The following is a 144,179-nucleotide window of genomic DNA, read 5'->3' on the forward strand; positions in this document are numbered from 1 at the left end:
GGCGAAGAAGATTTCAAAATTTTAAAGGCCAGACACAGCGCTTTGAACTTAATTCGCTGTCTGACCGGGAGCCAATGTAAGGCCGTGATGGTACCAGACACTGAGCAATGTCTGGGGAGGCCCAGAATGGCCCGTGCCGCGGCGTTTTGCACCCTTTGGAGCCTAGAGGCCTCCGCTTGATTCACCCCTAACATCAGCGAGCTGCCGTAGTCCAGCCGAGATAGAATTGAGGCCTTGACCACAAGCTGTCTGGTAGGGGGATCAAAGTACTTTAAAACCGGCCTTATTCCCCGCAGAATGCCATAGCACGTGGCAGCCACCTTTTTAGTATGGTCCCTGAAGGTGAGCGCAGAGTCCAACCAGATGCCTAAATTTCTCACTCCGGATGCAGGAATGGGAGTGACACCCAACTCTGATGGCCACCACTGGTTACCCCATAGCTCAGCGTGCTTCCCTAGTACCAACACCTCCGTTTTGGTGGCATTCAACTGAAGGCAGTTGGTGCGAAGCCAGCTTGCGACTGCCACAAGACCCGCTCGGAATCTGGGGGCCTCCACCTCAGGGTCTCCACTAAGTGTCATCGCTAGCTGTGTGTCGTCCGCATATGAGGCCATCGTTAGACCCCACTGTTTGACGACACCAGCCAACGGTTTCACATAGAGGTTGAACATTGTAGGGCTCAACGAGGATCCCTGTGGAACCCCCAGCTCCAGGGAATAAGTGGCAGATTGGCCAGGTGGAATTGCCACTTTAAAGGATCGATCCGATAGAAAAGATCGAAACCACTGGAGAGCGACATCAGTCACTCCAGCCTCCTGTAAGCGTTGGATCAGTATATGGTGGGACACAGTATCGAAGGCAGCGCTTAGATCTAATAGTAAAAGCGCTGCAGTACGACCTGAGTCCAGTACCTGGCGGAGATGTTCCGTGATGTAAAGTAATGCCGTCTCGGTACTGTGTCCCGACCGGAAGCCGTTCTGACTGGGATCCAATATCTGGTTGCGAGCCAGATGCTCAGACAGAACAGAGTTGACGTGGGCTTCTGTTACTTTGGCAATCCAAGGCAACAGGGATATAGGTCGGTAGTTTTCTGGCAACCGGGGGTCAGAGTTGGCTTTTTTTAGTATAGGAGTAACCACAGCCTGTTTCCATGCCGTGGGTACCGTTCCGTTGGACAATGACATATTGATAAGATTCAATATGGGGTCTCGGCACAACGGGGAAAGTGTGTTGATAAAGGCTGGCCGGAGGAGTGCCCAATGTCGCACCTGGAAATAACGTAGGCGCTCCTCCTTAGGCAAGCCGTATTCACGACGGAAGGCGTCAAAGGGAATAACCCCTTCCGCTGCATACATGTGTGAGAGTACCCTACATCCCGCCGGACCCCATCTCCGTGTCCATACCAGGACCAAAGTCCGGATTGTTCAGCAAGGGCGTTAGCGGGGAAGGGAAGGATGTCAGCTCGTGTGTTACACTCACAAGGTCCCACACCTCCAGGGGTGTTCTCGTGATGAAAGAGGCGTAGAGGTTGGGGGGTCGATGTCGCCGCCGCAGGAAAGAAACCTCCTGCAGTGTGCGGCCCACTACAGCCTGGTCTTGAAAGAGCCAGTGCTTCTTGGACTCCCATTTGCTCCACTCCACTAACGTTCGCAGTTGCGCCGCTTGGTAGTATAATAACAAATCTGGTAGGCCCAGTCCCCCGTTCTCAGGAGGCAACATCGCCAAGCGAAGTTTCATCCGTGGATGGCGCCCGTTCCAGATAAATTGTGCTAATTCAGCTTTGGTCTGACGGATCCACCCCTCTGGAGTTTTCATAGGGATGGCTCGGAACACGTAGAGGACCAGTGGTAGGATCGTCATTTTTATCGCTGCTACCTTGCCTAGCCACGATAACGGAAGCTGTCTCCATCTGCTCAGTTCTGACCGGATTGTCTGCCGGAGTCTCATGTAGTTAAGGCGAACCGTGCCCTGTAGGGTAGCCGCCAGTTAAACACCTAGATAGGGGACAGCTTCAGACGCCCATGGGAAGGGGAAAAGCCCCTGTAGGTGTGCTCGCGTAGACGCATCCAAGGAAAGGTCGAGTGCCACTGATTTGCTTAGGTTGACTTTAAAGCCTGCCACTTCCGCGAAGGCATTCGGAATGGCCACACAGGCTGGGAGCGACTCTCCGGGAGAGGATAACGACAGCAGAATATCGTCCATGTACAAACTTATGGTATGTTCGAAGGCTCCCATTTTGATTCCATGGACCTCGGGAACGAGTCTCACTGCCTGTGCTAGGGGCTCCATGTAGAGGGCAAACAACAAGGGTGACAATGGACCCACCTGTCTAGTGCCCCGCTCTATGGAGAAGCGGGGCGAAGAGCACCTATTGACACGGACCGTCGCTGAAGGTCTCAAGTAGCAGTTCAGGATCCAGGTGTGGAATCGGTTTCCCAATCCAGCCCTTACCAAAACCTGCTTCAGATATGGCCAGTGGACTCGATCAAACGCCTTTTCCGCGTCAATTGCAAGCATCATGTATTCCCCTTCCGTACGCGTGGCCTTCTCGATGAGGTGGAGCGCCCTCTTTGTATTATCTACGGTTTGCCATTCCGAAATGAACCCGGCCTGATCCGGAACAGTTAGTCTCGGCATCAGCGGGGCAAGTCTCGCGGCAAGGATGCTTGTGTATAATTTTAAATCAATGTTAAGTAGTGAGATGGGTCGGTATGCTTCACACCTCGAGTGGTCCTTCCCTGGTTTGGGGATCACGGAGATGGTGGTGTCCAGTAGGTCCTCTGAGATCGCGCCCGGTTCCGAAAGAGAATTAAAGAGGGTGGTAAGTAGCGGTACTACCTGTGCGCAAAAAGTTTTATAAAAAATGGCTGTGAAGCCATCAGGCCCCGGGGCCTTTCCCAGCTTGAGCCTGGAAATGGCTGAGATGACTTCCTCGGGTTTGATGTTGCATTCCAGGGCCGCAGCTTGATCCGGTGTGAGTACCGGGAGCCGGGCAGAATCGAGGAATGCTTCGCCTGCTGCGTGATCCAGTGTCGACCCCGCGTATAGGGAAGTATAGAAATTGCCGAAGGCGGCCCCGATCTCAAAATCCTCTGTGGCTAGGCTCCCTCCCGGCGTTCTAATTTCTTTCACCATGTGACGCTGCCGTTTCTCTCTGAGCGCTCGTCCCAATAGGCGCCCGCACCTGTCCCCCCCGTGTAGTACATGTGGCGCACTCTCAATGCCGCGAATTCCGCCCTGTCTTGGTCTAGTGCGCTCAACTGTTTCCTAACTAATGTTAGTTGCCTCCATATCCTGGGGGCGCATGTCCTCTGGTGCATGCCTTCCAACTCCCTAACCTTCTGTGTCAGCTCGTCCCTTTTCTCTGCCCGCGCCCTATTTTCAGCCGAAGCTAAGGCTATGAACTCTCCTCTAAGTACTGCCTTTAATGCTGCCCAGTGCGTCGCTGGGGAAGTGTCAGAGGTGTTGTTCTGTAGCAGATAATCTTTTATCGCGCTTATTATTTTCTCGGGTACCTCCTTGCGTTGTAATAACGTGTCCCTGAGTCGCCAACAACGGGAGGGTCGTTGCACTGGGGGGAAAAGGAAAGTCGCCAAAATGGGAGCGTGATCAGAAAGAGATGCTACCCCTATATCTACAGTGGATGTCAGCGCCTGGAGGGAGGGAGGGGCCAAAAAATAATCCAATCTGGCGTATGTGCGATGTGCACTCGAGAAGTATGAGTAAGCTCTAGTGCCTGGGTGGAAGCTGCGCCAGAGGTCTACCATACCCAGTTCCCCAAGTCTTGTCAGACCCCCTTCGGACAAGGTCCCAGCCTGTGTAGTGCGCTGCGCCGACCTATCTAACGTGGTGTCTAACGCAAGGTTGAGGTCTCCCCCTATAAGGATGTGCCTATCTTCGGATGCCGCCACTACGCTAAGCGCTTCATGAAATAATTTTTCCTGACCCTCATTAGGGGCATATACTGAGCAAATCGTGAATTCAGACCCCCCCCCAGAGAGAAGTGGTATGATAACAACCTCCCCTTTATCTCCGCTCCCTTCCGTAGTACCCGCCCTCGAAACTTCTGCGCCACTAGGATCGCAACCCCAGCTTTCTTGTTCGGGGCGTATGAAAAGAACTGTTGTGGAAAGTTACGTGCCCTCATCCTTGAGCAGTCCTTCTGCAGTAGACAAATGTCAGCTTGTGCATGTTCAAGGCAGGATAACACTGCTCTCCGTTTGATTGGGTTGTTGAGTCCTCTCACATTCAGGGAGAGAACGCGCACTTCAGTGGGGACCATAAGTCACCCTCATCATCTTCTGCTCTGTGTTCTGGGGGCCCCAACATGGCTCCCCCACCTTTTGGAATCATATCCGGACACAGCCTGCTACATGATATAGAAAACTCGTGGTGGATCCCCCAGGACCTGGAACCCCTCCCTCTCCCTCCCGCAAAAATGTACACCCCAGTCTCTACCCTCCTTCCAACCCCAACATCCCCCCCACCCTCCACCCCCCCTCCACCCCCCCTCGCCAACATCCCAGAACTAGGAACTGAAAGGTATAGTGACAGAAAAGTACACCATTTTCCATCATCTCTCACAGATGGCTGGTCACACCGTTTCACGGGGGAAAGAAAGTCTAGTCTCTCACTCATTCGCCCCCCTCCCCCGTCGGCCCCCAAAAGAGCACTTGAGACCCTGGGTCTTGCGAGTTTTAAGTGCATCATCCTCCCGGCTGCTGTGACGATAAATCTGCAGATACTGCCTCCACCGCCGCCCTGCGACCACTTTCGATCTCCGTCTTCGGAAGCCGCTTGACGCGGCGCCGGTTCCGCTGTTGGCGCCATTGAGATGAGGATTCTCCCGATCCTCCTTGACCAGATGGCTGCTCATCCTCCTCCGTCAGCAGATCTACACCTAGCACCTGACAGGCTTCTTTGAGGGAGCGGAGCTGGTAGAGTTTGTTGTTCAGCTTAAACACAATCCTAAACGGGTGCCCCCAGCTATATGGTATAGCCTGTTGTTGGAGATGGCTCGTGACTGGTTTGAAGCAGCGGCGTTTCTGCAGTGTAAGTGCAGAGAGATCTTGGAAAAGTGTCGGGGATTGACCGAGAAAGGAGATGGGCTGCCTCTGCCTCTGCCTCGCTTTCTGAAGGATATCCTCCTTAGTGCGGAAATCCTGAACACAGACTAGAATGTCTGCGGGGAAAGTCGACCCAGTACGCTGGGATCCGACCCTATGTGCTCTGTCGATCGGGAGTGCCGTATCCCCCGGCTGGCCCAGGATATGATATGATTGAAGAGCTCCCTGGTGAACTTGAAAAGGTCTTTATCCTCATCTGAGTGAGCCACTCCCCGAATGCGCACGTTGTGTCGTCTGGAGCGATTTTCCAGATCCTCCATGTGCGATTGCAGATCTACCTGTTGATCATGGAGGCGTATAATTTCCTGTTGTAGTGCCTCTGTTTTGGTGTCTTGGTTATCCTGTTTCACCTCGAGATCCGCCACCCGTTCACCCACGCCGTCCAGATCTGATCGTACTGCACGGATCTCAGCTGCAAATTCTGTTTTGAGAGTGTGGATGTCTTCCCGCAGTGACGCGAAGAGGGACTCGAGGAAGGCCTTTGTGATGGGTGCCGCGCCGTCCGTGTCCGGCGCGCCCCATTTCGTACCAGCAACCAAAGCGTCCTTAGCCGTCGTGGGCGATTGGGCTTTTGCGAACATGTCTTTCATTGTCCTGTCTTTACGGATTTTGGAGCCCTGCGACATAATAATTACTCGGAGGCGGGCTCACCTGCTGGAAAGTCACTAAGTCCGGTATCAGAGTGTGTGTAGGCCGCACTGGCTGCTAGACCACGTGTCAATAGCCGTCTCACACCGCACAACAAAATGGCGCCTGATTAGGCCCTTGTCTCGGAGAACCGCGCTGGGGCGTACTACCCTCCATCGAGGGCCCCTCCTATGGGATTCCCTCCGGCTCCAATGAGCCCTGTCCGCTCCGGGCAGGGACCGCGTCCTTTCTCGCAGACACCACACCGGCTTCCTTAGCTGTGGCTGCCGCCCAATTTCGCGGGCAACGACGTAGCTCTCACCGTGTCCCCAGGTGCAGGGCCTTACACCCGCGATCTCTCCGGAGTATTCCCTTCGGCAGGCCCGCAGCAGCAACAGACGTGTCTCCCGTCTGCCGCCTCACGCAACTTTCATGCGCGGGCCGAGCCCGCCGTGGACTCTCGAAACTGCGTGGGGGTGCCTCCAATCACGGGCTCTCAGCCCCAAGTCTCTAGTGTGGTCCTCCCTTCGGCAATCCCGATCCTGGGCCCTGTCTTGCTTCACCTCCAGCTAGATCTCTGTGCTCAGCGCGGGTTTTCGCTCACCACCGCTGTTCCCACCTCCTCACACCCGGAGCCCAGCAGGCACCCCCACCAGTCTCCACACTCTTGCCATGGCGGCGGGTCTGCAGAAGCAATCAGGTTGTGGTACCCCCGATTCCTCGCGCCGAAGAAGGCGCGGGTCAGACCCGCCTAGGACTCACTGGGTTAGGTGGGGGGTCGTGCCCGATCTCAGGCCTCCGGCTCGGCTGCTGTTTCTCCGATTGGTCGCTCCTCCCCCAGCGCTGGCCGCAGGCCCAGGCTGCACCACAGGCCGACCGGCGGATCGTCACACAGGCAGTCCCTGCGGATCAAAAACAACCCAGCTGGATCCCCGCAGTATAGGGACACCGGGCGGGCTAATGGGGTCGCTAAGAGGGGATCTGAGAGGCCGGAGCCCGTGCTGTAGAAGATTACGACAATGGAATCGAGTTGTTCCCCCCAATTTCTAAAACCATTTCCTCTTACCCCTCAGCTACCCGCTTCCACCCGAATTTTCTTCCAGTTCAATAAACAGCCGCAGTAGGCGTAATACGATGTAAGTAGACACGAGTGAATGTTTTTGCTAAGATTGAATGATTGCCCCTCTGGCGCTTTCACTTTAGAGGCTTAAATCCACTTCATTTTTTGCCCACAGTGACAACCACAAAAGCAAAGCCAGCTACTGAGAGGTATGATTAGTTTTCTCTATCCCCATTGTAGCGTTGTGAGGAAGTTGGTTTTGTCCCCCCACCTGACCCAATCTCGTTCTCCATTCGCAGGCATACGGTCCTGATGAGATTTCCCCACAACCAGGGGTTATCGAAACGCGTAGACCTCTTCTATTCAGCATTAGGAACCCTTGATTATTTCAGAAAATAACAACATTGTGTACTTGCTTATTTCCAATGCTTTGTCTGTTTTTCAATTGTGACATTGTATAGATTGTAAATAACTGTAATATATCTAGTGATGATATTTTTTCGTGTGGTATGAATGGTGATTGCAAGTTGTGATTTTTTGTCAAAATATTGTTTTGCGTATTGTTATTTGTTTAAAATCTGTGTTCATTGTGATTTATGATGTGGAACTAAAGAAATGTTTCCTGATTGAAAAAAACAAAAAATTGCATATTGAATTGATACATGCATCTAAGTTAAAAAATAAAACAAAACTGATTCAGTCTGAAATATGGTTCATTGAGAATTACTGCTTAATTCAGTTATTCGAGTGATCACCCGGGATCCAGCACATAAGTAACGTGGCAATATTGGTACCGCTCTTGGTTTATCATTGTTCTGGTGAGGCTTGTCCTTATTGCCAGTAAGCCCAGACCCTGTATATGGTGTTAGTAGAAGGCCGACGGCAGGAGCTCCGAAGAGTGCGTCTTCCTATGCCGCCATCTTGGCCACGCCCCCTAAACGCTCTTTAAACCACATATCTCCAAACTCCACCTTCTCCTGGTGTCTCTGAGTCTCTCACTGCTGCCTAAGTGAATTTCTCAGACCCAAGAGGCTCTTTTCTCTCATGATCTGAAGACTTCAGTGTGGATTAATTTCTTGGACTAGTCATAGAACCCATCCTGCTATGGGGTTTGATACTCCATGATTGCAGGCAAGAAGGTTAAGAAGTTGGAAGCCATGTGCCCAGTACCCAAGTCTTTTTTTGCGTTTGTGTGGTCATTTTAGGAACCTCAATATTTTGTTTTAACCCCTTCCATGCTGATGACGGCCGGGAGCCGTCATGGCACACAGTGCTCGTGTGCTGATGTGACTAGGGGGTGAGCGAGGTGCTTCCGTGCTCATGATGGAACCACGCCGTGATGAGTCATGGGCGGCGTGTGCTCATGACGGCGTGGTTCCGCCATGACCACGCCCACTCACTAATTCACCCGCACAGGCGGGGAATTAGCCCCGCGTGGGCGGAGCGGCAGCACCATGACGGAACCACGCCGTCATGAGCACACAACACCCGTGGCTCATAAAAGCGTCGTTCCATCATGCGCATGCAAGCAGTTAAATGAGTTCATGCAGACGTTTGGTGGGGTTAATAGATGAGCTGGAAGAGGTTAAGTTTGATTAAGTTGCAGGATTCTGAGTTTAAAAGAAGGAGAGCTTGTGATCTTTAAAAAAAAGTTGTGGGCAATTTTCACAATTTTCAAGCTATCCTGACTGAACGAAGGTGAAATCCCGAAACCGGTCCTAGGATGCTTGTTTCCGATCCAGGGAGAAGCTGGCTTGGCAGTTCGGGCTGGACTGCTCTCTTGCGGCACAGGGTCAAGACTGATTTGCATATGGTCAGGTCTAAACTGGGGTGGCATGGTGAGCAAAAGAATGATGGATTTAATACAGATCTCTTGACTGGGGGCGAATGTATTGATTTGTTCTGCATTCCGTCCATCAATTGTGTGTCTTTTGCTTTCTAAGTGCGCCAAATATGTCCAGATGTGGGTCCTGGGCTCACTGTGCCACTGGAATCAAGCTATCCTGACTGAAGAGGGGTGAAATCCCGAAACCGGTCCTGGGATGCTTGTTTCTGGTCCAGGGAAGACCTGGTTTGGCAGTTCGGGCTGGACTGTTCCCATGAGGCACAGGGTCAAGACTGATTTGCATATGGCCAGGTCTAAACTGGGGTGGCATCGTGAACAAAAGAATGATGGATTTAACCTAAATCTCTTGATGGGGGGTGAATGTTTTGATTTGTTCTGCATTCTGTCCATCAATTGTGTGTCTTTTGCAAATCACCTAATCTCCCTGTGGATTACAAAAATGAATGAGACCATGAGTAATGCAAATGGTGCTCAGGTGAAGCGCTCCAATACCTATTGCTCTAGCTTGAGGTATATAAAAAAACTGGACAAAGATGTAAAACAAAGCAGCAACATAAAAAAAGAAGGACAACTAGGTACCCATTTAGTGGCTGGTTTTGTACAAAGTGACACCAGAAAACCTAAATAAATTGCAGCTTCTCCGCTAAAATTGTGTGATCTTAGGCAAGTATTTCATTTCACCAAAACTCCTTTTTCTTCATTATCTCATATGAAAGCACTCTCAAAACCTATTGTGTTTGATTTAATAGGCTGGAATGTTGTTGTATATTATTCTGGGCCACGAACAGGGTTTACATGGCAACTGTGAACATAAAACCTATCACTTTTAAAAAGTACTTCTCAGTGAGTGCTATAATGAGACGTATTGATGTCAAGCTTCCACATGTTAAATAAATATATATTTTTTTAATGTTGAAGAGACTATCATACATATTTTACGTGATGCTTGCTGTACGAGTAACATACCAAACATTTTCAGAACTCTGCTCCTGCACGGGCTCTAAGATGACAGCCAGACCCTTGGCTCAGCTCTCCCTTGTAATTCGTTAGCCCGCCCACCTCACTCATTTACTCTTTCGGAGCGAGAATCCAATAATAGAGCCTATCCACCAGTCGGAATGGGCCTGTAGCATATGGCTAAATAGTTATAGGAGTGTTCTAGGGTGACCAACCGTCCGTAAATTTCACAGACTGCCCGTAATTTGAACCTCACGTCCGTTGTCCGTGAGGAACCCTTTTACGGACGCCTTTTGTCCATAATTTTAGGCATTGGGGAACATCACTGTTCCCCTGCCAGAAGCCTCAGCTCCCTGATGGCGCCGCCTCACACTCAGCCTCTGAGCCAAGATAAGCCCCATCCGCCCATTGTCATTCTGTATGGGGCTGATTGCCACATAGAGAATGACAATGGGACAGTCTGTACTCTTAAAACATGTGGTGGGCCTCCTGCAGCCTTGGTCTAGGGCAGGGCATTCAGTCAGGTGGTGAAATGCACAAAAACGCCCACGCTGCTACACGAGAATTCAGTTCACGAAAAAGGCGATGAAACAAGTAAAAAAACAAACTGTTATGGGTCTTTCACTGTCGCTTCATTTTAAAACGGACGCATTTACAGTGTTATATTCAACATAGCCATGGTTGCTGCTTTTTTATTTTATGCAACTGACAACCCTTGACAAAGCCAATAGTTCTGGCTTGTAGGTGTAACCCTACTTGTTGTGTTATATATCTGGAAGCAATGAACGAAGCGAAAAATTACCAGTCGGGCGGCATAGTATGCGAAGCACAGATTTTTAACTTCGGTGTTTTAAGCCATGCCCTTAATTACATCGAACACCCCCTTTGGAGAGTCCACCCCCCCCCCCCTTTTCATCCCACTTAAAACCCTGGAGACAACACCATGTCACAGTCACCTCATGTCCTGGCACTGTGCTTCATGCATGACTCATGACTTCCACTTGTTTAGATTTCCTATGTACAGGGGCATAGTGAACCCTCCCTCGCCCCACCTCTTGCTTTAGGAACTACAGCAGGGGTGAAGTCCTTGATGGGCCTCTTCTGTCTGCAACTCCTCTGCAGACAAAGGCTCAGCTCATAATTAATGTAAATAATTGAGTAAGTGAAGGGTTGGCTGGATGGACTAGTGAAGGGTGAATGAATGAATGAAAGAATGAATGGATGAATATTGCGAGAAAGGATGGACGAATGAGTGAGTGGACGGATGGGAGAAGGTAAATACATGCATGTCTAGGTGGAAGGGTAAATGGACGGGTAAATGGATGGGTGAAAGGATGGATGGATGAGTGAAAGGGTGGATGATAGGTGAGTGAATGGGGGATGGATGAGTGAACTGGGAGGATAGATAAATTGATAAATGAAAGAATGAATGGATTGATGAGTGAGTGAAAGGGTGTATGTAAGGCTGGATGAGGGAGTGAAAGGGAGGGTAAATGGACAAAAGGGTGGATAGATGAGTGAAGGAGTAAAGGGTGAATGGATGAGAGAAATGAGGGATGGATGAGTGACAGAGTGAAAGGGTGGATGGATGAGAGAAAGGATGGGTGGATGGGTGATAGGGTCAATGGATGGATTCATGCGTGGATGAGTAGATGGATGGGTGGATGGAAGGATGGATGACTAAGTGTAAGGCGAATGGAGAGAGAAAGGGAAGATGGATGGATGGATGACTGAAAGGGTGAATGGGTGGAAGGATGAGTGACTGGGTGGAGGAATAAGTAAGTGAAAGGATGGCTGGAACGGTGAAAGGTTAAATGTCTGGATGGATGAGTGAATGGATGGATGAGTGGAAGAGTGGATGGATGAGTGTACGAATGGGCAGGGTGAAAGGATGAATGGAGGGATGGGTGAGTGAAAGGTTGGATGGAGGGATAGATGGGTGGAATGATGGATGGATGGAAGGAGGGCTAGATGATGGTTAGGTTTGCAAATGGTTGAATATTGATATGGATGGGTACACAGATAGAAGGACAGAATGAAGGGTGAAAGATTGAATGATGGATGAAAGAATGATTTCACCTTATAATCCCCATTATCTTAAGTAACATTTCCTATACATTGCCTTTCACATTTCTATGAGTCATTGTCTCTATATAATATGTGTGTGATGTAACACACCCCGACACCCTGTTCTACTTACTTGGAATGAGTAGCACTATAAAATAAATGTATTACACATGAGAGAGGGTCTTTGAGGAGATGAGGGGCACCATTGGAGGGTGGTTGCAAGGCCTAACTGGCCGGACCAGGCATCAGGCGTTTTCCTAGGAGGTGGAAAGGTGGGCTGGGGGTGGTTTTGTTACCACAAAAAGACCTGCACATTTGCTCAAAGCTGTGTGCATACTGAAAAGCCATTAAGTGCACAATTGGCTCAACCTAATATAAACTTATTTTCACTTGTACTTAAGTGGTTGTCTATTTACTTTCTTATATACTGTTGTGCAACCTCCTCTGGTGTGTCTGTAAAACATACATTTTGTCCTGAATTTCGACCTCCGGTCCTGAATTTGTTTCCTGAATTTTGACCCTGTGTCCTGAATGTTCACACTCACTGTGCTGAACTTGCACCCATGCCAGTTGGTCACCCTAGGCCTAGAGTGTTCACTGCCTTAGGTGACTTTTTTTTTCGGACGCCAGTGCATTCAATCCGCCCTCTCATGGTGCTCAAATGAAAACACTTTGACAGGTGATTCAGCTTATCACCATGAGCGCAAAAAGCATATACTTGGCTACTTGTATGTATCTGTAGAAACTTAGGCAGTACAGAGTGGTTATGTCACAACCTTGTGATAGCCATATTTTAAGAAAGTTACAGTGTTTTTTTTTATTAAAGTCAGAGGTGTGAGAAAGATACCAGCGTTATCAGTAGTAGCAGCGGCGCGGTCCATGCCCTGCTCAGCAGCAGAGCTCGCTGTAGTTCCTAGCGAAAGTTCCGCGCCTGGAACCGGAGCCTCTGGGAGCGCCGCACCCCGCCCGTCCCCTCGCTGAAGTGAAGCGTGTCAGCTCTCCTTCGCAGATGCTCCACGTTTTCCAGGTCAGTGTACTGAGATATATCATCCCATGACTGGCGCGAGGGAGGAGGCCTGAGTGATCTTATATGCTCACCATGGTAACCAGCCTGACATAGGCATCAACAATAGGCTGTACAGGGCTGAAGGCCCAGCTGCTGCTGCTGGCAGAAGCGGCGGAGTCTGGAAGCCAAAGCGCCCCCGTGAAGCAAAGGAGCCATCATCCGACCCAATCACCTCATGCCACTGCCACCTGCGCAGCGCGAGCGCAAATCCGGCCCGTCCAATCAGAGGAGGCAGCCTACTTGGCCAGCACAACGTTCCACGGTTCCTGCGACGTCTTCACTGACACTCTTAACTCCAATCTAACTCCAGCCAGAAGGTCGCCTCAGTATAGGACTGTCTGTTTTGGTCTTCCAGGTGGCCTTTAAGGAGACAGGGCGTCTGGAGGACAGTACGGAAACCCTAAGTTAGCCTCAATAAGCAAAAAAGTGAGAAGGAATCCAATTTCACAGACATGGCGCGGCAGTTTAACATGACTTCCCAGTCTCAAAACGCCATGCGAGAGCTGTACATGAAGGAGATGCGGGTCCGCCTCAAGTGGCATCAGGAGAACATCAAGAGAGCCAAAGAAATGGCCCAGCCCAGAGCCAAAGCCAAGGAAAGGTTAAAGCTGCCGAGCATACACATCACCCCTCCAGCGGAAGAGCCGGAAATCAAGGTGGAGAAGGAGGTCTGTGAGGGTCCCCCTACTCCGGTGGAAAAGGTGGTGGAGGCTCTGGGCGCAGATATGAAGCCACCCACCCCTCGCACCAAGGAACTTCTCTACCATGGCACCACCAAGCAGGATCAGGGCAGGTACCTCTACCTAAAGGCGAGGAGCAAGATCATCCCGGAGGAGAAGTACATCTTCCCCATCACAACCAACTTTGAGTACGGCTGGCAGATCGGTAAGGACAACTGGCTCATTGCTACAGAGGGGCATAGCTCAAATTACTGCATTTAGGACGTGTAGTAGCACCATGGCAAAATAGTGTATAATACAACACTCTAAATATGTCTGACTTTAACTACCCAGCCAGGGGGCTGTCTGGGCCATTTTCCTTGCTGGCATTAGTATTCCCTTGGTAGCTTTGCCATGCTGCTATTCCTACATGTACCAAATTGGTTCTACAAGGCTTTTATCCCCTATGGGTGCTCGCCTAAATATTTTTCATGTAAAGACTGACTTAGCAATGTATCTGCATGCTTTCTACCAGATAGGCAATAGTCTAATGGAAAATAATTCACAAAAGGCCAATGTTTCAGAAGGTAATAGGACAGGAATAACTTAAACAATGCAATTGACTTTGGCCCAGCCCTGCCCGGAGTTTCATAGGCACTGGCCTATTGGAAAATCACTTGATTTCTGCCAAAAGATCTTCCTGACTCCCTGTGACGATTATTTCGTTAATGGCACAGCATGAAAATAAGACGTACTTCCCTGAATTTCACAGATTAAAAGGAAAGACTAATTGTTTACATTTAAAAAAAACGCCTTGAAGCTTTAGTGAACAGACAGACCAGGTTTCTTAGGATTATAAGTGGCCGCCACATCATCAATGTAGCGTGCTGCTTGTACGATTGTACTGTACTGAAGCAGATGTCGAAAGGTAAGTATTGATGGTGTGTGGATCACGTACTGGAGGGTTTAATGGTTTTCCTCATTTATATCCCAAATCAAATTTCATAAAAGGAGCCCCAACTTCTTGCGGCCTAAGGCCCCTCTACATCTGTGAGGCAGCAAAAGTCAATTTTAGAGTACCCTTCTATAAACTGTTCAGGGGAGAACCGTGGGAGCGTATCGACGTTCAAATCGTTTTATTTATCTTTTGTAGTCAGTAGCACATATCCTCACCCGCTCATCATTAGGCCAGTGTGGAACATAGAAGGGGGGACGAATTGGTGTAGAGGGCGCTCAACGAAAGAAGCAGGTAACACCGACAATGGTTGGGGGCGCATGTGGGGGGGAGGGTAACTTGGGGAAGTTCCAACGGGAAGGGGTGATCCCCCAAATGCAATTGGTATGTTAGATCATTGTATAATATCACTAAGCACAGCCTAGCCAGATGTCCAGGTTACTCTAGTCTGTCTCCTTCGCCGGAGTCTTGTTTGGGCTCTTGATGCGTTATACAAACAACACAGAGGTATTTCGGGTAAGTCAACCCATTAAAGTCTCATGATAGGAATTGGAGACATGACCCCCCTATATTTGATCAAATTGCGGCAGTTTGTTATCAAGCGAGGCTGTGAGCTTTTCCAATTAGGCATGAGCGGATTTTGCGGATTGGCAATCCGCGAATTTGCGGATTTGCAAACTCGCAATCCGCAAAATCCGCGAATTCCCGCGAATTTGCGGATTTTTTTTTTTTTTGTGTTCGCCCGTGTTTCTGCCAGTTCGCGAGGGTTTTTACAATTTCGCAATTTGCGAACTTACCTGTCGGGTCGCAAGTTTTGCGAACTTGTTGTTTCTACGTGTCCAACCTGTTTGGGACACTCTTCTTCATCACTGCCACTCTCTGTCACCACTGCCACTCTCTGACTACTCATGCCACCCTCTGGCCCACCCATGCCACCCTCTGTTTCATCACCACACCCTCTGGTTGTCCAGTGTACATTATTTTCGGCAAAGCAAAGCACACCTTCCCTGCCTCAAGTGACCTGAATTAATTTGGGGCTGATTAATGTGTCACAGAATATTTTTTTAGCTGGCACCTGCTTCCTTAGTGCGCCCTGATTAGTGATCTTTTGCACTTGCTAAGTGCTTTCATTGTTGCAAAATTAGTTACAACACCTGCCCTGCCCCAACTGACAATAATGAATTAGGGGCTGATTAATGGATTTTAACTTCCAGCCTGGCTCCTGCTTGTCTCCCTTAGCTGTAATTCAGGACCTTTGTGGCATATGTGTAACTATTCTGAGGTTCAGAGCAGGGTCACATAATAGTTGCAACTGGCAACTGAACTCTGGAGGGGCCCCTCAGGAAGCACTACAGGAAATGGCTACTAATGATGTGCCTGAACTTTTGAACCTGGTAAGTAGTTACTTTCAGTTTTGCTTAGATCGTATTTCTGCAATTTCGCACTTATTCGCGGGGCGCGAACTCACGCGAACAGTGCGAGCAGTGCGAGCAAAATCCGCTGCTCGCGGATTTGCGGATTTTTCAGGAAATTCGCAAATCTCGCGGATTGCGGATTTCCCGAAAATCCGCAAAATCCGCGAGCGGAACGGATTTTCCGCCCATGCCTATTTCCAATCCAGTGGTGTCCCAGAGTCGGTATAGCCAGTTTTTATGGTCAGGAGCAGGGCACAAGTCCTATAAAAAGAAGTAAGGGGACTGACCAAGTAAAACAATATGCAAATGACCTCATGACATCACGACATAGCGCCATAAAAGAACTAAAATAGTGCTATTTAAATTATTTGTGTAAATACTGAGACAGACTAACCCATCGACAGTCTTGCAGTGTCTGCATTTATATACAGGGACAGAAAGGCAAAAGCATGCCTCTCTTAAGTACCTGTGAAGAGAAGGCAAGCTGTGTGCTCTTGTTTCCCTCTGTGGTATTTACATTTAAATGTAAGGTTCCAGGCGGCCCCCAGTCAGCATATACAAAAAAAAGGAGGATGGATGGCCCCTTAACTTCGGCCCAGCTGGAGTTGAAAAAAGGCTCCCTCGCTGGCTGCACGTTGCTGCTGGGAATGGAAAGCAGGCAGCGTGCAGGTGCTGCTGAATGTATCCAGGTGTCTGAAAATTACACCAGGACAAGTTCAGCATATTTCTGTGGGGCCCGTCTTCTTGGAAGGGGGGATGGCGTCCACTATGTGAAATGATTGGGGTGACGCCGTGTACCTGCGTGTACCCCGACTCGAGCCCTGGTCGGGAGTGCATTTGATAACCCACTTGGAGGTGATGGTCTGTTTGGCTGCATTTAACGCCATGGTGAACGCCTTCCCCTTGGGTATGTGCAGCAGGTTGGTCATAGCATTTGGTAACCCCAGTAGGATTTAACTGGGGAGGTTGGGAACATTTGTGTCAAAAAACCTCATGAATGTCTTCGAATATCTACTCTCAGTATCGTTTGAGTTTGGAGCAGTGCCAGAAGATGTGTGGCACTGGGCCTATATGCCAGCAGTTGCGCCAGTAGTCATCTTTGCTTCTATGCCTCTATTTCACTCTCCTCGCTGGGGTGAAGTACCTGTAGTAAGTTATTCGACCATCGCCTCGCTGCACGCAACACCAAAGAGGAGATGCATCTCTGTGTGGAATGTCAGTCCATTCTATGGGGGTAAAATAGGGTTCCAGCTCTGCCTGTATTCTCCGCTGTGTGGGGGACTTGGAGATGTCTGATGCTTTATTCAAGACGCCATACAGGTCTGAGAGCAACCCTTTGTTTCCAGTCTTCATGATGAGCAATTTTTCATAGTTTGTTAGGGGTCCACTGGCGGATTGTCAGATTGTCGGTTGTGTGAACTTGTGCTTAATGGTGGTGTAGTGCCAGGTTCCCTGGGCAGGAATCCTGTAGTTGGCTTGCACCTGTGGGAAATCCATGAAACCTTCCTGGTCAGAGAGTTCTCCAATTGTTTCATATTCACCTCCTGCCAAGCGATGTATGCATTACCAGTCTGTGCTGGGGTAAAGCAGGGTTGCAAATAATTGGAGTGAAGGGAGGGGCATGGAAATGCCTCTGGCGAGCATTACTCTGCCCTACACCTCCATCGTGGCCAATGTTTCTGGTGATGTGTACACCTAAAGGGTCTGAGCTTCTTGAGTGTGAAAAGTTGGCCTGGCACATGCTGTCATCTAGTTATAGTGGGCATCTTGCACCAGTCCAAACAACCCTTATTGATGATAGGTTTAAGACAACCTTTATTGAAAGCTATCCCAGTGGTAGCTATGGACAGCAGCCTTCAGGCTAAGTCTCGAAGGAGTCTAACGCAGCTTGGTTTACCAGATTACAACCTCTTGAATGTCTAAATGAAAGGAGAACCACACAAGGTATATATACAATATATGTATTTATTACTAAACACTCTCTAGTAATCTCTTTATGAGATTACAGAGCAAAGTACACACTTTAAGCAAAATAGAACTTCAGTAAATAGCACAATATGCACTGGGCCCTAGAGGGGACCAAACCATATATTAAGAAAGTGGAATTGCTGGGACCACAAGAAACCACCCAAGGTAGTGACACAGGGGACCCAAAGGGGACGTGGGCAGTGTGAGACGCCGTTAGCTTCTATGGGGAAAGTCGTGGTTGGAATTTGAAAGATTAAGGACCCTTAGGAGAGGACTTTGAGCAAACCACTTTAGACTTAAGGGGTTCTAGGGCCAACACCCACCGGAGCACTGGAGTACTCAAGTTACCTCACCCAGGGAAGCTAGGTGCATAGGTGTCAAATAGTGTCGGGAATCGTCGTTGATTTCAATGGCGATCTGCTGAAAAGTGCTGCTGCGGTGAAGAAGAAAAGTGTCTGGTGTGATCCAAGCCTGGATCAAAGATATGAGGAACCTGAAAGCAGAGGGGACAGAGTCTGGGTCACTTGCCAGGGACCTGGGGCACAATAGACGAATGCCCACTGATGTCAGGTGCTTCAGGTGCGAAGATGTGAAGCTTGACTCTGGAGCCACGAGGACCAGGAGGCGTCGGCGACAACCAGGAGCTGGATTTGAGCTGTCCCACAAAGGATGTTGAGTGCTGCGTCATCGGTGCCCAGATTGAACACAATAAGCCTTGGCAACAGCACCCCACGCAGGAAGAGAAAAGATGCTTCAGTGTGGACCAGCAAGATCCAGGGGACTCCCCAAGTGGTGGAGAGTCAGGGCACGTCTGGAACAACCAGGGAAGCCCAAGGAAAGTCAAAGTTGCCTTCTCAGGGACCCACTAGTCGACAGACCAGGGATCGCATAGGTTCATTGAGCGAAAACACAAAGGGCCGGCTCACGGAACACTTGTGGAGTGTAGGCCAGCAATCTGCAGTGGAAATGCTGCTCGGGGTCTGGGCTACAAGCAACCCAATGCACTGCCTCAAAGATTGTCAAGAAGCAGATGCACTTGTAAATGTGCACGGTGTCCAGGGATTCCGGTTTCACAGTACCAAAGAGGTCTACGGTTCTCAGCTTTGCTGGAGACTCAGGTCGGCCTCTGTGAAGTCTGGAAATCCACCTCCTGACTTGCCATTTTATTCAGAGTCCGGCGGGAGCTTCGGAGATGCAAACCGATCAGATGCATCTTTGGTGCCTGCCACACAGGGGAGTAACTCCTTTACTCCAAGGGAGATTCTTCAGTCATCCAGCATCGTGCAGATCGTCAAAGTTCCAGGATTCAGTATCAGAGTTTCGTCCAGATATAATCTAAAGTCCTTATGCCAGGGGTTCCTATCTTATACCCACGGAAGGGGTGGGACAAACTCAGGGGGACCCACCTATGGGAGGGTTTGGAAAGAGGGGTGGATACACCCATTTCCTTTATCCCATTTCGCGCCAAAGCAGGGGCTGGCAGCCCCTGCAACCAGTTTGAACTGGGCTATGCACAGGGACACCAAATGTGCCCCCAGTGCTGACTTCAAAGCACGCTTGGAGGGCACCCACCCAGCCCCAATACACTAAAGCCTGTCTGGGAGGTGGTGACACATCCCTGTGACAGGAAAACTATTGTCCAGACCTTTCCTGCTGGAGTTTTGTCTAGCAGCAGGAGGCTAGGCCAGGGTTCTTTTAAACTGGTACCGGGTATACCAGTGTGTACATGCCTCTCCCTCTAGAAGGGTGAAATCATACCCCGCCGCCAGGACTGGCAGGGGCCGGGTGTATGATTCCAAAGTGTTTGACGCCAAACACAGCATGTTTCTCTGCATCCATTCCAAAGTTAGCATTTACAACAAGGTTATAATGCACTTAAGAGTATATGGTCTGGCTGCCTCTGAGAACAGCCCCATAGAAAAGTTTCCAAAGGCTGCAGAGGGGCCCTGCTCATGCATGGGCACCCTCTCACACAAAACCCAGCTCCTTGCCTTCAGGATTAATAAGGCCTGCCATAGGGGTGAATGATTGCTTTATATGTGTAGTGATATAAGGTAGATATAGGGAACTTATGTCTAAGAAAGGGGTGCATACACCCCTTACACAGGCTGCAGTAGCAGACCTGTGGTGCCATTTTGGAAGGCTGCCCAGGGGTGGCATAATACATGCTTCAGCCCCTGGTTGGCCTCTGGGATACCTATCCCCTGGGTATATAGGATACCATAAACTAGGGGCTTATAAGGGTTCCCCAGTCACTAAACTGGTGTGTACCTAAAGTACTTGGAATCATTTTAGAGAGGAAGCAGCTAGGCTGGGGTCCTGGATAGCAGTGTTCCGTGAGCCGGCCCTTTGTGTTTTTGCTCTAGGTACCTTCGCGATCCCTGGTCTGTCAACTGGTGAGTCCCTGAGAAGGCAACTTTGACTTTCCTTGGGCTTCCCTGGTTGCTCCAGATGTGCCCTGTCTCTCTACCACTTGGAGAGTCCCCTGGATCTTGCTGGTCCACACCAACGCATATTTTCTTTTCCTGCGTGAGTTGCTATTGCCAAGGCTTGTTTGTTGTGTTCAATCCGGGCACTGACGCCGCAGCACTCAACATCTTTCGTGGGACAGCTCAAATCCAGCTCCTCATTGTCGTTGAAGCCTCCTGGTCCTCGTGGCTGCAGAGTCAAGCTTCACCTCTTAGCGCCTGAGGCACCCGACATCGGTGGGCAATCGTCTATCATGCCCCTGGTCACCGGAAAGTGACCCAGACTCTGTACCCTCTGCTTTCAGGTTCCTCACATCTTCGATCCAGGCTTGGATCACACCAGACACTTTTCTTCTCCACGGCAGCAGCACTTTGCAGCAGATCGCCATTGAAATCAATGACGATTCCCGACACCATTTGACACCTTTGCACCCGGCTGCCCTGGGTGAGGTAACTCGAGTACTCTGGTGCTCCCGTGGGTGTTGGCTCTAGAAACGCTTACGTTTAAAGGGGTTTCCCCATAGAAGCTAACAGCGTCTCGCGGATGTGTTCTCACCCCCCCCCCCCCCCCCACCCCCCGCCCGGGGCCCAGTGTATATTGTGCTATTTACTGAAGTTCTATTTTGCTGAAAGTGTGTACTTTGCTCAGTAATCACATAAAGAGATTACTAGAGAGTGTTTAGTAATAAATACATATATTTTATATATAAACTGTGGGGTTCTCCTTTCATTTAGACATTCAAGAGGTTAGAATTTGGTACCAAGCTGCTTTACACTCCTTCAAGACTTAGCTTGAAGGCTGCTCTCCATAGCTACTATTAGGAAGCTTTCAATAAAGGTTGTCTTAAACCTATCATCAATAAGGGTTGTTTGGACTGGTACAAGGTTCCAACTATAACTAGTGGACAACATATGCCAGACCAACTTCTCACATTGAGGAGCAAGAATTTCCCAAACATGGATCCCAGCAATGCCTTGATTCATGAAACATCAATGCTTTTCTGAGAGCTGTCTGTGCCACTCCGTTATATAGTGTATTTCAATTCAATTCAATTCAATTGTATCTTTATTTCGGCTAACATAGCCATAAAAGATTTACAGGTTAAAAAACATACATTTTAAAAGAACATTTCACAACAATGAATAGATGTTAAAAACAATTTTACACAATTAATTACTCCTATCAAATGTATCTTTTACAAAATATAAAGTATAAGTCCTTTATACACAAATTACGCTCCCTTCCTTGTTAAAGCTTTAGTCCCTTCTTCCTTCGAATACAATAAACAGAGTGTAAAAATCTGCTAGCACTCAATACTATTGTTTGCATTGTATCAGTTTCGATTATTCTAAGTGCATTAGTACAAGACCTTATTCCTAGGAGATTACACAATGGTTTGATCCACCTCATTCTTGCCAGCTTGTAGGCAGGACAGAAGGAGAGAATATGCATGTTGTCTTCCTTCAGGTTCCCATCACACATAACACAAATGTCATTGACAATAACATTTTCATGATTGTTTTTCCTAGACCAACGTGCCACATTTGAATTGGTCATGAGATTGCCATATCTTAGCTTCATAAACAAAGTTTTGGCAAGTGGTGGCTCTATCTCATCAAGAAAAACCTCGAATAAGGGCAGGTCCTTAAAGCTCAAGAAATTACAAACTAAGGACCCACCACTCTTTCTATTAGTCAATGAATCCCATATGAAACCCCAAAATGCCTTTTTTTTACCAGGGTTTTTGAGTTTGGAAGCAACCTTTCTGGATTCTCCCATAAGTGGACCAAACCTATATTACTAAGCCATACTTTGATGTGTCTAAGCCATGAATTGGATTTTGACACATCCAAGCGCTGGATTTCTTTCAGCCCATCCCTATAGTCACACAGTTCTGGCGTTTGCCAAAGTCTTACCCAGAACATTAAAGGCCGGACAATGGTGTAATGATCTATCCTTTTAAAATTCATGTCCAACTGAAGTGGCACCAAAGGGGCGCCTTTCGGGGCCCTTACCAAACTACGCATAAAGTTATTATCCATAGTTGAAAAAACATCTTTTGACATGGGACCCCAAATCTCAGCTCCATATAGCGCTGCTGGTTGGACTTTGAATTTAAATAATTCGACTGCAGGTGTTACTGCTTTACTGGTGCTTAGACTATGTTTTTTAAGGATTGGCTTGGAATTCTGCACAAATATTATCTTGCTTTTCTCAATTTGAGGCCTCCATGTAAAATTACAATTCAAGGAGACCCCCAAGTAAGAAAAGTGATCAACGAATTCCAGTTTTTGGCCATGTAGTGTAAGTATTCCTTTATCAGGTTTAATTGGATTTAGGGCCATGCACTTTGTTTTTGCAGCATTAATTTCCAATCCTTGTTGGTACAATATTCACTGAAGGAACATAAAAGTGCCTGTAAACCTTTTTTGGTCTGTGAGATCAAAATGGTGTCGTCCGCTGCTGGTTGGACTTTGAATTTAAATAATTCGACTGCAGGTGTTACTGCTTTACTGGTGCTTAGACTATGTTTATTAAGGATTGGCTTGGAATTCTGCGCAAATATTATCTTGCTTTTCTCAATTTGAGGCCTCCATGTAAAATTACAATCCAAGGAGACCCCCAAGTAAGAAAAGTGATCAACGAATTCCAGTTTTTGGCCATGTAGTGTAAGTATTCCTTTATCAGGTTTAATTGGATTTAGGGCCATGCACTTTGTTTTTGCAGCATTAATTTCCAATCCTTTGTTGGTACAATATTCACTGAAGGAACATAAAAGTGCCTGTAAACCTTTTTTGGTCTGTGAGATCAAAATGGTGTCGTCCGCAAAGAGTAATGCGGGAACCCTTTTGCCATTTAATTTAGGTGAATCATTCTGGCATCCCTCTAAGTCCCTTGGAATATCATTTACGAAGAGGGAAAACAAAGTGGGTGCCAAAACACAACCTTGGCGAACGCCATGCTCAATCGGTATATTTTCTGTTAGTTCCCTGTTTGGGCCCCACCTTACTTTAGCGTAGTTCCCAGCATGAAGCTCAATTATTTGAACCAACAAACAGCTAGGCAACCCTAACTGATGTAGGGATCTCCAGAGCAGCTCACGTGGCACTAGATCAAACGCCGCCCTTAAATCTACAAAGGCGACGTATAAGTGACCCTTTTTAATACGGACATATTTCCAATATAGGCAGCAGAATCTAAAAACTTGGTCGATGGTGCTCACTTTACTTCTGAACCCTGCTTGAAGGTTCGTGAGGACCATCTTCTCTTCTTGCCACTCATTTACTCGAGATAAAATATGTCTTGAGTACATTTTTTGGAGAACGTCCATCAGGCTAATAGGCCGGTAATTTGATGGCACCGACCGGTCGCCCTTTTTAAAAATTAAAACTAGTTCAGCCCCCCGCCAACTATCGGGGAAATCTAGACTGAGGGAGAGAGTATTGCATAAATGATTTATATACGGAACCCATACCAAAAGGTCATGCTTATACAAGTCCCCCGGTATTTTGTCTAAGCCTGGTGCTTTTCCCCGTTTCACAGCATTAATTGCCACCTCTGTTTCCTTGATTGAAAACTCTAGCTTTTTCCCGGGATGCTTTTGCCATGGTTTTTCATCACTTGTGTTATTTGGATTCCCTTCATACTTTTTATATAAGGTCGTGAAATGATTCACCCAAGTAAGTTCATCCAGATATACATCCTTAGAAACCCTCCCCACACGAGTTCCATTGGCAACCAAGCTCCAGAATCCTACAGTGTCTCTAGATTTTGCGGCAACCAACATATCTGCCCAACTAATCTCTTCCCACTCCCTCTTTGCAATTAACTGTGCCTGTTTATAGGATTCTCTTGCTGCTTTTACTTCAGATGGACCTTTGTTTTTTATTGCCAACAAGAGATTCAACTTTGATTCCCTACATGACTTCCCATACCAAGATTTGCTATGGGACTGATTAAATGAATTTTGTGCCCTTTTTTTGGCATTTTAGTCACTAAAGTTTTAATTTTTTGAAAAAGCTCGTTATGAAGGGACATAAAATCCGGACAGTTATTTGTCTCGGACTGAGACTCTATGAAACTTCCTATGGAACTCCCAAATTGGGAATACATTTCTGTAAGAGTTTCCCCATGGTCTAGAATGCGCGACCACTTGAGCGCACCAGACAGACCAGATCTGGAGGCCGCTCCTTCTCCTTCCTCGCGGCCAAAGCATGGAACGCCCTTCGCTCCACCTCAGAGAGACAACATCGCTCCCCATCTTCGCAAGGAACCTCAAAACCTGGCTCTTCGCAGACCCCCTCCTTGATGGAATGGAACCTGCACCCCCCCACCCCCCGAGCATTTGAGACCCTTACAGGTGAGTAGTTGCGCTTTAACAAACTCCGTCTGTTATTGCTTACCAGCACATCATCTCCCAGGGACACCCCTAGATTAGATGTATTTTTATTCACTTGCCCAACAAACAAATGCTCCTCTATTGCCAAGTTCAAAGGATAATGGTCACTCTCAGTCCTGGTCCCCACTTCCAAATCAACCATATACTGCCAGAGGGAAATTGAGACAATTACAAATTCTAGGTTGCTTTTGCTGTTATATCTGAAAAATGTAGGTTTTTTCTTAATATCCAAAGGAAGGCGCCCATTACAGGCCCTTAAGCCATGCTCAGCTGTTATCCTCAAAAGTTGAACTGCCAATACTGAACAATTGGCAGGTTTCACATGATCTAATGAGGGTATGTTATTAGCCTGATCTTCTTCCTTGAATACTTCACTCAATCCTGTGACAGGTTCGTAATTACAATTTAGGTCTCCTGCTATAATGGCCGCCTCTTTGCCAATTATTTTGTTTAGAAGGGAATCCAACTTAGCTATGGTAGGTGACTCCTTAATTGAGGGTCCTGGTCGATTATATATATTAGTAAGATATACCAGCTTCCCATGACTAGTAGTAATTTTCAGAGCTAGAATGTCAGGAGTACCAGTATCTATTGTGTCGACCCGGATCCTTAAGGTTACCTTGGCCCAAATGATTAATCCACCTGACGGTCTCCCTCGTGGGGAGGGGACAGCTCCAATACCAAATGACTTAAATCCTACCCTATGTGGTGTATCAACTAACCATGTTTCTTGAACGAGACAGAAATCATTAGAATCTATGTATTTTGCCCATTCTGTATCCCTCAAGTTCTTGGCCACACCAGCAATATTCCATGAAACTAAATTCAGGGTTTTGCCTTTACTACCAATTGCTAGTGGTGACTCAGGGCATGAAGACCTCTCCTTTAGGGCTACTGACCCTGTAAGTTGTTCATCCGGGGAGAACGCATTATCGTTGATGTTATTAATATTAGTGTTGTTATATGCAGTCCCCCTGTCTATAGGAGCATTGTCTAAGGTCAGTGGCCTAGTTGATAATGGAACATACTCCTTTGCCAATTCTGCTTGACCAGCTACTGATAATAATACTTCTCCATTGGTCCTCACATTTGATTCCCTTGAGTCGGTGCTGCCCATGGTGGTCGATAGTCAGTCTACTGACTCTAGGCAACTGAACCTATTGTATTTGGGTGCCCCCATCCATTGTCTTGGTGTGGCTGACCTTGGGTTAGCTTACCTAGGGTTAACTAGCCCCCAGCCACTGTACTCGCGCTGTGACATTTGATCAAACCTTGGCCAGTCTCCCCCCCCTTCTGGTCTAATTCTGGGTGGGTAAAAAAAGAAAGAGGTTGCGATTCAATGGGAGATATCTCCCCGTATGAGTTCCATGTACAAATATGGTGAACAGTACGTGAATCCTCAAACGTAACAACCACGCAGTCACCAGTTATAGATTTCATTGTCGAACCTATCCATGGTACTCTACGAACCATTAGAATGCGACTCTTGATCCAGTTTGGTAGTGGCCTTTTTTGTTTAACCATTGGGAAACCTTATTTTGAAGTGAAGAAAAGGTTTCCACATGAGGATTACTTAGCTCAGGGACCCCTGTCATTACAACTACATATGGGCTGGCATCTGGTGGAAGGTTAATATAGCCTCCTTTAGGTTTCCTCTCTATTTGGGGTCCAGCACGTTGCTGATTTGTCTTTATGCTACTACCAACATAATTGGTATTTCTTTTAGCTGATTGGACAGTGTTCTGGACCGGAGTTTCTTTTGCTGCAGCATTAGCAATTGCTGGAGTGATCTTATTTGCTTTAGACTTGTTGCTAGAGGTGTTTTTATTACAACTAGTGGTACTCTTCTGACCTGTGGGTGCCGGGGGTTGGTTACTAATAGCTACTGTGATTGGCATTAAAACTTTAGGAGCTGGTACAGTGTTGTTACGCAAGGAACCCACTACACCAAGACTTGTCAATGTTAGGATACTTTTCTCTAGCCCAATCAATTGATTTTCCATGGACATTATCCTAGTTTCGAGCAGACGTAGCAATTTATTTATAATTCCCCCAATGTTTTTTAACAGGGACTCACTATTTTTTGGAACACAATCTACCCCCAATTCACCCAGGTTACCAGAGGCAGATGCACAAGAGACAAATATATCTCGTTGATTATCTTGTGGCTCTACATCAACAATACTTGTGGTCTCTCCTAGTACGCACTCTGATCCTTGAGATACCACCTTGTCCCCATTGTCTACTAAACTAGAACTTTCCATTTCTCTCTCGTTCATTGCTAATTTACTATTTCCCCTGCTGCCCTTTGCTTTACTAGTTATAAACTTTTTCCTTGCTTGAGCAGTATATTAAGGCGTTTCCTTTTATGGACTGCACCCTCCCTCCTACCTTGGAGTTGTCTTTGGGTAGTCTCATCCCCACTGTTTTCATGATCGACAATTCCCACAGTACATGACCCAGCTTCAACTAATATACTGGTATTTGTGATATTGGTTGCATGTTCAGGTGTCACTTGGGTACTAAGCATAACATGTGCATTTCGGTCTATTTCCTCGTGGACTTCAACCTGTACTGTAATGGGAGTAGGACCATTTGTTCGTTCTGGAGTTTTGGCTGATGCAATATTACCTAGAGAAGATTTTTTACTCATTACAGGGTCTTGGGACATTCTCCTTGCAGCTGCTAGATCCAGAGATACTCTCTGTTTCATTAAACTTATTCCCATATCAATTACTTAATTGGACTTAACCGCATTGCTGCTGCGGTTATTTTTCCGCTACGCTGCTTTTTTCTAAAAGCCGCGTTAGATGACGAGCTCTGCTCGTCATCCGCACACGACCACCGTGGCTGATGACGAGCTGAGCTCGTCATCAGCATCGAAGGGGTTAATAATAAAATCATCCAAAGTACCTGTTAACTGCTTTGCCCCTTTTGTGGTTTTACTTCTACTCTCCCTTCTAGCCATAATCGCGATTGCTCACACCGTGAACCCTGCAAATCAATACAACATTATAATTTGCAAAAAATGTATTAAGACTAAATATTTATATACAATATCAAACTTAAAAGGGAATGGCCCCAGCCCAGCCTTGTTCGGCCGTAGACGGCCCGCCCTTTGCCCGGGCTTAACCCGGCTAGTCCCGCGATGCGTCCCGCGATGCGTTAAGGGGGCGTGAAAAAATATACAAAAGTAGGCGGGGACGGCACGGGAAGAGGCACCAGCTGCAGATCACTCAGGAATGCTGATCCTCGCAGTCCCAGCGTCCCGCTGCTGTAGTCCCAGAAAGCCAGGCACACGATTCCGCTGTCACCTCTGCCCCTCCGATGCTGTGGGCGAGTACAAAGAGCCAACACAAGGGGTCCGGTGGGGAAACAGGCAAAGAAATGTCAGGAAACTACTGCGAGCGGCGTCCGCGAAGCGGGAGCGGCGAGTAGTTAAGGGCTGGTGAAAGTAGGCGGGGACGGCACGGGAAGAGGCACCAGCTGCAGGTCACCCAGGAATGCTGGTCCTCGTAGTCCCGGCGTCCCGCTACTGTAGTCCCAGAAAGCCAGGCACACGATTCCGCTGTCACCTCTGCCCCTCCGATGCTGTGGGCGGAACAAAGAGCCAACACAAGGGGTCCGGTGGGGAAACAGGCAAAGAAATGTCAGGAAACTACTGCGAGCGGCGCTAGTGTAATTCTGCTAAGTAGTAGTGGGTGAGGGATGGTATGCCCCTTCCTCCTGCAGCTACTGGTAGATAAGCTCGTTTCTGAGATATGTGTGGCTACCTGCTTCCCCAGATTTAGGACGAACATTTGCTGTAGTTTAAGTAAGGGGGAGGACGTAGTGGAGTGGTCTGCATGACATATAATATATTGGGTGAAAGAGTAATCTTTACCGCAGCAATTCTGCCCAACCATGAAAGTCCACCTCCCCTCCAGGTCTGTATGTCCAGGTGGGCCGTATCAAGGAGCATATTATTGTACAGAACAGAGGACCCTAGTAATTAAGGATCGTGTGCGAAATAGACATACACTAGATAGTTTGTATGACCTCTGTCCAGCCGGACAGGATTTAGTTTATTAGCTTTTTTATATTAATTCATATATACAACATTTATACAAGAGTGGGCACAACCTGTGACCCACAGGAGACAAGACAAAACAAGTGACAAAAACTTTTGAAAGAGGCGCAAAAAAGCGGTCTGTACTATTATTCAGTGTTGCAGACTAGAATACTTTTGTAGCAATCCATTGTTCTAGACATTTCTTAAATTCAAATAAACATATGGAGCATTAAGGTCGACGACGTTTCGAGGCAGCTTAAGGATATATGCATCATCATCAGGACAAAAACAATATATCATGTTTGTCTTGGAAAGTATTTGAACATTGTAAAGCAACTGCATAATATAAAATCAACATTTCATGGGAAAAAAGAGAGGAGAAAAATAGAGAGAAATTTCCATTAGACATTACTAGGCATGAGTGCATTGTCTACTGATTGGTTCCTACATACAGCGAGCAAGGATTTAAAAAGTGCTGTTGTGGAAATATATTGTGAGAAGGTAACCTGTGTATAAACAGATACTCCGTGGAATCTGGCACATGCTTGTTACCAGAGTGAAGTAGTGATGTTTCTTAAGAAAGAGTAAAACCATAATTAAAAAGTCGGCGCAGTGAAGTTTAGACCGTGAAGATGTCGATTTATAGGCTGGAACGGCGCAGTGTTTTGTGAAAACATTAAACAAGCATTCTATATGTACACAGGGGCAAGAGAAAAAAATCGGCGCAGTGAAGTGGCAGTGTAGCGTTCTAAACTGTGTTCTAGGCAAGTGTCGAAAAATTGAAAGAAACTGCGCAGTGTGCACTGGATAAGGTGGTAAAGAAGGAGTGCCTGTTAGCAACCTCTGTAAAATCACAACCAACATGGTAATGTAATTACCTTGGAGTTTAGTTTAGAGTCCCAGACTGGTGTTCGTCGGTAAAAAGATAATATGAACCGCATGGATAGTAACTGTTGAGAATAAGTATAATAAATACACCCGTTAGCGTATTACGCTCGATTACACAAGTGTTGCCTGTGCTAGTGAAAGTCAGCGCTTTATACTCACACACAGCTTGGCCGGCAGGAAGAGATTACAGTGAGCTAAGAAAGTGAAAAATGAAAATTGTCAGCCGGGGAAGTCACGGAAGCAATAGGGGTAACTGCGGCTCTTACGGGACTTACTTGAATTCCTTTGCTCCTTGCGTGCTACTATGGCAGTCCGAAGATCCCGGGTGCGGGATATCTACGAAGGGATAACTCCGGCATTCGTGGGGCTTGTAAGGATATATGGCGCCATGCAAGATGCTACGGCAGTCCGAGGATCCCGACTACGGGATATCTGGGAAACAGAAATGGGCACAAGTGAGCGGGTTGGACAAGGATAAGCCTAATGCTTAAGGTGATAGCTTCGTGCCTACGGCAGAAGCCGAACACAGGAAGGGCAAAACAGCCTACATTACTTACATTAGCGTCTAGCTTGATGGCCGGACGGTGGGGTTCTGGCGGGGATCGCTGCTGGGAGAGGGTGGAGCAGGCTACTTATAATAGAAAAAGGACTAAAAACGGCGGCGGCCATGTTGGACTGGTGTCGACGAAACACCCAGGTGATATAAAGTGCACAGTGTGAGTGAAGTGACATATATACAATTTCAAAAACCTTGAGCAATGATTTTGGTGAACAAGCTTTGGAGAAAAATTACCATAAGTATTTTTCAGAGCAAAGAGGTCCAATCCTCGACCCTGTTGAGCCCCTTTCGAATACTGTCTGTTCTCAGGATCCAATGTAATTCTTCCTTATTCAAAATTTGCGAAATGTCTGCTCCTCGTGGAGGAGCTTTCACCTGTGTGATCACTGTCCATGTGAACTCATTTTCAGTATGCCCTTTTTCCTTGAAATGTTCCACAAGGGGCGCATTGGCAGTTTGGCATCGAATTCGGCTTCTGTGTTGTCCCATCCGCAGCTTGATCTTCTGACTTGTCTGTCCTATATATATCAACATACATGGACATAGAATTGCGTAAATTACATTGTGCGAATTACAGTTTGTGAAATGGTGCCTTTCATATTTAATTGTGCCATACGAGAAAGTTTTGCCGTCAATAGTTGAATCGCAGGAGATACATTGTCCGCATTTAGCATGTCCTTTCAGAGTAGGCAAATTCCACATATCATTTAGGGTAGTTCTGGTGTCTGGTTGTGGGAGTGAAGCACAGACCAAATGGTCTTTCATGTTTTTCGCTCTTTTAAAAGCAAGCAATGGTCTTTCAAGGTTTAGGGCACCAGCATTCAACACTGGCCAATGTTTTAGAACGCTTTTTCTAATTGCATTAGATGCAGGGGAAAATGTGGTCACACATGTAATTCTATCCTGGTTGTTCTTAATGCGGGGTTCTAATAATGTCTCTCTTGGGCAATACCATGCTCTCTTTAGTGAGCGACGTACCAATTTTCGTGGATAGCCACGTTGTCTCAGTTTAAGGCTCAATGTTTTTGCTTCCGCAAAGTAATCTTGTTTGTAGTAACAGTTCCTACGAATACGTAGGAACTGGGAGTAGGGCAGTGAATCTCTTAGGGCACGGGGGTGATGACTGCTGTAATTTATTAAAGTGTTTCTTTCAGTGGGTTTACGGTGGAGACTTGTTATGAGTCGCCCTTCTGAGTGTTTTATTTCAATGTCCAGAAAAGGAAGAGATTCCTTGCTGGTGGTCATGGAGTATTTCAGCCCACCACTGTTGTTGTTGAGCCAGTGTAAAAACTGGTCTACAGAAGTCTCTGAGTCTCTCCAAATCATAAAAATATCATCAATATACCTCTTCCACAGGGCTATGCCACTGTGGAAGGGGTTTGATGTATCCAGGATTGTAAGTTTCTCAAGGTGGTCCATATACAGAATGGCCAAGTTGGGGGCAAAAATAGCCCCCATGGATGTTCCACGCACTTGACCATAAAATTGACCCTCGAAGAGAAAGAAATTTTTAGTTAGACATATCTCCAACAGCTGTAGGATAAATGTGGAGGGAACATTATGCGGTCTTGGGCGTGTGTCTAAGATGGTAGCCATGACTCTAAGGGACTCGAATTGGGGTATGTTAGTATAGAGTGATTCCACATCCAGCGTGCACATGGTGCTGGATGTGGGATCAAAAGGATATTCCTCAATGAAATTAATCATTGCCATGGTGTCCCTGATATAGCATCTGGTCATGGGGACAAAGGGCTTAATGAAGTGATCAATATAGTGTCCTAATGGCTCCAGGATGGAGCCACATCCTGACACTATAGGTCGCCCCGGGGGTTGTTCAGAGTTCTTATGGATTTTTGGAAGGCAATATATGACCGGAATTCTGGGGGATTTTGTATTGAGAAACTCGAATTCTTTTTTGGACAAAAAACCAGCTTCTAAGCCTTCATTGGTGACTTCAGATATTAATTTCTGGATTTCGACAGTGGGATTGCGAGGCAGTTTGCAGTAATGCTCATGATTGCCAAGTTGGCGTAAGATCTCATTTTTATATTGTATAGTTTCCTGAATTATTGTAATTTTGTGAAAACATTAAACAAGCATTCTATATGTACACAGGGGCAAGAGAAAAAAATCGGCGCAGTGAAGTGGCAGTGTAGCGTTCTAAACTGTGTTCTAGGCAAGTGTCGAAAAATTGAAAGAAACTGCGCAGTGTGCACTGGATAAGGTGGTAAAGAAGGAGTGCCTGTTAGCAACCTCTGTAAAATCACAACCAACATGGTAATGTAATTACCTTGGAGTTTAGTTTAGAGTCCCAGACTGGTGTTCGTCGGTAAAAAGATAATATGAACCGCATGGATAGTAACTGTTGAGAATAAGTATAATAAATACACCCGTTAGCGTATTACGCTCGATTACACAAGTGTTGCCTGTGCTAGTGAAAGTCAGCGCTTTATACTCACACACAGCTTGGCCGGCAGGAAGAGATTACAGTGAGCTAAGAAAGTGAAAAATGAAAATTGTCAGCCGGGGAAGTCACGGAAGCAATAGGGGTAACTGCGGCTCTTACGGGACTTACTTGAATTCCTTTGCTCCTTGCGTGCTACTATGGCAGTCCGAAGATCCCGGGTGCGGGATATCTACGAAGGGATAACTCCGGCATTCGTGGGGCTTGTAAGGATATATGGCGCCATGCAAGATGCTACGGCAGTCCGAGGATCCCGACTACGGGATATCTGGGAAACAGAAATGGGCACAAGTGAGCGGGTTGGACAAGGATAAGCCTAATGCTTAAGGTGATAGCTTCGTGCCTACGGCAGAAGCCGAACACAGGAAGGGCAAAACAGCCTACATTACTTACATTAGCGTCTAGCTTGATGGCCGGACGGTGGGGTTCTGGCGGGGATCGCTGCTGGGAGAGGGTGGAGCAGGCTACTTATAATAGAAAAAGGACTAAAAACGGCGGCGGCCATGTTGGACTGGTGTCGACGAAACACCCAGGTGATATAAAGTGCACAGTGTGAGTGAAGTGACATATATACAATTTCAAAAACCTTGAGCAATGATTTTGGTGAACAAGCTTTGGAGAAAAATTACCATAAGTATTTTTCAGAGCAAAGAGGTCCAATCCTCGACCCTGTTGAGCCCCTTTCGAATACTGTCTGTTCTCAGGATCCAATGTAATTCTTCCTTATTCAAAATTTGCGAAATGTCTGCTCCTCGTGGAGGAGCTTTCACCTGTGTGATCACTGTCCATGTGAACTCATTTTCAGTATGCCCTTTTTCCTTGAAATGTTCCACAAGGGGCGCATTGGCAGTTTGGCATCGAATTCGGCTTCTGTGTTGTCCCATCCGCAGCTTGATCTTCTGACTTGTCTGTCCTATATATATCAACATACATGGACATAGAATTGCGTAAATTACATTGTGCGAATTACAGTTTGTGAAATGGTGCCTTTCATATTTAATTGTGCCATACGAGAAAGTTTTGCCGTCAATAGTTGAATCGCAGGAGATACATTGTCCGCATTTAGCATGTCCTTTCAGAGTAGGCAAATTCCACATATCATTTAGGGTAGTTCTGGTGTCTGGTTGTGGGAGTGAAGCACAGACCAAATGGTCTTTCATGTTTTTCGCTCTTTTAAAAGCAAGCAATGGTCTTTCAAGGTTTAGGGCACCAGCATTCAACACTGGCCAATGTTTTAGAACGCTTTTTCTAATTGCATTAGATGCAGGGGAAAATGTGGTCACACATGTAATTCTATCCTGGTTGTTCTTAATGCGGGGTTCTAATAATGTCTCTCTTGGGCAATACCATGCTCTCTTTAGTGAGCGACGTACCAATTTTCGTGGATAGCCACGTTGTCTCAGTTTAAGGCTCAATGTTTTTGCTTCCGCAAAGTAATCTTGTTTGTAGTAACAGTTCCTACGAATACGTAGGAACTGGGAGTAGGGCAGTGAATCTCTTAGGGCACGGGGGTGATGACTGCTGTAATTTATTAAAGTGTTTCTTTCAGTGGGTTTACGGTGGAGACTTGTTATGAGTCGCCCTTCTGAGTGTTTTATTTCAATGTCCAGAAAAGGAAGAGATTCCTTGCTGGTGGTCATGGAGTATTTCAGCCCACCACTGTTGTTGTTGAGCCAGTGTAAAAACTGGTCTACAGAAGTCTCTGAGTCTCTCCAAATCATAAAAATATCATCAATATACCTCTTCCACAGGGCTATGCCACTGTGGAAGGGGTTTGATGTATCCAGGATTGTAAGTTTCTCAAGGTGGTCCATATACAGAATGGCCAAGTTGGGGGCAAAAATAGCCCCCATGGATGTTCCACGCACTTGACCATAAAATTGACCCTCGAAGAGAAAGAAATTTTTAGTTAGACATATCTCCAACAGCTGTAGGATAAATGTGGAGGGAACATTATGCGGTCTTGGGCGTGTGTCTAAGATGGTAGCCATGACTCTAAGGGACTCGAATTGGGGTATGTTAGTATAGAGTGATTCCACATCCAGCGTGCACATGGTGCTGGATGTGGGATCAAAAGGATATTCCTCAATGAAATTAATCATTGCCATGGTGTCCCTGATATAGCATCTGGTCATGGGGACAAAGGGCTTAATGAAGTGATCAATATAGTGTCCTAATGGCTCCAGGATGGAGCCACATCCTGACACTATAGGTCGCCCCGGGGGTTGTTCAGAGTTCTTATGGATTTTTGGAAGGCAATATATGACCGGAATTCTGGGGGATTTTGTATTGAGAAACTCGAATTCTTTTTTGGACAAAAAACCAGCTTCTAAGCCTTCATTGGTGACTTCAGATATTAATTTCTGGATTTCGACAGTGGGATTGCGAGGCAGTTTGCAGTAATGCTCATGATTGCCAAGTTGGCGTAAGATCTCATTTTTATATTGTATAGTTTCCTGAATTATTGTAATTCAGGAAACTATACAATATAAAAATGAGATCTTACGCCAACTTGGCAATCATGAGCATTACTGCAAACTGCCTCGCAATCCCACTGTCGAAATCCAGAAATTAATATCTGAAGTCACCAATGAAGGCTTAGAAGCTGGTTTTTTGTCCAAAAAAGAATTCGAGTTTCTCAATACAAAATCCCCCAGAATTCCGGTCATATATTGCCTTCCAAAAATCCATAAGAACTCTGAACAACCCCCGGGGCGACCTATAGTGTCAGGATGTGGCTCCATCCTGGAGCCATTAGGACACTATATTGATCACTTCATTAAGCCCTTTGTCCCCATGACCAGATGCTATATCAGGGACACCATGGCAATGATTAATTTCATTGAGGAATATCCTTTTGATCCCACATCCAGCACCATGTGCACGCTGGATGTGGAATCACTCTATACTAACATACCCCAATTCGAGTCCCTTAGAGTCATGGCTACCATCTTAGACACACGCCCAAGACCGCATAATGTTCCCTCCACATTTATCCTACAGCTGTTGGAGATATGTCTAACTAAAAATTTCTTTCTCTTCGAGGGTCAATTTTATGGTCAAGTGCGTGGAACATCCATGGGGGCTATTTTTGCCCCCAACTTGGCCATTCTGTATATGGACCACCTTGAGAAACTTACAATCCTGGATACATCAAACCCCTTCCACAGTGGCATAGCCCTGTGGAAGAGGTATATTGATGATATTTTTATGATTTGGAGAGACTCAGAGACTTCTGTAGACCAGTTTTTACACTGGCTCAACAACAACAGTGGTGGGCTGAAATACTCCATGACCACCAGCAAGGAATCTCTTCCTTTTCTGGACATTGAAATAAAACACTCAGAAGGGCGACTCATAACAAGTCTCCACCGTAAACCCACTGAAAGAAACACTTTAATAAATTACAGCAGTCATCACCCCCGTGCCCTAAGAGATTCACTGCCCTACTCCCAGTTCCTACGTATTCGTAGGAACTGTTACTACAAACAAGATTACTTTGCGGAAGCAAAAACATTGAGCCTTAAACTGAGACAACGTGGCTATCCACGAAAATTGGTACGTCGCTCACTAAAGAGAGCATGGTATTGCCCAAGAGAGACATTATTAGAACCCCGCATTAAGAACAACCAGGATAGAATTACATGTGTGACCACATTTTCCCCTGCATCTAATGCAATTAGAAAAAGCGTTCTAAAACATTGGCCAGTGTTGAATGCTGGTGCCCTAAACCTTGAAAGACCATTGCTTGCTTTTAAAAGAGCGAAAAACATGAAAGACCATTTGGTCTGTGCTTCACTCCCACAACCAGACACCAGAACTACCCTAAATGATATGTGGAATTTGCCTACTCTGAAAGGACATGCTAAATGCGGACAATGTATCTCCTGCGATTCAACTATTGACGGCAAAACTTTCTCGTATGGCACAATTAAATATGAAAGGCACCATTTCACAAACTGTAATTCGCACAATGTAATTTACGCAATTCTATGTCCATGTATGTTGATATATATAGGACAGACAAGTCAGAAGATCAAGCTGCGGATGGGACAACACAGAAGCCGAATTCGATGCCAAACTGCCAATGCGCCCCTTGTGGAACATTTCAAGGAAAAAGGGCATACTGAAAATGAGTTCACATGGACAGTGATCACACAGGTGAAAGCTCCTCCACGAGGAGCAGACATTTCGCAAATTTTGAATAAGGAAGAATTACATTGGATCCTGAGAGCAGACAGTATTCGAAAGGGGCTCAACAGGGTCGAGGATTGGACCTCTTTGCTCTGAAAAATACTTATGGTAATTTTTCTCCAAAGCTTGTTCACCAAAATCATTGCTCAAGGTTTTTGAAATTGTATATATGTCACTTCACTCACACTGTGCACTTTATATCACCTGGGTGTTTCGTCGACACCAGTCCAACATGGCCGCCGCCGTTTTTAGTCCTTTTTCTATTATAAGTAGCCTGCTCCACCCTCTCCCAGCAGCGATCCCCGCCAGAACCCCACCGTCCGGCCATCAAGCTAGACGCTAATGTAAGTAATGTAGGCTGTTTTGCCCTTCCTGTGTTCGGCTTCTGCCGTAGGCACGAAGCTATCACCTTAAGCATTAGGCTTATCCTTGTCCAACCCGCTCACTTGTGCCCATTTCTGTTTCCCAGATATCCCGTAGTCGGGATCCTCGGACTGCCGTAGCATCTTGCATGGCGCCATATATCCTTACAAGCCCCACGAATGCCGGAGTTATCCCTTCGTAGATATCCCGCACCCGGGATCTTCGGACTGCCATATGCAGGGATGCACCAGTTATTGTAAATCTGCTCCTCCATATATAGGGCAAAGACGAGGGGGGGGAAGGGCAGCCCCGACGTGTGCCTTTTGCTATAGGGAACGCTTGGGAGGTTAAGTAGTTAACTGTTACTCTCGCAGTCGGGTTGGTGTAACTGCATTGTAGCCACTTCTGGATATGCATCCTGAAACATGCACTCTTGAGGGTGCTCCAGAGGTAAGGACAGTGCACCTGATCAAACACTTTTTCAGCATTTATAGATATGAGGAGTGCAGAGGTGTGGGATCAGACTGCCTTCTCTCTAAGGCACAGTAGTCGCTTAGTGTTATCGCTACAGCCCCTCTTTGATAGGAAGCCTGCTTGGTCCAGGTTACATCCGTCCATATATGTGCAGAGGCGGGTGGCTAGTATGCCTGTAACGAGCTTAGTATCAACGTTAAGCAGAGAGATGGGGCAGTAAGAGGAATACCTTGTAGACTACTTCCTGGGTTTGGGTATTACAGTGATTGCCGCCTCCTGCATAGGGTCAGTGAGCCTGCCAGTATTCCCAAAGGAGTTGAATAGGCGTTTGAGGATGGGAGCCAGTTGGGCTGCGAAGGTTTTGTAAAAGCTTGGTGTGAAGCATTCCTTTCTCAGGGCTCTCCCAGCTGTTGTCGAGCTATGCCAAGGAGGACTTCATCAGGGCGAATGTCTTCCTCCAGGGAGAATGCCTCGAGGAGCAGTAATGGGGTACCTGGACAGTCTCAGAGGTAGGTATTTGGGTTTAGGGGGCTAGATCCTCTGCTGTGTATAAGTCGGCGTAGAAGTGATCAAAGGCACCTGCCATCTCTTAGTCGGAGCGTAAGCTGTTCCTATAGTGTGTGTGGGTCTCTACAATCCTGCTTTTGTGGTCCTGGTCCTTTACTTTATGTGCTAGAAGTCTTCTCTCCTTGTTAGCCCCTGCATAATATCTCTTCTTAATGCTTATGAGGGTGTACTAAGCCCTGTCCATACTGAGCACCATAAGCTGCTTCCTAGCTAAAGTCAGCTGCCTTCTAATCCAAAGGGCTCCATACTGTTTGTGTGCCTCCTCTAACTCCCTCACCGATTCCTCTTGGGTGCCCCATTTCTCTCTGCTTAGTTTATTGAGGTGGGAGGAGATGATTTTGAAAGAGCCTTTAATTATCAATTTCAGTGAGTCCCACAGCAAGGCAATGAAGGTGTCTGGGGTGTCATTGTTTGGGGGAACTGACAAATCATTTCCTTGACTCCTGTGATTGTGGAGTCGTACGTTAGATTTGTGAAATTGAGGCACCATGCCCGGTGGGGCTTTGCACGACTTGGGATCTGGAAAGAAATCATTATGAGGGAGTGATCGGAGAGTGTTGCTACACTGATCTCGGTCTGAGCTTTGGCTGCTAGGACACTATGTGAGATCAGGAAATAATTGAGCCGGGCATATGTCTGGTGGGAAGCAGAAACATAGTGAAATCCATATAATTGAGGTGTTGGGATTGACAGATGTCAACAAGTCCCTCCTCCTCTAACCAGCGCAGCCCGTTACTGAAGGTCCCAGTCTGTCCCGTCCTATGAGCTTATCTATCCAAGTCCTTGTGTAGAACAAGGTCGGTATCGGTAGATGAAGCCTAGAGCGTGGAGTATAAAGTGTTCTTGATGGCCATTGGGTGCATACAAAGTGGCTATTCTGAAAGTGTATGTGTAGGTAAAAGTGCAGTGATAGGGTTCACCTGGAAAATTCTGCCTGTATCCATGGGACATGACCCTGGAACTTGGTAGCCAAGGGAATGGCTACTCCTGCCTTCTTGCTTGGCCTCGAGGCCTAAATGCCCTTTGTGAATACCAAGAGTCGTAAAGTTAGGATTTTCTCTCAGATTACTTTTGTGAATCGGGCCGGTTGTGTTTCAATGCAGTATCATCTTCACCTGTGCATTTCAGATCATCAATGTGGGTGGGGATGAAATGTCCTTGAAGAGTGAGCCGGGTGCTAATGAGGAGGCTCATGGGCCTTGGGGCGATGTTGGCACTTTTGACTATGCTTGTACTTTGCAGTGATTATGTAGTATCCTCAGGTTATGTATATATGTACCCTTTCTCTTTGTAACTACCTGTTCTCCCAGTGAATGTGTTCTGTGTAGAATGTTAGTGTGATTGACATAAGTGGAATGCTTGGATGCCTGGTGTGAGTGTGGTCTGTTGGGAGTTGGGCTGGCCAGCTAGCAGGCTGCTCCTGGTGGGGCTTGCTGTAACATCTACTTATGGACCCAATAAACAACATCAACTTTAACTGGGCCACATCTACTTTGTCTACTGTACACTTGGGGCCAGCTCACTACATTTTGGCGATGATCTTGATATGATTTTTCACGTGACAACCAAGTGGAGTTAAGCTAACGCTGTTGGGCCCAAGCAGAAAGCATAGTGGAACTAGAAACAAGAAACTGAAGACAAAGAAAACTGGACAAGCACGCCTCGCAGCCCCACCAGTGTCCACTACACCGGAAAGCCCCAGCCCAGGCATGCTGTGCTGTGATCTCTGCACCTACAACATGAATAAACACGTTATCAAGGCTGCATGCATTTTGCTGACTATCCTACGCCACCACAAGTGTCAACAGTGCCACAACAAACGTCTAGGACGCCACCCCAAACGTCTACAGTGCCACAACAAACGTCTTCAGTCTCAAAAAGCAAAGTAATAAGTGTCTGCCTGTGTCTCTGCCTCCAGTGTCAAGTGTAGTGCTTCTGTTTGGCACAAGGACTCTTTTTCTGCATGTTTATAATCTGTAACTGTATTCAGGTTCAAGTCTTTCTTTTGTGTGGGATTTTGATGTGTGAACAGTACTCAGTGCTCCTTCATGCCAGCGCTGCATTGGTGTGAACTCTACTTGTACCAATGAAAAACAAGATTCCCCTGACCCAACAATCAAATAGTAATTTGAATACAATGATTAACAGTGCATTAAATTATAAAATCCACATGTTGCAATGACACTTTATTGTTAACATTTTTTTTGTTTTAAACAAATTTCATTATATATAGTCTTTTATAAGTTACTGTTACATCTATCCACTGCTGTCTTTTTTACAATTAGCCCTTTCCGTTTTTATCCTCTTTTTGATGATCGTTTGTATTCAGCATTTATTACTTGGATGAATTTTAAGGATTTTCGCCGGGCAGCAGTGGATAGATGTAACAGTAACTTATAAAAGACTGTATATCTCTTCTAGAGTGATACCGAGCAGGAGCCACGAATGAGAAACATGTGCAAAATAGCCAGATTTTAGTAGCATGAACAACAATCAGAACCCACGGCACGCCTTGGAATAATTTTAAGAAACAAGGTGAGAGAATGGAATTAGAATTGATAGGGCATAATACAACCAATAGTGAAAACTGAAACCCATAGAGGGTTATAAAGCCACTAATAAAGGCACAAATAGTCTTTTTTAAAGGATGCATCATGTGCTTTTGTGTTTCTTTTTGCATTAGAAAAAGCGACATATAACCCGATACCTAAATACGAGTATAACGAGTGAGACGCCTAAAGAGTGAAGGAGAAATAGAATATTCCTGAGACATAAGGTACCTATTAACAAATTGTGCTCTACTTTGGTATCTAGTGAATTCTAAATAGGGGGTGGGATAGAATCACCACAAGCGGATGCTCTCTGTTTGAATACCTAGAATTAGGGGATGTTAAGACCCAAGGTAAAGAAGGGGTGGATCGACATCACTGGGAAGAGCAAAATGATGTCTTGAAAACATTCATTGATTCCTATATATGTAATGATAAGCAATTAAGGTATAGGAGAGGGAACTGTTCTGATAAATTGATATATATACAATGCATTTATTGATTTTACGTATATCTGTTATATGTAGGGAGGAAAGTATTAAATAGTATAGAGACAGAAAAATGTGTTGTCTTAAAAATGATGGTATTGAAAAACACTCATTGGTTCCTATATATACAATGCTAAAAAACTAAGGTATAGGGAAGGGAATTGTTCTGATAAGTTGACATGTACAGAATGCATTTATTGATTTTATGTATATCTGTTTTATGTAGGGAGTAAAGTATTAAATTGTACGGAGACAGAAAAATTGGTTGTCTTGAAAAAGATGGTGCGGTAAACGGAAAAGCATCGAAATGTGTCAACGCTATTGAGAGTGAAATCTAAAGGATCAACACAAATGTGTTAAATACAGATTGAATCATTGTATTAACCATAGTGTTTTTGATTACGATTCATGATGCACAATAGGATTTGACAAGTTTTGTGTCTTACATTTGTGTCTGTCTCGATTATGCTGGTCATAATTTCTATGTGGTAGCAATTATTTTTATGCAAATTATATGTTTTTTATGGATGAGGTAGAGATCGGTTCAATAAGGTTACTTGTGTAGCCTTAAAAAGTTTTTATTTGGTGTATAATGAAATTTGTTTAAAACAAATACATTTTTAAACAATAAAGTGTCATTGCAACATATTATGTGGTTTTTATAATTTAGTGCACTGTTAATCGTTGTATTCGAATTACTATTTGATTATTGGGTCAGGGGAATCTTGTTTTTCATTGGTACATGTACCTCAATTCCCTTGATAACTTTAAAGGGTCCCTCTTACATTTTCTTATTACTATGTAAACCCTACTAGTGCCAGCTTACTTTCAACTACTGGTGTTTTCAAAGTTAAACAGTTTGACTATACTTTTATTGCCACATTTTCCTGCCTGCTACATGTGAGGATCGACATGGTGAGCAAGGTGCAATAAACCTTTTGTTTTAATGTGTTTTTGCCTTCCCTTCTACGAGGCCTGTAAAGGATGACAGTTGGGCTTTGTTTCAAATTCAAATTCGGCTCGCGCACCTCACCTGGCTCACGGTGTGCGCGGAGCAGCTCCAGAACCCCTTACATGACGTCTTCGATCTTTGTTCGTCTTCAAGCTGCATTTGGACATTTTCAGCAGGAGCGCGCCGTGAGCCACTCGGCTTGCGTCTCCTGAACGTGCCGCCATCTTGGAATTGGCGAGTGCAGATATTGTAGTTGCCTTTTGCAGTCTGCTATTTATGTTTCATCCGGTAACATGCCAACCGCGTTTTGTTCGCTTAATAAAGTTAATCGCATGATGAAGTCTGCTCCCGCCTTGCAGATTAAAGTTTGTTACGCTCCTCATTGTCTTCGCAATAACGCTTAGTCAGTTTACGCATGATGTAATGGACAGTATTGTGCTTGCCAACCACGCTACTCTAGATAAAAAAGATGCCTTTCGCTGCAACTTTTTACAAGTAAGCGCAACGGTTGGCATTTTCATTGCGTGGTGGTGGGTTTGAGTTCTTTCTGTTTCAGACCCTGGACACTGAACATTTGCTGGCAGATCCTGTGGTGAGTTTGTTTTTCTTAACAAGACCTGCCCTTTAGTCTTCGCTGGGCATCCTCTCTGAAGCATTGTACCATTGTTCGTGTGCCACTACTTTAATTTGAAGTGCTCAATTGTTCCTAGGAACGCCTGTCCCTCATCATCGCGGTGACAGGCACACCATTGACATTGTCGAATTACGAGTTTGTTATGTATCTCTACAGTATAACACTTTTATTTCTTCTTTTCACAGGGAAACAACATTTACGAATTTACTGTAACTTGTTTTTGCTTTTATGTCAAAATTGTTGTTTTTCAATTCACTTGGGAGTGTTTTGTAGGCAATTGATCCCCTCCTAGACCTATCCGCGGCTTTCGACACTGTCTGCCACCGCACCCTAGTGCAGCGCCTCAACAACGTCGGGATCCAGGAGAAGGCACTAGAATGGATCATCTCCTTCCTCGACGGAAGGACACAGAGAGTCTGCCTACCACCGTACAAGGCAGAGGCCACCGAAGTCATCTGCGGCGTACCCCAAGGATCCTCGCTGAGCCCAACCCTCTTCAACGTCTACATGAGCCCCCTCGCGGCCATCGCACGCCAACACAACCTGAACATCATCTCCTACGCCGACGAGACCCAGCTGATCCTCTCCCTGACCAACGACCCCGCCGCCGCCAGAGCCAACCTTCACGAAGGGATGAAAGAGGTAGCCGAGTGGATGTCGACCAGCCGCCTGAAACTGAACTCGGACAAGACGGAAGTCCTCATCCTGGGATCCTCGCCCTCCGCCTGGGACGACTCCTGGTGGCCCCCGCCCTGGGCACCGCACCCAAACCGACAGACCACGCACGCAACCTGGGCTTCATCCTGGACTCCTCCCTCTCCATGACCAGGCAATTCAACGCCGTCTCCTCGTCGTGCTTCAACATCCTGCGCATGTTACGGAAGATCTTCCGGTGGATCCCCACCGAGACCAGGAAGACGGTCACCCAGGCCCTCGTCACCAGCCGACTGGACTACGGAAAAAACCTCTACGCCGGAACCACCGCCAAGCTCCAGAAGAGACTCCAACGGATCCAGAACGCCTCAGCCAGACTCATCCTCGACGACACAGCCACATCTCCAGACATCTGAGAGACCTACACTGGATCCCCGTCAACAAAAGAATCACCTTCCGTCTCCTCACCCTCGCACACAAAGCCCTTCACGATCAAGGCCCGAGCTACCTCAACAACCGCATCAACTTCTACGCTCCCAAACGCCACCTCCGATCAGCCAGGCACGCCCTTGCCGCTGTCCCCCGCATCCGAAGAGCGACGACAGGGGGAAGGTCCTTCTCCTACCTGGCCGCCAAGACCTGGAACTCCCTCCCGACCGACCTGCGCCTGACCCAAGACCACCTCGCCTTCAGGAAGAAGCTCAAGACCTGGCTGTTCGAGCAGTAGCAGCACCCCCGCCCCTAGCGCCTTGAGACCGTCCGGGTAAGTAGAGCGCTCTATAAATGTCTATGATTGATTGATTGATTAAATCTGATGTTGTATCTCTGCCTAGGGATGAGAGTGGGTCTTTGTCCCATGTCCCTTGTTGACATGAATTGTCCCTACCATGTTTGGTATGGGTGTCAGCCCAATATCCACGCCTTTAGTCTCTCCATCTGTGTAGTTAACCCTCTCGCTGTTTGGGTTATGGGTGTTTTCCCCAATTTCATATGTAGGACACTCCTGTACCTTTTTAGGTGTGTTTTGGGTGTTGTTCCTACCACCTTGCTGTTTGTCCTGTGTGTAAGCCGCCCTGCTCCTCACGTTTGTCCTGTGTGTAAGCCTCCCTGCTCCTCACGTTATCTTGTATGTATAAGTTGCCCTGTGCCTCATCTTGCTGTATCCTGTGTGTAAGTCGTCCTGCGCCTCACCTTGCTGTGTCCAGTGTGTAAGCCACCCTGTGCCTCATGTTGTCTGGATGTGTGTGTAAGCCGCCCACACCTCACCTCTTTTTACATCGTCATCTGTGTGTGTAAGTCACCCTGTGCTTCACCTTGATGTTATGTGTGCGTGTGCCACACTGTGCTGCTTCTGCTGCACATGTTCTTGGGTGTCAGTCCTGATCCAGCGGCCCTACAGAAAATCTGTCTCAACAACACTACCCAACACCATGTTACTCACCATTAATAATAAACTCTTCACAAGGCCCATAAATGACTGAGACAAATATTGGCCAACTGAATCATGTGACCTAATTAATCGGAGCTATTCACAAACTATTTACACTCCATATACAACTGCAGTTTATCATCATCATATTTATAAAATTAATAACGGAAACATTTAATTAAGTCACCTAGGTAATGGATAAACTATTGGTAACTAGACTCAGAATAAAAAAGACCAGCTTGTCATTTCAAAATCTATTTTATTAATTTTATTTTCAAATAAAGAGCATCTTTAGAGTTAGAAATCTTTTTATTAGCAATTTGTAAGCATCTTTTAATCAAAGTAAAGGCACATTAGACTGTCATTTCAAAACGGATCAGCATGAGAAGTATTAAAGCAGAAACAGTCTCATTCCCTAAATTCTATTTCCCTCTTTAAACTTATTTAAACCTAAAAGGAAAAGCCATTAGTTCAGCTTTCCTTACGTGAGTCAAAAGTCCGACAGCATCTCACACCCTTCAGGATTCAGGAACGAGCCAGCAGCCCTCCTCCCAAGGGGCCAAGTTTTATACCTTTTCTCTATCTAAAACTTACTAAAAGAATACTTTTTCTTCGACATTCAGCATTTTCATTGGCTGACAGCTGCCAGTCCATATGAGCTCATAACCTTTTCAATCCAAAGTTGTGCCTTTCTAAAACGTCTTTGTCCTTTGTCCACAAGCTACATTAGCTTCCGAGGAATTTTGCAACATCTTATTAAATAACAGTTCGCTGCTTCCTCAGCTTGGCTGTTCTGCTACTTCCTGTCCTTGAAGTTATTCAACACAGAGCACATCTTGCAGAGTTCCATTTATTTATTTTCTGATGAACGCAAATGTGACAAACTTTTCCATTCATTTAGCTGTGCTCGTCTCAACGCGACCGGATTCCAAACACCCATTTAAAAAGCTAGGCCTCAGGCCTTTTTCTTGATGGCTAATATTCAAAGAAACACAAAACATGAATTAATTTGAGTAATGAAAATCATTCTGTTACCCACCCCTTTACTAATGTTAACCCATTAGTTTATGTTATCTAGCTTTAAGCACATGAATGCAGCGTTTTATTTACCAACTTCTTTTTAGGCCTAGAGGATTCTCCACGAGCCTTTGCCACATATAAGACACGACATAGACAAAAGCACATTTAAAATAAGCCATTAATTAAACAGCCGCAATTAATGTTGACAAAACAAATAGACAAGATTAGTTTATTATTTTTCAACATACTCGCAAATGCAACAAAGAGCACATAATGTTAAACCCTTATGTCGTGAATGCATTTTAATCTAGGTTGATTAGTACATATTCGTGCAAAAACTCATTAATATAATTAATTTATTATGGAAGTTTAACTCCGCGAGTCAAAACGTATTTAATTTCTAAAACTCTCTTCATCAACTCCCTCATCTGGTGATTTTAAAATCACCAAACAATACCCCAAATTTTACCAACATTTTAATTTTTGAAGACAACATGTTTTGAACACTCTTTGTGTTAGCATTTCTAAACTCCTGTCTCAGCAGTTTGTCTACAGCTCTCATATTGTGCTCTACGAAACTCCTCCATTTCTATCTCCTTCTCCTGTTTCTTTCTGAGTTTATACATCCTTCTCTTTTCCCTCACATGCTTCTTTCTTTTGCTGTATCATGCAACACATTTTTAACAAAAGAGTCACTATAACTATGATTATAACAGGATAAAGTATTTTGTCAATGATTGAACTGCCAATCTCTCGAAACCAGTTTCCAATTGCTGCAAACCTTTTGCTCAGACGTTCTGAAAAATTGTCATTCTCCAGGGGCTCTGAGTGAAATTCAGTGATGTTTTTGATAAGCATCTCTATATTCTGGCTCTTATCTGGGATATAAGTACAGCAATGCTGGACATGTAAAATCCCCCTCACTCCTCCTTCTTTTGCTAGCAGAATGTCTAATGCAAGACGATTCTGCATTACCATGCTTCTCGTGGCAACAAGTTCTGTGTTAACTAATTGGAAACCACTTGCGGTGTCTGTGGACAATCTATCTACAATTGTGGAAACTTTTCTGATTTTGATTGCATTCAGGGTTATTCCCACAATAGGAATTATTGCACCAAATATGTCACCCATGATTTCTGAAAAACTTTCCCTCCTGTACCTGTTCAGGTGTTTGCCAATTTTGAATGAACCTTTTGCATTTCTGTCCACATGAAATTTTTTGGGAAAAACCAAACCAAGATAGCACGTCCCATACCAATGGTCTGGGAGGCTAAAGTAAGCTTTGTTCCCACAGATAAAATAAATTCTAGGGGAAAATGGGTCTTTACCACCTTTAAATCCCCATCCCCCTATGATACGATAAATATCCTCACATTGACTTGCACTCACAAAGTAATTGTCATATAATGTATTGTCTCTCCTAATACAGAATTTTCCACTAACAGGATCATCTATGTGAATAGCAGCGTATCTATTTCCACCATTGAGCTTCTCATCCTCGAGTTGCCAAAACTTAGATTTAGTTTGTTTCAGCATCTCATTTCTCTTATAAATCGCCCTTCTCTCCTCAACCAATTTCAGAAATGATTTTTCTTCATCTCTCATTTTGCATGTTAAATTGTTTTTATAAGCGTATTCATAGGTAAGTTCATTAGTCACCAAAAAGAATTCCCTCATCTGTTTAGCAGGTCTAACTTTGTTCAAGCTATTTACAACTTTCAAATTTGCAAAAAGTTTCTCATAATCTGAGTAATAGTACTCCAGACGACCTGTTTGATAGAACAAACTAGCTATAACACTGCATGTAATGCCATAAGTAAGGTGAAGCATGTTATACTTAACCCCTCTGAAACAGAAGCAGGAAGCTTCACACAGACATAACAATCCTTCACATCCATAACTTTTACATATTCTGACAAGAGTCTTAAGAAACAATTAGTAGAAAAATCACCAACAGATCTATCTTGGTAGATCTCTGGTTTGTGCTCAATAACTCTGTTAGTTTTGCCTGCTACATCATAAACAGCTTGTTTAGTTTCAGATTTACTTGTCAAGTTAGTTTTGTAATTTTCTTTGTCTATCCCAAAAGGAAAGATGACTGCTAATATTAACCAAACCAAAATTATTAGGATCACACAAATAGAAGACATTTTACAGCATCTTCTAAAAATAGCACACCTTGAATTGTCAGTATTAGGCATCTTTTTTTTTTTTACAAGAGTTTTCTACTTAAATCAAAAACAAAAATTTCTAAGTACTTATATACACCTCCCCTTTTAATTTTTTTTTTTTTTAGTAACCCTCTAACAGCTTTTCTTCGACCTTGTGTCTTACATCAATGTGTTTTTCCAGCTAACACAATTTCTTCGAACTTGTGTCACCTAACACAATTTCTTCAGCCTTATGCCAAAAATAAACCTCAACCTAAAAAGAAAACTACTCTAATCATTGTCACTGGTTTCTTCCAAATCCTCCTGACTACTACTACTGATTTCCACTACTGGTGGAATAATTATGTAAGTCCATTCAGGGGACTTGTACTTTTGGTTTCGCTTTTATGGTCTTTTTCCCCCTACTACTAATCACTTCTATTTTCTTTCCTGTTTGACTTTTCCTATCAGAGTCACCCTTTTGACTTGATATTTCATTAAATTGCTCCTTTGACTTGTTCACCAATTTGAATTTTACATTTTCTTTTGGCCAATTATCTCCTTTTCTTATGAATTTCTTCTTTGGCTCAGTTTTGTTACATTCAGCTTTCCAAGCTCTTTTACTGAATTTTCGTATATCAGATTCTTCATCACTTTCATCCGAATCAGTCTCAGCGATTTCAAATTTATATCTAGGATCTTCTTTACTCTGCAGCTTCACTCCGTTAGGAACATCATCTTTATAGCTGGTACTCGGTAATTCGTCTTCTTCTTCTTAAGGAATTACTTCCAACTTCCCAGTTTCAGAATTCTTGTGCCTGCTTTCAGAGCTTTCAGTCTGCTTTTCAATACTCTCCGATCTTGATTCTCTTTTGACTCAGATTCTTTTCTGCTTCTTTTTCTGGCAGATTTTCATCATTTTCTGAATCTAGAATCACAATCTCTAGATCTTTTTCATTTAATGCCTGATCCGCATCTGAATCTTCCAGATGTCGACCTTCTTGTCGATCTTCAGAATCTGGATTCTCTTCAGGTTCTTCTTCAGAGTCTGAATCAGTTGTTGTGTCACTATCCTCATCAGGATTATCAGGAGGTGGTACACTAATGGTGTGACTCGCATGCACCCACCTTTTCAAACCTTTACATTTAACTGCATTTGTTGTGACTAATATCACCTGTCTTGCTTTTTGCCACCTGGGTACTACACAGTTTCTTCTCCGATGTACTTTTGTTCTCACCCAGTCTCCTGGTAACAGATCATGAGCTTGCTCCTATTCTTTTGAAATCACATCAGTTCCCACCTGATGGAATACAGAAGTCACCACATCAGACAAGTTCTTGCAATATTCCATAATTGCACTTTCATTAATGCTAAGAACTTTTCCAACTGGTACAAATGCTTGTCTCATTACTCTCCCCATAAGAATGTCATGAGGACTTAAACCTGTCTTTTTATCAGGTGTACTTCTCAAAGACATTAGAACAAGTGGAAGTGCATCTGTCCACTTCATTCCTGTAGCTAGGCACATTTTTGCGATTCTATTTTTAATTGTCCCATTAATTAGTTCAACAACACCTGATGCTTCTGGTGTGTATGCACAGTGTAGCTTTTGTTTTATATTCAGGGCTTCACAAATCAATTGTAGCAATCTGTTTTCAAAATGTGTGCCACAATCACTTTCAACTGTAACTGGAAATCCATACCTCAGTATGATTTCTCTCAAAAGCAATTTTGCCACAGTAACTGAGTCATTGTGACGAGTTGGGAACGCTTCCACCCATCTTGAAAACAGACAGACAATCACTAGGACATATCTCAATTTATTGTGGGGTGGCATGTCAATGAAATCCATTTGCAACCTGGTAAAAAGGACCACCCTCCCGTCCTATGGTTCCCATGCTCACAACTGTTTTTCTGTTTGGATTGATTTGTTGGCAGTTCAAACATCTCTGGCAAAGTGATTCTGCAATAATCCTAAATTTTGGATTATACCATTTTTGCCAAAATAACCTGATCATAGAGTCTCTTCCCAAATGTCCTGGACCATGGTACATCCGTGCCATGTCAGCAATCATGCAATTTGGCATTACAGATCTGTCATCTTTGTAAACCCAAACCTCATCTTCTTCCCTCTGTCTGCAACCTGCTTTTAGCCATGTGTCTTTTTCCTCATCATCTTCCTCATCTTGTAGATCTTTTACTCCTCGCCATGTCTCAACTATAGATATTAGCATGAGAGAGTTCAAAACATGATCATTGTCTTTTTCTCGATTAATTGAAAAATTGTTTTTTTCACACAGTATCGTGCAATCTCATCAGCAAAGGAATTACCTTTAGTAATATAGTCCTCGCCCTTTTCATGTGCTGCGCATTTTACAACAGCAATTTTCTCTGGTAACTGAATGCCATCAATCAATCTTTTGATCAATTTTGCATTCCTGATCGGTGTTCCCGCAGAAGTCAAATAACCTCTTTGAGACCAAAGCTGGCCATAGTCATGGACTACACCATATCCATACTGACTATCAGTCACTATGGTAACCTTTTTTCCTTTTGCTCTTTCACATGCACAAATTAAAGCAATTAATTCTGACACTTGAGCTGAACGAATTCCCTCAAGAGAGGAACCCTCAACTACTCCTGCAACTGTGCAGACTGAATATGCTGCTCTCAGAATGCCTTCATCTGTTCTTAAGCAGGAGCCATCAACAAAATAAACAAAGTCTGATTCTGGCAGGGGTACATCTTTTATGTCTTTCCTAGGTTTAGTGCAGTAACCTAAAACATCCAACATCAGTCTCATTTTTGATTTCAGTAATAGCACCATCAGGCAACAATGTGGAAGGGTTTAGATTCACACATCTTGCAATCGAAAAGTTATCCCATACCAGAATAACTTTTTCATATTTGGTCAATCTGTTACTTGAAAGTGTTGTGTCTTGCTTCTGGTAAGAAGAGTTTCAACTGAATGAGGTACATACACTTTTACAGGAAACCCCATTATGATTCCTACACTCTGCTCAAGACTTACACTTGTTGCTGCCACTACTTTTAAGCAACCTGGTAATGCTTTTGCAACAGAATCAAGAACAGCTAAGAAATAAGCTATTGGCTTTCTCAGTTTTCCATGTCTCTGAATCAGAAATGATAATGCACAACCTTCCATTTCACTGCAACAGCTCAAATTCTTTATCATAGTCCGGCATTCCCAAGGCTGGAGCTTCAAACAAACTCTTTTTTAGCTGCTCAAAAGCTTCTAACTCAGTTTTTGTTAGGGTAATCGGGTCTTTTATATCTGCTTTTGTCAGTCTCTGCAGTGGTTTCGCAATTACTGAAAATCCACTAATCCATTGACAACAATAACCTACGATTCCTAGAAACACTCTGACCTGTCTCTGTGTTGTTGGAGGTTGTTTTGCTCGAATCATTTTTATTCTCTCAACTATCACTTGTCTGATTCCCTTTGCAACATGGTCAGTGACGGCTACGGCCCCTCTCCCTGTATGCCCACCTCAACCCAGAACACAACGAAACGGAACAGGATTTGTCTTTGGAAGGCTGGGGGTTGCGAAACCCCCCGGCCGTATTTATTAACATACAAAATAGTAAAATTGTTAAACAAAATATACAATTTTATGCAAAATTATTCAGAAACATTTAGATACATTTATATCGACAATTGTGATCGGCTAGCCCTAACAAGATTCTAATACAGCTTGTTTCCTAACCGAATCTAACATCCTCATCAGAAAATTTTGCATACTAACATTGATGGCGATATGGCAAGGTCGCTAACCGGTGTCAGGTCTTACAAGCTGCGCCCTTACGCAGGTGCGCATGCGCAGCCGGGCCCGTTAATTACCCGGTCAACCCCTGCAGCCGAGCCCGTTAATTACTCGGTCCACCCTTGCAGCCGAGCCCGTTAATTACTCGGTCCACCCATGCAGCCGAGCCCGTTAATTACTCGGTACAACCCGTGAACTTCATTTAACCAGTGAAGGAGGGCCCTAACTTGCGTTACCAGCTGCTCTGAAGTTCTAGGAGGGGCCAGTGACCCCTCCTCCCCCTGGGCGGACACCTCCAAAGGATGATGCCGCCTCCTAAGACCTTAAAATAGCTGCTCACCGGTCATGACCGTACCGCATGTCCAATACCCTAATAAATACGACGACCTGTGGAAAAAAGGAACTAAAGGACAGGTACACTATCTACAACACATGTATGACATACAATCATCAAGCTACTATGGGAAAAAAGGCCTAAACAAACAGAAAACATTAACAATTACATTTTACATTTCTCCACGAAACGAGAAGTCAATACTTAATACATGAAAGGTATACACAACTCCAGTCTACATCAAACAGTCTACTGACATTTCTGCTTCAAGTAAACATCCTAAGAGAAAAACAACTTAATTAATAACAAAACAGGTATGCATAATGGACAATACAGCTTTGTTCCAGGGATGGTGGGTGGGGAAAATTAGGAGGCCCGAGCGCGGGGCACGACCAGTGTGGGGGAGCGTCTGGCGAGAAGAAGGGCCAACTGAGCGCTCCCCCCTCTTTTATTCCCAGGGACGCGGAGAGAGGGCGGGCCGCCCCTCACTCCTCGACGCCCGCCCCTCTGACCCGGAGGACTGCACCACGCCTCCGGATCAGGGATTGGGCGTCGGCCGACCGGTGGTGTGGCGCACACCTCCCGTTTACCATTGGGCACCGGGAGATCATGCCCCCACACCACCAGGAGGCAAGGGGAGAGGAGATCACCGCGCCGCCATGCGGGCGGGGGGCCAAGGGCCCCCCCTTTTCACATGGTCAGTGACGGCTACCGCCCCTCTCCATGTATGCCCACATCAACCCAGAACACAACGAAACGGAACAGGATTTGTCTTTGGAAGGCAGGGGGTCGCGAAACCCCCGGCCGTATTTATTAAGATACAAAATAATAAAATTGTTAAACAAAATATACAATTTTATGCAAAATTATTCAGAAACATTTAGATACATTTATATCGACAATTGTGATCGGCTAGCCTTAACAAGATTCTAATACAGCTTGTTTCCTAACCGAATCTAACATCCTCATCTGAAAATGTTGCATACTAACATTGATGGCGATATGGCAAGGTCGCTAACCGGTGTCAGGTCTTACAAGCTGCGCCCTTACGCAGGTGCGCATGCGCAGCCGGGCCCGTTAATTACCTGGTCCACCCCTGCAGCCGAGCCCGTTAATTACTCGGTCCACCCTTGCAGCCGAGCCCGTTAATTACTTGGTCCACCCATGCAGCCGAGCCCGTTAATTACTCTGTCCACCCATGCAGCCGAGCCCATTAATTACTCGGTCCACCCCGTGAACTTCATTTAACCAGTGAAGGAGGGCCCTAACTGGCGTTACCAGCTGACCCTGAAGTTCTAGGAGGGGCCAGTGACCCTTCCTCCCCCTGGGCGGACACCTCCAAAGGATGATGCCACCCCCTAAGACCTTAAAATAGCTGCTCACCGGTAAGGACCTTACCGCCACAGGCCAGCATTGTTACCCGACGATCTGGCCTCCCCCCTTCCTACTCCTCAGAAAGGTCATGTCCCCCTCGCATATCCCTCTAGCCATGCTAAAATGTTATTCGACCACAGGACGTTCCCAGCCTCAGTCAAGTGTACCCCGTCCCTCAGGTAGAAATGCTCCACCCAAATACACCCATGAGGAATCGTCTGCAACCGGGGGGCTCGAAACAATTTGTCCAACTGTGTGTTGATCCTCTTTACCGAGTGATTCAACGCCTTGACCGAATCCCCCCCTCGCCACTGCCAACGAGGAATAAGTTGCGACCAGACTACCGCGCAACCCGCACAAGTTCTAGATACCCACCCCGCAGTGGATATGATTTCATCTATCAGGATGCGTCTCCCCAGATTGGTCAAATCATACTCCCCCAGGTGAAGTATCACCACTGACGGGGGGGGGCGGGTTGCTGTGACAATAATTCCAGACAGTAATCCCTGAACTGCCTAATACCCAAGCCTCCCCTCCCGAAGAAAGAGATGGAGAACCCCTCCTCCTCAGCCCTTCTCATCCTGTCACCTGCAAGAAATACATTTTTCGCGCGCCTAACATAAGAGTGGCCCACAATCCAAGTCCCCATTGTCCGACGATCTTCCTGTTGCTTGTGTTGCAATGCTGCTGCCTTCTGCCGACATTCAGCAAGTTCCTCTCCCATGTGACAGGGTCGAGAAACTGCAAAACCAAGAGATACAAGCGTGAGTCATCCGGCCATGTCACAACATGTCAACACGTACGTAGCATTTGTAACACTCAGAAGACCACCTCCCAATCCTTATAACCTTGTCGGCTGGGAGTCCCCTTACCACTGCCCCGATTCTAAAAGAATGGGAGCCAAATTCCGCGGGATCCAGGCCTGCTTTTGCGACCGTTAGGTCCAGGACCTTCCTAAACTGGTACCTGGTCAAAGGAGTACCATTCATGTGACACAACAGTGCCCCCCCCCCCGGCGTACCGTCCCGCTGCCTCCTAAAAGCCTCCACATGCGAGACTGGGCAACAAGGGTTGGTCCGAGCATGGTGAAGCACTATTGTTTCCCCCCCTTCCCTCCTGGTCGGTCTTCGATCTTTCAATCGTTACCCACATGGTATCAGCATGGATCACCACGCAGCCCACTTGCAGGCCGCCCATTTTGTCAACTTTGGACGCGGCTACTAGCTCGCCTAGTCTCAGGACCCCATAAAACGCTAGCGTGAACGCCGCTTTGAAAAGCAGCACCTCCCAAGACGAACTACAGATATCCTGGAGTACTAACAAAAGGGCTGTAAGCCTTACCAGCCCAATAGGCTTCCTCAAATCTGTCAAGTGTCCCTGAGTGCGACGCCAGCCCCTCAACGCCTTGCGCACTACAAACGTGTTCGTAGGGTCCCTCACGCCCTTGGCCTGTGCAAAGAATGAAACTGCCACCCTGTGCCTGTTTGCGGCTGCCACCGAGCGCCCTTCCTTGTGCATCAGCTCTAGGTATGCCACAAAACTGTCCTCATGTGCCCAGCTAGCCTCCCAACCATGCCCGAGGAAAGTACAGTAAGACAAGAACGCCCCTTCGTATGCTGTTTTGGTCCTGGGGGCTAAGCTAGATGCCACGAGGTACGGTAGTCTGGGGCACCAATCCGCCATAGAGCAACTGGGAAAGGTGCTGGCGATGGGTCCACTGCTGGAAGCTGTTCCCTGAACACCTGCATTTTGAAGCGAGAAAGGGCATCATCTGCATTATTGAGAACACCTGGCACATGTTTGGCCCTGAAAGTCACGTTCCATTTTAAAAATTGTAGCACAATCTCCTTTACCAAGCGCAGTATGAATGGACACCGCGCCGCTTGCTGGTTAATGCATTCTACCACGCTCATGTTGTCCGACCAGAAAACCACTGACTGATTGCTAAGGTGCGCCGGCCAGACCATCAATGCTACCCATATCGGGAACAGTTCCAGGAATCGGATGTTGGTGGTTAATCCCCACGACCCCCATTCCTCAGGCCACTTCTGGGCAACCCACTTGGTGCCCAGGATGGCGCCGAAGCCCACGCTACCAGCAGCGTCGGTCCATAAACCCAACTCTGCCGATGTCGTGGGGGGGCCGGCCACACTACCCTGCCATTGAAATCCTCCAGGAATGCCACCATATCCGCATATCCTGGCGAACCTCCGCTGACAGCCTAGTGCGATGATGTTTTCTCTCTCAAACCCTTCATAGCTTGGGCAATCGATTGAGAAAAAGGGCGTGCCATTGGGATGACTCGCAATGCAAAGTTCAATTGGCCCACCGTCTCCTGTAGCTGCTGCAAGGTAACCTTCTCCTTCAGAAGGCACTGGAGCAATGACGCCCTGAATTTCGATACTTTGTCTTTGGGTAACCTGAAGCACCCCTCCAATGAATCAATCTCGATACCCAAGAACTCCAAACAGGTGGTCGGGCCAACCGTCTTCCCGGGCGCTAACGGAACCCCGAAAGTCCGCATGAGCACGCAAAATTCCTGCAATGCCCAGGCACACTCCGAAGTCCCCACCGCTCCCAGGAAAAGGAAGTCGTCCAAATAATGCATGACCTATTTGTGGCCCATGGCCTGTCTCATGACCCACTCCAGAAAGGAACTGAAAGTCTCAAAGTAAGCACAAGAGATCGAGCAACCCATAGGCATACATTTGTCCATGTAAAACTTTCCCTAAAAAGCGAAACCAAGAAAGTGGTGGTCCAAAGGATGCACCGGCACAAACGAAAGGCGGATTCAATATCTGATTTGGTTATGAGAGTGCCCCGCCCCAATCCCCACAATAGCTCCACTGCTTGGTCAAAGGAAGCACATTTTACACTACAAATTCCTTCATCTATTGCATCGTTCAAGGACGCCCCTCTCGGTGCCGACAAGTTGTGGATCAGTCTAAACTCGCCCTTCTCTTTCTTGGGGTCTACACCTGATGGTGAACACACAAAATCAGGCACTGGGACTTCCTGGAATGGCCCCGCTATCCTGCCTAGGGACAGTTCTTTTAGGATCTTAGCCATAACTACCGCAGGATTATGTTGTACAGATAACTGGTTCCTACAGTGCGCACTGCCGGTGTATCCCCCAGCCGGGATCTGGAAACCTTGGAAGAAACCTTCCTTCAGTAACGCAGCTGCACCGTGGTCTGGGTATCTATTCAACCATGCAATCATTGCCAGGACATTAACCGGGGAGGGGCTAACCGTGCTTCCAGCGCTATTCTGGTTTCTTTCCCCCTCTCTGACTCTGGTTACCACTTTTCCTGCATGTTGTCTCGGGATGGGAAGTGTGACCACAGATTGCGCATGCATGTCTGAATCTACATGTGCCGGCCGGTCTTGTACAGGAACGCTTGTTAAAGTCCTAACACACACCCTTTCTTTCCCTGCCCCATCCCCTACTCTTCCCTGGGAACTCATTCCCCAGCGCCGCACGAAAGGGCTGCTGGGTTTTTGCGGGGAACACGCTGGCTACGGTCCCGGGCTGGACAGGGGCTGTGCTCCCTGCGGACCGTTTATGCCAGGACAGTGAGTCCACCTTGTCCCATGACAACGACAAGTCGAACTCCTTCGCCTTCCTGAAATTAACATCATATTCTTTCTATGCGCCCCCGGTATACTGCTCACTCCAACCTACGATCCTGCTCTGATAGCAAGCCATTGTCGCATGCACGTTGGAGGGCGATTGGAGGGCGTTCAACAGTGATAGCTGTAAGGATGGAGAAGGCCCTGATCCAATTGCGCAGAGTTTCCTCCACCCTAAACTGTACTCTCCATTCACTAGGATGCATCCATTCCTTTAGAATTTTGGCATTTTCCATTTCCCTATTGTCTAATAGTAAAGAGAAAATATATTTGTACTTTCCTGCCCAAATCATCTCTTTCACCGCCCGAGAAACATGTTGCCCTAAAAGAGGCAGGGCTACCTCCTTACCGTTACCGGACACCGGGACTGGTCCCGCGTCGCTTCCATTCGGCCGAGCGGCATCCAAACCTGCAGAAGGAGAAACAGAGGCCGCAGCCGCACTCGTAACTGTTCCCGCCCTAATCTTCTCCACCATCTTGGCCGCCTCAGCGGCATGGCCTAGTGTTGAGGGCATCATACCCCCCTTCTGCAGCCAAGGAAGTATAGCTGCTATCTGCGCCATTAACTCAGGAGGGATCTGAGTGTCACAATCCGGTACTGCTGCCGGCACCACCGGCAGGGAAGGCGCCATGGGTGCCGGCATGGGAGGCAATGGAAGTGGGCCAAGTGGGGCAGGCGGCGCCGGCCCGACAGGAGTGTCCCCTGCTGGCAAGGCAGGAGCCGGTGCCAAGGGAGCCGGGAGTACCGGCTCCGGGGTAGTGGGCACCGCCACCGGTGCACGAGCGGAAGCATTGCGCCTTGGCCGTTTGGCCTTGCCCATTTTAGGCGAGCAATCGGAATCCTCCTCCAGTAAAGGCGCGTCAATCTGCTGCTTGGGCCTACCACGCGGGCCTGTGACATCATCCATCCTTTTCATCATACGGGCCTCTAGGCCGTCAACCTTATTCAATCTTTTATCCATGGCATTCATCTTACGCATCATGGCCTGAACATCAACTCCATCTTTGACCCCTTAGCGCCCTTGGCTCCCGGCATTTTTACTATTGATCAATTCGCTTACTGCTCGGATTCGCAACCAGTGCGCCCTGTACCTTCACGAGACGGAGGATGCGCAGGGGGCTATTAGCACCACGCCACAGCGACCGCAACACCGGCTATTCCAAATGTTAGGGGTGGCCAAACTCTTAACGTAGACCCACCCGGCGGCCACACGAAGCGATGAAATGCAAGCCCCCCGCTTCCTCTTACTGTCGATGACTTGCGTGTCCTGCACTCTACAGATCCACCGTCCTCGATCTTTACGGTCAACTCTCCGTCTGTCTGCTTCCAACGGCGCGCTACCACACACTCCAGTCAGCAATCCTTGATCTGAAAGAGAAAACAGAAAATTAGGAGGCCCCGAGCGCGGGGCACGACCAGTGTGGGGGAGCGTCAGGCGACAAGAAGGGCCAACTGAGCACTCCCCTTCCTTTATTCCCAGGGACGCGGGGAGAGAGCGGGCCGCCCCTCCCCTCACCCCTCGACGCCCGCCCCTCTGACCCGAAAGACTGCACCACGCCTCCGGATCAGGGATTGGGCGTCGGCCGACCGGTGGTGTGGCGCATACCTCCCGCGTACTATTGGGTGCCGGGAGATCACGCCCCCAGACCACTGGGAGGCAAGGGGAGAGGGGATCGCTGCGCCGCCATGCGGACGGGGGGGCCAAGGGCCCCCCTTTTCATTCTGTGACCAAGATATTTTACTTCTTGTTTGCAAAACTGTTATTTTTCTGGTGACACTTTATGTCCCTCATCTGCCAAGCGATTTAAAAGCGTAATGGTGTCTGTCACACAATTTTCTCGTGTTTTTGCAGTCACTAGAAGATCATCAATGTACTGGACCAATGTTGATTTTCCAGGCAAATCTAGATCTTCCAAAGATTTCTTTAACAACTGATTAAAAATAGATGGACTCTCAGTATACCCTTGAGGGATACGACACCATGCTACAAGATACGATCTTGGAATCTGAACGCAAAAATTTGTTGGCTCTCTGGATGCAGTGGAACTGTAAAGAAAGCATTACACAGGTCTATGACCGTGTACCATTCTGCATCATGCGGAATCTGATATTAAATTACCGCTGGGTTTGGTACAACTGGGCAACATGGAACAACTATTTGATGAACCTTTCTCAGGTCCTGAACTATTCTGTAAGTTCCGTTTGGCTTTTTGATTCCCATAATCGGTGAATTACATGGGCTGCCCTCAATTTCTTTTAAAACACCTTGTTTTATAAATTTCTCAATCACAGGAATAACACCCTCAATAGTTTTAGCTTTCATTTTACACTGAGGAATGTTTGGGAAATCTATTCCTTGTTTTACAGTAATTTTTACTGGGTCCACATGTTTCATTAAACCCATTTCATCTCCAGTTAAATCCCAGATTTTTGCATTAACTGCCTCTTTCAATTCTTCAGGTAAATTATTTTTATCAAAAGCAGGAAACAGTTTATTTTCTTCTTCAACCATTAGCATTGTTAGCTTGTACAGACCATCTTCTTCTAAAGTTTGTAGCTCAATACCATCCGATGAGCAATATATTTTGCAATTCATCTTGCACAAAATGTCCCTCCCTAACAGGTTTACAGGACTGCTTTTACAGACTACAAATCTGTGTTTATCTTTGTAATTTCCAATCTCAATTATAACTGGTTCTGTTAAATCTGTTTTAATCTGTTGATTTGCTACACCAACTACTTGGATGGATTCACCAGAGAGAGGAAGGTTTTCTATTTCCACGGATCTAACAGTAGAACGGGTAGCACCAGTGTCCACTAGAAAAGTGATTTCTACATCATTCACTTTACCATTTACAAATGGACCAGCCTGATCTACCTCAAGAGTGGCTCCAAGCACACACTCTTCTTCCTCTCTCAGGCACCGTCATGAGTAATCCTCTGAATCACTCCTTTCATTTTCTTTTAACCAAAATTGATGAGAAACTTTTGACACATTCACTCTTTGAGATCTATTTATCTGTTCACCACCGCAGAATCCTGTTTCAAAACTGAATCTTTGCACATTCACACAGTTTGGAAGTGGCGGTTGTGGAATTTGGCTCTGCTAATTCACTAACTGTCGCTGTAGCTGTTGTTGCTGACTTATTTCATTTAACTGTCGCTGTAGCTGTTGCTGCTGATTTATCTCACTCTGCATTTGTGGATTTAATTATGTATTTTTTTAAATTTCTGGGCGGATTCTTACATTCACGCTTCCAGTGTCCAATTTCGCCACAATTAAAACATGGGAGCTTCTGCTTGAGCTCTTCAATATTTACATTAAATTTGGTTTGTTAAAATTTCCTTTAAATTTGCCTTGATTCTGCTGAACATTTTTATTTTCTAAGGTCGCTATTTGCTGTTCAGCTACCTTCACCTGTGCCCACATTTCTTTTTCCTTAAGCTTCTTTTGCTTGGCATCTATCTCGTCGGATGTATGACATTACAACGCATGCTTTTACCATGCATGCCTTTACAACGCGGTTTTTACAACGAAAACCTTTACAACGCATAGTGCTTTGGGGTGCTGGATGGTGAATAGTTTAATTTACTATTCCAACTCCAGTCCCTGTGGACACTAGGGAAGGTGTTGGATAGTAAATTAAACTTATTCCCTATCCTAGAGCGCCCCCCCAGAGCAATGCGTTGTAATGGTTTGCGTTGTAAAAGTTGCGTGGTAAAGGCACTGCGTGGGAAAAAGTTGCGTTGTAAAGGATGTTTCCCATCTCGTCACTGCAGTATTTTGCTTTTCTCAGAATGTCGTCAACTGTAAGTGATTGCCAGCCGACAATACAGTTTCTAATCATCTCACCAATTTCAGGTCTCAAGCCATAAACAAACCTGTATATAAAATGGCTCATGTCTTTTTCACTTAATTTTTCGTAACCACTGTATTGTTTAAATACCAGCAGTAATCTTTCATAAAATGAATGTACTGATTCTTTTGGTTCTTGATTTGTTCTGTCAATTTTAACCCAATCTACTTCTTCTGGGGCAATTTTGTTTTTCAGCCACACAATTACCTTGTCATAAAAATCCATGACATCTGCTGAAGGAGCACCTGTTATTTTATCTCGAGCTGGTTCTTCTTTGGATCAACCTACAGAAATTTTACATTCTGTCCAAAGATCTGATGGGACAACAATGTCAAAGAATCCATCAAGATCAATCCACAGAACCTTTGAAACTTTAATGAATCTGTCTACCTGACGATACCATTATACTGGTTTTTCTCTCAGCCAAGGAAAATCATTTGTAAACAGTAAAATATCCTGTCTTGTCCATGAGACATGAACATAACCTCCACCAGCTATTTCTCTCATAGGAAACTCATTTGCAACTTCCCCTCTTTCTCTTTTTTCTTCTTCTCTTTTATTTGTCCATTTCACTCTCCATTTACTTAATTCACCTAATCTTTTCAGAAACATAATTAATTCTTTTAAATGAGTTATCCTACCTGTGGTGTTCAAATTTTCAATGTCTTTTTCAGAAAAATCCACTCTGTAATGCTTTTGCAATTGTTTCTGTCTACTCAAATCTATGTCTAATTCAGCAGCCACTTCTTCAAATTGATCATATTTGTTTTTCGTTTTCCTTTTTTTTTAATAATTTTTTTTTCATTAAAGAACCAGTATCAGCATAAGACAATACACTTAACATAGAAACATTGAATAAAGTATATACATTAGGGACCATTAAAATAATAATGATAAAACGCATAGCAGAGAAAATACACGAGAATTAGGAAACAGAAGAACAGAAAAACAAGTGTGCTGGAGGATATTAACAAAAGACTAATAACATGACTCGACAAAATCTCATTTATCTCAGCCAATTCCACTAGGAAATAAACCTTCTTTCCAAATAGAAATTGGACGCCAAAGTTCTTCACCACGAGGTTTTGTTTTGAATCCCCTAGTGGCGAATATTGCAGATTCATAATTAAAGACGGCAAGAAAACGAGTTAAGCACATTTGAAAGCTAGGGGGAAGATCATCCTTCCAGCAAGCAGATAAAATTAATCTCAGTCCAGCTGTGCCTATAAATATTAATCTTTGTTCAGATTTAGTTAAATTTAACAAGCCATCATATCCCAGAACATATAGGGTGTCAGATTCAGGAAGTTTATGGTGGAAAATTTTCTACCAAAATGAGGCAATCATTCTTTTTATGAGAAGAAGTTCGGGGCAGCTACTAAACATGTGAGCTAATGTCGCTGGGCCCTGTGAGCAGCGTGGGCATAAATCGGTCTCCCTTTTACCCCACGCGAATAATTTGGCCGGGGTAAAATAAAGATCATATATTGTTTTATACAGTTGTGCCCTTAAATTACTGGCCATAAACAAATTATTGCTCATATCGAGTACTTTATCTATATCGATATCGGGGTTGTTTAATTTCACAGCCCATTTAGTTTCTGTTTTCTCGATATCATCATTAATATTTGTTAAAAGAATATCATAGAATGTTCCTATCCTAGTTTTTGAGGTAGTACATGCTTCAATTAGGTCATTCTTCTGGAGACTGATTAAGTCCCTTTTTGCTTTTAATTTTGCATGAAGCTGGGCAAATTTAAGAAAGTCCCCTTCAGAAAGACCACATTTTATTTTTAGATCTTGAAATGTAGTGTGTGAGCCATTTACCCATACATCTTTAACTGTTCTTATGCCCAATCTTTGCCATTTCTTATCCGTATGATCAAAATCAAGACCAGAGCTAATAGTGGATTGGAATAGAGGCGTGTACCGGTTAATTTTGCCTATCTGCATATGTTGAAGTACCTTATTCCAAATTATCCTGGCGCTTTTAATAATTTCACCCTTAAATTGCTTATAATATGTATTCTCAGTCTTTCTTAATAAGAGGCCACTGGCTTCTTGGCCAAGTACAAGTTCATAAATTGTAGGGATTGTGGTATTAATTGTGATTCTAGAATCATTGGTTTTAGATGTTTTAAAAAGGCTGCCCAATGATACAGGATAATATTCGGTGCAGTAAGCCCACCTCTATTGACAGGAATGGATAAATAGGAAAGTGAACGTCTGATTTTCCCATATTGCCAGACAAATTTAGATATAAGCTTGTTAATTGACATAAGTATCTTAGGATCTACAAACAGAGGAATTGATCGAAAAAGATATAGGCATCTCGGTAATATATTCATTTTCAAATAGTTCACCCTACCAATAATGGAAAGATATAATCCATTTACCATGTCCAGATCTGTCTTGATCTTATTTATGAGTGGATCAAAGTTGTTTTTAACTGGGATCTTGGTATTAGTAGACATGATCACTCCAAGATACGTAGCCGTTTTGGCTCTTCTTGTATCTAAGCATAAAGTGTTATTGATGCACAATACAATGGTTTTCCCCCTATTCAGAGAGTAACCAGAGTAGTTGCCATATTGCAGGGACAGCTGTTCAATTTCGTGCAGCGCTTCTGTCGGGTGAGATGTTAATACCGCGATATCATCAGCGTATGCCAAAACTTTAGTTTCGTATTGGTTACATAGAATTGGCTTGATATTATTATTTTCTAACAATTGTAGGATAAGGGGATTAATATAGAGGGCAAAGAGTAGAGGTGAACAGGGACACCCTTGTCTTGTACCTCTTGCAATGTTAATATATCCGGATTCCAAACCTGACAGTGATATTCTTGCTTTAGGTTGACGATACATGGATTTTATAGATTTAAGAAATTTAGGGCCGAAATTAAGACGTGCCATGGCAACCCACAAAAAGTTCCTTGAAACACGATCAAAGGCTTTCTCAGCGTCAAGCAAGATCATAGACATCTGGCCCCCCGTGACAGACATGGCATCAAAAAGGGCAATAGCCCGGCGAGTATGATCGGTGGTCCCTTTTCCCGGAACAAAGCCATGCTGCCACGGTGAGACCAGATGCCCAATGATCCCGCTGAGTCTGAGAGCTATCACCTTGGCATATAATTTGGAGTCCGAATTTATCAAAGAAATTGGGCGATACGAGGTCAACTGCTCGGGCGATTTTCCCTTCTTAGGAAATACTATAATACTAGCCTTATCCCAAGAACATGGGGGAATGCCATTGTACTGAACAACCAAAAACAAATCCAATAGTAGGTGGCTTAGTTGGAAACTAAGGGTTTTATAGATTTCGATTGGCAATTTGTCTGGACCTGCTGATTTACCAGAGGATAAGAGTGATAAAGCTACCTCAACTTCATCCAATGTGATCTCGGCTTCAAGTTCTTCTCTAGCCGCGTCATCTAATAAACTGGTGGCTGCCGAATTATTAAGAAAGCCAGCCAGAAATGTATCAATTATCTTCTTCCGAATTGGTCACTTCTTCAGAATATAAGTTTTGATAATATCGTTGGAATTGTAGAATAATATCTGTCGGTTGAACATAAGTCTGTCCGCCATCTACAATAGTGGTAATATTATTAGAAACATGTTATACTCTTGCAAATAAACAACAATTCATCATCCTGATATTGTTTTAAACTGTCAGTTCCAATTGTGCCAATAATTAATTCTTCCAAATCTGCTTTCAATTTTGCGACACCAAGTTGTTTAAATTCAGGGACTTGTGGGGTTAAAGGAGTCTGTGTTAAATCTGTTTTATTCATGCTCTTTTCTGGAGAGCCAGAATCAGATCCTTCAACGGATGGTGTCTGATCATTTGACAAACTTCGATTAAAAGTTATATCTGGCATTGTTTTTTCTCGATGTATTTCTGACAATTCTGAATAGAATTTTTCAGCCACTTTCTGAATTTCCGCATTTAATGGAACAGTCAGAACTGAGTGTCTATTTTCTCCTTGATCAAAAACCGGTACAACAGGACCAATTGTTACTGGTACTGTTACTGCTTCCATCCCTTTAGTTAATTGCTGTATTAATTCCTCTTTTACTCTTAAATATTCTGAAACTTCTGGTATATTCCCAAGTCTCTCTGTTCTCATTACATTCCTCGGGAATTCATTTCTCTGTTCTGGGATCTCAGGATAATTTCTATTTCCTCCTGGTGTAGTAGAATTACTTCTTGTCCCTACTCTTTCAGGTAAATTTAAACATCTAGGTGAATTTTCATCAGATTCTCTAGGAGGTGCACTAGGAGAGGTTCCTGAAGAAACTCTCAGGGCAGACTGTGAACATTCTGGTTGATAAGGTGGCGGGTTACGTTTTGTAGTATAAATGTCTTCTAAAACCGCATCATCTAATTCTTCATCAAGATTATTTTTCTTTCGGGTATTCTTTTGACCTGGTGTTTCAGTAATCATCACTCTTACTGGGTACAAACCATCACACATATCTGCTTTTCTCCAACAAGGTACTCTATCTTGATGAGTTTCCCTATTAATGTCTAATTTTGGGCCTCTTGTTATACCTCTGGTTTCTCGTTCAAGTTCAAACATTTCAACCTCCCATTCAACTAAAGCCTCAAATTGAGTAGGTCTAGGCTTTGGCACAAGAGCCGTCATTTTTTCTCTCAGGTTTTTCAAAACTTTAATATTAAATGACCATCTTCCGGCCATGCTAATACACCATCATCTTTGGTATATTGCATCCAATTTTCAAACCAAAGGACAGTATGATAACCATATTCACCTTCCATATATGCTGCGGGTGTTTTGTACTTATGAAGTAATTTTTCACCACGTGTTTAAATTTTCTTAGCGGGGCTGAATATATTTTTCAATTTCTGAAACCATGAAGGCTTCTTTTCTTCCTTTCCATACCAATAACTCATGTTTTAAAACTATTTCGCTTAATTTGGAAAAGATCGTAAGTATTTCTTGTCGTTCCGCTACTCTAGCCAATCCGTGCGCGAAACTCACCAACAAGCCAATCAGGTTAAGCTACATCACTACCTAGGGCGTGGCTACGAGCCGAGCATGGCGGATGTGTAGCGACTGCGCTCCGCCGACAGCCCGCAATACTAGCTAAATATCCTGTTACCCTGAGGTCCCATCCACCCGACTCAGGCCCCTGACAACGCAGTAAGTGCCAGAGAACCGCGGACGGCAACAATCAACCCTGTGGCACCGGCTGGGACCGTGTGAAGCTGCCCGGACTCTGAGGCCTGCGCCCCTGGGCGAAGCCACGGCCTAAATTTTGAGCGCGGCCCGGACAGGCTGTGGGCGACTGGTGAAACACCGAGGAGGCAACAGAGGTGAACGGCACCACTGAAACCTACCGCGGCACCCGGAGACCAACACCCGCTCCCCCTGTGCACAACCAGCACACCTGGGACGCCCCGGGAGCACACCGAGGCCGCCTTGTTTGAGCCGCTGGGATTTGCGCCGAGCCAACGGCCCGCGGCGCCATTTTGATATCACCGCACCTCCCGGAGCACAGGGTAGCGATTACGACACGGCGTACAACACAGCCACTGCACAAGTGCCGCACCAACACTGGCAAAGACTTTATGCAACAAGATTCGACCCGCGGGAGGAGGCACTTGGTTGCGGGCTTCATGCGAAGTTGCCACATCGGAAGCTACCGGCTGCGAGGCGTGGAGGAACGGCGATCCTGGTCTGAAACAACGCTTCCTTCCCCCTCCAGAGAATGCAGTAGGCGACAACTGTTGTAACACGGAGAACCCTGCCGCAACCAAGTGAGAGCAATAAGAACTGCGCCACTACACTCGAGGGTAGGCCCTGCAGCGTCGGTGAGATCCTCCGGCCTAACTTAAAGCCGCACTACTAGCAACCCCCGCTGCACAGGCCGGGCTGCTAAAGGACATACCCACGCGAAGTAAGAAGGGGGCAGAAGATACGTGGTGCCAGCCGAGATACCGAGGGGGCTATCGGAGCCAGTCCACCGCCACCCTGCTAACGAGATCCATGGGAAAGCACAGGGTCAAGGCCCAGGACCAGGGCATGAACGCGGACATGCAGTCCACTGGATCGGACAATCCACTTGCCTCCTCCAACATGGACATCATACCGCCGACCGGTAAAGGCACACAAGATGCCAAGCTGGACCTTATACTGAACGAAATAAGGGCCACGAGAGAAGCGCTAGAACTGCGGATAGACAATATGGCCACTGGCCTGTCGCTCCTACGGGCGGATCACAACAAACTGCCTGAGAAGGTATCGGACCACAAGCTAGCACTAGATGACCTGATACCACAGCAAACGGACCACTCCAAGGAGATTGAGGGTATGGAAAAACAAATTAAACTGCTGTGGGACAAGATGGATGATGCGGAAGGACGGGCCCGCCGCAACAACGTCCGAATCCTGGGAATTCCGGAGCGCAGCGAAGGGAGAAACCCCACGCAGTTCGTGGAAGACTGGCTCAAGACGGTTGTTGGCCCACAAGACCTCACCCCGCTGTACAGTGTGGAACGTGCACACAGAATGCCAGCGAGACTGCCGAAGCCGGGGGCACCACCGCGTCCGTTGATAGCGCGGCTCCTTCATTATAAGGACCGTGACTCAGTCCTCCGCGTGGCAAGAGAGAAGGCGCCGCTACGGTACGAAGACAAAACTATATCTGTGTATCCGGACTTCACCCCCGCGGTGCAACGAGCCAGGTCCACCTTCCTAGGAGTGAAACGTAAACTGCGGGACAGGGAATTAAAATACGCTCTACTGTTCCCCGCTCGCCTTAAAGTACTGTACCAAAACAAATCACACTTCTTTGAAACCCCTGAGGAAGCGGAGGAATGGATGGAGGTAACACTAACCCCACCGACCACACAAGATCCATTTGCGGATAACAGAAGTGATGGACCCTCGAATCCAACGGGCCATCACCACCCCGAACCCACCACTGGAAAGGAACGCGCGGCACGTTCGACAGCAAGCGAAAAGTTATCTGGAGGCCGCTCTGGGAAACACACGACGGTGATCCAACTAACGGAAGAGGCTCTGGCTGCACATGATGCAGGAGGCGCGGCTGGATCGGTCAGCACTTCGGGTACGCATACGGAGGTATCCGGCTCTGCGGACAGCTTGCAGCTGTTCCCCAAAATCACAGCACAAATGGCAGATGAACTCTGACTGGGCCCTTGACAGACTCCGGGTGGTAATGTATGAACCTTACGCATGGGCACATGGAGGGATGGATGTTGGCGGGGACATATCAGCCAAGGGCTCGCTGTAACTCCACCAACAGGTACAAGACAGGTGTACGTGGACTACACCCCCCACGGTATAGACATGTTCTGGTTTGACATTAGCCCACGTTGGGCAACCTGGTTTGGACCTCAGGTTTTTTCACTTGGGGACCTTCATGTTAGGGAGTTATACGTTCATATGGCACTCGACTCATCATACATGGTACGCATGGCCTGCCTGCCCAGAAATCACATGGAACCACGCATCATGAACAGACATGGGGTCCTTTAATGACTACAAACTATGTACCTGGAATGTGCGGGGCATGGGGTCTGTATACAAAAGACACCGGATACTGGCACAACTCAACCGGAGAGGTATCATGTTGGGCTGCCTCCAAGAGACTCACTTAAACAATGCGGAGAGCACGAAACTGCTAAAGAAATGGAGGGGACAACTGTTCGCTACCTCTTACTATGTTTTCTCAAGGGGGGCTGCCATTTGGCTCCAAAACTAAGTTCCCTTTAAGGCAGTAGAGCAGAGGATAGATAAGGAGGGCAGATATGTATTTGTGCGTGGTCTACTAGATGGTTCCCCTGTTGTGATCGGAAGTGTGTATGCACCGAATTCAAATCAATCAGACTTTCTAACCAGCGTGAGTGTGTTGTTGGCTGACTGGGCAGAATACAAATGGATTATAGGCGGGGACTTTAATGCAGTGTTGGATACCCTCCTTGATAGATCGCACCCCCCATTACACGCCACTGAGAGCAGAAGACAGGCAGATGCGCAAGCACAGTGGGCAAGGGGTTGGGACCTGGCGGACACTTGGCTCTGCAAACACCTACACAGCAGGGAATACACCTTTTACTCCCCGCCTCACAAATTACACACTAGGATAGACCGAGTTTTCTGCTCCACACCCCTATTAGAGGCAATACTCACGGCAGAACATATGGGTAAGACCCTTTCTGACCACAACCCAGTGAAAATAACAAGTCAATGGGGCCGGATCCCAACACCGATACCAACATGGCACCTAAACGCGGAATTACTAGAAGATACTGTCTTTAAGACATCGCTAGCTGATACCATCGTCAAGTACTTCACTATGAATACAAACACTGCTAGTTCCAGGCAAATTGAATGGGTTGCATTTAAGGATCAATTAGAGGGGAAGCAATGGCCACTAGAGTGGGTAGGAGACGTGAGGTGATTGATAACCTTAAAGTAGTTGAGGGCAGACTCGCAATGCTGGAAAGTGAGGCTGCAGGTACAAACTTGCCCTTCACACCACTGCAGGAGGCGCACATACGTCAGGCTGAGCTGTAAGAAGAATTGAGATTACTAGACTACAGGGAGTACACATGCAGGCAACATACACAAGCTGACAGACCAGGCCCCCTACTAGCCCGCATCATACGTGATACCCCGACTCACCTACCCATCTTGGAAGTTATGGACCAAGAGGGCTTACTGGCCACGACTCAAATAGACGTTAACAATGCTTTTAGGGACTACTATGCCACGTTATACTGCCCGCACCAACAACTCTCAGATACGGCATTCGAGGACTTTATGAGGGACCTAGACCTGCCCCAATTAGCTGATAGACGACGGGACGATCTAACAACGGTTGCAGAAATCCGACAGGCCATTTACGCACTGCCAAAGAATAAAACCCCTGGGACAGGCGGCCTCCCAGCAGAGTTTTACGGGGCATACATTGACCTACTTGCTCCGCGCTTGCAGGTTGTCTACCAGGAGGCACTGCGCACTCACTCATTACCACAGTCATCTCTTCAAGCCCTGATAGTCTCCCTCCTGAAACCGGGCAGGAATGGAATGCATCTGGCTAATTACCTGCCTTTATCTTTACTAAACACTGATTATAAAATACTGAGCAAGGTACTGGCGACAACATTGACCCAATACATCCCACAACTAATACACCCTGACCAGTGTGGGTTCGTGCCTGGCAGGAGCACGGCTATGAACCTACGGAGATTAGCCCAACTCATGCTGTGCGACCACACAATAGGAAAAACAGAGGGATGTGTGTCATTGGACCTAAAACAAGCTTTTGATTCCCTCAGATGGGACTTTATGTTTGCGACATTTGCAAAATTCGGGATACCGCCCGAATATATTGCCTGGGTCAGATTACTATACACTCACCCAACGGCGAGAATACGCACAAACAGATGCATATCAGAGACCCTGAATGTTGCGAGAGTTACGAGGCAGGGATGCCCGCTATCCCCGCTCTTATTCATCCTAGCACTTGAGCCACTGCTCTGTAAACTTCGGATGTTGGCACCCCATAAGGGCATATCGAGGGACGGACGGTACATGTGGTGCCTGCATACGCCGATTACATTATTCTATACCTACGTGACTTGAGAGGTGATTTAGACCCCATACCCCAAATATTTGAAGACTTCCGCGCGCTATCGGGCCTCACCATCAGTGAACCTAAATCGCACGGGTACTGTTTTAGCGCCATGGATGCGTCCCCCCCCATTGCCATTTGCACCACATAACTTTCAAATGGCGGAAACGACTTTCCGTTATCTGGGGGTACAAGTCTACAGGGGAGCCGATGTGAAATGATAGACGGCAATCTGGGTAGATCACTGTCGACACTAAAATCCCAGGTGCAATTCTGGACTACGCTACCATTATCTGTGGCCGGCAGAGTGGCTATCTCCAAGATGGTAGGACTCCCCCGCCTAATTTACTATTTCACCAGCCTACCATTCCTGATCCCAGCTGCACTGTTTAGAGCACTAGGCACGACCCTAACTGAACTCGTATGGGGATCAGGACGGAGGCGTATTAGTCTTGCCAAATTACAACTCAGCTCAGCAGCTGGGGATATGGGAGTCCCGGACTTCCGGGCATACAACTATGCCTGCCAGCTACAATGGCTCGCCTACTGGCTAGCGGACCGGAATTTGCATGAAATTGGTGTGTCGGAAGAGGATTGGTCAAGAGGGAAGATACATACACTGCTCTTGCCTCGCTCGGAGATTCCAATGGCGTCACCCCCATTGCTCCGACTAGCTATAGCATACTGGAGGAAAGCGGTGAAATACACGACACCGATGACCTCATACGCCCCCACTATCCCACTACTAGGTATCCCACTGGAGATCGGACTCCTATCTACCAAAACACTCACGGTATGGCATGACGCGGGTGTTACACAAATCAGAGATCTGTTTGCGGACGGTCACATGATGCCATTCGAGGACTTCCGCACCACACATCGCATTCCAGGAGGGTCGTTTCTCCTACATGCCGGTATACAACAATACATATTGCAGACATGGACACAAACCGGGGATGAACCTCCCACAAACCCGCTACTAACAATGCAGTACCTTATGGGAACAGGCAGCCACCTAACTAAATGGCTTACCTCTGGTATTAGAACAGGAAAAACGACAGTACTACAACCTCTAAGAGCTAAATGGGAGGGTGACATTGGTAGACCGCTTAGGGATAAGGAGTGGGATCGTACTCTCAAATTCCCAAAGAAAGTGGCTAGGAACCCAAAGTTCAAGTTCATACAACTGATGGTACTGCACAGGGCATATCTTACACCCCACCGCATACGTGCTATGTTTCCCAACTCGACTGACACTTGCCCACGTTGTAGAACGAACGACGCGCGGCTGTTACCTATGCTATGGGACTGCCCGAAACTAGGCTATTACTGCAACACGATACACGAGGCGCTCTCCGGCACAGCTACATCCAGACCAACAGACACCATAGAATACGCTATACTGGGACTAGGGCCGGTGGAACGTAAAAGAAGTGTGGCGGCCCGCTTTATTGATATGGCCTTATAGCTTGCAAAATGTACAATCACAATGCGGTCGAAATCATCCAAACCACCTGACCCAGAACTATGGCGAGCGGAGGTGTTATGCTGGGGTAAGGCAGAAGGCGAAGCATTACAACGCGAAGAACGCAGGGGCCTCAGGGAAACACCCATTTCCCTAGATTGGTATGCTATATTGGGGACATTCGAAACAGAAGGGACCAGTGGGTCTGACCACTCAACAAATGCTGGTTAAGGAAAGGATTATATAATTGTTAATGCTCCACACCCACATGGCGATGCACGATTCTAGGTGCAACAAGTGCACACCCTATACATTTATTGTGTATATGACCCTATGTAGTAATGATGGAACCTGATAATGTTGAAGACTAAACTGGGCAACGCCAAGTTCTAAGAATTTGAAATGCATTAGCTCAAGAGTGCCGGGGGGGGGGGGTGTTGGGAGGTGGGATGTTTTCTAAGGTGTTGGGTTACATGACAATGTTAAAAACAAAATTGAAAATGTCTAATACTTCGTCAAGGCATCGAATATGTATGAACTTGTTACTGCGCAAATCTATTGTATGTTAAATGCCAAATATCAACGTACCATTTATACTGACAATAAACAGAATTTAAAAAAAAGCTACGTCACTACCTTGCTCAACCAATGAAAGTACTGTTTTCAGAAAGGACCAATCAGCTATCAGCTCGTTTTAGTCACGTGAACCAATCAGTGCGCTCGCTGTGACGTATGTTAACCAATCGCACCGCCAACCCTGTGACATATGCTGCCGCTGCAGCTTCACTGTCTCCGCTCCATAAACTCACCCCTCCTTTACAAAATATTTTCACAGCGCCAGTTTAACAATTCTTTCAATGAAATTCAATTAGTAACTACAGAAAAACAAACCATTTGTCTGTTTCGCTAATAAAGCAATAGTTTTTCTCAATCATTCGAGTATTCTTTCTCGTGAAATAGACAACGCTATTCTCACAAAATCATTTATACACATTCAAACGGAAAACCCTAACCATGTATGCTTAATTATCTTTGGTAGGACTTTAACCTGCCAATAGAAAATTCTCATTCGCCAGTAAGAATAGTCGACGCTTCCTTACCCTTCACTCAAGCTTGGAAAAATCCTATTACTCTTTTCACAGTGAGTTTTAAAACAGGCTCCTAGTCCCTATACCCAAAGCTACGATTTCATCGGCAATCCTCACTATACATTCAACCTATCACACCTAAAATCCCTAAACTTGTGCTGTACGTCCACAACACTAGCGATATATCAATATCACTATTTTGAAACAGAACAAATGAACTGTGTAACTTCACCTGTTACACTACTCTGCCGGCAACCAGGAAATTTCACACTGCTGGAAAAAACTTTCGACTACATGTAACAGGAAAACAAACGTAACATGTTTTAGACATGGATCCTATGTAACTACCATGTAGCATGTCCGTTACCATAGTAACCATAACTCTGCTACCAGAGAATTGATCCAGCGGCCCTACAGAAAATCTGTCTCAACAACACTACCCAACACCATGTTACTCACCATTAATCATAAACTCTTCACAAGGCCCATAAATGACTGAGACAAATATTGGCCAACTGAATCATGTGACCTAATTAATCGGAGCTATTCACAAACTATTTACACTCTATATACAACTGCAGTTTATCATAAAATGAATAAAGGAAACATTTAATTAAGTCACCTAGGTAATGGATCAACTATTGGTAACTAGACTCAGAATAAACAAGACCAGCTTGTCATTTCAAAATCTATTTTATTAATTTTATTTTCAAATAAAGAGCATCTTTAGAGTTAGAAATCTTTTTATTAGCAATTTGTAAGCATCTTTTAATCAAAGTAAAGGCACATTAGACTGTCATTTCAAAACGGATCAGCATGAGAAGTATTAAAGCAGAAAAGGTCTAAATTCTATTTCCCTGACTAAACTTATTTAAACCTAAAAGGAAAAGTCATTAGTTCAGCTTTCCTTATGTGAGTCAAAAGTCCGACAGCATCTCACGCCCTTCAGGATTCAGGAACGAGCCAGCAGCCCTCCTCCCAAATGGGCCAAGTTTTATACCTTTTCTCTATCTAAAACTTACTAAAAGAATACTTTTTCTTCGGCATTCAGCATTTTCATTGGCTGACAGCCGTCAGTCCATATGAGCTCATAACCTTTTCAATACAAAGTTGTGCCTTTCTAAAACGTCTTTGTCCTTTGTCCACAAGCGACATTAGCTTCTGAGGAATTTTGCAACATCTTATTAAATAACAGTTCGCTGCTTCCTCAGCTTGGCTGTTCTGCCGCTTCCTGTCCTTGAAAATATTCAACACAGAGCACATCTTGCACAGTTCCATTTATTTATTTTCTGATGAACGCAAATGTGACAACCTTTTCCATTCTTTTAGCTGTGCTTGGCTCAACGCGACAGGATTCCAAACACCCATTTAAAAAGCTAGGCCTCAGTCCTTTTTCTTGATGGCTAATATTCAAAGAAACACAAAACATTAATTAATTTGAGTAATGAAAATCATTCTGTTACCCACCCCCTTTACTAATGTTAACCCATTAGTTTAAGTTATCTAGCTTTAAGCACATGAATGCAGCATTTTATTTACTAACTTCTTTTTAGGCCTACAGGATTCTCCACGAGCCTTTGCCACATATAAGACACGACATAGACAAAAGCACATTTAAAATAAGCACATGCCATTAATTAAACAGCCGCAATTAATGTTGACAAAACAAATAGACAAGATTAGTTTATTATTTTTCAACGTACTTGCAAATGCAACAAAGAGCACATAATGTTAAACCCTTATGTCGTGAATGCATTTTAATCTATGTTGATTAGTACATATTCGTGCAAAAACTCATTAATATAATTAATTTATTATGGAAGTTTAACTTCGCGAGTCAAAACGTATTTAATTTCTAAAACTCGCTTCATCAGTCCCATGCAATGTTATCTGCTTCACTTGGGTGTCAGTCCCATTCAACACTACGTGTTACACTGTTTGTGTTTTTGGTCAGTGTCCCTCGCATGAGGGGTGGCGTCTTTCCCTTAACCATGTTCTCCTTACATGGGGAGTACTTCTTTGGGTGCCGTTCACCCACTGTGTGAGTCTTGAGGTACGTTTTCCTCTTGACTCCTTCCACTTGTGTCTTGCTCACTTGGTACTTGTGAGCTGTTTTTACTTTACTTACCCATAGTACAGAGTCTTTAGGGGAACGTTCCCCCTTTACTCTTTTTACGTTTGTCTTGCTCACCTGTTGTTTGTGAGCTCATCCTACACTATTTACCCTTTCTTTGTTTACTATGAAAGGAGTAGGATGGTGTTAGTGTGTGTTTTTATCATTTCATTCTTCTTCCTCCTTTTTGCTTGTCTGTTTTCCATCTCGCAATGTGTTCCATTATGCATCCCTGGGTCTATTGACTGCTTTCATCTTTTATACATTTCTGTGTATAGTTGTTTATATTTTAGTTTGGGTCTTATTATTTTTCAGTGTAAAAGGGAGAGGATATGTAGTATCCTCAGGTTATGTATATGTGTTCCCTTTCTCTTTGTAACTAGCTGCTCAGTCAGTGTGAGTGTTCTGTGTAGAATGTTAGTGTGATTGACATGAGTGGAATGCTTGGGTGCCTGGTGTGAGTGTGGTCAGTTGGGAGTTGGGCTGAGCAGCTAGAAGGCTGCTCCTGATGGGGCTTGCTGTAACATCTACTTATGGACTCAATAAACGACATCAACTCAGCTACGCCTATTTTGTCTCCTGTACATGTGGGGACAGCTCACTACAGATTGTGGTCTTTGTTAGCTGATGTAAGCAGCAGCCTGAGAAGCACACATGACCTCTGAGCATCTTGATCCCTCTGATACATTTGGGGTGAGGTTATACACTCTGGATAGATCATGGGGCAGAGGGTGAATCCCAGGCAGGTCACATTCTGTCTGCTATTCTTTGCTGATACCAGTGCATGTGCAGTCTTGGTTGGGCTAGGCAGTGGTCAGAGCCCTTTGATATTCTCATCCTCTGTCACACAGAGCACCTAATGGGAGCACACTTGATAGATGAACTCAGGGTCTGGGCTAGAGCAAGACAGATTGTTTGAATGCCAGACACTATAGTTCAATTCACAAAGGTAGATTTACTCACATGCATATTTTTCACTACACCCAGTTGTAAATCTACACTATCCATTTCCGAGAATAGATTTATCCCTAAGTACAAGTCTCCACCTGTGTAAAGTTACCACTAGTAACTTTTCACATGTAGGTGAGATCTCTGCCACAGTGGGGGAGATCTTCATTTGTGAAGTTTCTTATTGAAGTTTCTCATTCTTTCAAATAAATATTTTAAACATTTAAATATAAAATGAAAATGTAAAATTAAAATATTTATTATAACCCTAGAACTAATAACATCAATGTTAGAGCACATTTACTCATTACATTAAAAGTATAATACATTGAAATGTATGCATTTACTTTATAAATAATGTCTTAAAGCATAATTACAAATACATTCTCACCAGCATTACATATTTACCCTTATTTAATATGAATTACATTTTGTTAAACATTGTATAGAATTTTAAATATTTTCTAACAAAAGTTCAAATATTTAAATTAATTTCATATATAATTTCATTTTACTATTTCTTAAAATAATAAAATAATTACATTTGAATTATTTATATTTATTAACATTAAGCCTGTATGTAGAAAATTCACACCACACATGCTTTTTTCCACTAACAGGAGTATCCCTATCATGGGATTTATCAACAAATTGATGAGAGCAAATTGCAAATGTGAAATAGTGCAACTTAGAACCTTCCAAAACTTCTAAAAGTGAACATTTTCTAGACTTAAAAATAACGCTCTCCTGAAATAAATATGGACGGTAAATGATCTTATTAATTTTAAAAGGCTCAGGCCCCGACGAAGCGGTTGGTCCATGAAACACCTGCTGCTGTTTTTTTTCTTATGCAAAATTCTCTTCAAGATTGACAGTGACATTTGAAATCTCTCAGTTGATGAAAGAGTGTGAAAGATATTAATACTCTAGAATTTTGAAATGAATAAATGTACTTTTCTAATCAGATACAAGGACCGATTCATTTAAGTGGACTTAAAAAAAAAATCAGTCTGTTATTAACCTCCTCAAATGGAATTATGTTTGTGGAAAATATATTTTTCAAAGCTGGCATACTTTTATTTATTTAATCTTAGTTCATTTGGAGTGTTTCCCTTCATTAGTTTCCATGGGAGTGTTGTAGTACCTGTAAGAGGGGTTTGACTTACCCCAAGGTTGGGGTGGGGTACATTTATTAATGTTTTGTGAACTTTAGGGCTATGCTATATTTAGAAGTCTAGTTTGTGAATAGCAATTGGCTTATTATTTTGTGGGTGGGGTTTGTAGTAGGCTGACCCTCCTTAAACTCCTTCTTACGTACCCTATTTCCCTTCCACTTTGAGGTAAGCATTCTCCATTTTCCACCCACTCCCCCTTGTTCCTCCTACATTTACTACTAAAACATAGACTTACATTTGTGGAAATCTCTAAAGATAAGAGTGTCAGACATTTCCGCCTGTAGGTTAGTGAACAGCATTTTCAAATATGTGAGCAGCATGATTGTAGTGCTACTTACGTACTTTAAAATGCAATTTGTGAAATGGGCCCAATAGCTCCTTCTATTCAAATTGTAACAGTGACAAAGTCCAATTCTCGAGCATGATCCCTACTTTTTCAGGAGAGATATCCAAGGTCTACTGCCTCCAGTCTCTGCCCTTTTCTGAACAGGCGTGCAGATCTTTTGCAGTAAAATAATGAACTCTGATTAAGCTTATGAGTCAGCTTATGTTCAGAAACAGCAGCTGTTGGGCTCCCACCAACTGATGACTCAGATGTAAAGCTGCTCCCAAACGTCTGAGGGAACCTGGCATTGACAAGTGCATGTCCTTCAGCTATAATTCCACCCCAGAACAAACTGATATCAAGTTGAGCTGTCACTGTTGGTTTGTAGATTGAAACCAGGAGCTCTTGCTGGGTCTGGTTTCTTGAGCAGAGCAAGACAAAGGTGATGGGATGGGCAGGCAGTTCTTCTATTCGTGTAGGTGGGCAGCTTAGGCCATACCTTTGACCACAGACTTTTGTGTAGGTATTACATTTTTCAGGCCACAGGCTGACCTGCTGGAATGGGATTGTTCCAAGGAATGTGATCCCAAATTCAAGTTAATGTGATGACTACATAGACACGCACTTGACCTTACTATTGTTTCTACTGGTTGGAGGTAAAGGACAGACCAACACAGGACGTGCAGGGAGACAGGCAGGAAAGTGGAGGTGGCTAGGACTACCATCAGCCACTAAGCCTTATGGGACACCTTATAAAAGTAAAGGCTACATACATAGATGACGACTCTCAACTGGATGTACCACAACACTACTAAACCCAAGCTCTATTAACACATACACCATACTGTCAGAGGAAAGTAGAAGGCCCAGTCATTATGATGGTTGCATTGATTTACACAGGGAGAGCCAGTGGGCAGCCTCCTCACTGGGGAGTAAAAGAGCCTGGAATAACCTTTAATCATCTGCTACCAACCAATAATCATGTTGCAGTCTGGTCGTAGGGATGGTGGCCACCCATGATAAAAGGTGTAATATTGGCTTCAGTGGTTCATGCTGTTGTATGGAGGAACTGACAGTATTGCCCTAGAATTTTGGGACAAAACTAAAGTCTGTTTCTTCAAAGGCTTTCCACTAGTCACTTCAGAGGCCAAAATCAACAGTCTTGTACTTGTACATTTGGTATGCAGTGACTTTGTTTTGACAATACTGAGGAATATGCTCTGAGTAGCTGCCACAAAAACCAAAAGGTTGTCCAGAGATAGACCAACCATCAAAGAATTTTACAGCATACTATGGAAAATAAATATTTGAGGGGGTATACTAGTTGTGTCCACGAAGGGACCCGCTCTGCAGTCATGTGTGCTGGGTCTTGGTAAGTACAGGCATTAGAAGCTACGTTTAGTAGCCAATGTGCTGCTTAGTGAGGACAGGGGCTGCCTACGGTGACATTTGACCGTAGATACTCCATAAGTAGATACAAGGGGAAGTTGAACCTGAATACTTAAACATTTTTCATTATAGTAGAGAGGTTCTGGTGGTGGGGACCCCCATAGGCCCAGGAGCACTCACGCTGGCACTGGGGAATCTGTAGCCACTGGTCATCTGACCATTGTAAGGGCTCTTTTTTGCTGCAATAACTGGGATAGGAACATCATGGGATCCGAAGGTCATTTCAACAGTTTTGGAATTGGGCAAAATTCTTTCCGGCTGACGACCTTTAACTCCAGGCAAGTAGCCAAAGTCAAGATTCCTCACTACTCCATAGAACACATGAAGATAAATGCGCTCACCCTTGGATATGGTAATGGTTGAAGATGGAGCAGGCTCGCCCTTTATGAGGCTACCGTGATGGGGCCTCCTCTGTGCTGCTTCCTCTGCCAGTTTGCTTGGATCACCTCTTTCTCTGCAGCGCAGGGTCAGTCCATTGAGGCTGTCTCGTGCTGCTCTTTCCAGCACCTTTGCTTTAGTAGGCTGTGAAGCAGTTCACTCATCCTGGCAAGTGCGCTGGAGTTCTTCAGCAGGCTGGTATGGCTTCCTTCTTCTACAGCTCCAGCAAGGTGGCTCCTCCGATATTGCCACATTTAAACCCAGTCTGGTAGGCGAGTAATAACTCAGCATCGGTCCTTCTTCTGGCTCTTGTGTTCTGAGTCTACTGAGCAAAACACTAAAGTACCTGTTGAATTACCAGTACCTAACTTTACATGAAAGCCAGACCTGACCAATAACATGGCTACCTTCAAATCCTCAGGGGCCATAGAAATCATGGAGGCATGATTATTGTATGAACAGTCAATGTGTGGCCCATGTAGCCCGGCCACCTCTCCTAATATCACTTTGTACTGGCTGAAGTACCATGCGGAAAGGATTCAAACAAGGGGCCAGTCCCAAAAGAAATCTAGATCTGTTACAGGAAAAGGGGTGAGGCAGGTTACTCTCTGGCAGATGAACAGCGACTACATTAAAGTGGCTGTGTTGAGCTTTGTTTGACAATGAGCAGAGAAAACTGGTTTGGGGAGGGAGATAGGAGATGACTACATGCAGACTTTAGTGTTTTTTTTATAAGCATGTTTTTTATTGTTTTGTCTTACTGATACAACAATTGCCTTAAACCAACACAAGTCCCCTGGTAGAGGCTGAAACCATCACAGTCATAGTAACGACAGAATGCAATATCACATACAGTAGTAATCACATTAGCCTCACAATAACGCCCTCATGAGTCCACACCCTCCACCTCAAACCGCTTATTTCATATTGTAGCGTGCCTAGCTGGACATCCTTGTGCTTCGTATACTGGCTTTACTTGCTGAGCACACCAGTCCACCCCGCGTCTCCTTTGTGACAGTGTCGGAGGTTTGAGAGCTTTCCAATGGGCCGCATTGTCCCACTTGGCCACCAGCAGTTCCGTCACCAGCCACGCCCGGTTTGCTTGGCTGCCCCCTGTGCCTCAAGGACACCCAGTAAGATCAGTAGCGGAGAGTCTTATCTCCAGATTGAGGACTACAGAGTTCGGTGACCACCCATTTCCAGTACTGTTTTATGCTAGGATAGGACCATGTCAAATGAAAGAAATCAGAATGTGGGAGCAACAAGAGCATGCGGGCTGGTAAGTAATCCTGCTCTGTGCAACTAGGCTTCAGTGTCTGATGGACATTGAAAGCCTCACGCAAAGGTGACCATCTTATAGCAGACACTTAAGGAGTCCAACAAACTCCACCATTCACCTATCCATGCATAAATGTCTCAGGCATCATGAAGATAATGGACCTCACTTATGGAGAATGTAGAGACTTTACTTAGAGGTATCCATCTTTGGGGGCATAGATAAAACAGGCCTGTAACCCAGACTGTAAATTAAAGTGACACCAGTAGTCACTCTCACAGAGGGGGTTGCATTTTGGAAGCTCTCTCAACAACATAGTCTAGGGCCTTATGTTTCACAATGTAAAATAAAGGTACCTCCAATAGACTTGCATTAATATTGAGGCCAGTGGTGGAAAAATATGTAGGACTGTCCGGTAAGACGTATAAGGGGCAGGGCAGCATGCGTTTTCCAAGGCCTACTACTGACCTTCATCCAAACAGCTCTTTTGTGTATATCTTCTAATTTTAAATTAGAAAATGCAGTTTATATATAAACCATAAACACAGAGGAAGCCTCTCTCCTCTGGTTGGAGGTTTCCTGTCTAGGGAGCCTACAAGTTACAGCACTAGTGGAAGCAAGGAACTGCCCTTTTTACCAATTGGAATGTGAGGGTGGAAGACTGCAGGTGACTGGCTGGATTACTAGCCCTGCTCCCTGAAATGTCATCTAAAACTAGGAGTAAAAGACTCCGAAATATGAGTAATCGCTATGACAAAATGGCCAGAGCGCAAGAATTGCTTCAACTCAAATACTATGGAGCAAAGCACTGGCAAAGGTTTTGATTTTGCTACAGTACGCCTGCAAAGAGGCATTTGAAAATGTATTTATTTTTATATATTTGTTAATTGACTTTCAATTAAGCAGTAAGCGTGTACTTTCCATTGGTACCTAAATAAGCCTACCTAACAAAATCTGTATTTAAAGGCTCATGTAACACACGTTTAACGTTTAAACACATTTACAACAATCATGGAAGCAAGTCTCACGGGCTTGCAATAAGAGTTCACATTCCATTAGCAGATATAAGAATGCCCGAAAGTCCTCCTTTCCAAGAAGTCTCGGAAATAAGCACCCAAAAAAGAAAGTACCAATCCCTGGCGGTTTCTTTATTTAATTTTTCCAATGAGTACCTGTACAGTACTGGACTATGTGGTTTCCATAATACAATGAGTTAGTGAGACAATGAGAAGTTGCTTAATACTGCAGTACTGTGTTCATAGTACTTCGGGCAGACCTCATTATGGATAGATTGGAAAATAAACCTTCTCCATATTTAGTGAATGTGTTTTATGTATTGAAAAGGATAAAGCGGTATCAACTGTGAAGTGCACATTATACCTACAACATATTTTATTGTTCATCTCTTGGCGTGATCTGTGGAATCATCATCTAAGCCTAGCATTGTGAGACTGTAATTGTGTACTATATATATTATGTGGATAAGACTTTTTATTGAATGTTAGTATTTTCAAAATTTTTACTTTATAGGAAACAAGTCTTCTCATTGAGTTAGTTTCAGTAATTCACAGGGTTGACTTAATTTGCAGATAATGTATATTTCCTAAATAAATAAAGAAAGTGGCTGGGTAACACATTTCTTCTTTCTTTCAGTGCTGGTACAAAAAAATATTCCCTCAAGGACAGTACTGCTCTCAGAACACTAATCTGCAAACCCTTGCAGGTCGATTCTTTGTGCAAGCATGTACCAACGAAACCTCCCCAGTGTGAGAAAACAAACATTGTACACGCAGAACCCTGTCAGCAAAAAGTAAATACAATACCCCTCATCGAACTTTATTTTCCCATTTCCAATCTTCTCAAAACGACTCTATAGTGTCAATGTACTTTAAAAGGAAAGCACATTTTAGAGTATATGATTTTAATAAATTTACAATGCTGCTTCACATTTAAAGTTTGACTCATATTTTTACACATTGTTGCACGTACACACATTTGAAATATTAGCTCAATAATCAATTTCTCAACAAACACAATCATTTATATACAGATCTGCAGGCTCGGAAGAAGTTCAAATGCTTCAAATCTTACTATGTGTACTAACATAGTATAAAGATTATTACTTATTTCAGTACGAATCAATAAATAAATCATGTAATATATAAAATACATAAGGAGCAATGTGTAATATGGTCCTATATTGCCTTTTAGGGGCTCAAGTGATATTTATAAACCACTCACCCTTCGGCTTCGTGGTTTTTGATAGCAGTAGAGTCCCTCGATAGCAATATCAGCTCACATTGCTCGTGCACCACGAACACACATATACGCACACACCATATGGAAGGCTACCTATGTCTGTCTATGAATCACATAACCACTTAGTTTTATTTGCACACTGTGGTGGAGTGCCTGTCTTTTTCATGTTGGCAGAGGATTTTGTTGTGATGTATTGACTAAACCATGTCCACCGACAAAGCACCAAAGTAGCATGGGCTGTGCATCCCTGCACAGTTGCTTTTCCTTAGATATATATATTCCTACAACAACGTTTTTTATGGTACACAAACCAATGCACATAGTTCACCACCATTAAATAAAAACAACATGATGTTGTTATGAACGTTCCACTGACAGACAAGACACAATGACGTCAGCCCGTGATTACTCCAGACATTAAGAACACTCACAACCATGGTGGTCAAATCCTAAGAGTACTGGAGACCATACAAACACTAGATTTAATGATTATACCAAGACACCTAGGGCCTCATTTATGAAAAGTGACGCATCGCTGCGAGAAAACAGCGATGCGTCACTTTTCATTGCGACCTCCTTGCGACCCCAATGATGCGTCATATTTACAATATGATGCATCATTGCGCAAGGAATTACAGATATGTCAATATTTCTGACGTATCTGTAAGCGCAAAAGTGACGCATTGCTGGAGTGTGTCACAAAAGTGACACAACTCCAGCAATGCGTTCTTTCACATGGGGAAAGCCCCATGTGAAAGGGCTTGCGTCAGTCGTATGCCTGCTGTGAGGCAGGCGCAAGATTTTGACGCAACAGCGTTCTAAAAGTGACGCAGTGAAATCTCATAGATTTCACTGCGTCACTATTACGAGGATTTTTGCGGGGGAACGCCCCCTCTGCATACATTATACCTGACGCAGGTATAATGTGGCGCAGGGGTTTAAAAAGTGACGCATCTGCTTAGATGCGTCACTTTGTAAATAGTGCGCAACAGGAGGCATGTTTTACGCTGCAGATGCGTCACAAAAAGTAACGCACCGGCGGCGCAAAAGTGGCGCACGGCCTCATAAATGAGGCCCCTGTACTTTAGAATCATTTCTATTATTATTGTATAATGTATTTTATAAGGAAGATTGTTGTGCATATTTTTGTGAATGATCATTATTTGGTCAAAAAAAGACTACTACTAATACTAGTGAAGAGCTGCAAATGTGTTGGCTGGATGCCGAGTTACACAGGCGACGGGAACACAGAGGTATGAGATGATTATTGGATTGTTCTGGGGCTACAAGCGCCCATAGGTAGGATTTTAATGTATGTGCCGATGCATTTGAACACAGACATGCACAATGCTGTTTAGATGTGGTGAACAGACAAATGCTGTTTATCACATTACAGCCGACCATATTGACTTTACCAATGATGAGAAAAAGTAGCAAAAAGGGATTGCTTTCTGTGTAAACTGCATCTAGGCAAAACAATATTCAATGTGATAAACAGCGTGATGACTGCGTGTACTTTTGAGATGTAATATAGTTGCTCGTGCATTTGAGAATGAAAATATCTAAATTGCATGAAAGACTTGCTGCCGCAGTAAATTGATTTGGTTCAAAGTGCTCACTCCGTTTGATTGTTCCATAACGTTTTAATGATCTATTCCCTTTCCAGGTATTCTTAGGATGTGTGGTTTTCTGGTCTAACCTTGCTTCTGCATAAATCAGGATCAGAGAGGATAACTGGCGCCTCCTATGTTACAAGAGTTCTGAGACTAACTTTGTTATATGCAGCTCCCTAATCAGGAATCAGTGTGGATGGAGATCCTGTTTGCTGCCTCTTCTGTCATTGTTTTTCTCTTTGCAATCACTGCTTCTTTCTCTCTCTCCAGGGAAGCTCAGCTCACGCATGGGAAAGACACACATCTTCCGTCGCTGTCGCATTGTGAATGACACCTTTTTCAGGAAGAATGGAGCGATGACCGTGCTGGATCCCCGGGATATGGCCTTCTGAACACCAGCTTCCGACTCCCTTCCACCAAGATCCCTTGGCTTTGCCTGCAGGAAGAGCACCTCCTTAGGAATGTGGATAGTTTTTGATTGCTTCGAGTATCCAACTCCTTATATTAACAGATTTGGTTTTAATGGTCATCTCTTTTGTCAGGAAATATTTGGGAATGGGTCAAAGTCTGCATGGGTCTGTGCCAAAACCACTGACAGCTGTAGAAGCTTCAGCCACAATACCCCAAACAGTCTTTGATTGCGACAGGGACTCGATAAATAAGACTCAAAGCGCTCTCTTCGGACCTGTTGGTCCTCTGCCATAAAAGTAGCTTTGCTGTCTGTTTTACTATTAGATATATTTGAGTTCAAGACTCAATCATAGCCAAGACAGGATAGTTTATGGTGTTGTATAGATATTTATTCACTACAGGGACGTAAAACAGGCCTCCGCAGCCCCGCGGTTCGGGGTGGTCCAGGAGCTGCAGGGGGCCCCTTCATCACAGTACTCAGGCCTGAGATCTCTGGATTAAATCTGGAGCGGGGGCCCCTCTGTGTACCTGGCACAAGACTAGATTAGATGTTGGAGTGTGACACATTTCAGGTTCTAGGTGGGGGCTAATGGGAACTGGTAGACGGGATGATGGTGCCCCCAGGGGAACGTTAAGGTGCCCCACCTTGAGATCTTTACCTGCACATATATGCTCTTGCCAATGACTATAGTCGTCAGTGAGACACAGGAGGGACAGGACAGGACAGCTGTGCACAGTGCAGAACAGGGGATCTGGTAGAGGGGTGGCATTTGGTTCCAATCCCAGAGACAGCAAATACAACCACAAACAATACCACAGATGAAAGCAATGAGGACAATTCATACAAGTTAGTACTAGTAGCAAACATTTCCAACAAGCAAAGTTGGAAAATGTTGTAGGTAAAAAAGTTTTAAAGATGTGGAAAGCTCAAAAAGAAGACAAACAAGCAGTGGCAAAGCCAATAGGTCTGGTCTTTGCATGCTAGTGATGATGATGATTTTTTTTTGCAATCCAACACCGCAAAACTAAAAGTAAGAACAAAAAAAGAACACATGATGAGGCTTTAATGTGGCACTTATTTGCTTGTAACCGAAATATTCACTTAAAAAGCAAAAAAGAATCGTTGCATATTTTTTAATACAGCAGTGTGGATGCTTCCCCACAGGCAAGTGTACTTAAACAGGTATAAAAACCCTATTAGTTTTAATGGACATCACAGGAAAATGGCACACAAGAAGGACCTATTTTTTTGGCTTTCAAATACTGTAACCTGAAGAAGAACCCCAAAAGAATGACTAAAATATGCACAGGCATTGGCAAAGCCAATAGGTCTGGCATTGGCTGTTCCTCTTTTGGCTTTGCTAATGCTTTGTCTTCCATTAGTTTTTGCAAAACTTCATTGTTTTGGAAGCTGCCACACCCTGGCCAATATAAAGGAAAATGGCTTAAAACTAAAATATTTTTTACCTCATAAAGCATGCATTTGTATGACTTTCCCTGGCAATGAAGGGAACTACTTTGTGTGTGGATGTGATCCTTGTGAAAGCAGAATGCTGTTACACATAGTGAAGTCAGCTAATGGCTGAAGTGGGCTGCCCCATCGCCCAGGCTGTATGCTGTAGTCAGAGGGAGAACAATTTAAATATCACAAAATCAGACCAATGGATGAAGAGGGCTGACTGAACATTTCTGCAGCTAAGTAGACATACACATGTAAAAAAGTATAAAGAACACAGAGGAAAAATCAGTGGCAAAGTACTAGCTCACCAACCAATAATTCAAAGTATACTTCTTTTTAGGCAGATGTGCACATGTGAACAGGCAAAATGATGTCACTGACAGTGAAAGAGAGCCAATGGCTGAAGTGAGCTGTTTCAATGCTGTATACTGTTGTGGGCAAAATCAAACGTTTAATGACAGATGAACAGGCCGATAAGGGGTTTCATAATAATACCTAGACTCTGGCATGCACATATAAACAATACAGAGGAGGCAAACACGTTAAGACTGATACCATGTATGAAAGCAGGCTTTTTGCAGGTGTCCGTCCACTTTTTTTCACTTTTTGGACCACTAGATGCTGGTTTTTGACTCTGACAGTGCACTGAAGCCTGCTAACCAGGCCCCAGTGCCAGTGATCTCTCCCTAAAACTGATACATGTAAATTGGTAACCCCAATTGGCAAGGAATTTTACCCCCTTATAAGACCCTGGTAAATGATACAAGTGGTACCCAGGGCATGAGAGTTAAATGGGTCACCAGGGCCTAAAGCACTGTTTGTGTCACCCTGAGTGACACAGGTAAACAGATGACAGCAGTCCTTCTATTGCAGACTGCACAAAAGCTGTGCTAACTGATTGTACTGTACTTTGCCTTCACCATGTGTGGCAAGGTCATTGCACTATTTTGAATATATGCCAATCACCCCTAAGCAAGGCCTCCTGAGACCAGAAGGCAGGGAGAATTATATTAAAGGTGAGGGCATATAAGTACAGCTTTCCATATAGTAGCTTTTTCCATTAAGGGCTAATATAAGTGATCAGCAGTCCATAGGATAACATGGGCTAGCAACCGGGCACCCTGAGGTTGCCAACTCCATTATGGTGCTACTGAAATATGTCATGTTTGGTATCAAACAACTTGCCTCATCACCCCTGATATGATTCTCATGTCATAGTCAATGTGGCATGCACATATGTGGCTACCTTTGGAGTTGCCCACCTGGTTGCCCCAGCCTTTCCTGTGCTGTGGCTGACAGCCCACTGCTTCTGCCGCCACACAAGAATCTGGCCCTCTGCCAGGAGGTGTAAACTCTCCCAGAAGTCAGAAACAATGACCTAGATAGGAAGGAGGTGATACCTCCATCCCTGACAGGATGGCTAGTAAAGTGACACATCAAGGCAGTGAGGTCAAAACTTACACCGATTGTGATATACAACCAGACCGCTTCCTAAAGGAGGAAGCAGCCCACTCCCTGCATCCAGGCACATCTGCACCAAGGCAGGCATGAAAATTATGTAGTCAGGAGGGGTACAACCCCAGAAAGCTACTCACGCTCCTAGAGTGGTCTACCTGGTCGGTATGGCTAAGAAAGGTTTCTGCCATTTTTAAAAGTGAGGGATCTACATCCCCAGTGGGACCTGCCAGGTTAAGCAGAAAGAAGCAGGATCCCATCCACACAATACAGGTATTTAGCCTTCTCCCTCCACTGGTTTACACTTATCCAGGAAGAATCAATAAGGATTTTTTAATGAACCTTGGGTGATACCACTATTCAGCTTCCTCTTCTGTCATGTGGCTTACACTCGCCCACAGAGAAGCAACAAGAGATCTCTAAGCTCTGATGAAGTCCCTTGTCGGGACGAAACACATTGGCTGGGCTGAAGTTTGATGTTGTGAAAAATAAAGAACATCTTTTTTGGAATATCATATTATGGCTCTTGCGTTATATTGGATCTGAACGAAGAATGCACATGTTTCGATAATCTGAATTATTATGTGATTAAGTGAATTTGCAGGAAAAACATCCTAAGCACTCCCTTTTGCACTTTGTTTTCCACTTTATTTTATGGTTTTGGAGTAGTAGGACCATTAGAAGGTTGAGCGTTATTGTGTACATATTAACAATATAAAATACCTGTGTGGTCAGTTAGAGCCAATACTGTTCTTTTTTGGAATTACTTGAATTGCCACTGTAGTCCCTGGCACTGAAGGAAGTTGCTTTGTTTTTGGATCTGCTCTTTGTGAAAGGGCCCAATGCCGTTACTCAGCCAATGGCTGAAGTGGTCGAACCACTGCCCCATGCTGCATGCTGTAGTAGTTTATGGAAGAAAAGTGTAAATGATCCAACAGAAGACCAATGGATGAAAAGTTATGGTGGAAAGCCCCCATTAATGCCAAGAATCAAGAGAACAACCAAATTGCCCAAGCACCCTCTTCAAAGTCCATTTTCAACGAACATAACTGTAGGATAGTGGTATTATTTCCAAGGTTATTACACCAACATCAATCAATGGTTCAATGGCAATTCAAAGTATGGATCCAAAACCAAATCTTGTGCTTCAAGTTCTTTATTTGTCAAATATATTAAAAGTTTCCCAGCTTTACACTGCCGACACGTGTTTCGCCCTCTCCAGGGCTTTTTCAAGGCTATCTTAGTTTACTCTATGCTGGTCTGGCGTCGAAGAGGTCTAGAATTCGAAAGGATAAGGGTATGAAGCGTTGATGTGTACGAAACCTATTGGATGTCTTGATCACAGCGAGCTATTCCAGATGTGGGTTCCATCTAAGTACCTTCATTTTATTGGGTCCCTCGTGGAGTGTTATAAGAACAAAAGGACATTACTGGAAGTTTGTCTTGTTGTGGGGGTGCGACTCGCTGCGTGGAGGTAAATCTTATCTTACTGGGGTAGAGATTCTTGAAGACCTTGATAAGTCTTATGTTCGTTGTCCTCGGCGCCGAGTCTCCACTGCAAGGCACTGACGGACTTTGAAGAGGGTGCTTGTGCAATTTGGTTGTTCTCTTGATTCTTGGTATTTGCATTTAGTTGCATTGCTCAAACACCCCTGGTGGTGGGTGTCTTATCAAGTTCTCAGTGCACCTCTTTTTGATACCTCACGTATTACGTACCCAGTGAGAATAACTTTAACAGTAGGTGCGGACGTTTTCTCTGAAGAGAAACACTACCACCAAGTTCTTTGTATAAAGCCCCCATTAATGCGTCAGCATTTGCTATTAAGTTGGCAGAAGTGGATAAAATATCAAAGAAAACTTAATGGATTCTGGAAATAATTTGGACTGAATTATAAGAACGTTCAATTAAATCCAACAGTCTCAATTTGGAGTATATATGACACATTGGTTTTGTGATGTATTTTTTGTTGATGTGAAATAATGTCAAATTGGTGTTTGTTAAAAAATGTTGGTATTGTATATTGTGATAAATGTCATGTAAATTGTCATGTATGTAAATATGTATATGTTATTGTTTATGTGTTCCAAGAAAAGGATATAAGGTCCTTTCAAAAAAAAGAGTTGACAAAAATCGAGTGAATAAATAACCCAATCACTAAAAGAATATTGGGGCATATTACCAAGCAATAGCGATAATTATCGCTATTGCTTGGTTAGAGACAAAAATTTACCGCTGAGCTGCAGCGATTTTTATCGCAGATAAACCTTGGTATTACCAAGGTTTATCGCAAATGTGATAAAAATCGGCCGCAATGCATGAATATCGCTGAAAAGTCAGCGATATTCATGCATTACCGAGCTAATGCTCTCAGCCATGTTATCCACCTCCCATTGGATAACATGGCCAAGAACTGCTCAGGGCAGGTGTTAGCTTTTGGAGATATTTGCACTTAGCACAAATATCTCCAAAAGTTGGTAATAGGAGATAGTGATGTTAGCGACTGTTTCCAGTCGCTAACATCTTGGCACGCCCACTTTGCATGTCATTAGTGATAAATATCACTGACATGCAAAGTGGGGCCCAAGATGGTCGCTATCTCCTACTACCTGTCGGTAACTGGTGTTAGCGACAGCTAGGTAATAGGGAGATAGTTTTATCTCCGCTTTCTCGGCTTTTAAAGCCAAAAAGCAGAGATAAACCCCCTTGATAATATGCCCCATAGTGTGGTTGCTATAAAAAAACAAGTCATAAATAATTAGCATACCAGGTTTTCCCCTAGTTGTACTCTTCATCTGAATAGCACGATGTATTTTATAGTCTTCAAACTGACGAAGAGAATGAGAATTGAGAACCACATTATATAAATAACACAATGATAATGTGATATATCTTTCCTTGTGTTGTATTTTGTAGATTGTGCAGCACAGTAATTGCCAGAGTATATTTCTTCACACATTGGTGACATAGGGCAAAATAAATCACATGGAAAGTAAGATGTGCACTAATAAAACTCAGAACTGACAACACAGGGTTCACTTCTGCATGTTTTTCCCCTTTATGGTGGAAGATTTGGATCCAAATCTGCTTTTACCATCTACATATATAGAGATCAGGTGGTAAATGTTATGGGGGCTTTTTTTTCCTTAGCCCTGGGGGTGGAGGATTAGAATGGCAGCAAGGGTTGTGGGAGGGCACGTTTTCTTTAACTTCAGCTAGGTGGAGTTTTTCTGTTCTCCCCATGTTGAAGAATGATGGTGGGTGTGGGCCGGGCACAGCAGCTGCCCACAGCCCTACAGCTTTTCTGAAGTCTCTGAGACTAGTGTTTCCAGGCCTGGAATTATCAGGGCCAGAATTTGAGGGCTCGATAATTCTGAGCTTGGGGAGACCTCCAAGTATCTCCCTGGAAATTGTGCTCCGGTATTTGATACCATTTGTGGTATTCTCATACAGAAAAACATGGATGGAGGAAATACCATAACATGTGGTTTTGAAGAATGATGAACCATGCTATGATTTTTCAGAATGGGCATACTTTTTTAGCCAAAGGAATCTATATGTTTATCATAGAATCATGTGTTATGCTTCAGTGACTCATACTAAGTACATGAGAGACATCATTTATATTGTACCAAGAACTCTCATGAATCTCTTTGCATTGGTCTAAACAACTGCATATTCAAGAAGCTAGAACTTCACCTTAAATCTAATCTGAGTGAGAGTAACTCGGGTATCTACTAGAAACAAGTTCCATAAGAGAGGCCCTTGCATTTAAAAAGAGCAACTACATATGTTCCATAAGAGTTACCCTTGAATGGAAAAAGAGCAACTACATCGGGAATTGAGTTTGTATTTAATGACTGTGGGTTGAATTGGTTAGTGCTATGGAGCAGCCAGCTGGAAACCTGTTGATGTGATAAAGGCATTTAAGCACTGAGCACAATACCTTGAAAGAGATAGCTATGTTACTGTGAAGAATGATAACCATTGGTGACATGGTTTCTCCTCCTCAGCCCAAAGATAGCATGAAATGCTGCAACCTAACCAAAAGGTATTTAGTAGACCTACACAGAGGTTGTTGCGGCAGTTTAATTTAGAATAAACTACAGTGCACACTGTATGGAGAAGTGTGGCTCAGGGGTTAGAGGCGGCAGACCCAGAAGCTGAGATCGGCTCTGGACCAGGGTTCAATTCCCCGCCTCGGCGGGTCTTGGGATAAAAAATTCCACGGACTCGATAATTCTCGCTCCGGTGCCTTCTCGGGTTCACACTCTGCGACTCTGGGCAATAGCTTGCTTAATCTCCTCAACGGCCCCTCGTGGCGGGATGCCTGGCTTTCACCTTGTGGATACCCTGCCGGGGTTATCTCACAGGGGAATACCAGGACGGGTTCCCTAAGCAAGCGCTGTCAGTGATTTGCGCTATATAAATACATGTACATTAACATATAGTGACATTTTAAAACAATAACTTGAAAAGTATGTATTTGCGTTCATGTGAGTCTAAGCACTTTGGTGACGACTCCAGTCAACCAATGTTACAAAAGAATATGTGACTTCACAGCAACTCTGTGTTTATTACAGCACAAGTGAAACTGTCTACATGTATCCTCTATTATCCTGAAGAAGACCAAGGAGTAATAGCAAGAAGACTGAAACATATATAATTCATGAAAGAATAATGGCTGGACCCTGAGTACCTTTTACATCTTTAGTTTATTTAGTTAGTTATGTTACCTTTTCAGATATAGCGCCGGGACTCCCCTTCGCTGGGGCAGCTGTGCGCTCAAAAAAATCAATTAACATAACATAACATAGTTTAAGCCTATCCTTTTCTTAAGCCTATCTATTGAGTATGGTGGTATGTGTGCTGTGAATGTATGTTTTGTAAATTGTTCGATTGTTAGGTGATACTCTTTAGTTATAAGTGAACCTACGATTCTGCACCACAATATATACCATTATAATGTATAACTACAGTTTCTATGTTTGTCATTTTTGTTTCTGATGATTATTGTCACATAAAGGGAGAGAATAAATGTGACCTCTAAAAGGTATACTGATTTCTATGAGTAATTCCTTCCTCACTCTTGGTAGCTTGACTTAGGGAGCAAGGCTTTCCTCAAAGAATTAATTGTGGTGCACGTGCCACAAAGAACCAAAAACAACAATACAGTTATGAAATAAGTAGACTATATATATGCCTGGAATTATCAGGGCCAGAATTTGAGGGCTCGATAATTCTGAGCTTGGAGAGACCTCCAAGTATCTCCCTGGAAATTGTGCTCCGGTATTTGATACCATTTGTGGTATTCTCATACAGAAAAACATGGATGGAGGAAATACCATAACATGTGGTTTTGAAGAATGATGAACCATGCTATGATTTTTCAGAATGGGCATACTTTTTTAGCCAAAGGAATCTATATGTTTATCATAGAATCATGTGTTATGCTTCAGTGACTCATACTAAGTACATGAGAGACATCATTTATATTGTACCAAGAACTCTCATGAATCTCTTTGCATTGGTCTAAACAACTGCATATTCAAGAAGCTAGAACTTCACCTTCTTCGTAAATCTAATCTGAGTGAGAGTAACTCGGGTATCTACTAGAAACAAGTTCCATAAGAGAGGCCCTTGCATTTAAAAAGAGCAACTACATATGTTCCATAAGAGTTACCCTTGAATGGAAAAAGAGCAACTACATTGGGAATTGAGTTTGTATTTAATGACTGTGGGTTGAATTGGTTAGTGCTATGGAGCAGCCAGCTGGAAACCTGTTGATGTGATAAAGGCATTTAAGCACTGAGCACAATACCTTGAAAGAGATAGCTATGTCACTGTGAAGAATGATAACCATTGGTGACATGGTTTCTCCTCCTCAGCCCAAAGATAGCATGAAACGCTGTAACCTAATCAAAAGGCATTTAGTAGACCTACACAGAGGTTGTTGGGGCAGTTTAATTTAGAATAAACTACAGTGCTCACTGTATTAACATATAGTGACATTTTAAAACAATAACTTGAAAAGTATGTATTTGCGTTCATGTGAGTCTAAGCATTTTGGTGACGACTCCAGTCAACCAATGTTACAAAAGAATATGTGACTTCACTGCAACTCTGTGTTTATTACAGCACAAGTGAAACTGTCTACATGTATTCTCTATTATCCTGAAGAAGACCAAGGAGTAATAGCAAGAAGACTGAAACATATATAATTCATGAAAGAATAATGGCTGGAACCTGAGTACCTTTTACATCTTTAGTTTAAGCCTATCCTTTTCTTAAGCCTATCTATTGAGTATGGCGGTATGTGTGCTGTGAATGTATGTTTTGTAAATTGTTCGTTTGTTAGGTGATACTCTTTAGTTATAAGTGAACCTACGATTCTGCACCACAATATATACCATTCAAATGTATAACTACAGTTTCTATGTTTGTCATTTTTGTTTCTGATGATTATTGTCACATAAGGGGAGAGAATAAATGTGACCTCTAAAAGGTATACTGATTTCTATGAGTAATTCCTTCCTCACGCTTGGTAGCTTGACTTAGGGAGCAAGGCTTTCCTCAAAGAATTAGGGTCTCAAGACATTAGCACCTCTAACCCTGTAGCAGCCTTTTGGTCAGAGAGACTCAAGAAAAAGCTGGAAAAGAACAGGAGAAAAACTCTCAGGTAAAATCTATTTCAAAATGTCTGATCTGTTGTTTCCTTGTGCTGGTTTCTCCAGATCTCCAAACCCAACCCTAGACTGGTCCAGTTACTTCCACTATGAACCAATGAAATCCTCACCTCCAAGTCCCCATCCACTCCAGCCCTCCTGTGGCTTTTGGCAGCTTTAGTATAGGGCTCGTGTCCCAGCGCAGAATAGTTTGGTCGAAAAGCTATTCACAGCAGGTAGATGTGACCTGAAAGCCAAAGGTGTTCATTTTCAGTCCGTTGCTTTGTATATGTTGCGGACGTCCTTTTAAGTGAAGCTGCGGCTGTCCAGCTTCAGACATGAAGAGTAGGCCGGACCTACAGTAGACCTTTCAGGATTGTTATTTTCTCTTTGTTCAGCGCTGTAGCTGTACTTGGGCAGACTATCTTTAATATTTTTAAAATGGATTAAGCACTTTACCGACTAGTCCATTTGCAAAGTTATAAAGGAATCTGGGGGCATATTATCAAGGGGGTTTATCTCCGCTTTTTTGGCTTTAAAAGCCAAGAAAGCGGAGATAAAATTATCTCCCTATTACCTAGCTGTCGCTAACACCAGTTAGCGACAGGTAGTAGGAGATAGCGACCATCTTGGGCCCCACTTTGCATGTCAGTGATATTTATCACTAATGACATGCAAAGTGGGCGTGCCAAGATGTAAGCGACTGGAAATAGTCGCTAACATCGCTATCTCCTATTACCAACTTTTGGAGATATTCGCGCTAAGCGCGAATATCTCCAAAAGCTAACACCTGCCCAGAGCAGTTCTTAGCCATGTTATCCAATGGGAGGTGGATAACGTGGCTAAGAGCATTAGCTCGGTAATGCATGAATATCGCTGACTTTTCAGCGATATTCATGCATTGCGGCCGATTTTTATCGCATTTGCGATAAACCTTGGTAATACCAAGGGTTATTTGCGATAAAAATCGCCGCAGCTTAGCGGTACATTTTTGTCTCTAAACAAGCAATAGCGATAATTATCGCTATTGCTTGGTAATATGCCCCATTGTGTGCTGAAATCTCGGTTAATGGGATTTTCCTACCAAAGTTAACTAAAAACATCTTTAATGCGGCTTACTTTAGAAATAGTTTCTGCAGTGATGATGCAGATAACATGCATTTCTAAAGCACTTGTAACACTTTTGAAACCAGTGAGAAACGTTTTTCTTCATCTCCACACCCAGGGGCTTATTTACGAGAGCCCTGCGTCTCTTATTCACCGCGTAAAGTGGTACAGGAGTGACACAAAGCTCTCATTTCGATTTATGATGTCACGCAAAGCCACCCTGCTTGGCTTTAAGTGGCCTCATGAATCATGAGTAAGTCTATGTAGGTCAAATCACTTGCTGTGCTGCCCTATGCCGAAACCCCATAAATACCGTATTTTCTGGCGTATAAGACGACTGGGCGTATAAGACGACCACCTACTTATCCTTTTAAAATATAGGGTTTGGGCTATATTCGCTTGCTTATAAAATGACCCCGGCGTATAAGACGACCCCCAACTTTGGAAAAGATTTTCAAGGGTTGAAAAGTCGTCTTATACGCCAGAAAATACGGTAGGCTACCAGTATCTACAATTCACTTTGTAGAACAGTACAAAACCCTTGAGCTGATACTGTTCAACTTACCAAAATGGCAGGTGCATTAAGCTTATACTTTAGGCTCATTTATGGCATTTGGTGCAGGAAAGTACTGCACGCCACCTTGCTTCCCTCCCCTAGGCCAAAGTACAAGGGGTGGAATGCACCGTATTTAAGCACTATGGTGCATTTCTCTCCTGCGCTGGTGCCATTTTGGTAGCTTAGCGACAACATGGGCCCCTCTGCTCTATGGTGCAAGGGTGCCTCCGTTGCAGGCAAGATTACTTTTGTGCAGGAAGTTGCACCTTCATACACAAAAACAATCCTAAAAGGCATTTTCTTTTATGCAGCACACATTGAAAGAGGAAGAAACAAGGAGAAATAACTACACCTCACATCAGGAGGCATGCAGGTTTTGACACTTAGCCAGGTTTACATCACTTTGTAAATCTGGGGTACCATCAAATTTCATGGGTGTTGCATATGAAAACCCACCGCAACGCCCATGGAAAGCATCCCGGGCGCAGGGTAAGGCGGCGCAGCGAATTGCGCTGGGTCGCCTTACTCATGATTTATGCGGCCACTCAAACCCATGCAGGGTGGCTTTGCGTGGCTTCGTAAATCTTTATGAGAGATCTGCGTCACGCATGTACCACTTTACGTGGTGCAAAGTTGACGCAAGACTCATAAATAAGCCCCTACAATTGATTATCCTTTGAAGCAGTGCAAAGGAAACTAAGGCATAGTCAGCAGCCTTAAGCAGCTTCCGAGGTCAAAAACACAGAATTGAGGCAGTGGTATAGCGTAAAATGATGTCCCCCTCTCCCCCCTGCAGAATGCGATGAGGGGGCCAGAGTGTCCCTTATCTCACAGATATTACTTGGCCTTAGGAAGAAATGGAGGAACTCTGAAGGTTTGAGGGGTCCTGAATGGGTAAAGGTCCCCCCTGCGCCGCAAGGGCTTACATTACGCCCCTGAACTGAAGAGTGGAAAACTAGGGGAATAATACAGCAAAAACATGGATTTCCATAAAGATTGTGAACTACTGTTAAAACACCATTGGATTCGTGTCTCTCGAATTTGCAAGTGATCAAATATTTGCTAGGTTTCTTCCAATGCCTGACAGTTTAAGTGGGGAAGTACATTACAATTTATACAAAAGTAATGTTACAATGTTTGTGGAGAAAAACACAGGTGCAGAGTGTAAACTCTATCAGACTCACCTAATGAAATTTCCCTTAAATTAAATATATTTAATTCTGTTGATAGTTGGGTCTGTCCTTGATTTCCCAGGATTGGCATCATCCACTGTCCAATCACAACATCTGACATCCGAGGACTAAGACTGAGCCGCCACGACGCTCATTTAGCAATGAAGCCTTTCTAGGCGATAGCCACGTTCAGTTGGGCAGTTTTGTTGTTGGACAGGCCATGTGAAGGGCTCGCTCCCTCCCCGCATGACAAGGCCCGAGCCCGGCCCTCCAGGTGTTACCCACAGAAACCACCCGCTTCCCGACTCATACGGGACTCCTGCCCCCGGACATCTCTGCATCATGGGCCCGAATCACTACCGGCCCCCTCGCCCGGCCTGGGCGCCATCTTGGGCACTGCACCACGAGGCCGCGTGGCCTCCGATCGACCCTAACCCTGGGCCTGGCCAGGCCCCGACATCCCGGCACCACCATCCCCCCAGGAGGTGAACGGACCACTTGGCAGGTCAATGGGAGAAAGAAGTGTTGATGGCTCTCCCCCGCCAGGTGCCGATCGCCCCCAGCTCCCCCAGGCGCTGGCTCCATCCCCCTGCTGGGTGTCTGGACTCCCTCATCCTGGACCTCCCGACCTCCAAGTGCGAGGGTCCGGACATCAAAGGGCGCCAGACCTATAACTGGGGCAGCTCCAGGGCAGGAAGGCAGTTGTATCCTGGAGTCGAGAGACGCAGTGAAGAACTCATCCTTGACGGACTACTGGCGCTGCCGTAGCCCTGCCTTGCGAACTACTGTCTTGCCTGCTGGCGCTGCCGCAACCTTCTGAAACCCTCATCCTCGTCGGGACCTGCTGGCGTGGCCGCGGACCGTTTGTAACTACCACCTTCTCGGGACCTGCTGGCTCCGCCGCGGCCCGATCATCTAGAACGCCGAGCTCGAGGATTGTGAGCTATCCATCTTATCATCGCATCTACCAGATTGGTAACAAGACTGTCCCGCTACCCCTTCTCCCCAAACCAAGAGACTCGAATCGAGGGGACCCCGGAGTCCAGACCTCCTTGTACCATTCCACCGTACTTAAAGATTGCTTATAAAGAACGTTAAACCTTATTTCTGTGTGGTGTACATCTGTGGGGGGGGAAGTTACTCGTCTGTACGATCGCTGGAGACGGCTCTCCCCGGAGACCTCTCCCCTTGTCCTCGGCCGACCCTCCCGGTCCGTCTAACATTGGTGGCCAGCGGCGCGATCCAAATCAACGCGTAATCGTACAGAGAGTAGCTCACCCCACGACAAAACCACAATGACAACCAAAGAGAGCGGATCCACCGAGAAATTCCAGATGGAGAAATTGGAAGAGTACAGCCATCGTGAGTTGAAACAATTCTGCATTGAACTAGGTATCGCTACCACCGGTCTGAGTACTAAAGACGATTTCAAGCACGCCATTGAGTCATGGGCAGAAACCGGGGCCGTCAGACCCCCGGACCAAAATGTTGCAGCATCAGAGAGGAACACCACGGCTCCCGAGGAGCGAAGAACGGGTCTCTCGCAGGATGAGATCCAAGAATGAGAAAGAAGCAGACTACATGAATTAGAAATGGCCCGGCTCAAAATGGATGGCGAACTCAAATTAGCCGAACAAAAACTGAACCTAGAACATCTGCGGCTCCGAGAAGAACGGGAAGAAAAACAGAGACAAAGAGAACTCGAAGAAAAGAGACTAGCGTATGAACACGAGCGCAAGCTAGCAGAAATAGACTTACGTAAGCAGAACAAAGAATTAGGGGTGCCCGAGCAACCGCGCACCCCGGGAGCAACAGAAAAGAAAGTACACATCCCCAAGGATGTCGTTCGAGAATATTTCCGAGATGACGACATACAACAATGGTTCAAGGCCTACGAGATCGCTATGACCTCCCACCGGATCGATCGAAGTGACTGGGGAGCCGGGCTATGGGGGAGGTTCGTCAATGAGGGCCGCGACACCCTGTTACAGCTCCCAGACCACCTGATGACCTCCTATGACCACATGAAGGCTACCCTCCTCACCCGCTATGGGCTCACACCCGAAATGTACCGCCAGAGGTTCCGAGACTGCACCCGGATCCCGGGTACAACTTGGGTGGAGTATGTGAATTATTTCAGCCGAGCCTTCGAGGGTTGGATCAAGGGAAGCAATGTAACGACCTACGAGCAACTCTTCAATCTCATGGTGTGGGAGCACCTATCTAACAACTGCTTCGTCGAGCTCAGGCAGCACCTCCTCGACAGTAAATTGACTGATCCACGGCAGCTCGCCGCCGAGGCTGACCGGTGGGAAATTACCCGAGTAGGCCGGAATGGGCCTCATGAACAGAACCGGAACAACCAAGGTCAGCACCGTCCCCGAGGAGGAGGAGGGGGCCAGGGACGAGGAAGAGACAACGCCCCGGCCGCTCCCGCTGCCAGCACCCCACCCCCGGCCAACCGGGGCAACCCCCCGGCGCGCCCGGGGTACAGAGCCAATGTCACGTGTCACCGATGCCAGCGAGTCGGCCACTACGCAAATGACCCGAACTGTCCACAGAACCAGACTCCGAGACCCCGCCAGATGGCTGCCGCCGCCCTGGGGGAAGAACAAATCTCCGAAGAACAAGAGGAGTGCGAGCAAGAACACCAAGAGTGGGAACCAGCCGCCATGGTTCTAGCGTGCCTAGGGGGAAGAGACATGGTCCCGCGGGCCCCCCTACCCGCCAACACCAGGAAGTACAGTCAGTGGGTGAACATTAATGGACGCAGGGCCGAAGCCCTACGTGACACAGGGGCCAGTGTGACAGCCGTCCGCTGTCACCTGGTGACCCCAGAACAGATCCTGCCGAACATTCTCTGCCCTGTCCGTTCAGCCGACAATTCAGAGAGTCTATGCCGGATGGCCTGCGTCCCCTTCGAATGGGGAGGAGTCTCCGGCATGTTGAAGGTAACGGTCCGAGATGATGCCCCCGTGGACTGTCTCCTGGGGAATGATCTTGAGAGTTCCCCGTGGGCCGCCGTAGAGAGAAGAGAGCACCTGGGGATGTTGGGTCTCCCGGACTGGGCGTGCGTAACCACCCGGTCCATGGCCGCCCGTGCCATCCCCCGACCTGAAGAACCAGAATGGCCAGCACCTCCTCCCCCGGTCGCTCCAGCAGAAGACGCCGACCGGGCCGACCCTCAAGAGCAAACGCCCGAAGGGCTCGCTCAGCCCCAGGACCTTCCCGACCTGGCTCAGTGGCGTCAGGAAGGGGGGCCCACCCAGGAACAGTTTCGGCAAGAGCAGAAGACCTGTCCCTCCCTCGAGGGACTCCGCCAACAAGCCCTCGCCCAGAGCGCAGGGGATACTTCCGGAGCCCATTGGGTCTATTGGGACAACGACCTGTTGTACAGCGAACAGAGAATCGCGGAGTTAGGGGCCAGTCGAGTGCTAGTGGTGCCCCTCCGCTTTAGAGACTTCTTGCTAAACCTGGCCCACGATGTCCCACTGGCTGGTCACCTGGGTCAGGACAAAACCTACAGTCGCCTGGTGACCCATTTTTTCTGGCCCAAGATGAGAAACGACGTACTCAATCACTGCCGGTCTTGCCCCACGTGCCAGGCCAGCGGGAAGAGCGGCCGCAAACTTAAAGCACCTCTGCAACCTTTCCCAGTTGTCACCACCCCGTTCGAGAGGGTGGGAATAGACATTGTGGGGCCCCTGGACCCCCGTACAGCACAAGGACATCGGTTCATCCTAGTACTGGTGGACCACGCCACCCGCTACCCCGAGGCTGTTCCCCTGCGAACTGTGACAGCCCCGGTAGTCGGCCGGGCCTTGATGGGGATCTTCTCCCGGGTGGGCTTTCCCCGAGAAGTCGTCAGCGACCGGGGCACAAACTTTATTTCAAAATACATGAAGTCCCTCTGGCAACAGTGCGGGGTCACCTACCGATTCACGACCCCCTATCACCCTCAAGGAAACGGACTAGTCGAGCGGTTCAACCGCACGCTCAAAGGGATGATTGGGGGGTTGGAAGAGCCCCTCCGTCGCCAGTGGGATGTGCTACTGCCGTGTCTCCTCTTTGCCTATCGAGAAGTCCCCCAGAAGTCCCTCGGTTTCAGCCCGTTCGAACTCTTATACGGACACCCTGTGCGAGGGCCGCTCAGCCTAGTCAAAGAAGGTTGGGAGATGCCCCCCCTGAAGAACCCTCCAGATGTTTTCAAGTACCTCCTGACCCTACGCAATCAGACCAGGCGATTCAGAGAAATGGCAAAAGCAAACCTGGAGGCCAGTCAGGAAGACATGAAAAGGTGGTACGATCGAAATGCCTCCTCCATCGAATTCGAACCCGGCCAACAAGTGTGGGTGATGTCCCCCACCGAACCATGCGCCTTGCAGGACAAGTGGACAGGGCCCTTCAAAGTGATCGAGCGCAAGAGCCCTGTCACCTATCTCATCGATATGGAATCTGCACGGAACCCCCTCCGGGTCCTCCACGCCAATAGATTAAAACCCCACTTTGTGCGTTCGGAGCTCAGCCTCCTGATGGCGACAGACAGCGGAGCCGAAGAGGATTCCGAACCACTCCCTGATCTCCTACGGACTCGGGAGAAGGACGGTTCCGTGGACGGGGTCCGACTCTCAGAGGCCCTCACCCCGGAACAGCGCCAAGGCTGCTGAGATCTCCTACTACAGTTCGCAACCCTGTTCTCCCTCACCCCAGGGGTCACCCCCTGGTGCTTGCACGACGTGGACACTGGAGACAGTCCCCCTATCCGACATCGGGCCTACCGCGTACCAGATCGGGTACAGGCCTGCATCCAAGAGGAGGTGTCCAAAATGCTCACGCTCGGGGTCATCGAGCCCTCAGACAGCCCCTGGGCCAGCCCAGTGGTACTGGTCCCCAAAGCGGCCGCCCCCGGCACCACTCCTGAGCTCCGGTTCTGCGTCGACTACCGGGGCTTGAACGCTGTCACCAGAACCGACGCACATCCCATCCCCCGGGCAGATGAACTAATCGACCGCATGGGAGCTGCCCGCTACCTCAGCATCTTCGACCTGACAGCGGGCTACTGGCAGATCGGTCTCACACCCCGGGCCCAAGAACGATCTGCCTTCTCCACCCCTGATGGCCACTACCACTTCAAGGTCATGCCATTCGGCATGAAGAATGCCTCAGCAACTTTGCAGCGGCTAGTGAACCAGGTCCTGGCGGGACTCGAGGAATTCAGCGCCGCCTACCTGGACGATATCGCTGTGTACAGCCGCCACTGGTCCGACCACCTCAACCACCTCCGAGAGGTTCTGCAGGCCCTCCAACGAGCCGGCCTCACGATCAAGGCCAGCAAATGCCAAATTGGCCAGGGGTCCGTGACCTATCTCGGACACCAGGTGGGAAGCGGTCTGGTGGCCCCTCTGCAACTCAAGATCGCTGCCATCCAGTCTTGGCAGCCCCCCATCACCCAGACCGAGGTCCGCGCCTTCTTGGGACTCACAGGCTACTACCGGCAGTTCGTGAGGGACTATGGCAGCATTGTGGGGCCCCTCACGGAACTCACATCCAAAAACCACCCAAAGAAGGTCAACTGGACCCCAGACTGTCAAGCGGCCTTTGAGAAGCTGAAGGCCGCCATGTGCTCCGCCCCTGTGCTCCAGGCCCCCGACTACAGTCGGGAATTCATCGTCCAAACGGATGCCTCCGACCATGGCATTGGGGCAGTCCTTTCCCAGTTGAACCCCGAAGGACTTGACCAACCAGTGGCTTTCATCAGCAGACGTCTCCTGGCCCGAGAGCAACGCTGGAGCACCATCGAGAGGGAGGCATTCGCAGTGGTGTGGGCCCTCAAAAAGCTCCGGCCTTATCTCTTCGGTACCCACTTCCGGGTACAGACAGATCATCGGCCCCTGCAGTGGCTAATGCAGATGCGGGGGGAAAACCCAAAACTATTGCGTTGGTCCATCTCCCTGCAGGGGATGGACTTCACTGTGGAACATCGACCTGGGCAAGACCACGCCAACGCGGATGGCCTGTCACGCTTTTTCCGCCTCGACGAGGAGAGTCCCCAAGAGGATGGGTGACTCTCCCCGCCTTCAGCTGGGGGGGACACATGTTGGACAGGCCACGTGAAGGGCTCGCTCCCTCCCCGCATGACAAGGCCCGAGCCCGGCCCTCCAGGTGTTACCCACAGAAACCACCCGCCTCCCGACTCATACGGGACTCCTGCCCCCGGACATCTCTGCATCATGGGCCCGAATCACTACCGGCCCCCTCGCCCGGCCTGGGCGCCATCTTGGGCACTGCACCACGAGGCCGCGTGGCCTCCGATCGACCCTAACCCTGGGCCTGGCCAGGCCCCGACATCCCGGCACCACCATCCACCCAGGAGGTGAACGGACCACTTGGCAGGTCAATGGGAGAAAGAAGTGTTGATGGCTCTCCCCTGCCAGGTGCCGATCGCCCCCAGCTCCCCCAGGCGCTGGCTCCACCCCCCTGCTGGGTGTCTGGACTCCCTCATCCTGGACCTCCCGACCTCCAAGTGCGAGGGTCCGGACATCAAAGGGTGCCAGACCTATAACTGGGGCAGCTCCAGGGCAGGAAGGCAGTTGTATCCTGGAGTCGAGAGACGCAGTGAAGAACTCATCCTTGACGGACTACTGGCGCTGCCGTAGCCCTGCCTTGCGAACTACTGTCTTGCCTGCTGGCGCTGCCGCAACCTTCTGAAACCCTCATCCTCGTCGGGACCTGCTGGCGTGGCCGCGGACCGTTTGTAACTACCACCTTCTCGGGACCTGCTGGCTCCGCCGCGGCCCGATCATCTAGAACACCGAGCTCGAGGATTGTGAGCTATCCATCTTATCATCGCATCTACCAGATTGGTAACAAGACTGTCCCGCTACCCCTTCTCCGCAAACCAAGAGACTCGAATCGAGGGGACCCCGGAGTCCAGACCTCCTTGTACCATTCCACCGTACTTAAAGATTGCTTATAAAGAACGTTAAACCTTATTTCTGTGTGGTGTACATCTGTGGGGGGGGGAAGTTACTCGTCTGTACGATCGCTGGAGACGGCTCACCCCGGAGACCTCTCCCCTTGTCCTCGGCCGACCCTCCCGGTCCGTCTAACATTTGTCATTTCGCAATGTCTGAAAGTGTGCAGAGGAGACTGACATCCAACTCCCTCGTCCACAACCATATTAGCTTTTATAATGCAACATGCTGTCAAGAATCCTGCTGGTTTTGCAGCCAAACTCTTGTAATGATAAAAATGTTCTTATAGTTTCAGTTTTCAGGTACAAGGTGCTCAGAGAGATGCAAAGGAGACCGGAGGGACAGCTCATTCATTTATTGTCATGATTCAATGTGCTACACGCTCCTGAAGAGCTTAGATGCAATTGTTCGAAGAGTAAAGCTGAAAATTGAAGCAAGGAAAATGCTCACAGAGACAGCAAACATGCTGAGAGTTACAGACCACTTCATAAAGAAAATGCTAAAGATGTTAGTTAATAACCACCCCCAAAGCTCTGGCAATGCACCACAATCCTGACTTGCACTCTCACACTGTCTTTCAAGTGAGACTGTTGACACACTCCGCGCCTTGCCAATAAAAGCATCTGCTAATCCAATTCTGAGTCTCCTATACAGCTCTGACCACACACATCCACACTGAGTTGCAGGGCTCTCTTCTACTGAGGCACCTTCAAAGCCCTGCTAATGTACCCTATGCTTAACCTGAGGCAGCCCCGATAAATAGCGTCTCCAAGACCACTGTCGATGCACTTCAATCTAATCTGACCCACCCCTGCTTCAACAGAAAGCCAACACACCTACTCCTGGCCCTTTGTACCCACGCTAGACAGTAGTGATACTCCAGAGAGCACTAGTAGTTCACCTACACTTTGGCAGGTAGCACTTCGTGCTATTCCAGTACTGAGAGCCACACTCTGCTGTGTCAATGCACTTTAAAATGACCTGCAGCCCCAACTACAGCCCTACCAGTGCTAGGAAATACACTATGACCCAGGGAACACAATGACATTGCAAAGCCAGAATCACAAACACAGCTAAGTCGCTCAACTCTGACCTATAGAGAGGGGAGGGATGCCCTCCCTTCTTGTTCATAGATTCTGTCTCTCTCTTTCCGTCTCGTTGACACTGGGAGATACCAGTGAAGTTTCTGAAGGATCACAGAACTGTCACTCGGAATTACTTCAAAGAGAGAAATACATAAGAATGGATATCACAGGGACATTCATAGTCAAGAGATATTCAGTTTGAAGCATATCTTCCTCTTCTTGTCTTTCATTACATGCTCTCGGTCTTTCCTGCTGTCGTTCTGTCTTCCAGAGGATGCTCGCCGCTGCCCACCTTTGGATCCAATAGTTCTTTAAAGCTTGTTGTGTTCCTACAAGGCAGGAAGAGAAGGTGGCATCAAATGACTGCGTTTGCTTCACAGCATTACAAAGGAGTGCTGGCTCTATTTTATAAGGCTACACTGACATCACGATTCACACAAAAGAAGAATCCCCAGTCATTGTGACAATATTTACCATAAGGAATGTTGCCAGTCTCACCCATGACATACAGTGGTTATATTATTTACACCTGGAATAGATACTGTGAATGCTGCTTGGCACATTTAGATACACTCCGAGTCCCAAAATGCTTTAGATAGTCAAATTCAGACATCCATTTGTTCATTGGTCATTATCATGCAGTAAACGGGCATTCAGAATTCCTTTGGCTAATTTCAAATGACTTGCGCCATCAGCTGAATGAGCCTTCAGTAGCCACATTTTAATTCAAAAGATCTTTATTCTGCCATATCCTCTGTAGAGATGACTAATGTAGAATGTTAATGGTTGCCTAGCAGCTTAGAATGTTATCTCTTGAGAGATGAAACTGAGCTGTGAAGCAGGCTGTGGATGAGCTGGAGGTTCCTGTACTTACTCTTCAATAAAGATTACAATTATAATATTTCTTGGACTCATCTTTACATCCTCCCTGCTCTCTGCCTTCAGGATAACTAATCTAGCGCCAGGACACCCTTGGGTAATCGTTGCGCTTTATAAAAGTTATTAACATAACATATAAAGACCTTAAAATGCAATTGCCGTTAAAACATCCTTAAGGACCAGGTGAACGCACGAAAAGACAGCCAGTAGACTAGTAAGTCTTTAACCTATGTGTCAAAAATAGCTTTTAAACTTAAAACAGCAGTCATAAAATGTGGCTCAACCCTTAGAGGCTCTGAAAACACAAAGGTCCTTAGCTTATCAGAATCAACATGAACAAAATAATATAGGCCATAATAGGAGACTATATTTGCCTCTGCCCAGCCGGGCAAGGTATTTATTTCAAATGATAAGAATGTGATACTTGGTTAGAAGGCACAATCCTGTACCATACTTTGAGACAAACAAACATATAAGGAAAAGGGGTACACAGGCAAATTTTGAGCAATGTTTGGCCACTTTTAACTCAGTGATAACAATCTCAAGTGTTGCCAAAAAACACTAGACACAGCAAGGTTAGAACACAATGGTTAGGCTGTGAAAGTGTTTACAACAGTCGACGTTTCGATCCCTTTTTGCTCTAATTAGTTGGGATCATCCTCAGGACTAAAGTTTTAAAAAGCATTTGCCTGTTTGAATTACTTTAGAATCCGCCTGTTTAGGAAGGAAAAAAAGAAGGAAAGAAGAGAGGGGGCCAAGGGCCACATTACTCGCTATTTCTTCAACGTTCCGACATGTCCATTATTTTGCACATTTTACTTTAAATCGGATTCGACTTATAGTGTCTAGTGATTGGTTGTGGGAAGTACAGCTGTCATACACGGGCGAGTGTACGGGTGAGTAGTGACTTCGTGAGCGTTGAAAAAAAGTTGTAAACAATAATTTAAACTGCCAGCCTAGGTTTAGTTGGCTCTCACACACTAAGGCTCTTCACAGCACGAACAACGGGGCATTTAGATTCTATTAGAACCCTCGGGTGTACAGTCATTAGTAAACATTCAAACCATGCATCGCGGTGGTAGACGGAGGATGTAGCTTACCCCGAATTAAATTAGGTAAAATAGGACTGGGGGGTCTGGTCTTGTCAGCAGCGCCTGTGGCTGGGGTGGGTGAATGACCTGGGGGTGAGGAGGTTCTTTGTTAAAACCAGGGAGGGCAGTGTGACAGTTTGAAAGGCAAGTGATTAGCAGCGGTTTACCTCTGTGCTGTTTGCAGGCGGTTGAGATCCGGGCAGTATTAATCTGCTGTGAAGGCCGGATTGCTTCTAAGGAGAGGAAGGGGGTGCTGTGAGTTACACTCACGAAAACCCTAGGGGTTCCGAGCAAGAGTGAACTGTCAAACTCAGAATGCGCTTACCTTGGAGAGTCCATCGACTCACATTGGTGGGAATAACCAAGGTCCAGAACGTTTCTTCGAAGTTTTTATCTAATGGGAAAAATGAGACGGTCAGTCTCCAATTAGTTGGAGGGGTTATGTTTTGGCGGGTGAGTGCGGCTAAGCCGGCATTTGGGAGGTCTTACCTCGAAGAACTGGAGGCTCCGTAGGATCGGGAGTCTGTAGACTTGGATACAATGTCCAATCTGTCTGCTGCCTCGAGGAGCAATGATAGCGAGTGTGCTCCACTGGTTTAAGTACGCCATGTTCAGGGGAATTGCTATAGACAGAGGACTGACAAGTTAGTGTCGGCCATCTTTGGAGAGGGAATTGGTTGAGTGACACTTGAAAACCAGGTTGGGAAATAAACGTAGGACTACCAATTGCATATTGGAAATTGCGTGAGATTCCTTATTAGTGCTCATAAGTAAAAAACAGTGTATTTTTAGTGCTGGTGACATATGTGATAAAAGTGATCAAATAACATTACATTTCAGACCATAAAAACAATTGCAGGCTGTTAAGACCTTATTTGAACCAGAGTTGCAATACATAATAAGTTACTTTATATCCACTCTTGCCAGATTCAAATTAGAGTAAAGTAGTCCAATCTTCTGCTCTGTTTAGACCATTCCATATTGTGTCGAATTGGATCATTGTCCTTAGTTCCTCTCTGTTGAGCATCTGGGAAATGTCTCCACCACGAGGTGGCACTTTCAATACTTTCAGTATTGTCCATTTAATGTCATTCTCGTTGTGTCCTGCCGTAATGAAGTGATCCACCAAAGGGGCGTTGGCAGTTTTACATCTCACTCTGCTCCTGTGCTGGCAGATGTGCGTCTTTGCTTTCTGTGTCGTCTGTCCAATGTAAAGTTTCCGGCATGGGCATTGTATAGCATATATTACATTTGACGAGTTGCAGTTGGAAAATGAACGTCTTTCAAACGTGGTGCCATTGTGAGTGAATTTTTTGCCCTCCACCGTGTACTCGCAAACGTTACAACCACCGCATTTCACGTGGCCTATAATAGGCGGTAAGCCCCAAGCTGAGGCAATTGTTGCACATTGTGGTGTGGATGGTAGCGCTGCTCTCACTAGATGGTCTTTGAGATTTTTACTTTTGCGGAAGGCAAAAAGTGGGGTATAGATGTTAAGCACGCCTGCATTTATTGTTGGCCAATGTTTTTTGATGGATTTTTTCATTTTATTGGACACTGGTGAGAATGTGGTGACACATGCTATTCTTTCCTTCTGATCCTTGTCTCGGGGCACCAAAAGGACCTCTCGGGGACAATACCATGCTCGTTTAAGGGCTTGCTTTATTATTCTACCAGGATAGCCTCGGTCTTTCAGTTTGTTGGAGAGTACTGTGGCTTCTCTGAAATAGTCGGTTTTAACTGAGCAGTTACGTCTGATTCTAAGGAACTGCGAGTATGGCAGCGAGTCCCTCAGGGCCCTGGGATGATTACTTCTATAGTATAGAAGCGTATTGCGTTCCGTGGGGTTCCTGTATATCCTGGTCAAAAGTTCACCTTCAGAATGAAAGATGGTGAGATCCAGGAATGCTATTGAAGATTTTTCATGGCTGAGTGTGAAGGTAAGCCCACAGCAATTATTGTTTAGCCAGTGTAAAAAATTGTTCAGGGGTTCCAGAGGCTGGTTCCATATGAGGACAATATCGTCTATATACCGCCTCCACAGCTTTATACCACAGTGGAAGGGGTTGGATGGTGTCAGGATCGATCCAACTTCTAGTTGACCCATAAAAAGTATGGCCACATTGGGGGCAAAAGTAGCCCCCATTGAAGTACCTTTGATTTTCTGAAAGTACATGTTGTCGAAGAGAAAGAAATTTCTCGTTAGGCATAGTTCCAGTAATTGCAAGATGAAAAGGGTTGGAACTCTGTGTGGACGAGGGCGGGTGTCAAGGACTTTTTGAATGACTAACAGGGCTGCAGTTTGTGGAATGTTTGTATATAGTGATTCCACGTCTAACGTGCAGAGGGTTTCACTAGTGGGGTCGAATTCAAGATGTTCAATGAGATTGATCATCGACATGCTATCTCTCACATAGCAGGTCGTAGTGGGGATGAATTCTTTTATAAAGTGGTCAACATATGCACCTAATGGTTCAAGGATCGAGCCACAGGCCGACACAATTGGTCTGCCGGGAGGGTTTGTCTGATTCTTGTGAATCTTTGGAAGTGTGTAGATTACAGGACATCTAGGAGATTTCACATTGAGGTAGTTATATTCTTTTTTACTTAAGAAACCATCCGTACATGCTTGAGATGTGAGTTTGGTGATCGTCTCTTGGATTTTCTTACTGGGATTCCCTGGGAGCCTCAGATAGTGATCAGTGTTATTCAATTGGCGCATTATTTCCGCCTTGTATATTTCAGTTTCTTGGATAACAATTCCACCCCCTTTATCTGCACTTTTGATCACCACACTATTGTTGTTTTTTAGTGGGTCAATTGCTTTCTTTTCATCAAGTGAGATGTTATATGGAGTGAAGAGTTTACTGGTCTGCAGAGTAGCCAGGTCCCCGAGTACCAGTTTTTCAAATGCTACAATTTTGGGGGTTATCATTGAGGCTGAAGGTGAAAAGGTAGATGGAGGTCAGAAAGGGGTGTTGGAATTAATAACTGGGCTTGGGTGTAGTTGGAAAAAAGCTTTGAGACGAATTGTTCTGAAAAAACGTAAAAGTTCAGCCTGCAGTTCCATAAAGTTAGGGCGAATTGTTGGTACAAAGGTCAGACCTTTCTTTAGTAACTCGAGTTCTGTATCTAACAAGGTATGTTTAGAGAGATTGAAGATCGGTATCACCTCTGGTGATCTTTCAATAACCATTGGTAGTTGTTCCTGGTCTTTCTCTCTCCTGGGGGGTTGTGCCATCTCTGTGGTTTCTTTACCCGCCCGCGTTGGGGGGTGTTGGGCTGACCTCTGCCTAAAAAATTGGGATTGCCCGCTCTTTGTCTTGTGTTTATGCTTGACCCTTCTCCGGGATCTGAGCTGTCAGAGGAGTCGGCGGAAGTATCAGAGAAACCAACTAGGTTCTGGCGGCGGTTGAACCGACCCCAGGGTTTATTGCTCTGTGGATGGGAGTAGTTCTTATTGGTGTAGAAATCCTTCTGTAGGTATGGATACGTATTCTCAATATTATATGATTTGATGTCCTTTTTTACTTTGTTAGATTTCTTATTTTGCTCAATTCAATAGAATTCTGCGACTGTTTTCTTTAAGTAAAAAAGAATATAACTACCTCAATGTGAAATCTCCTAGATGTCCTGTAATCTACACACTTCCAAAGATTCACAAGAATCAGACAAACCCTCCCGGCAGACCAATTGTGTCGGCCTGTGGCTCGATCCTTGAACCATTAAGTGCATATGTTGACCACTTTATAAAAGAATTCGTCCCCACTACGACCTGCTATGTGAGAGATAGCATGTTGATGATCAATCTCATTGAACATCTTGAATTCGAGCCCACTAGTGAAACCCTCTGCACGTTAGACGTGGAATCACTATATACAAACATTCCACAAACTGCAGCCCTGTTAGTCATTCAAAAAGTCCTTGACACCCGCCCTCGTCCACACAGAGTTCCAACCCTTTTCATCTTGCAATTACTGGAACTATGCCTAACGAGAAATTTCTTTCTCTTCGACAACATGTACTTTCAGCAAATCAAAGGTACTTCAATGGGGGCTATTTTTGCCCCCAATTTGGCCATACTTTTTATAGATCAACTAGAAGTTGGATCGATCCTGACACCATCCAACCCCTTCCACTCTGGTATAAAGCTGTGGAGGCGGTATATAGACGATATTTTCCTCATATGGTACCAGCCTCTGGAATCCCTGAACAATTTTTTACACTGGCTGAACAATAATTGCTGTGGGCTTACCTTCACACTCAGCCATGAAAAATCTTCAATAGCATTCCTGGATCTCACCATCTTTCATTCTGAAGGTGAACTTTTGACCAGGCTATACAGGAAACCCACGGAACGCAATACGCTTCTATACTATAGAAGTAATCATCCCAGGGCCCTGAGGGACTCACTGCCATACTCGCAGTTCCTTAGAATCAGGCATAACTGCTCAGTTAAAACCGACTATTTCAGAGAAGCCACAGTACTCTCCAACAAACTGAAAGACCGAGGCTATCCTGGTAGAATAATAAAGCAAGCCCTTAAACGAGCATGGTATTGTCCCGCGAGGTCCTTTTGGTGCCCGGAGACAAGGATCAGAAGGAAAGAATAGCATGTGTCTCCACATTCTCACCAGTGTCCAATAAAATTAAAAAATCCATCAAAAAACATTGGCCAACAATAAATGCAGGCGTGCTTAACATCTATACCCCACTTTTTGCCTTCCGCAAAAGTAAAAATCTCAAAGACCATCTAGTGAGAGCAGCGCTACCATCCACACCACAATGTGCAACAATTGCCTCAGCTTGGGGCTTACCGCCTATTATAGGCCACGTGAAATGCGATGGTTGTAACGTTTGCGAGTACACGGTGGAGGGCAAAAAATTCCCTCACAATGGCACCACGTTTGAAAGACGTGCATTTTCCAACTGCAACTCGTCAAATGTGATATATGCTATACAATGCCCATGCCGGAAACTTTACATTGGACAGACGACACAGAAAGCAAAGACGCGCATCTTCCAGCACAGGAGCAGAGTGAGATGTAAAACTGCCAACGCCCCTTTGGTGGATCACTTCATCACGGCAGGACACAACGAGAACGACATTAAATGGACAATACTGAAAGTATTGAAAGTGCCACCTGATGGTGGAGACATTTCCCAGATGCTCAACAGAGAGGAACTAAGGACAATGATCCATTTCGACACAATAAGGAATGGTCTAAACAGAGCAGAAGATTGGACTACTTTACTCTAATTTGAATCTGGCAAGAGTGGATATAAAGTAACTTATTATCTATGGCAACTCTGGTTCAAATAAGGTCTTAACAGCCTGCAATTGTTTTTATGGTCTGAAATGTAATGTTATTTGATCACTTTTATCACATATGTCACCAGCACTAAAAATACACTTTTTTTTACTTATGAGCACTAATCAGGAATCTCACGTAATTTCCAATATGTAATTGGTAGTCCTACGTTTATTTCCCAACCTGGTTTTCAAGTGTCACTCAACCAATTCCCTCTCCAAAGATGGCCGACACTAACTCGTCAATCCTCCGTCTATAGCAATTCCCCTGAACGCGGCGTACTTAAACCAGAGGAGCACACTCGTTATCATTGCTCCTCGAAGCAGCAGACAGATTGGACATTGTATCCAAGTCTACAGACTCCCGATTCTACGGAGCCTCCAGTTCTTCAAGGTAAGACCTCCCAAATGCCGGCTTAGCCGCACTCACCCACCAAAACATAACTCCTCCAACGAATTGGAGACTGACCGTCCCATTTCTCCCATTAAATAAAAACTCAGAAGAAACGTTCTGGACCTTGGTTATTCCCACCAATGAGAGCGCGTTCTGAGTTTGACAGTTCACTCTTGCTCGGAACCCCTAGGGTGTTCGTGAGTGTAACTCACTGCACCCCCTTCCTCTCCTTAGAAGCAATCCAGACTTCACAGCAGATTAATAGTGCCCGGATCTCAACCGCCTGCAAACAGCACAGAGGTAAACCGCTGCTAATCACTTGCCTTTCAAACTGTCACACTGTTCTCCCTGGTTTTAACAAAGAACCTCCTCACACCCAGGTCTTTCACCCACCCCAGCCACAGGCGCTGCTGACAAGACCAGACCCCCCGGTCCTATTTTACCTAATTTAATTTGGAGTAAGCTACATCCTCCGTCTACCACCGCGATGCATGGTTTGAATGTTTACGAATGACTGTACACCCGAGGGTTCTAATAGAATCTAAATGCCCCGTCGTTCGTGCTGTGAAGAGCCTTAGTGTGTAAGAGCCAACTAAACCTAGGCTGGCAGTTTAAATTATTGTTTACAACTTTTTTCAAGGCTCACGAAGTCACTACTCACCCGTACACTCGCCCGTGTATGACAGCTGTACTTCCCACAACCAATCACTAGACACTTTAAGTCGAATCCGATTTAAAGTTAAATGTGCAAAATAATGGACATGTCGGAACGTTGAAGAAATAGCGAGTAATGTGGCCCTTGGCCCCCTCTCTTCTTTCCTTCTTTTTTTCCTCCCTAAACAGGCGGATTCTAAAGTAATTCAGACAGGCAAATGCTTTTGAAAACTTTAGTCCTGAGGATGATCCCAACTAATTAGAGCAAAAAGGGATCGAAACGTCGACTGTTGTAAACACTTTCACAGCCTAACCATTGTGTTCTAACCTTGCTGTGTCTAGTGTTTTTTGGCAACACTTGAGATTGTTATCACTGGGTTAAAAGTGGCCAAACATTGCTAAAAATTTGCCTGTGTACCCCTTTTCCTTATATGTTTGTTTGTCTCAAAGTATGGTACAGGGTTGTGCCTTCTAACCAAGTATCACATTCTTATCATTTGAAATAAATACCCTGCCCGGCTGGGCAGAGGCAAATATAGTCTCCTATTATGGCCTATATTATTTTGTTCATGTTGATTCTGATAAGCTAAGGACCTTTGTGTTTTCAGAGAATACTTCCCCGTGGTCCTGAGCCATCGTTTGGGTACCCTTGTTATAAGTAAATAGTCAACGGTTAGAGGCGGCACACCCGGAGGCAGAGGTCGGCCCGGGACCAGGGTTCAATTCCCCACGCGGCCGGGTGCAGGACCAATGTCAGCGGGCCCGATACATCTCGCCTGGGTGCCACTCTAACCATGGGGTCCCACGCTGCAACTCTGGGCAATAGCTTGCTTAATCTCCACTCCAGCCCCATCACCGCCGGGGATACCTGGCTGCACCTTGGGGATGCCCTGTAAAGGGACCATCTCACAGGGAAAGCCAGGACAGGTTCCCCAGTGGTACAGCGCTGGGACGCTTCTGGGTAACCACGCGGTCTATAAATCCAACATTCATTCATTCACACAATAAGAATAAGAGAAATACAAAACAAATACAAAATTCATTTAATACAATTTAGTTGGTGTGGCAGTGATGATTACAAATGTGTGTGCATTTAAAGGCCGCCAGAAAGTAATGCTGTCGGTAATAAGATCACAATGTTAAGCAACAGACAAGGGTAAGCCACACCAGAAGGGTACCCATCTACTGACTTTCTGGCCCTCACTGAGGCTTTAAGGAAGGAGCTGACCCTCAGACATATATCATGAGTGTTCAGCAGTTGCAGATGAAACAATCCACCTCTACATTTGTAGTGTCCTAGGCTATTTAATAGAAGTTTGAAATAGTGTTTGAGCATGGGGTTAAAGTAATTACAAAAAGAAATCAAATGCAGTAAAGTTTGCTCTGCTGAGCCATCACAGGGGCAGGGTGGAGCTAGACCCCCCAGGGGACTGGGATCTCCTTCAAAACACAGGAGCCACCAGGCCGTGCCTGCTCTGAAGTGGAAGAGGAGAGACCTCTCCCCAGCGGCGGCCAGCATGGCTCGCAGGTGGGTGGGGGGCACGGGAGTTGCGAGGGTAAGCCGGGGGTGGGGGGGTCGTTTCAGGGGTGTCTTGTGGGGGAGTGGAGGGGATTAAAAAAGAAACCTTACCTTTAGGCCGGGGACCGTGCCTCTGCTCCTGCTCTCCTTTCTCCGATCCAGGAACAGGAAGCAGACAGCCAGACTCCCTCCCCTAAGCCAATCACAATGTTGCAATGCAGCATTGGGATTGGTCTGAGCGCCATGACACAACGCTCAGCCAGGGGCTGGAGGTCTGGTCATGTTCTCCATTCAGGATGTGATGCCGCCTGCATGGAGAACAGTGAAGTGTGCATGACTGTTTGGGTGGCCCGAGAGGGCTGACCAAACAGTCATTGTGCACTTAGGAGTGGCAGCCCTGCCCACCCACAATGCAGATAGACAAGAACCATAAAATGATAATAACTAAGTTATTATCATTTTATGTTTACAAAGTTGGCACTGCTGTGAAGTAGTGGGGCGACGCTCCTCCACCATAGCGGAGGAGCTGGCTCTGCCTCTCCCAATGCATGAGGTCTACAGATAGATAGAGGGCAGGTTCAGCAGAGGCAAAGGACCTAGAAAAAGGTCTGCAAAAAGCATTTAAATAGTTCAGTTTTCAGTCTTTTTTCTGCACTGAATACTAAGAAGTGGCGCTTGACTCTTAACTTATCTCCTTTACTAATGCTCAGAGGGGTCGTAAATAGAGAGAACAGTCATAGTGCACAGAATGGGGTTGAGATGTAGTCGAGCCATGGGATTTGTTCGTCCCTTGTCCAAACTGACAATCGATGATGATTTCTCTACATAGTGATGCAGCTGGCTTAACCCACACACCAACCCATAACAACAGGGTGCACCAAATGGACCTTATCCATTATGCATTAAAGGTTTAGCTCAGAATATATCAGAAACCTGGAGCTAGATGGCGGGAGGGACTAGAACCTTCGACAGATCCAGTTTTTCTCGACTTGGTGGGAGAGTTGGGTCGATAGCCCCAAATCCCTGCCCCATGCGCACTGGGTGTTGTAGATTTTTAAGTGGAGGGAAATTGACCCTTTCCCTGTGGGTCTTGGTAAGTTAAAAATTGCTCCTGCTGCCCTGCTGAGCTTGAGGCATGAGCTGGTTAGCTATGGCTGTCATGACCCTGAAGAGTTGAAAATTACTCCTAATTAGCTAAAGTCGCTTAGGCTGCTGAGAAGCTGACCCTTTATGGAGCACCTGGAGATTTTAGTTTTACCAGGCCTACACGCCATAATGAGCGACTTTCTAAAGTTTGTAACTAAGTCAAGACTGCTCATAAAGGAAATGAAGTGGTCCACCAGCGGCTAAGGCATTTGGGATATGTGCTAGTAGGACTGCGTCGTCAGCGTAAAAAAGCGGGCACCTGGGTATGAGCGATCTTAGGGGTATCTACTGGGGTTGAGGTCAGATGGGAGCACAGGCCATTTATGTAGATGACAAAAAGCAACGGGCCCAAATAGAACCTTGGCAGACACCTCGCTTATGGGAGAATTCAGGGGACATTTCTCTGGTCTTGCCCAGATGCACTGTAGCTGCTAGATTCACTAAGGATAGCCCCACCCCCAAATCCAGAAGCATCTGCCACATCTTGGTCCTATTCATGGAATCAAAGGCCGTGGATAGGTCAGTGAAGGGCAGGTATAGTGGGCAACACCTAACAGAGATTCGGGCATTGCTCCACCATATCTAGCCCGGGATGCAACCCTAACTGGGAGGGGGCAGGATGTTGTGTTCTTGGGCGCATGTGGCCAGGCAGTTGAAGACCACTCTTCCTATAATTTTGACTGAGCTATCAATAAGTGAAATTGGTCTATAAAATTTTAGGTACATAAGGTCTCTCTTCTAAAATATGGGCACTATGGTGGAGAACGCCCAAAAGCGGGGGATGTTAGTGTTCAGAGAACGGATAAAGGCATTAATAATTAAAAGACCCCACAGATCGGTGCTGCATTTAAGGAAGTCGATTGGGACCCGGGCTGGCCCTGGGGCTTTCCCACCTGAGCTCTGCTGTATTGCTTACTCTACTTCTGATAGAGACATAAGAAGGGTTAGTGAATGTTGTAGTCTGCTTTGCAGGGAATTAACCAAGCCGGCATTCTCTTCTATGTGGTATATGGCAGTGAAATGCAAAACCCTGCCGGACCCTAGGATATTACAATGCAAGAGAGGGCTTTTCGGAGTATTCCTAAGTCTGATTTTCTCTCTTATGTAAGGCCTCCATCATCAATTCAAGGGTAGATTTATAGGATAGGCGGACGGTCCGGACCCCAGGCCAAACTCTCGGGCTAGCAGTCAGCGCCTTCCTTAATCTGCAGTTAGCTGCCAAGCAATGTTCATCAAACTATTGGGGTCCACTTATTCAGTAGTCAATAGGAATTGACTAGTATTAGGAATCTAATTATTGTACTGTAAATGTCCTTTGATTAGTAGCCAATGGGCATTCAGGATTAATATTTGGTTTCATGAACCTACCAAAAAGCAAAATATATACAAGGCTTTCAGGATTGAATATGTATAAGAGAAATTTTAGTACAATAAATCGCAGTGAAGATTGTTTGCACATTGTTAGTTGCTTCTGAAAACCTAAAACGATTTTACTATTTGGTTTGTCAATGAGCACAGCACTATTCAGAATTCAGTTTCCAAACTCCGGATACCCTTTCAATTGGAAATCATGACGCATTCAACATTTCACTGAATACCTTAAATTCTGAATGGGAACATCTCAAAACATGTGGGGAGTTCCAATGATAGAGATTTCAATTAAAACTTCCGGAACTTAAATGATTCAAAATATTATTGCTTCCAGTTATGGCTGCCCCTTTCTACGTGTTGCTATGGGAGATACTTGCGCCTAAGAAAGCCTCAGTGAACACATCACGTATCGGGTAATTTGCACACTAAAGGCATTATGTGAAGTAGTAACTTGGTAATACACAATCGAAGTCTTAAGAATCAAAAACAGAGGCTATCCATGTAGTGGTCCATCTAGGCTGCTCCCAAGAAGTAAATTATTTCTAGCAGTGGTTTATCTTACTCCAATCCCGAAGACTTCTCACCAATGGTATAAAATGCATCTCGGTCACAATGCACACCTGAAAAAACATACCCCCTGCTCACCGTTCTTGTGTTCATTCAATGTCTTTGTCTTCGCATCTCTCCACCTTCTACCCAAAAAGTGTTATTTACTGTTCTGATAAACTGGGCATTGTTCTTCATGATGGCCCATGTAGTGACCATATACTGTCATCTGTTCTTCATACAGTGACCTAAACACTAAGGGTGGTCCTTTAAAGACACAGAATAACACCAGTAATCTACCATTATTTTACACCTCTGCTGTTTCAGTCTTATGTATGGAATGCCCTTGAATAGTATGGGACGAGTATGTGTCCGGAATCTTGAGCATGCGTGACTTTGCCCACATTTGGGTCCTCAAACTTTGCTGCGCCCAGCTTCTGTCAGTTTAATGCTGTTTTCCTGTGTAAAAATGGATGGGCACAAGCTTCTCTAGAGAACTTTTTTAAAAATTCTTGGTTTCAGATCCGCGCTCCTCATGCAGAAAATATATAAATGGGGCAGGTGGGTGTCTCCGTTGGGTTGGCAAATGCCACTTCTGTGCCTCTGTAACAACTTAGGGCCCTTCAATTGTGTTTCATCTGCTTTTTGAAGATTGTTTTGGCAAATAACAACTCAACGATTTTCTCACTAGTGAGCAGAAAAGGAGAGTAATTTAATGTATGCTTTTACAGATCTATCATTTGTAAGATACCTGTTCATTGCAGGTAATTTCCTGAAGTCTCATCATTTGTGTCCCTCTAGGTCTAAAATCACTTCTGACATAGAATAGACTGCAATTCAACAGCCTTCCAACAAAGTACTTTCCCATGATAAGGTGTGCTACTGATGGAGCAAGGACTCGTATAAAAGAGACTTGCTCGGACACAATCCTCTCATATAAACCCATAATGAAGTATTAACAATGTATTTTGATATTAATATGCACCACATTTCATATATTTTTAGAATAGAGGAAGCTTGCCTATGTGTTATACTAACAGGTAACCTGAGTGTGATTCAAAATGGGTGCTAATACGGGAAATTGTATTGCGCATGCGTCAGCTGCATGACATATTTACGCGTGGAGGGAAAATTCTGCTTCTGCGCAATAGCATCTAATATGGCCGCTTGAAAAATCACGTGCTAAGTATCTGCTTAGCTGAAACTAAAATGAGTTGTGTACCAAATGCTAATGCATAAAGAGTCTTTATAAGTATTTGGAACTAGAGTAGAAATAGGTGGTATACAGTGAAATCATTTTATTTTGAAATTAATACTTTTTTGTTTGACCTCTCTATTTTTTTTTTTTTAATTTTTGAAAACCTTTATTAGTGCATCCACAAAAGTACAAATACGGGCCCACAACCCTCAGGCCGGCCACGAAGACTGTTTAGGCACAAGTGCATGCAATACGGTGACGCAATAGCACATCAATATCAATAAACAAGTATTCAGCAGTTACACTGGAGATCACGTGCTATCACGCCTCAGGAGCAATGAAGGTTAATTTTAAAATTTTCTATAGCACCTATTAAAGTCCAGACTGTTCCGTTTTAATTGAAAATGGAAACTATAAAGTAAAAGAGCAGGGTCCATGTAGGCGTGATATAACAGTAGCGACCGAGTCACACACAGCCCAGCAACCCAAATGTCAAATCCCCCAGGCGGCATGGCGGCCCATAAAGTGTGCAACAAGGGTATCAGAGCCAAGATCCTAACAATTGTCTACCGCCACCCGCCCACCAGCAACATTGACACGGACCCAAGATAGAAAAGAAAAGAAGAAATAAAATAAAGAAGAAAAAACAAGGCACCATAGAAACAGAAAAGAAACCAAAAACCCATCCCCCAACCCCCACCCTACACGCATGCAAAGGCTACGGCCTACCCCCCCCCCCCAGCAGTGTGTCTGTCGCCCAGTAAACCCGAAATATAGAATAAGAAAGGAAGAGAAGGAAAAAAGAGAAGTACCATATCACATAAGATATAGGGAGCAAGAAAAGAGTACCCTAATCTAAAACTCCCATGAAACCCCTAAACCGGAGGAGGGCCAACCCCAAACAACCAAAATAACCAACAGGAGTGTAAAAGGCCACCACTTCCCCGACCCCTAAGTCAATCATATCCAACGTCCAGCTACCCCGCCAGTCCATCACAGTCCCAGGAATGTAAATACCGGTAGTTAAGGCAAGAAAAGGGCGGACTCAGCCCTGACCCCTATGATGCATTGAGCCAGCAAAGTGCAGTAGCGGCGCAGCCCCGTAGAATAGGAAAAGCAGCCGGCATGACCGCCTCGAGAGAGGGCAACGTTCATGAAGTGCCATCCAAATCAGGACAGTGTGATCCACCAGAGTGCAGTCTGGGCAGGCATACAGTAACAGTCCTCCGAGATTAGACAAAGCAATACCAGGTAACATGCCCAAGATAAACGGAGCCATCTCGTCATCAGTACCCGCTGGCGTTGATAGACCTGGCGTTGGACGGCGAACCTCGGGTGTCCGCACAAGTATAGAAAGCACGGTGTCCTCCATAGCTGCAACAGGCAGTGCAGTGGCGATGTTAAGTTCAATCACATTCAACCCCTCATGGAGTCCCCGAGAAGGCTGCAAATGGCTGCCGAGCCCCGGACTCGGCGATATGTTACGCTCACAGCCGCCCGCCCGGTCAGCCGAGGAGAGTAGGGGCACAACAGCGTCCAATCGGTGCTCCAGGTCACGGGCGCTGTGGCACCAAGCAGCTCGCAGATCAGCCAAAGCTTCCAGGACGTCGCCGATACTCAAGGGCATTACAAGGCAGGATGAAATGCCAGTCCCCTGCCCACGAAAATCACAAGCGTGTGGCAACCCCCGATCCCAGCCTTCGGTATCCATTGTTAGGCGCCGTGTAGCAGAGCAGCACTCAGACAGGCAAAGCAAGGACGCAGGGATCAGGGCAGCAAACTCCAATTCAGCGCCTCGCACGGGGACAACACAATGACGTTCCAGCCAAGCGCCGTGTGCGATCGCCAGCCACTCAGCCCAAATGGCCCCCTCTATTCCACTGAAGAGGGGGATACAATTGTTGCATCGACGGGTGTGAAGCCACGGAACAGAGAGACTCCAAAAAGAAACTGTTGCGCTGTAACTGAGGATCTTGGCAGTCTGCCACGTCTCTCCGGCGGTTTCAGTATCCCCCGTAATGGCCGACATTGTTGTCTTTCAGCCAGACGCTGCCGAGAACAAAGGACCGGACCCATGCAGCAGTCGACGGCAGGAGTTCAGGGCATTCCGTCACTCCGGGTGTAGGAGGGACGACGGGGAGCACACCATCGGACTCAGCGTCGCTTCCCAAACCCGTTACCGCACAGCAGGCACGATTCAGCAATCAGGAGAAGAAGCGGTACGGGAGGGAAGCGGACGGGTCGGCGGAGCCGAAGGCTCAGGCGGCCATCGCTGTTGCTGGCTAGGCTCCTCCCCTCGTTTGACCTCTCTATTAGTTCATATTTGGGCCTCAGAACGATGCTAAAGTCTGACACCCATGTGGTTCCTTCCGCATGCGCAAAGATGACAACTCAGAAACAGTGAGGTAAAGTTTTGAAACTCGTGCAAAGACATTCTCCGTACATGTCCTGGGAACCAGCTGAACATCCTGAATGGACAACTGTGAACTGTAAACATTGTTGTTGATAAAGTTTGCAAATATGGGTGGGAAATAAAGCATGGGATAACAAATTAATGGATGGGAACTTAAAACGATGAACTAAAGAAAAATGTTTAAATCTTAGCATGGTGTGATGATCAACCCCTCAGCTCGTCCAATCAGAAGTAGGAGTTTCATAAAGTTGAAACATTTAGGGGTGGTACATGCCATTAAGAAAGTATAATTGGGTTGTTAGTTAGATTAGACACACATAGACACAGCAAGAATGCTGAGAGACTGAGATGCTGTCCAAATAGTGATCGAATACCTGAAGAAGCAGACTTAGAATTTTAAAGCTAAATAATTAGAAGATCGCGGAAGACTCGAGGAAGTGATAGAATTAGAAGAAAATTGTGGAAGAATCAAGGAGGTAATAGACTTAGAAGAAGATCGCGGAAGACTTGAGGAGGAAGTTATTGTCAAAGAGAGGTGAGATGCAGGTGTCAAATCCAGAAGAGGTCATCTATCCTGCCCTGAGACTTGTCCTGAAGTCCTTGTCACCTGAACTTTCAAAGGGACCCATTAACTCCTGGCAAGAGGGTTCAGATTTTCACACCATCCTAGGTAAATAGATCTCTGTGTATTGTGTCAATGTACTTTTTTCTCTCTATCCTCTCTTTCCTGGGGTACTTGTTGTTGTGAAATCTTATTCTAAATTGGGTAGCCAATCTTACTTCCTCAGAAAGATGGAGTCAACATTGTAATTTGTTTTGCTCATATGATTCATTGGATAAACAATTTGAAACATTCCCAAGTCTGTTATTATTTAATAAAGCATAGGGTAAATGAACTTAGGTCATATCATCTTTAACTTCTCAACTAAATAGATCTATTGATATAAGAAAGAGCTTTGGATCAGTAACAGATTAGAGAATTGCTAAGCAAATCAATCTACAATTTTAGCCCTATAAAATTGACCTCCAGCGGTGTTCACCGGCCTAAATGAGTGAGTGTGTTTATGGGCCAGATGAGCATATAGTGAAAGATGTTCGCAGGTTGGTAGCCCGCTGGATCAGTTTGCTGGTAGCAGTGTTATGGTTTTTATTGATTAGTTTAGTGATTATTGGTTATGAATTTATGTTTTAATAAACCCGTTTATATATTGTTTAATGTTGTCTGGAAATTCCCGGGAATGTATAGCGGGTGGTGAATGGAAGCCACAATGCAGTGAGGTTAGTCGTCTGTTTTACTAATTGAGTTCTGTGAATAAACGAGAGTGATTGTTAGCAAAGAGTTCTCTGGTGAAACTTTGGAGTTATATCACCTAGAACGGGTAACACTAGAGGAGCAGCAGGTTGTTCTGAGCTTGGATGAAGAGTAAGCGGAAGGTTTTATTCGCAGTGTATGTAGAGTAAGCAGAAGGTTTTACTCGTAGCAAAAGAAATCAACCATACTTTAGGTTAATGAAACAGATAGAGTAGCAAATGTTTTTATGTTGTTATTAATGGAAATTTTGGTGAAAAGTGAAACGAAAATATGTTTTTGTTTTACCTTGTGAAGGGAGAGTCAGCTGCTGGAGTTGCGCTGACGTCACAGAGTGTCGCGCTGGGATTTGTTGAGACAGCGGATGTGTGACAAGACAGGGAATTGTAAAGGAGGGGTCAGTTGTTGCACTGATATCACAGAGTGCTGTGCTGGGATTGGTCGAAACAGCAGGTGTATGATTTCAGAAGATTGTAAAGGAGGGGCCAGTACAGAGGAGTGATACTGATGTCACAATAGAGCCGCGCTAGTATTGGCTAAGTGAATTTTTTTAAATTTGAGGCTGAATGAATGAAAGAATAAAGGTCGCAATACGATTGGAGAACCCTGAGTGTAAACAAAAAGACTCATTGGTTAACAAAATAGAAGCAGTACTAATAATAGACAGTGGGGTTTGTATGTGGAAATACGATACGACATTAATAGGGTATCACCCAGATAGAGGATATTTAGGTTTTGCAAGAGAAGAATATATAAGAGGACCTTCTCTTAAAATGTATGGAGAGAAAAGAAAAATTTCACTTATGCAGAGAATCAAAACCTATTAAGACTAGATAATGGACTATACAACTGGTAGTAGCAGTCACAACAGTGACAAACCGCACCTCAAAGTACAAGACAAGTCTAGTAATTCTATAGTAATAGGGTGAATGATGATACAATAATGTAAAGGGTAAGGGATGCTGACCTAACTGAAGGCACCAACTACCAAATGGTGCTCCTGGCAATTTCAAATACCATGCCCATAAACAATTGAAAAATGCATTTGAAGCACTCCCTAGGATAGTCACAATCAATTAAAAAAACAAGTAATTAATGTTGAAACATAATACAACAATATATGTCACAATTATCTGGTTGTAGAATGAATGAAGTGTGTTCTGGTAACACACAAATTAACCAGGATTCTAGTGATGAGGCGAAGAGAGCGTGTCCACATAACACACAGGTTCTCAAGAATTCTCCACAACAGATGAGCAGCAGATCTCCTTTATTTGTATAGAGCAAATTCCAGCAATTTAATCGAAGCCAATATAATCGAAGCCAACATGTGTTTCATCTGTCCAATGTTAGTATTAAGACTTTTTCAAGGCAAAATAGAAGGTCAAATCGGGGGTCCACGTCATATAATATTTCTACAATAGGTGGTGTGCAAGTCAGGAGAACAAAATAGTCAAGCAACCCTGACGTAGTTGGCAAATCAGCCAGAGCATCCAAAACGTAGCAAGTGGTTGGTATTTAATTAATGTGGAGAAAATACCATCCCAAGTCTTGACCCCAACCGGGATACTGCAATCCTCCACGTGGCACCCAGGTACACACTGCGAATGCACTTAAGTATAAGTATCTGTATTGCATAGGAATCCAACTTTAATAAGTCCATCCACTAGAACACGAGGTGAATACAATCTTCCACCGTCCGCGTGTCGGTCAGCGTGGTACTGATGCAGGGAATCAAAACCTATTAAGACTAGAGAAGGAATTCTTATTCCACCACCAAAGACTCCTGCCTCATATATGTTGATGGTGTGTGGTTAGAAAATTGGATTGATGATACAAAAAGTGACGGAATATTAGCTTTCCCAGGAAATGGTACGTTCAATTGGAGAATTCTTCAGAATTTAGGGACGAGTATGAATTAATTAGAACCTAGACCTAGGCTAACACAGTATGAAGCTTTAGAAGAATGGGAAACAGAGGCATTTGAGCGAGACAGATCTAGAAGTACTAGGAGTTATAGAGGATTTTATCCTAAACGAGTGCGTGAATCACATGAAGAGCAGATGAAACAATGGAGACAGGCAATAGTTACAGAAGGACTGTATCCTGTATTAATGTTAGAGGAACAGTCAGGAGGCAGTGTACAACAAAATCTAAGCATTTAACAATGACAGATTGTTGAGAATCAGAAGATGAGTTTATGGAAGATATCCTAACAAAGAATCCTCCACCCTATCAGGAGGGACCCAGTAGAACTACTCCAATTGTCCCTGCTTTAGAAACACCATTTGTTCCTCAAACTATGCATGATTCATTAAACAAAAGGATACTTCAGGAAAAGGAAAGAGAAGCGATAAACAAAAATAGAGAAGAATTAAGACAGAAAATAACCCAATTGAGTGCACTCCCTGAAGCTTTGACTATACCAGTGACTTTAGGTCCTGTTGTCCCATTGTATGGGGATAAGGAAAGTTGTCCAAAACCACCAGTTATGGCCACTCCTATAATAGAACCTTGAAAGGAGAACATAATAATTGAAAATCAAGCCAGTGAATGTGAATCAGTAATATCCCTAATGGATTTGCTGATAAGAGAGCAAATAAGTGAAACTCAGAGGAGAGTCGTCCCCAGCTGTTCAAAAGAAATACGATTAGAAACATCTACAGGAACTAAATATGCTACAATAGTATCACCATAAGGAATAGAAAGGTGGGCACAGGGAATAAATAAACAGAATCAACAGCCAACGATTTTGGACATTTTTAAATTAAAAGTAGAATTTGAAGAAATGATAACTGGAAATATGGGAATTGACAGGCTAAATACGTACAGTGAAGAATAATTCTTGTTCATATGTAGGAGCATATCTAGAAATCTAAAGATATTTCGTGAAAAATTGACAGAGCTTGCTTCAGAGATGGGAATTGAAATAGGGAGATCAAAAGTATTGCAGAAACCATACACAGCAGACTTTGCTGACAAAGATTTGGAAAATTTGAATTTATCTGGAAGAAAATTACAGATTAAGGAATCAATTATAGTTTCACAGAAATAGGGAGAGTTGGACAGGTGGAAACCAAGGTGGACAAACAAAAAGATGAAGCACAGGCAAATAGGACCACATCAGAATATTTACTAAGGGAATCTAAAAAAACAGAAAGTTTATGCTCAGTGAGAGAGGTACCAGGAGGAGAATATGTACATGTTCCATGGATCCGACAAGATATTTTGTCTTTTACTAATGATTTCCCGAAATTACGAGAGAAGCCAGTTGAATGGTATAGACAGGTCGAAAGGTCTCTGAAAGTTTCTAAAGTTTTGTTGAAAGATTTGGATGGTCTGTTTGACATGGTAGTGCCTGAAGATGTATGGACTGAATGTAAAATTAAAGTTGATTGGCCTAGTGATGAGTACCCAAGAGATCAAGAGATGAGAAAACAGGAGCACCCTCAGAGGAGGTAATGAAGAAATATCACCAAGTGATCACTTTCTTGAAAGGGAAAATTCCTCCAAAAGAAACAGATTGGATAAAAAAAGACAGAACAACAAAATAAATAAATGAGACTATCCATGCTTGTTATGAATGTCTGCTACAGGTGTTCAAGCAGTATAGTGGATTTGAGAATATCAGAGATAAAGTTATAGGACATTTTGTGTATCGGTTTTTATCTGGACTGAGACCTGAGATTTTTCAGATGATTCAAAACCATATGTTGTGTCGGCAAGGATAGCCAATAGATGAAGAGTTAAAGTATGCAAAACATTGTGGAGATGAAGTCGAAAATAGACACAAAAAGTTAAAAGAAAAGGTAATGTGGGCACAAGTAAAATTGTCAGAACAGCAAGAGCTTAAATTAAATAGTGATAATAATGATCCAACGAGAGGACATGGACAAAATGAAAATAGTGGTGGAAAACCGAAAGGGAAAATGAGTAGAGAGGAAGCAATGAAGACATTTCCTTGTCATGGGTGCGGAAAATTGGGGCATTGGAAAAACTAGTGTAAAAATATTCAAAATAATAATGTCCCAAATCAAAATTTCAATCCACAGACACAGAATGAGGTGATAATGAGTCAACCACAACCAGTTGTTAATCAACAGGTACCACCTGCCCCTATGCCAAATTTTATGAACAGAGCAAAGTACAGTGTGGACGCTGGATTTCCAGGAGAAAGTGGTAAGATAAATTCAGTAACTTCACAATTTCTTTTGCAGAACAGTTGTTCTTTTGAAGATGAACAATGACGGTGCCTGAGGGGGGAGGAAGAGGAGTGCCTACTTGGCCCATCCTCACCGGTCGATCAATCAGGTTCATATATTGGTGGAAAGGTAGAAGGAAAATAGCAGAAATGAAGGGACCCCCTCAAAGTTAATGTAGGTCAGGGAAAGAGGGGAATAAGTAAACACAGAAGTATGAATTTTCCCTCATTGACCATAGGACTTCATCAATGATATTCTTCAAGTTCTTTATATATCAATTTTTAAAGTACACTAGTGACAACCAAAGACAATTCATTATACTTTTGATTTTCTCAAGACATTTCTTTTTATTCCTTTTTTTAAACTTATTTCATTCTTTGTATATGTCAAAAAGGTATTTCTTTTCTTTTTTGTCACATTATTTCATAACATTTATATATGCATACATCATAGAAAAATCACCATCAAAAAATACATTATTACTTACATTGGATACATGCACAATAAAAAACAGAACATTTAGAAATAATTACAATCCACAAAACACCCCTGGATGCAAAACAATCTCACAACAATCATTCAATTCCAACCATACTCACATCAACTACACTCACACAATATCTGTACACGGAAGAGTTCTAAATGACAAAGAAAACCTCTGCCAAAAATTAAATCTCAATGCCAAGCATGAGATTCCGCACTAGGTCGACGCACGTTTCGGTGGGTATATACCACCTTCCTCAGGACCTTTCTGGATATGACCTTTCACTTCCATGGGGACATGCTACAAGAAGAATGTTGTTCTTTTAACTTAATTCTTTGTTTTTGAGAAGCAACAGAGTACTATGCGAGATGGAATCTAATTACCAAGGAGAACTCTTTGTAAGATACCAGCTATACTAAGGAGATTTCATCTTCTCTGTGAGAGGCGATTTTCTTGAGAACTATTGGCTGAGCGATACTTCAAATAAAACTTAAAAAAAAATATTAATGCAATCGTCTTCACATGTTTAATCAATATCTTTTTCATGGATTGACATCATAGAAGTCCTGGTGACTTGAATCCGAGCCTTTGTCGGGGCTTATCGTGGCTGACGTGTCGGCCGCCTTTAGGACACGTAGCAGAAGTTCTCTTTCGACGCAAAATAAAAAGTATAATGAATTGTCTTTGGTTGTCACTAGTGTACTTTAAAAATTGATATATAAAGAACTTGAAGAATATCATTGATGAAGTACTATGGTCAATGAGGGAAAATTCATACTTCAAGGTAGAAGGAAAAGACATTACCTTTTTGTTGGATACCGGTGCTACCCGTTCTACCGTGAGAACAGCAGACATCCCTAACCTACCCCTCTCAGGAGAACCCATCCAAGTAGTGGGTGTTTCAAATAGACAGATCAGAACTCCAATCACAGAACATAGGGAGGTATGCATTGGCAATTTTAGGGAGATGCACACATTTGTAGTGTGCCATTCCAATACTGTAAACCTGTCAGGAAGAGATTCACTGTGCAAAATTAACTGCACAATTTGTACACCGGAGGGTGTTGCAATTCAGACCCCTGATAAAGACGGTATTTACAAAATAATGCTAGAAAAGCAAGGTACAGAAGTAGATGAGATGTATTCAATGATGGCAAAAGATGACTTACCTGATGAATTAAAATTAACAGTAAATCCGGAAGTGTGGAATTTCACTGGAAAAGAAGTAGGGTTAATGCCAGATTTAGATCCAGTTAAATTGACTGTGAAAGAAGGTGCCGTCTACCCAAACATGAGACAATACAAAATGAGCCCTGAAATTAAAGGAGGTGCCATAGCAGAAATAGAACAAATGATTGAACAAGGCATTTTAAAAGACCAATGAGTAGTCCTTGTAATTCACCTATAATTGGCATTAAGAAACCTAACGGGTAATATCGGATAGTGCAGGATTTGTGAAAAATAAATACAATTGTGGTGCCTTGTTGTCCTGTAGTACCGAACCCAACAGTAATCCTGTATCAAATACCATGGAATGCAGAATGGTTTACTGTAATTGATCTATGTCATGCATTTTTCTCCATCCCATTACACCCAGACAGCCAGTATATTTTTGCATTCAAATTTGAAAATCGGATTTTTATGTGGAATCAGGTTACTCAAGGGCACACAAAACGCCCTTCGATTTTTAATCAGATTTTGAAAAAATGTTTAGAAACACTGGTAATGCCCAGAATTTCAGTTCTAATTCAATAGATAGACGACTTGTTTGTCGCCTCAAAGTCACGAGATGATTGTGCCATTGACTCCATTGCTCTGTTAAATCATTTGGCTGATGGAGGGTACAAGGTGTCACTAGAGAAATTACAATTTTGCCAAACTAGAGTTAAATATTTGGGACATCAATTAGAAAAAGGAATGAGAAGAGTGACACCTAAAAGAATAAAGATAATAAAACAAATGCAGTTACCGCAAACACAGAGAGAAATCAGAATGTTTCTTGGAGTAGTAGGGTATTGTAGACCGTAGATTGTAGGCTTTTCTTTATTGGCCAAACCATTAACACAAATGACAAGAAAGCGAGCAAAGGACCCAATAGTCTGGGATGATGAAAGCATGGAGGCTTTTGTGAGATTGCTAAATTGTTTATGTGAAGCTCCTGCCGTCGGTATGCCAGACTATACAAAAGAATTTGCATTATTTTGTTGTGAACGAGAAAATTGTGCTTTATCAGTATTGACTCAGCGACATGGTTTGATGCGACGTCAGGTAGCATATTTTTTTGCTTCTTTAAAACCTGTAGCCTCAGCCTTACCTGGTTGTTTAAAAGCAGTGGCTGCTGCTTGCACAAGTCTTGAACAAAGTGAGTCCATTGTGATGGGACACCCCGTAAAAGTTTATGTCCCTCATTCAGTGGAAATTCTTTTACCTAGAACAAGAACTCAGTACCTTACTCCAAGTCGAATGACTAATTATGAAAAAAACATTTTGGGAGCGGAAAATGTGACAGTAATCAGGTGTAGTATCCTAAACCCAGCTACTTTATTGCCTGATGTACACGGAAAAGAAGTGAGTGATGGCGTTGAGCATGATTGTCTAGACGTTAGTGAATATTGTACTAAATCCCGCCCAAACATACAGGAACAGCCTCTGAAAGAGTGTGAAAATTAGCTATTTGTAGGCGGCTTGTGCATGAGGCATGAGGAAGGAAGATTAAGTGCTGCTTATGCTGTCTGTACATTGGCTGGAGTAGTCGAAGCATCCTATTTACCAGGAGTCAAGTCTGCACAATTAGCCGAATTAATAGCTTTAATTAAAGCATGCAAAATTTGGAAAAATTGGAGAGTAACCATTTACACACTGATAGCCAGTATGGGTACGGGCTTGTGCATGACTTTTGCCAACTTTGGATGCAGAGGGATTTCATGACTTCTTCAGGAACCCCAATTAAAAACGGAAACTTTGTGAAAGAGCTTTTAGAAGCAATACAATTGCCAAAAGAAGTGGCAGTGGTCTAGTGTGCTGCACACCAGTCAGGGGATGACTATGTGACTACTGATAATCGATACGCTGACCAAGTTGCCTGGTACTGTGCCAAAACCAAAATGGCAGTAAGCAAGAAAATTGAAACAAGTGGATTCAGATGCCAATTTATGCTAATCTCAGCACTAGAGACATGGGATGAAGTAAGACATTTACAGGATGAGGTGGAAGTGATTGAAATGGAAGGGTGGATAAAAACAGGATGTCAAAGGAGGGCAGAAGATGGTGTCTGGATTTATACAGATTGTAGACCGGTCATGCCAGACTGTATGCTCTCACAAATGGCCTATATGTACCACAGAGGTACACACATAGGTAGAGATGCCACCACCAGACTTTTTAGACAAAACTGGTATAATACGAAGTTTAGGACTGTCGCAGAGAGTCTTTGCCAGAGATGTTTAATTTGCCAACAGAATAACCCAGGTAGGAAAACAGTGGTCAGTTGGGGAAAAAATGCAAATACAGAGAGACCATATGTAAGGTTGCAAATTGATTTTATTCAGTTATCAACATGTAAATGATTAAAGTACATTCTTGTCATGGTATGTTTGTTCTAACGATGGGTGGAGTCATATCCTACTAGAAGAAATGGCAGCATAACAGTTGCCAAATTATTGTTGAGAGATCTGACACCTTGTTTTGGTTTTCCAGTAACTGTGGAATCAGATACAGGATCTCACTTCAATAATGAAATAATTTGGTTGATCTGTGAAGCATTTAAAATTGAACAAAAATTGCACTGTGCTTACCGTCCAGAGGGTTCTGGGGTGGTAGAACAATTGAATGGCAAAATAAAATTAAGATTGGCAAAGGTGTGCGCATCTACATCACTGTGTTGGCCGGATGCATTACCTCTTGTTCTGATGGGGCTCAGAAACAATCCTGACACAGGGTTGAGTCCCCATGAAATACTCATGGGAAGAACAATGAGATTAGCATTTATATCAGGACACAAACTGTTAAGTATAACTGATGATCTGGTATTAGACTATTGTAAAAGACTGGCTGACCTAGTGCGTTCTGTCTCTCATCAGGTTGGAGTAGACGCAGTTGCAAGGCAGCCGGATCAAGCACATGATCTCAATCCTGGAGACTGGGTGGTGGTAAAGAATCACACCTAAGAAATGTGCCTAGCACCCAGGTGGTATAGACTGAGACAGGTTGTACTGGTTACAACTGTGAAATGTGCAGGTTTGCCTAACTGGATACACACTAATCATACCAAAAGAGAACCAGCTCCTGAGGGGGGAAAGCCTCAACTGATACCAACAGTTGAGGGTGCTGAAGGTTGTGCAGCTAACAGACTCTGAATTAGCTGGTCAAGAACAACCAAGCACTAGTCAGGAGGATTGGATACCAGTAGTTAACATACCTGATGTAAATATCAAAAGAAGTAGAACAAAATTAGAAAAGCAAGAAGGTCAGGTGTAGAAGAAAAAGCTCAGGAAATAGCTATTTAAATTGTTGGAGACCCTGAGCAGGAACAGATAAGGAAAGAAAAATATATCCAGACAGAGGTGAATGAAAATATTCACAATTCTGAGTAGGGACTGTAGCAGGGATTCCGTTCTCCTACAGAACTGTGCATAGAGATTTGGAACCTCAGTGAATTAGGGTGGCCCAAAACTCACCTCAGTACCCAAAATCCCCTTACCGAGCTAGCTACAGTGTCTCATTGGTCATAACAAGCTCCCAATGCTTAGACAAACCAGAACATGAACTTAGAATACCTCAGGTATCGTGGAACACATGAACACTCTTTCGCTCTATAATCATTTCAAACCAGAACGTGGAGTAAAAGAGGACACGTGCATATTTGAAATATTTATTTACTAATGCAGGGTTCTCAAACGCAGTATCTTATATAATACAAGCAAACATATTATAAGAATCAAAGTTATCAGCATAGTTACTAGTCCATAGAAAGCGAACGGTGACAGCATACTAAAATGCTGAAATGAATAGGAATTAACAACACCTATTTCTCACCCTCCCTATTCAGCATAGTATATTATATCTATGAAGGTCTCTTTTGGGTTTTAGCATGGCGGGCCCATACCTCAAAATCTCAGTGGCAGAGGATCACATCATCTTCCACCAGCTCTCTCCATGCGAAGCACCATCAAGTGTGTTTGTATGTGTTTTCAGCAAAGCACTATAAAACCCGCTTCGAGACAGATTTTGGCAGCAGCATGTGTGTTATGTCTATGAGGGTGCGAAGATCAGACCTCACAATAATACTGTGTCGAGTTATCCTTGGAGCCGTCAGCACTCACTGTGCAGACAGTGTACCGAGCAAAACTGATATCAGAGTAATAACATATTATTCTCAAGTAAATCACAACGCTCTTCTAGGTTGAAAGCTAAAATAACAATTATGTGTCGTGTGCAAAATGAAGCAAAAGGAAAAATGGCGTTTAAACATTTAATAAGATCATGCTAACTTAACACAGTATATAGAAAAGAAGTAGCTATATGACACCCCCCCAATCATCCGAGCACGGTCAAGATAAGGTAAGGTAAGACCAGAATAGGGGCATAATCATGAAAGCAGAGTTCAATAACAATGAGCTAATGCAAATTTCAAAAGCAGATGCCATGGCCTTACAGCGGCCAAGTTCGAAACCTTCTAAATAAAGGCCCACTTTCATTCAAGTCAATAGGCCCGGGGTGGTATGCACGCAAAGGGCACCCCCTAAAAAAAATGCAACAGGAATGTGCTAGTAGCAAAAGTCCTGAAGGCTTCTCAGAATACGACTGAATATGCAAAGTATGCAGCTACAGCCTCCAGCATGAAATCACTGTCATCATCCGAAAACAGTTCAGCCATCCAATCAAGTAGTGGGAAAGAACATACGTGCTCCTCCAGCAATGGATCCTCTAGCATCATCAGAGGACAACTCGGTGGGTTCTCAAAAAAGCTCTGTGCTAAGAACTCATGCGCTGCTGCGAGTATGTCCCAATGACCCATTAGTCCATGCATCGCTGCCAAGGCCATAATCCTGCCGCCAGAACAAACCAACTCGTGAGCAATTACGGGGCTCATCAGATGATTAAAATCGACGTCAAGAGACACCGTCTTGCAGAGACACAAATCAAGGGCCCAGTCGAAATCGCAGCTCAGGCAATGAAGCACAGGCTGGACACATGTGAAATAGGAAAACCGAAACGATAATCCAAATGCCGTGCTTAAAGTCGCAAGCGGCAGTGTGCCATAGTAATCAAGCATCCGGTTACGAAACAGTGCCCGGAGGGGCGGCGCGACTTCTAGCGCAGGATGGGCATCCATGTTTAATAAAGCAGAATATTACCAAAACGCCTGCAGCCAATGCTAGCAAAACAGGGAAGCCACCAAACAGAATTGAAAATATAGAATGAAAAAAGGCAGGGATGACTCCAAATATTTTCTCGAATGAAGTCACGAGACCACTGCTAACTATTTTAAAAAAGTGAGCGAGGCCAGACGTGGAGGAGGCATTAAAGATTTAATGAACCAGCTCGCTGAAATGTAACGGCAAATCTGTATTTAAAAGCGCCTGCACCTCTGTGCGCGTGTTAGCTATGTGAAGGACAAATGTTTCTCGGGTCGAACTCAGGGCCACCTCTTTTTGAGACAAAAGGGCTCTTATTCTACTCATACCATGGAACTCTGCTTTCAAGGTTGGGATGCGCAGCCAGATGGAAACATCTGAATTCCCATGTGTAGGAGGATACAGAACATTTTTGCAACAGACCACACGCTCTGATACAGTTACCACATAAGCGATACCTTTAATTAACCCACAACATTCCTCGTTATTCAACAGTAAATAACTACAGTTCGCCAATAATGTGAAAGTCGGAACAATTGCGGGAACCGGAGTGCCTTTCAAAACACAGGCTAAATTAGGCCGGTCCTGATTACAGGAACCATGTAACTAGATGTGCCTGCATATCAATGAATGGTCAGGGGACTCTGCGCATTCTTCCCCATTAAGATATACTTCCTTCTCGTCTTTAAGGCACCTATAAGTGAATGGTAGTGACCATGCCTCATGGAGAAAAGGCATCCCTAATGGTTCATATCTCCCTATCGCAATATATTGCATACAATTTGTAAATTTGTACAAGGCGAATGGCAATGTGATTAAACCATGGATAAGCCACGTTGCAGCAGTGCCCTCAGCAACAGAGAAGGGTAAAGATTCTAACCTTTCAATGTGTAACATGGAAAATGATGCGTCACGCATTGAAAGCATGCGTTGTTTTTCTGTCAGATTAAAAGGGGCAAAGAGTGAGGACACGTTCATGTAATTCCAAGGCACTCTACCAGCCTTAAGCGTCTGCAGGGTCCAGGCAAACTGCATAATGGAACGCAATTGATTTTGACCATGGTATAACACAGACACTCCATCATGTACAATATCAACAACAGAAGATACAATATTGTTCAACGTGTAGATGCGGGAAGAAATCATGTTAATACTGTTGTCTACAACTGCAAGCACCTTTTCCAAATTAGCTTGATCAATAGCTATAAGGCGCTTAGCAGCCTCAATTTGTGAAAGTTTCCAGATTTCATTGTAAACTGCATAAATCCACCGTTTAGATCTACCACTAGCCGGGCCCTTAATGAAATCATTTAAATCCACATTGTCAGTCAACTTGGATAGATGTAATTTAACTGCAGCTAATGTAGAATGTTGTAGCCAATTCTGACATAATTTGCCAGCTGAGTAAGTGGTGAAAGAATGATCAGAATCAAAACGGGGATCAGGCGTGACTTGTGTAAAACCTTCAGTTAAACTCAGAAAGCGACGTTGGCAAGAATCAGAGCTTCTGTGCCACATCAGCCAACCTTTCGGATCCAAACTGGATACATTAAAGGATGAATTGTGCAATAATGTTTGCAATTCTCGAATGGAAAACTGTGTGAAATTATTCCAACTGGAATATTCTTCCAAATCAGGAATAGATGGGGTATTTAATTTTTTTGAAGTAGCCAATCCAAAGCATGTTGTCTGGAAAATGGTAGAATTTAAAAACAACATATGATTTGGGATGAGACATGCATGGTGCAAAGCCTCAGTGCCTTGTACCTGCCAACTTTTAGAACCCCAAACCGATTTATGGTCAATGGTTTCCTTCCATAGCTCGTAGCCCTCAACAGCTAATCTGTCCAGAAAGGACTTCGAATACAACAATTTAGTATCGGTAAGTCTAACTTTGGACATGGACCTTTGAGTCATTTTAAAATAAAAGGACCCAGGACTAGATTGATTAAAGTTGGTAAAATAAGTGTACTTTTTTAAAAACGTACTGGAGCTGCCTTGCAATGGTCCCACTGTGTGTAATTTACAGTACCCCTTCTGGAACTCGTTTTATGCAGAAAATGATTACCATAATGTTGAAAGCAAAATAATTCACCATAATTAGCAGACTCTAAATATAAATCTTCAGCATCAAAGGCAGCATAATATTTTAAATCAGAGAATAATGACTCTACAACCTGAATATCCCAATCATCAGAACGTATGTTTTGTTTCACCACATCCCCCATGTTCACTCTGAGCACATTAGGGACATTAACCACTTCGGTAGGGCCATGGATTTGAAATGTAACCGCATCCCACACAATCCCATCAAGAACAGGCCAAGCAGTGATGTTAACAAAATGTAAGTCTCTCTTCAGTCTGTGTGCTGAATGTGACGAGGAATGTGGGGCCAAAGTTCCATTAAGATGCCGAATGCAAGTTTTTTCCTCGACATAATGTCCATCGATGAGACAGAAAAAATAAAACACAAAACCAATTGACATAAAAACATAAACTGAAAAAAGTACCAGATAAATATATGTCCAAGGGGGAATCAAAAAATGTTTTTTAAATAAAGTGGCATATTTCGCAAAACTTGAGGGTTTTTTCGAATTCCTTGAAACAGAGTCAAAGGAGAACCTGGATTCTGTGGCCAAACGGGTTTGTAAATCAGGCATCGATAAATCAGCTGGATAGGCATAATCTAGGTCTTCAGTGTTATTAACGGGGAAAGTATTTAGTAAAGGATTGGAAACAGCAGGCATCTCGAGGGCCACTCCTGGCTCAGCATTTGAAGTAGTGGCCAACACAGAATTTCTCACAATCGAAGGACAGGAGACCGTCGGTGTCATACTATGAAGAATCGGCCACCCTGTGTATCTTGACATTGTCAATTGAGATAAATCTGTTTTCCTTACGACCTGGAAGTGGTGGTAAAATGACTGTTCTTGTGCCCTTCACTCCAAGAACGGGAACCGGTGCTCGATAGGACAGACCAAATTCTTTCTTGTTATCGATCTTCTCTCGAACCAGTTCTCCAACTTTGGGTAGCCAGCCAACTACCGGGATCTGCAACGCATCATCCGATGTGGAGGGCAAATGTTCCTTTGCAAGACTGTCCCTGGTCTTTTGTAGATCCTGTAAAACATTGCAATGTTCATCTACGTCAAAGGCTGTGGCTTGGGCCACGCAGTCTAGACCATCGAGGTCAGGGACATACATCTTGATACCAAAGAGCATTTCGTACGGGGTCCGCCCACCCAGAGACCTTCTAGGGAGATTATTAAGAGCACGCTGCACGCCATTGAGATGGGCCAACCAGTTTCTGCCAGTGCCTATAACTCATGCTGTCAAAGATTGCTTTAAGTCACGGTTCATTCGTTCCACTACACTATTACCCTCAGGCCTGTATGGAGACGAAAACTTGACTTGGACCCCCAACGAAATCCTAGCATCCTTATACGCCTTAGAGGCGAAAGCCGGACCCTGATCCGAATGGAAGGTACCACAGGCAAAAATCCCTACAAAGACACGCAAATCTCTTATGACAGTCTGTGAATCAGCGCTGCGATGGGGCCATACCCACACAAAGCGTGTGCATGAATCAACTGCTACTAAGATGTACTTATACGCAGTATCAGAAGAAAAAGGACCACAGTGATCTAAGTAAACGCATCCAAGTGGTTTATTAGATATGTACAACTGTGTCTGAGGCGGACGTGCAGCAGTCGAAGGCTTAATCTGCTGGCAAATGTCGCATTGAAGGACATAATCGCACGTCTGTTTGTACAGTCCCCGCCACCAGAAACATTGTTGTAGCTGAATTACAGTGGCCGAGACACCTGCATGCACAGATGCCACACCTTCATGCACCGCTGTAATCAACGTAGCCCTGCGATCCAAGTTGGGAATCAAACGTTCTCCAACATCAGGTATTTTCACATAAGGAACCTTATCGGGACTTAAGTGGTATGTGTACTTTGAAGGGAACCCTGTAGGATATTTACCTCCCTTCTCAGTGGCAGCTACAGCCGCCAAGATGTCATCATCTATTTTACTTTTGGACCGTGTAACTGCTGCAACTAAGTATTACGATACCGCTGATTTCGACGCTTCATCAGCAAGCGAATTACCAACAGCGTGAACTCCAACACGCTGATGGCTAAGAGTATGAATTACAAACACAAGTGGCAACTTCTCCTTAGTTCTGCCACTCGGACCCAGATCATTTTATGTTTTATTGTGCTACCCTTGGAATCACGAAATTCATTATGAATCCAAAAGAACAAGTTCTCATTGTAAGACTGGACACAGTAGTAAGAATCACTTACAATTAAAGTCGTCACACTAGGATCAGCGTGCTCTAATGCAAGCATCAGAGCACGAAGTTCTGCTAATTGTGCAGTGCAGTCCCCTAGTGTCTACGTATGCACGACACTGGACTTGAACTTATCGTTCACCATGGCACGACCACAATGGCGCACGCGGAAACGTAGGCATGTTTAGAGCCATGCGCAACCTGTGCCGAACCATCAGTGTAAATGATGCAATGGAAATCCTCCAAAGGCCACATTGCTAAAGGAGCCGGATGAACAAATTCATACTGTAAGTACTCCTGCGACGGTAATGTGGCGTCAAAAATAAACGTGACATCCTGAGACGTCAAGGACGCAGCCCATTGTATCCACCGAAGGTGCAAAGCTTTGGAATTCGGTACACTGGCTTTCGTAACTGCCTCCAAGGCAGGACACGGGGTAACAACCAACATGCGCTTTCCCTGTGACAGGCCACGTTCCTTGAGAATCGCCATCTGCACAGCCGTCAAAACTTTCTCCACAGTGGAAAATTGCATTTCAGACGAAGTGTACAAGTGTGACTTGTAAGCAATAGGTACTGTATCTCCCTCATTAAAAGTTAGGTACGTGAAACCCACCGTCCCAGGGATAATTCTCATCACCAGGTTGGTTTGGTTATCACGAGTCTGTAAGTATTCTGAAGCAAGCAGATCAGCCTGCAAAGATTGCAGTATAGCCGAATGCTCAGGCAGCAAGCATGACCTGGAAAAAGATGGTTGTATCAAAGCATACAAAGGCTTGATACGCTGAGCATATTCCAGAATGTATGTTCTCCCGAAATTTAAGAAGCCCAGTAAAGATTGTAATTTTTTCAGTGTTGTCGGAGCGCGCAACTGTGCGCATTTCTCCAGGAAGTGAGGAGCTAATCCTTTACCTTCATTGTTGAGCTCGTAGCCCAGAAACAACACTGTGAACTCAGCAATGTGCGATTTTGCACAGTTACATTTGTAACCCATATTTGCAAAGGTAGAAATAATTCCGTTGACTCGACACAGATGCTCCCAAAGTTCGTTGTCTGTGAGATATATATCAGCCACATACGAACAAGCATCCGGGTCGATCCTCTCCAAAAGAGAGACTATGCGGGCGGAAAAAACCCCAGGGCTATTCTTATAGCCCATAGGCAAACGTCAAAACTGTTCCTTGACACCGCCGCATGTGAAGGAGGTCCATTGGGAACTTAGACCATCCAATATATGAGCATAAAAACCGTTGAAATGTCAAACGTGGTTTTGAACCGCTTACGCACAAGACTATTCACTAGGGCAGAGCCGTGAGTATTCTGTACTGCACAGTTACAGCAATGCGAGTTTAAATGCCGGTAATCCAATACCAAACGATACAAACCGTCTGGCTTGTTTACAGTAAAAAGAGGGTTATTCATCGGTGACACACATGTTTCAATTACACCTTGATATTCCAATTGTTCAAGGATAGCCGCGACTGAAGCTTTGGCTTCACGTCGTATGGGATATTGAGGTTGAGGCTGCGGCTGAGACCGTAAAGGAATCTTGTGGCTCGGGGACAATTTATCCCAACCACATTGATTGCGGTACACAGCCGGTGCAAGAGCCAGAGCCCACTCTTCTGCAAAATGCAGAGCATCCTCTTTCAAGACTGTGTTTGCGAAACTGGGGAGGATTACCTCCTCCCCTCGCGGAGCTGCGAGAACAAAAGGTGGGGGCCAGTCATCCTCCGAAAGCAAAATGTCATACGTAGACGAAAGATTATCCCAAAATACCCCTTTTATGGTTCGTTGTATGTCACCTTCTATTAACAGGACAATGTCAAAAAGCCTATCAGGGGGAGCAACTCTTGTATCAGCTGTTTCAATCACAACATAAGTATCAGTCGCTGTCACCTTCAGTAGTGGACGCAGGGCCTCTCTCACTATGGTAATCTCCGCCGCGCTGTCCAGCAAGGTCAGAGCCCAGGTCAGATTCCGAAGCCGCGTTCTCACTATCTGTGGCATATCGATGCGCTGTTAAGGCTGCGACTTTCTTCTTTGCAAACTGCGGTGTCTTAGGCGTCGAGCCTTCCTTCTTTTCTGCACCGTTTTTCGGGCGGGGCTGGTCACGTCCTTGTTGTCCACCCCGACCCCTGCCGCCCCCTCCACCACCGGTTGTCGGGCCGATGAGTCCTGAAAGGAACAAGGAGAGCGTTGTTCAGAAGCCTGAAATCGATCAGGAGATTTAATCATCGCGCGGTCACGCAAGTCATAAACACGTTCCGACTGCGCAGGCAACGGAGACGCAGGACAAGAAACCTGTGTTTGTTGTTGTTGCTGTTGCTTTCCCAGTTTCCGTTTTTTAGGCCAATTCTGTTTCTTGTACTTGGGCTGAACTTCCGTTTCCGAAGTTTGTCCCTGGGGCTGCTTTTTCTCCTTAACAGAAAAAGGCTTAAGACCCATACTATTGCGACCCACGGTTTTATAAGCCGCCACAATAATTTTCGCTAACTGTCGGGGTTTCTCGGCATCGGAAAACGCCGCCAAAGCGTTAGCAACCTGAAAGTTCACTGCATCCCCTTGACATTAGCAAGTATGAGATCGCAAACCACATCAAAGGTGCCACATAGGCGCATGCCCAACTCAACCGCAGACTCCGGTCCGTGATCATCTTGAACACGTTTAAGGACCGCAGACAGCACTGACATAGACGGGGTGCCGTAGCACCTTGCATAGACCGCTGCAAAAGTCTTACCCCAGGTCTCACAGTCAACGAGCTCAGGGGCCAAATCTTTCGGCAAACTAAGCGTAAGAATCCGGTGTTTTTCACCAGGAGTCGTATTAGGAAATACAGCTTCCAGCTGGTCAAATTTCTTGGCAAGCCAGAAAGTAAAATCATCCTTATCCTGGGGCTTCTTGCCCATTACGTTTTAGTAAGATTCAAGCTTGAAAACACCTATTTCAAAAATAGGTAGGTTTGTTCCGACACCACCACTTTCCGGAAACGACAGTGAAGGGGTTAAGGATTGAATGATATACTACTCGAGTGTCATGATATAAGGCCAACAACGTATGGGCGCCATGTAGCAGGGATTCCGTTCTCCTACGGAACTGTGCATAGAGATTTGGAACCTCAGTGAATTAGGGTGGCCCAAAACTCACCTCAGTACCCAAAATCCCCTTACCGAGCTAGCTACAGTGTCTCATTGGTCATAACAAACTCTCAATGCTTAGACAAACCAGAACATGAACTTAGAATACCTCAGGTATCGTGGAACACATGAACACTCTTTCGCTCTATAATCATTTCAAACCAGAACGTGGAGTAAAAAAGGACACGTGCATATTTGAAATATTTATTTACTAATGCAGGGTTCTCAAACGCAGTATCTTATATAATACAAGCAAACATATTATAAGAATCAAAGTTATCAGCATAGTTACTAGTCCATAGAAAGCGAACGGTGACAGCATACTAACATGCTGAAATGAAAAGGAATTAAAAACACCTATTTCTCACCCTCCCTATTTAGCATAGTATATTATATCTATGAAGGTCTCTTTTGGGTTTTAGCAGGGCGGGCCCATACCTCAAAATCTCAGTGGCAGAGGATCACATCATCTTCCACCAGCTCTCTGCAGGCGAAGCACCATCAAGTGTGTTTGTATGTGTTTTCAGCAAAGCAATATAAAACCCGCTTCGAGCCAGATTTTGTCAGCAGCATGTGTGTTATGTCTATGAGGGTGCAAAGATCAGACCTCACAACAACACTGTGTCGAGTTATCCTTGGAGCCTTCAGCACTCACTGTGCAGACAGTGTACTGAGCAAAACTGATATCAGAGTAATAACATATTATTCTCAGGTAAATCACAACGCTCTTCTAGGCTGAAAGCTAAAATAACAATTATGTGTCGCGTGCAAAATGAAGCAAAAGGAAAAATGGCGTTTAAACATTTAATAAGCTCCTGCTAACTTAACACAGTATATAGAAAAGAAGTAGCTATATGACAGGACAGATAGGTTTAAAAGAACACGTTCAGGTTGCAAACAGGCAAAGTATAGTAAGACCTGAGCAGGACCAGTTAGGAGAAGAAGAACAAGTTCAGGAAGAAGAAGAAAAAGTTGTAATAAGACATGAACAGGATCAGATAGAAGAAGCAAAACACGTTCAGGTGAATGGTGCCACAATAATAAGCCCTGAACCAGGACAGATAGAAAGTGCAGTGCAAGGTAAAAAGGTGAGAAAGGGTGATAATTGACCTAGTTGTGTCAAAAGACTAAAATATAACATAAAGACAATAAACGAAGAACCTGAACAAGTGAATGAAGTCACTAGTCAGTCAGGACAATCAATCAAGAAACCCAGGTGAAGAAGTCAAAGATTAAAAATACTGAACAATAAATTTAAAGGCCCTGAATGGACCTATGTGGTTTTTGAAGAGCTTGAGAATTTTTAGATTTAAATGAAGAAAGTGACAAAGAAATAATTGCAGAACAGATTGACGAAGGAGAAGTGAGACCTCCTTGAGCTAATAAAAGAAAAGTTAAAATGACAAAAATAGAGTAAAGAAAGAAGAGAAATCTTCTTAAAATGGCTAAAGATAGAGTTGCTGAAAGACCAAAACGGAACTGCTTAAAAAAGTGCTGTAGAATATTCAATGTTCAATAATCTTTATTTCGTTGCAATTGCACCATAAAAGATATACAAAATACATAATATACATGACCACATTATTATCGACAAATGTAAAAAAATATACAATCAAGAAAAGTGCTGGTGCATGACCAAATGATTACCATAACCCTTCGCAACTAAATCATGAGTTGGGGCTAGAAACACACATAAATAAATATAGTTAAAAGATTGTTAGAATATTTACAAGGTTAAAAAAGCATTAAATTGGATTATAACTGCCAGTTAACAATTCTCGCTACATACGCTTAAAATGGCAGAGACAATTTTTGTCTAATGAATTTTACAGCCAAGAGAAATCTACTGATGCCAAACACAATTACTTGACTAGTGTCCGTAATTAATATTCTACCAGCTTCCTTATGCGAAGTTGATCCAATATTACGGCACAATGGCACTATCCATTTCCTTCTTGTTTCTGCATAGCTTGGACAGAAAAATAGAATGTGAAAAATAAATGTCTTCTCTTACATTATTTGTGCATAAAGTGCATTTATCGTTGCAAATTTTCCCCCATTTTGTCTCGGTTTCCCGGGATCTTAGTATGCCATACCTATATTTTAGATACAAGGTTTTCGCCAATGGTGGCTGAATCTCATCAAGAAACATTTCAAACTGGGCGACATTTTTTACCATTAAAATTTTTTCAGTTATAGGGCCATGCGCTCCAACGTATACTGCGTCAT

The 144,179-nt window shown here is 44.8% G+C and overlaps 1 protein-coding gene across 1 annotated transcript; it reads left to right on the forward strand.

Moving 5' to 3' along the window:
- The first annotated feature begins 13,064 nt into the window (after positions 1 to 13,064).
- Positions 13,065 to 86,191, forward strand: SPMIP1 (sperm microtubule inner protein 1). Its single transcript, XM_086937365.1, has 2 exons — positions 13,065 to 13,634; positions 85,030 to 86,191. Exons 1-2 carry the CDS (start codon positions 13,202 to 13,204, stop codon positions 85,149 to 85,151), a joined length of 555 nt encoding a protein of 184 aa, XP_086793491.1. The 5' UTR covers positions 13,065 to 13,201; the 3' UTR covers positions 85,152 to 86,191.
- Positions 86,192 to 144,179: the final 57,988 nt, after the last annotated feature.

The sequence above is a fragment of the Lissotriton vulgaris genome, chromosome 1_1, assembly GCF_964263255.1.
Source record: "Lissotriton vulgaris chromosome 1_1, aLisVul1.2, whole genome shotgun sequence".
In the NCBI taxonomy this organism is placed as follows: Eukaryota; Metazoa; Chordata; class Amphibia; order Caudata; family Salamandridae; genus Lissotriton; species Lissotriton vulgaris.

Coding starts and splice junctions, on each gene's coding strand:
- SPMIP1 (XM_086937365.1), top strand. CDS start 13,202: ATGGCGCGGCAGTTTAACATGACTTCCCAGTCTCAAAACGCCATGCGA. Junction 13,635..85,029: donor TGAGTACGGCTGGCAGATCG/GTAAGGACAACT, acceptor CTCTCTCTCCAG/GGAAGCTCAGCTCACGCATG.